The sequence below is a fragment of the Pogona vitticeps genome, chromosome 3, assembly GCF_051106095.1.
Source record: "Pogona vitticeps strain Pit_001003342236 chromosome 3, PviZW2.1, whole genome shotgun sequence".
Classification (NCBI taxonomy): domain Eukaryota; kingdom Metazoa; phylum Chordata; class Lepidosauria; order Squamata; family Agamidae; genus Pogona; species Pogona vitticeps.
The window spans coordinates 189,371,496-189,515,674 of NC_135785.1; the positions used below are offsets into that span (position 1 = coordinate 189,371,496).

The 144,179-nt window shown below is 40.9% G+C and overlaps 1 protein-coding gene across 5 annotated transcripts; it reads right to left on the reverse strand.

Moving 5' to 3' along the window:
* Positions 1-45,329: 45,329 nt before the first annotated feature.
* On the reverse strand, positions 45,330-100,672 carry LOC140705709 (uncharacterized). 5 transcript variants are annotated; one of them, XM_078390457.1, is made up of 5 exons: positions 93,373-100,672; positions 71,770-72,010; positions 69,699-69,866; positions 65,451-69,158; positions 45,330-59,218 (listed from the first exon to the last, which is right to left on the reverse strand). In XM_078390457.1, the coding sequence occupies exons 2-4, from the start codon at positions 71,774-71,776 to the stop codon at positions 68,230-68,232; spliced, it is 1,104 nt and encodes a 367-aa protein (XP_078246583.1). In that variant the 5' UTR covers positions 71,777-72,010; positions 93,373-100,672; the 3' UTR covers positions 45,330-59,218; positions 65,451-68,229. The 5 variants fall into 5 exon arrangements, 4 of the variants coding, with proteins under 4 accessions (XP_078246583.1, XP_078246584.1, XP_078246582.1 ...); XM_078390458.1 differs by lacking the exon at positions 71,770-72,010; XR_013543566.1 differs by lacking the exons at positions 65,451-69,158; positions 93,373-100,672 and having other exon boundaries at positions 71,770-93,362.
* Positions 100,673-144,179: the final 43,507 nt, after the last annotated feature.

The following is a 144,179-nucleotide window of genomic DNA, read 5'->3' on the forward strand; positions in this document are numbered from 1 at the left end:
AGAAAACTATTATGGGTTTTTATTCAACTAATTACTATTACTATATAAGGAATGCTCTTGAGCCATGATCTTTTTTGTGCCTGTTTGCTTTCATCTTCTCTCTGATCCCTTTCATTCTTTAGCCCTCATTTCTTGATATGCCACTTTTCATTCCATAGGGATCCAAGGTGGTTCACAATCAATTAAAACATCTCACAATGCAGCAAAACAACATAGTGACACAATTAAAAACACAGTAAGGGATGTTAAAAACAATGAAACAAACAACAATATTAAAACATACTATTTAAAAATGGTTTGAAACATACCCAATGCAATCCATTTAGGCAGCATCCCATGCTCCCTACTTGTACAAGTCAATAAACGACACCTAAAAAAGAAGGTCTTTGCCTGCTGGTGAAGGGACAAGAGAAATGGAGCCAGTTCGTGTTCCCATGAGAGTGTGTTTCAAAGTATACTCTGAATTTAAAATCTTGGAGGAAACCAGCATAAGTTGGGATGATCCGCCTCAGCTCTAAACGGTCTTGCAAATGCTTGTTGTTGCTTAGTCTTTAAGTTGTGTCTGACTCTCCGTGACCCCATGGACCAGAGCACACCAGGACCTCCTGTCTTCCACTGTCTCCCGGAGTTTGGTCAAATTCATGTTGGTAGCTTCGGTGACACTGTCCAACCATCTCGTCCTCTGTCGTCCGCTTCTCCTCTTGCCTTCACACTTTCCCAACACCAGGGCCTTTTCCAGGGAGATTTCTCTTCTCATGAGATGCCAAAGTACTGGAGCCTCAGCTTCAGGATCTGTCCTTCCAGTGTTGATTTCCTCCAGAATGGATAGGTTTGATCTCCCTGCAGTCCAGGGGACTCTCAAGAGCCTCCTCCAGCACCACAATTCAAAAGCATCAATTATTTGACACTCAGTCTTCTTTATGGTCCAGCTCTCTTCCATACAACTGTACTGGAAAAACCATAGCTTTGACTATCCGGACCTTTGTCGGCCAGGTAATGTCTCTGCTTTTAAAGATGTCTAGGTTTGTTATCGCTTTCCTCCCAAGACGCAGGCTGCTGTCCCCATATGCAGTGATCATGCCCAAGAAAGTAAAATCTGTCACTGCCTCCATATCTTCCCCTTCTTTTTGCCAGGAGGTGATGGGACCAGTGGCCATGATCTTAGGTTTTTTTTATGTTGAGCTTCAGATCATTTTTTGCGCTCTCCTCTTTCACCCTCATTAAGAGGTTCTTTCAGTCTTCCTCACTTCCTGCCATCAGAGTGGGTGAATGCTTAGCTTACTTCAAAAAATAATAAGGAGCAGAGATATTTGAATGCCATCTGGTATCTTTATTTTGTTCACCTTTTGCTTTGAAAGTTACACCTTGTGCAAAGATGTCTTGCCTAGTGCACATAATAGCTCACAGAGTCCCAGAATGGACCAGATTTTTCTGTGTCTTCCCAAGATCTTTTAATGGAATGCTGTGAATGAAACTCAGAATTTCATGCACACAAAGAATGCTATTGTTTAGCTATGTCCTGTGACACCATGGCATCTCAGAAAGCATGCCACATTCCCAAATGTTTCTTCTCTGGTATAGGGCAGTAAAGGTCTAAAGCTCTTGAAGGGCAAATTAAAGCTAATGTTACTGGCCATTATTCTTCCTGTCTTGCGTTGATTTGCATAATCACTTAAGGATTTGTTCGAAGCACTGAGCGTTTGGTGAATAACTAGTGACAGTCTATCACAATATTAATGAGAAGTGGTGAGTAATCATAGTTTGATAGAAACCCCGAGATATTTATTTTTTATCATTAACATGAAACCCTGCTAAGGTTGAAATATCTCATTAAAATGGTTGGCATGTTGTCTTTGATGGAAATTATTGTTCAGTTGAAATGAATGACAGTGCCTAAGTGTTTTCCGTCAGATCTTGATAGTTAATTAAATTGATTTTATTGAAACAGTCAACCATACAAAATGCAAACCATTAAGGACTTTATTTGACAAGAAAATAAATCAATCACGTGAATCCTAATGCTGATTCAGTACTTACATTATCCGAATTACTTTTTAAAACACACTAGCAATGGGTGTGTTCAATAAACATATGTGGCTACTCAGAGTTTGTTACACTTTGAAACATGAGGTGAGGGGGAGAGGAAACAGTAAAAGAAGGTTAATTTCTTTGCACAGAAAGCCAAATGAAGATGGATGGTTACAAAGAGGAGTAGGAATAGGATCTTGACTAAGGACACATGAAGCATCCATTGCTTTTCAAAGTGGGAGCAACCAGAGAATCACAATTTCTCAGCAGCTGAACTGCAAGGTCAACATCCTGTCCGGGAGGTAAATTCTTGCCTGCATTAAACTTCCATGCAAACAGTATGCATTAAGAGACCACAGTTTAGTTGAGACACCAATAAAACTATACAAAGCTATAGAGACTGAATTAGACATGGGGACGAATAAAAAAATGGATTGCGATATTAGTCAGAAATCACTGATTCATTAAATATTTGTCCCTTCATATTTGTGGGTTCCAGAGACCCCAACGAATATGAAGGAACAAATTTTGCCCTATTTTTATTCGTTCTCCCATAGGAAGAGAGGGAAGGCTAGCCTTCCCACGGCTTTCCCATTTATGCATATCAGCCTGCCGATCAGCTGATCAGAAGGCTGATAGGCTACCACCCCCTTCGTTTCCCTGCCTTAGCTGCCCCCCTTCGTGCCACCCCCGCCATTCCCCCCCACAATCCCCATAATTGCCCTGCTGCCATCTCCAGCAGGCCTCTACAGCCATGGCCTATAAAAAGGGACACTGGCTGCTATTTGCAAAGATGGCGGCTGCGGCTTCATTTAGGGTAGGGAAGCTGCAGCTGCTATCTTTGGAAAGGGGAGCCTGCCTAAAAGTGTGTGTGTGTGTGTGGGAGGGTGTCAGGGTTTTTTTCTCCCCCCCCCCCAGGAATTGATGAATAAATTTGTGCTTCATCAGTTTATGGGGGCAGCTTCGTGCTTTGTGAGTCATCAACTTTTGACGACTCATGAAGCAGGACAACTTGCCAAAATGGTGAGTCGTCCTCATCTCTAGACTGAATCTATCAAATTGCCAAGAATTATGTAAAAGAAAGCAATGGCCCACAGATAGGAAACATTCAATATACATTCCAGTCCCTAAGAAAGGAGACACCAAGGAGTGCAATAACTATTAAACTGTTGGATTAATTTACATGCACGTGAAGTGTTACTCAAGGTTTTGCAAGAGAAGACTTTTACCTGTATGATGCGAGAAATGCCTGATTTTCAGCCTGGATTCCAAAAAGGAAGAGGCACTAGAGATCATGTTGCAAATATACTTTGGCTATTGGAGCATACCAAAGAATTTCAGAACAAAATCATTTTCTGTCTTATAGAACACAGAAAAGCCTTTGACTATGTTGATCATCAGAAGCTATGGCTTGTTCTAAAAAAAATGGGTGTGCTTCATTGTTCTGATTTACAACGTATATGATGAACAAGAAGCTGTTGTTCAGATAGAACATGGAGAAACAAAACAATTTCTTATAGGCAAAGATGTTATAGAGTAAGGTTTTTTTCTCCTCATGTGTTCACTCTAAATGCAGAACAAATCATATGGAAACATGAATTAGATTCAGATGAAGGAAGAGTCAAAATTGGTGGGGCATCATATTAGTGGCAAAAAGCAGCAGTGACTTGCAATGTCTCCTGATAAAGCTGATAGAAGAAATTGCAAAAGCAGAACTGCAGATGAATGCTAAGAAGGTGAAAACCATATCTACATGATAATTGAATGACATTAATATTGACAATTAAGAAGTTGAAAGTGTTGAAGTTTTTATATACTGTGGTCCACCTATCAATCCAACTGGATGGAGTCTGTAGCAAAAAAAGCAGAAAGCTGAAAGTTGAAAGGGCATCCATGAAGAAACTGAAAATATCTTCGACTGTAAGGATGTGCTGTCAAGGTTTGAAACCTTGTGTGATTAAGAGAGTTAGAATGTTTATGGAGGGTACATGAAATTTGCCCTAAAGTGAAAGCATTTTTGAAACTTGTGGCTTCAAGAAATCATTTACATAAGTATAGAAAAACAGTTAGTCATCTCCAGCAGAGTAAGGTCAATGGATTATAAATGATCTAGGCAACTGAATGAATGTTTCAAAACTTAGAGATAAGATGGTTTTGAAATAACAGTTATGAATGAATGTTTTTATTGTGATTTGTAAACTTAGAGCTGACATATGCATGCCTGGTAGTTGGCACACTTAGTAGGTAAAATGCCTTGTGTTAAAAGAATTAATATGTTGAAGAAGTTAAAAGAGAAAGGAAAAAAGTATCATTTTAAAATGCAGCTTGGACCAGCTGTTTGTTGGACAACATATGAACAAGGCATTTCCTTATAGTAAATAACACAGTTGTGAAAGAAAACATTTAACAGATGAATGAATGAAAGATGGTATAACCTTATAATCTTTTGGAAAATGTAAACATTCATGAAATGTAGGAGCAGTATACCGCATTATTACTTACCTAGGTAGAAATAAGGTAGAAATTTCCTAAGTTAACAAGAACAGTGAAAACAGAAGCTGGCCAAAACTAACAGTTTTCTACTATTGAAAAACCTGAGTAAACAGATAAAATGTTTATAGAAGTTGAAACAATTGTTAAGAGCTATAAATATGTAGAGATAGGACACACATGTTTAACAGGGCATCACATCATCACAACTCCAGGCTGCTTTTGGCATCAGACATCAAAGAACAACAAGCAACATGGATTTTCCTCTGTAAACTTTATTGGTATGGCTGGGTAAGCAATTTAGAAAATTTATTATTTTTCTGTATGTGTTCCTAACATGCTTAGAGGCTAAAATAATTATTTTCTTTAATATAGTCTTACTTTTAACATCTTTTGTATTTTAATATGCTTTTAAAGTATTGCTAAAGAGCACTAAAACTTACAATGCTTTTACTTGTCAGTGATGTGTTTTAGATATGTATCCTCTGCCATATTAGGTTATAAGCTCTTGCATTTTTAAAATGCAACTTGAAACATTCTTTTTGATAGTTTCTTTTACATTTTCATTTTTTCCTGTATTTTATATTTAAATATGACTTAAGTTCTGCCTACAAATTAAATTTTAATACTTCAATTCTTTTACAAGTTGCAAGGAGGGATTTTAAAGTATTGGTACCTACAGGTTTCTGTACAACTGTAAGAGTTTTGTATTTTAAGTGTATCAAACATACGTAGAAGCAATGTAGATAAATGAGACTAGCTGAAGTTTCTGAAATTATTGCAACAATGAAAAGACTTATAATTCTCAGATGAATATTCATTTGATTGCTTGTGATTGTTTGGTTTCATTCTGGAATTAACCCTTTACTGGAAAAATGCAAGCTGTGACAACACAGGCTTTTGTTTTTGAAATTTTGTAGGGGTTCTTGGGTGGGGGGATGGTCCAGGTGTTACCTGAGCTAAGATGGCAGTGTCACTAGAGACCAAAGCCAAGGTCATTTACCATTATGACATTCCCCATTCCTATGTACAGACATGAAAGTTGGACAGTGAAGAAGGCTGACAGGGAAAAAATATTCATTTAATGTATGGTGTTGGAGGATAGCTTTATAAATACCATGGACCACCGAAAGGGCATGTGAGTGGGTTTCTTTAATATAGTTTTCCTTTTAACATCTTTTGTATTCTAATATGCTTTTAAAGTATTGCTAAAGAGTGCTATACCTACCCAGAAGCAAAAATGATCAAATTGAGGCTATTGTACTTTGGGCATATCATGAGGAGACCTGCTTAATGCTAGGAAAAGCTAAAGGCAGCATGAAAAGAGGAAAAACAAATACAGTGGTGCCTCGTACAACAAGTGCCCCGTTTAACGATGAATTTGCATAGCGATGGCATTTTTGCCATCGCTTTTGCGATCGTATAACGATGTTGCCTATGGGGAAAAATCGCTTTGCGATGTTTTCCCCATAGGCACCATTTTCCCCCAGCTGAGCGGCGGGAGCCTCCGAAGGAGTGCTCCCGCAGCTCAGCTGGGGGAAAATGCCTGCGGTGGCCTCGGAAGGACCCTTCCGAAGGGTCCTTCCGAGGCCACCGCTGGGATTCCCCTTCCCCGCAGCCGGCTTCCCCGGCCATGGTCGGACTCTCAGGAGTCCGACCATGCATGGGGTAGCCTGCCGCGGGTTGGATCCAAGCCGCAGGGAGAGGGTGGGGGGATCCGGATGGATCCCCCCACCCTCCCCCCGCGGCCTGAGGAGGGTGGGAGCCATGGCCGGACCCCCGCGGCCTGAGGAGGGTGGGAGGCATGGCCGGACTCTTTGGCAGCCACCGCGGCTCGGATCCGATCCGAGCCGCGGTGCCTGCCAAGGAGTCCGGCCATGCCTCCCACCCCCCCACCTCCTGCGGCTTGAGAAGGGTGGGAGGCATGGCCGGACTCCTCGCCAGGCACCGCGGCTCCGATCCGATCTGAGCCGCGGTGCCTGCCAAGGAGTCCGGCCATGCCTCCCACCCACCCCACCTCCTGCGGCTTGAGAAGGGTGGGAGGCATGGCCGACTGTGCTTGCAGCAGCGGAAGAGGTGCCCGGGGGAGGAGAAGGCAGGAGCTGATCTGTCATTTCTCCTCCACCGGGCACCTCTTCCGCTGCTGCAAGCAACTTCGGGGCAGTCCTTTGGGGGAAGCCGGGCTGTGGAGAAGAAAGGCAGAAGCCCATCTGATCTCCCCCCCCTCCACACCGGGCAGCTTCTCCTGCTGCTCCCGATGGTTGGGAGGGGAGATCGGATGGGCTTCTCCCTTTCTTCTCCACAGCCCGGCTCCTCCCAAAGGGCTGCCCCGAAGTTGCTTGCAGCAGCGGAGGAGGTGCCCGGTGGAGGAGAAATGACAGATCGGCTCCTGCCTTCTCCTCCACCGGGCACCTCTTCCGCTGCTGCAAGCACAGTCGGGGCAGCCCTTTGGGAGGAGCCGGGCTGCTCCGAAGAAAGGCAGAAGCCCATCCGATCTCCCCTCCCAGCCATCGGGAGCAGCGGGAGAAGCTGCCCGGTGTGGAGGGGGGGGAGATCGGATGGGCTTCTGCCTTTCTTCTCCACAGCCCGGCTTCTCCCAAAGGACTGCCCCGACTGTGCTTGCAGCAGCAGAAGAGGTGCCCGGTGGAGGAGAAATGACAGATCGGCTCCTGCCTTCTCCTCCACCGGGCACCTCTTCCGCTGCTGCAAGCACAGTCGGGGCAGTCTTTTGGGAGAAGCCGGGCTGTGGAGAAGAAAGGCAGAAGCCCATCCGATCTCCCCCCCTCCACACCGGGCAGCTTCTCCCGCTGCTCCCGATGGTTGGGAGGGGAGATCAGATCGGCTTCTGCCTTTCTTCGGAGCAGCCCGGCTCCTCCCAAAGGGCTGCCCCGAAGTTGCTTGCAGCAGCGGAAGAGGTGCCCGGTGGAGGAGAAGGCAGGAGCCGATCTGTCATTTCTCCTCTACCGGGCACCTCTTCTGCTGCTGCAAGCACAGTCGGGGCAGTCCTTTGGGAGAAGCCGGGCTGTGGAGAAGAAAGGCAGAAGCCCATCCGATCTCCCCCCTCTCCACACCGGCCAGCTTCTCTCGCTGCTCCCGATGGTTGGGAGGGGAGATCGGATGGGCTTCTCCCTTTCTTCTCCACAGCCCGGCTCCTCCCAAAGGGCTGCCCCGAAGTTGCTTGCAGCAGCGGAGGAGGTGCCCGGTGGAGGAGAAATGACAGATCGGCTCCTGCCTTCTCCTCCACCGGGCACCTCTTCCGCTGCTGCAAGCACAGTCGGGGCAGCCCTTTGGGAGAAGCCAGGTGGTGGGGGAGAAGGCAGGAGCCGATGCCGTCTTCCCCCCCTCCCCCGAGGCTTCTCCCAAAGGGCTGCGCCCGATAGTGGGGGAGAAAACCGGATAATCCGTTCCTATTGGAACGGATTATCCGGTTTTCAATGCATCTCTATGGGAAAACACGTTTCACTTAACGATGTTTTCCCATAGCGATGTTTTTTTTGGAACCAATTAACCTCGCTATGCGAGGCACCACTGTATGAAATGATTTTACTCACTGTAAGAAGTCTTGAGTTTGCAGAAGCTGAGCAGGGCTGTAATGACAGGACATTCTGAAAGTTAGTCATTCATAAGGTCACCATAAAGTCAGCCAATAACAACAACAATGCTCTCCTTGCTACATCTGTATGTTATTTTTTGTTTGAATGTCAAACAACAAAAACAGTTTGAATGTTAGGAGTCAAACAAATAGGAAATCTGAAATCAGAACTGGGCAATGGCCTTCCAAAGGTTTTGCTATGGGATTTCCAAACTCCTGTTCAACAAATTTAATTGCATATTTAGCTTTTCCCACCTGATTATTCATCCTTTGCTGAACATAGGCTAAGAGGGATGTCCACTGTCTTGGGACAAATGTGCTAAAACAGACTGAATCAGAGTATTTGTGCAGTTACAAAGTAACTACCGGACACGGGAAGGAGCTGGACTTTACCCCCAAGGTCCAGCAATACGATAGTGGATCTTTCATATCATATTGAGCATTTTTAAGGTTGAAAAAGGTGGTCAATGGCTTGAACTAGAGAAAGGAGAAATGGAAAAAAACCACAAGTAGACTGACCTGCTAGTGCAGAAGGAGAGTGCAGGTGACAGCTAGAACACCAGTAAAATTCAGGATCTCCAGTGGACATGGCAACCATTGACATCTGAGTGAAGACTTAGACTGAGGCCACTGCTTGGTATACACTGCTAGCCACTCTGCCACACATTTCTGGAGCTATTCTTTTTTGTTGTTCTTTATTTCAGCTTTGATTACTAAACTTTACTGAAATAGTATTAAACTGTTAAGATTATGTGTGATTGTGGTGGGATCGCACGTTCCAAGGGTTTTTAGTGGATAGATCACAAAATTACAGTGCTGCATATCTCTCCCAAGTCCTATTTGTGTATGTTCCTGTTTTTTTCTTCTTTTAAAAACAGATATCCTGAAGTATACATATAACGAAAGGACCTGAGGATGCAGTGGGCTGGAATGTCTTCTAAAGAGTGTAGGGTTGGTTGACCCCCAACTTGTATGCTCTTTATCAGGTACAGAGTGGATCGGAGGACTTCTGCACACTAGTTCTTATGCTAAAACCACATGAAATTTTTAATTTAGATTTTTAATTGAAATAATATCAACAGTAGGTCCTGATGGCAATTTTTAGAGTACTGTATTTTTAATTGCATTTCAATTGTTTTATCTTTTTAACTTTTTATTGCATTTAAATTGTTCTAAGCCTCCCAGAGAGCTTTGGGTAGTGTGGGTGGCATATAAGATGAATGAATGAATGAATGAATGAATGAATGAATGAATGAATGAATGAATGAATGAATGAATGAATGAACTGAGCTTCTCAGGTCTCTCAGGGACAAAATAGAACAGTCTTTCCTCATATATCTTTTCTAGCTAAAAGTCTAGAATCATATTAGTACATGGATACTATTCAGGTAGTAGAAAGTATGCTGAATATCCATGCATAGAGGAGAGTGCTATGTCCACATTATTTTCCATCCCTGCTTTCATTACTATTCTATATTAGCGGTAGAATGGCAAGAAGGAGCCCTTTTTTATATGTAAGAACTTTTGACACATGTCAGAACCATTGTTTTCCAGAGTTCTTGTTCATAAGAACTTCCCCCATGGATACAAGAACTTGTCCTTCCTGAGACATAACAGCCTCCACACCTTTGACAGTAATAGAAATGTCATGAAGGAGGTGGGGCTAAAGTGCTCTGCTCTATGGGTGAATACCTTCTACACTTTCTAACATCTGAACAGGACTTAAAAATCATTGTTCTATCATTAGAGACCTCTGCAAGTATCACAGCTTAAACCAAAGCTTGTAAAAGTTGTAGTTTTGGACTTAAGCTCCCAGAATTCCTTAGCCATAATGGCTTATAGCCATGCTTCTTAGAGGGGTCTGGGAGTTATAGTCCAAAAAAAGCAACTTTTCCAAGCGGTGACATTAACAGAAGAAGGAGGGCATTATAATTGCTCCCCCTTGCCATAGCTTTTGTCATTGCCTCTCCTTACTTGGAGGGCATGTTTCTGAAGAGGACCCTGAGAAACAGCAGGGCTGGAAACTTCATCTAAAGCTGCCAAGATATTTTTAAAGTTATTTTTAACCTTTTCCCCATGCCTAAGCTTTAAAAGTTCCCAGCAAAGTAACTGCTGCACATAATTGACAGCAATTTAACAGATGCCACTCACTTGGAAGGGGTGTTTGTATCTATATTCCAGCAGTCATATCAAAAAAACAACAGTTTTCAGAAGTAGCTTTGTTAATCTCTTTCTGAAAAACCCCCACCAATATCTGAGAGTTTTGCATCACTCTAAAGATTAAATATTTTATTTGGCATATGTTTTTGTGTCCTGCAACCCAATTCATCAGATACAAAGAATGTTGCCTTAGCTGACACATTGCAGAGATAAGTGGATTGTGATCACTGTGGAGAGAAGATATTGGAATGCAAATTAATTACCACAAACAGTAATAATTGACAAACAGCAGTTGGGTGGTAATGGAGACACTGTTCCATAGATCAGATAATTAACATATATGGGCCAAAATCTAGTTGGTGTAATTTTATAGCACACAACGAGGGCAATGTTATCAACCTGCAATGGAAAATTTTAATTTAATTTAATTTAAAACTTCCTATCCCTCTTTTTGGCTTCTGAGACTTCTTGGGGGACCTTTTTTGCTCTGAGATGTCTTTGGGAGCTTCCAGATCATGGTAGTGGGGACATTCATGTTTAAAAAGCACTGCCAGCTTGCTAGTGGTGGCCCTAATCTAATGGTAGGACTAGTGATAGCAATTTTGTGAAAGGGTGCTCTCCCCTGCCCAACCTAGGGCTCCCAAAGGCTTCCCCAGGGCAAAAAAAAAAAAGATTCCTATGGAGCCTCAGAACCTGATAGGAAGCTTTACATTACATTAAAACCAGTTAATGATGCCATCCTTATTGTAGGGTGTAAAGCTGTGGACCAAGATTTCAGCCATGGTGTGCTAAAAAGTCTTGACTCTCTTTAAGCAACTGAAGGTAAGATTAGAACTTCCTGATGAATACTTGTTTAACAGTTTCTCATTGGAACCTATCTTTCGGGTTTTCTTGACACCACAGAGAAAGTGTCCTGGAAAACCGAAGTGCCCTTTGCCAGTATTTTCTGGATAGTGCTCCCTTTTGGATGACAGATTTAGTCAATTTGTATCTTGCTTGGAGACTAATCTGGTTATCCCATATGGAATGTAGTAAGATATTAGTGATAACTGATAGCATAACACATCAGGCTGGAGAGAAGCAGTTTGTTGATCCACCAGCTTTGAAGAGTGTAGTCAGAAGACAGAAGTGGAACTGAAATGTCAGTCTGGAAAAGAAGCAGCACAAAATCAGTCGCTTAAATCCCATCGACTTGAGCTGAGTTTAACTGTATCTAATCCTCTCTGGCTTCAGCCATTTTTTAAAAGACTTGTAATCAGCACATAACTATGCTTAAGATCAAGATGTAGTGAAAAGGAAAATTACAGATAAGTTTTATTTTTTTAAATGTTAAATGATTGGAGATAATAGAATGTATAATTTTTCTAAAATCATGTTTCACTTAATAAGTAAAATACTGTCATTTGTCAAGAATTTTAATTATTGTTTAGTCCTGAACTGAAAGCTTCAAGTGCATAGGGAACTCAGGCCCCAGTTGGCTGTGGAATAGTAACTGGGGTCAATATTATGCTGCATTGGTAACTTTCTGAGTATGGAAGAAAGGTGATGGTCCAGGAAGCAGTGTATGTGACAGTGCAATGCTCTATGTGTTTGCTCAAAGTAAATCCAGAGAAGTAAACATGGGATTACAGCCATGCTATCTTAATCTCTCTTGTACATTTCCTCCCTGTTGTTTCACAATAAATGTCCCCGTTAATATTTTTCCTTGAGATCCAACATTGTAGTATTATTATTAAACTTTTGAAAGGCAGAAAAGAGAAGCAGGAAAAGAACCATTCATTATAGAACTTTTAAAATTAGGTCCTCAAACAGCCCATACACAAGGGAAACATGTCCCCTCTCTCATTCAGGAGAATGTGTTCAATTAAAGGTAAAACCTTTGAGTGCCTTACTCATTGGGATCGATGTGGCAACAATTTACAAAGGCAATCGTTCTGAATGTAGTCTTCTAAATATTAATCTTTCCTTTGTTAGAAGAAACTGCCAAAGTTCCTTCACTGTGGTGATTTGTTTGTATCTACAAACTGGGTTACAAGATGAATTCTTCTCTCACGTCCATATAAAACAACGTTTGTTTCCTATATCCGACTTTTCAAACCAACAGATGCACTGGTGATCATCTCTTGCAAACCAAGCTGCAGCTAAGCCTGAAGTGCTGCCCTCAGAATATTTATCCAGCAAAGTCTAAAAGAAATGTACCAATAATAATTTCATTCATAGACTACTCAGAGTTGGTGTTGTACATACGTGTTTTTTAAACTGGGACCTGCCTGCAAGCTTGCTGTCTAAAGAAAGGGAAAAATTATTCAGATGGAACTATAAGTGTTAGGAACTATTTTTAATAGGTAAATGGTACAACTGACTTCCTTCTTAATTGTAATACTTTCAGCTGCAGGTCACAGAGCCAAATCATAGGTAAGTGAGAGTAGAAGCAGACATTACAAATAGCTAGTATTTAGAGGAGGGAATATCTCAACTGCTTCAAGCATCTGAGTGCACAGCAGGAACTTTCTTCACCTCTTTCATTTTTTCTTGGTTTTTTTAAAGGAGAGTTTGCACTGAAACAAATAGCACTGCCTCCTCTCCTGTGTGGGGGATTTTGGGTTTTTTAAACCGGAAGTTTGGAAGCAGAAATTTTATACCGCAGTATGTGGTATAAAATTGGTGTTTCCAGATTTCCAGTTTAAAAAATATCCCCCACACAGGCCAAATTGGAGGGGTCACTGCTGGGGCCCCTGGTGATGGGCCGTTGGCCTTCACCTCAGGCACCGAAGCAGAATGCTCGTACCCAGCTACTGCTGGACCTGAGACAGGTGTGGGATAGGAATGATTGGTCTGGGAGGGGGAGAAGACCACCTAAGGAACAGGTCATTTAGGGAAAGATGAAGGGGGAGGAATTGCCTTGCAGCTTGGGGCTATAAAGGATGCCTTGGAGTGAGAACGAGGCAGACCTGCATCTGGCAGAGGAGACTTCAGACCTGGAGGAGGAAATTGATTGGGGTGATGCCTGGGAGGAGATGGAGGAGGCCCTGAGCACCGAGATGGTTTAGGAGGCAAAAGGAGACTAAGACTATGTATGAATTATTATTGGTTTGAATTGATTTATTTATTTAATGTTATTTGATTGGTTGATTGGCTTAATTGAATTAATTACTTTTAAAGATAACAAATAATAAATTTGATATTTTGATTCCAGAGCTATTAAGTTATTATTAGTTATTAATTGCATGTGCTTTTACATGGGCTAGTATCCTCTGTTACCAGAGAATGGTATATTGGTTCATGTGATGGTTCATTAAAAAATCTGGTTCATATAATACCTGATTCTGAAGAAGTACTGTATTCTAATTTTTATCATATTTAAGATATTGTCTAAAATTTAGTTACAATTTGTTAAGAAAGGAGTTTTAGTGGATAGAGAAGGCTAACAAGGAATCATAGACAGTTTAGACAAGGAGAAACTTCATGAAACTACTGTCATAAAGGGATAGGATAGTGTTTTGTAAGGAAGTTGCTTTTTGAAGGATCTATGCATACTATGTTAAAAGAAGGTTCATGCTGTATATGTCGAAAAAAAGATATGGGTATCTTGAAATGGAGTTTGAGGAGGTCATAATATTAAAGTAATTGGTTATTTCTTATTCTATTTTTCAGAAAATTTAGCTAAATTCCAACATGGAGTTTCATGTTGGAGAGGAGAGGAAAATGTTTTAGTTAACACATTATTTAGGCATCCATTCCAATTAAAGTGTTTTTCTACAATTGATATAATTTTAAATTGTGTTTTAAACAGATAAGTTATAGTTACCTTGTTATAATTACTGCTATATTTACAGTTACAGTTATTTTGCCACTTAGATTTATTAGCTACTTATGTTTATGCTTGCATTTTAATTCAGTATAATTGAGAGGCAGCTGCTGTGACAGTAACTCACAATGATTTTACTAGCATATAAGAAGAAGGATGAAATTGGGTTTAAATTGACCTAAAGTAAAATGAACTATGTCCCAGGACTGGACTATTTCTATATGAAATTATTGTAAGAAGACCTATGTGAACTCTTGATTTCAGAAGTGGATTTGATTATTTAAGTTTTTTATTATTAGGCATCCTTCAGTCTCGAAACACTATGGTAATGTGCTCTGTATGTAGGACTTGGAACAGCATCTAGTGTGGCTGAGGAGGCCAATTCGAGAGTGACAATCTCTTCCACACTGAAGAAGAATCCAATCTGTCCCCTGTCCAGCTTCCTGATTTTGCTGCTTTTGTGACTTCCTCTTTGCCTTGGCCTGCTGGACATGGGTCTCTTCGAATTGGGAGAGGCCGTGATGTACTGCCTGCCTCCAGGCTGAATGCTCAGATGTCAGGGTTTCCCATCTGTTGAGGTCGATTCCTAAGGCCTTCAGATCCCGCTTGCAGATGTCCTTGTATCACAGCTGTGGTCTCCCTCTGGGGTGATTCTCCATACAGGAGATCCTTTGGAATCCGACCATCAGCCATTCTCACGACGTGCCCAACCCAACATAGACATCACTGTTTCAGTAATGTATATATGCTAAAAATTCCAGGACTACTCTATTTGGAATTTTGTCCTGCCAGGTGATACCAAAAATCCATCGGAGGCAACTCATATGGAAGGTGTTCAGCTTCCTCTCCTGCTGTGCACAAAGGGTCCAGGATTCACTGCAGTACAGGAGTGTGCTCAGGACACAGGCTCTATAGACCTGGAAATTGGTACATGCTGTCAGCTTCTTATTGAGCCATACTCTCTTTGTGAGTCTAGAGAACATGGTAGCTGCTTTGCCAATGTGTTTATTCATCTTGACATCTAGGGAGAGAGTGCCAGAGATCGTTGAGCCAAGGTACACAAAGTCATGAACAACTTCCAATTCTTGTGTGGAGATGGTAATAGAGGGAGGTGAGTCCACACCCTGGCCCATGACTTGTGTTTTCTTCAGGCTGATTGTTAGTCCAAAGTCTTGGCAGGCCTTGCTAAAATGATTCATGATTTGTTGGAGGTCTTCAGCAGAGTGGGCAACAATGGCTGCATCATCTGCAAAGAGGAAGTCCCGTATGCATTTCAGTTGTACTTTGGTCCTTGCTCTCAATCTAGAGAGATTAAAGAGCTTTCCGTCTGATCTAGTCCGGAGATAGACACCTTTTGTTGCAGTTCCAAAGGCGTGCTTCAGCATGATAGCAAAAAAGATCCCAAGAAGGGTTGGTGCGATGACACAGCCCTGTTTCACACCACTTCGGATGTCAAAGGGATCTGATGTTGAGCCATCAAAAACTTTCATTCCCTCATGAAAGGCCCTGATGATGTTAAGGAGTCAAGGTGGACATCCAATCTTGGGAAGTATTTTAAAAAGGCCATCCTTGCTAACCAAATCAAAGGCCTTTGTAAGATCTATGAAGGCCACAAAGAGTGGCCGTTGTTGTTCCCTGCATTTCTCCTGCAGCTGTCGGAGGGAGAATACCATGTCAGTGGTGGATCTGTTAGCTCGAAATCTACACTGTGATTCTGGATAGACTCTGTCTGCAAGCACCTGGAGCCTCTTCAGCACAAGACGCGCAAGCAGCTTCCCTACAACGCTAAGAAGAGAGATGCCTTGGTAGTTATTGCAGTCATCCCTGTCTCCTTTGCTCTTGTACAATGTGACAATGTTTGCATCCTTCCTGTCCTGTGATATTCCACCTTCCCTCCAGCAGAGACAAAAGACTTCATACAGTTCGGTGATGATAATATCTTTACAGCATTTCAGCACTTCAACAGGGATGTTATCCTTGCCAGAGGTGAGGGAATCCAAGGCCGCTTTTATTTCTGCTAAGCTTGGTTCGCTGTCCAACTCTTCCAAGACAGGCAGACGCTCAATGTTATTTAATGCTTCTTTGGTTACTACATTCTCTCTGGAATGTAGCTCAGAGTAGTGTTGCACCCAGCGTTCCATCTGCTGTGCTTGGTCCTGGATGATCACACCTGTAGCAGACTTCAAGGGAGCAGATTTCTTCTGTATTGGACCTAAAGCCTGCTTGATACCGTCATACATTCCTTTGATGTTACCTATGTCTGCTGCTATCTGTATCTGAGAGCAGAGCTGAAGCCAATAATCATTGGAGCATCTCTTGACAGCCTGTTGGACTTGGCTATGAGCAGCTCGAAGAGCTTGCAAGTTGTACTCGCTAGGACAGGCTTTGTATGCTGCTAGAGCTCTCCTTTTATCCTCGATGGCTGGCATCAACTCCTCCGAATGGGCAATAAAATTTCTGACCTTCATGTAAGCTTGCAACTTTTCTATATTAAAAGATATATGAAACGTAGCTCATTGCTGAAAATATTATTTGGTAGCTTTTATGTCGGCCACAGTTTTTAAAAACAGTCAGATGGAGATATTGGCCAGAATCCTATTGGTGTTTATATAAGATTTCTCTATCTTGTTGTGGCTAATTGAAAGTAATTGATGAGATGCTAGACGATGTCTAGCAGTGAGTGCCAGGTCAAATGAGATGCATCTTGGAACTTTGTCAATTACCTCTGGCAGGTTATGCAAACTTTATGTGCACACTTCAAGTATTTTGATCAATGAATCCTGCAATGGACATTTGGAATAGTTCTTTGAAGTTTGTCATCAGCTTGACTGTGATGCTGGATTAGGTATTTTAGTTTTAGGTTCCATTTAAAAACACACTTGTCTATGCTATATGCTTAGAAAGATAACACAGAGAAAATAAATACCTCAAGGTTCTTTTCTTATGGACAATCAGGGAGAACATTTTAATCAGTTGCTATACAGTACAAAGGACTAGTTGAGTGAAAGGAAAATAACTGTGAAAAGCAATTGAATTTTAAAAAAACTCATTGGCAACTTCTTCCAAAAAACCCTGCAAAGACTTCATGGTGAACTGCACACAATGAGAAAATCAGAAATTCAGTCTGAGTTACAGCCTCGGTGGCCAGCTAATTAATTAAATGTAATGTGCAGAACACTGCTTTTATTTCTTTGGGGACTGTTTTCCCTCATTGCCACCAAGTACTCAACAACAAGAAAACATCTGTTATGATTGTATGAAGGATCACTTTAAAGGATAAATTACATCTGATTTCCCCCCATAACATTTAAAGTAATCCCTTTTTATCACTGTCTGGCTATAAGCAATCAGTCCTGGTCCACTAATCATAATAACTACAGAATAAACGAACAATGATTTTTAAATACAGGCAAACAAGTATGCATCTTTATTGCTTGCCTGTTAGAGAATGAAACCGAAACTGAAACTGAAGAACAGGGTAGAGGAAAGGTAAATGGATCAAGTTTTACTCAAGCAAAGTTCTACAATTTAATTCTTCAAAATACATGTTCGTCTATTATCTGGGTTTTTTAAAAAAAGTAATTAAGGTAATTATGATAATACAAAATCCATCTTTGGTCAGAGAAAGTCTACAGTAAGCAGACCTTTGGTGGGGGTCTTACCTGTGAAGTTTTGTTGTTCACTTGTCCTGCCTTATTCCCTTCACTGTTCAGTGGGTCCTATTTGCAAAATGCTCTTGTTCTTAAAACAAGCTGTCACTCTTTAAATGGATGCTGTCAGTGTCTACCAAGTCCAGATTAGAAAGACAATGCAGTAAAAATGCCCCAGGGAGATGCATCCACTTGCATTTGCAAGGCTGAAGCTTCCCACTTGCCATGCTGATGGGGCTGCTGTTGCTCAAGACTCACCGAAACTGACAGGTCCCAACAGAACTATTAGTTTTTTTTTAATTGAATGCAATCTTCCATTTTATAATTGCTACTTACAAATATTTTAAGAGGAACGTATCACATCGGCAACAGATGTACAGGACTTCAGGCATAAGAATGTTATTGTAGCTTGAGACCTAGATCTAGAGTGAGCAGTTCAGAGTATGTTTCTTCTTTCACTTAATATAGTCCTAAATGTTGGATTTATTCAGTTTAGAACTGTGTCTAATCATGCTGGCCACGTGACCACGGAAACTGCCTATGGACAAATGCTGGCTCTATGGCTTAGAAATGGGGATGAGCAGCATCCCCTAGAGTCAGAAATGACTGGACATTTGTCAGGGGGAACCTTTACCTTTACCTTGTCATTGTTGTACAAGTGAAGGGAGAAGCTTTGGCCAGCTGGTGAAACTGATTTGAACCTATTGCCTATCCACTTTAAAGAGCTTTTCTTCCTTTCTAATATCCTGACCTAAAAGGTATGTTTTGGTGTACATATCATAGAATCATAGAAAAGTGAAGTTGGAAGGGGCCTTCAAGACCATCAAGTCCAACCCCCTGCTCAATGCAGGAATACAATCAAAGTATATCTGACAGGTGATTATGTAAGTTTTCCTTGAATGCCTCCAGTGTTGGAGCACTCACCAACTTCCGAAGTAACTGGTTCCACTGTTGTTCTGCTCTAACAGTTAGGAGTTTTTTTCTGATATTCAACCGAAATCTGGCTTCCTTTAACTTGAGCCCATTGTTGCATGTCCTGAACTCTGGGATGATCGAGAACAGATCTTGCCCTTCCTCTGTATATAACGGCCTTTCAAGTATTTCAAAAGTGCTATCATATCATCCCTTGGTCTTATTTTCTCACGGCTAAACATGCCCAATTCTTTCAACCTTTCCTCATAAGGCTTGATTTCCAGCCCCCTGATCATCCTTGTCACCCTCCTCTGAACTTGTTCCAATTTGTTAGCATTCTTCGTGAAGTGTGGTGTCACAAGGTGAGGCCTAACCAGTGCTGAATAGAGGGAAACCAGCACCTCACGGGATTTGGAAAGTAGGCTTCTATTAATGCAGCCTGAAATAGCATTTGCCTTTTTTGTAGCCACATTACACTGTTGGCTCATATTTAGCTGATGATCTACGACAATTCCAAGATGCTTCTCACTTGTAATTTTGCTGAGCCACATATCCCTCATTTTGTAACTGTGCAATTGGTTTCTTTTTCCAAGGTGCAGTACTTTGCACTTATCCCTGTTGAATTTCATTCTATTGCTTTTGGCCCACTGCTCCATCCTATCAAGGTCATTTTGAATTTTGTTTCTGTCTTCTAGGGTATTAGCTATTCCACCCAATTTCATATAATCTGCAAATTTGACAAGCATTCCCTGCACAGCCCCATTTAAGTCATTAATAAAAATATTGAAGAGCACTGGGCTCAGGGCTGAGCCCCACTAGTTACCTCTTCTCAGTTAGAAAAGGTCTCATTAATCATCACTTCTGAGTACGATTCTGTGGCTAATTGTGTATCTACCTGACACTTGATCTATCCAGCCCATACCTAGTTATGGTTGTTCTAGGGTTTTCAAGCTCCTGATGTTTCGCCAGTCTCTGTGGCCGGCATCTTCAAAGGACAGCAACCTGTGCTGTCCTCTGAAGATGCCGGCCACAGAGACTGGCGAAACGTCAGGAAGAACAACCTTCAGAACACAGACAAAGAGCCTGAGAAACCCAGAACAACCATTAGATCCCGGCTGTGAAAGCCCTCATGAATACATACCTAGTTAGCTTGCTAATCAGGATATCATGGGACACTTTGTCAAAAGCTTTGCTGAAGTCAAGATATACTACGTCTAAAGCATTCCCTCTGTCTGTCAGGGAGGTTACCTGATCAAAAAATGAGATCAAATTAGTTTGGCAGGATTTGTTCTTGACAAATCCATGTTGGCCTCTAGTTTTTACTGCATTGTTTTCTAGGTGCTCGCACAATGATTGCTTTACAATCTCTTCCAGAATTTTGCCTGGGATTGATGTCAGGCTGACTGGCCTGTAGTTCCCAGGTTCCTCTTTTTTGCCCTTTTTGAAGATAGGGACAACATTGGCCCTCCTCCAGTCCTCTGGTACCTCACCCGTTTCCTATGATTTCAAGAAAATAATGGATAGAAGTTCTGAGAGTTCTTCAGCCAGTTCCTTCAGTACTCTTGGATGCAGTTAATCTGGCCCTGGAGATTTGAACTTGTTCAAGGTGTTGAGGTATTCCTTTACTATTTGTTTATCTATTTCCAGGTGTAATCCTGTCCCCCCGACTTATACTTCCAATTTGTTTGGAAAAATAAAAATAAAAAAGAGAGAAGGGGGGGGGAAGATTACAGATGATCATTGTTACTTTTTAGACTCTATGACTACCAGAATACTTCAGCAGTGGGGCAGAGGTCATGATAAGTGGAATATTCTGAGAGTTATAGTTCCAGAAAGTTACTTTCCCATCTCTGAAACATATATGTCAAGTTTATTTAAGACTCACTTACCTGACTATTAATTTCTGAGGCACTCAAAATATAATTAGGATTCCACATACAGAACTGGAACAACAGAAACTCCCAGGGGTATCTAGTTGTTCCTAAAATGAAGCGGTGTAGTGGATAGAGTGCCAGATCAGGACTCAGGGAGAGCTGTGCTTGAATCTTTGTTTGGCTGTGGAAGCTCAGGGTATATGTGAAACTGGTAAAATCATTCCTCAAATATCTTGTTTACTTTGAAAGCGTTGCGGTAAGTCAGTTCTGATTCTGATGGCACATGCCATATACAAAGCTAGCCACATGGGTTTTCCAAATATTCAACTCTAAACTGCTTGGGAATATAGTGCCAGTGCGGATTCTTCCCAGGACATGCTGTTTTCACTATTATATGTGTGATGGACCTTGCTGCTTCTATGTCTGTTTTATGCCATATACAGGCAGCTGCTGTGGCAGGTGCTGGAAAAACCACCATATGCTCTTTGAACACCCAGGATGGGGCAGCTTTATTGAGGTTTACAGACTGGCAAGCACATCAGCATACTTTTCATGTGCATCTGCTAGGTGCAAAGAACTGCCTGTTTCCCCACCCCAGAAAGAAGCATAGGCAACTAATTAAAGATGTTTAAAATTTATCTTCATTTTTACCAAGCACTGTATACATTAGTTGTATACATGAAGGCATGAGATATTTTTTATCATACTTAATCAGAATCTTTCCATTCCATCTTTAAGCAGAGTCACAAATATCGTTCTGTTTGAGAATAGAGTTCTGTGCATGATCATAAATGTTCCTCAAGACTGCTAAATAGATAGGACATTCATATAGGAAACAATATGTTGTCAACATGAAAATCATCAAGTGTGTCAGATTCATGTGTACATAATACTGAATCAGTGGAACAAATGTGAATAAGTGCACTCCCCAATCATTATGGTTCAAAAATGTGGGGTGCATTGGCTTTGTTTTAATATCTACTTTAAACCTCTGCCATAAAGACATTTTTGGGAAGGCAGTGTATCTGAACATAACACACACACACACCCGATGTGTATTACTAACATATCTTTTAGAGATATTTACATGATTCATACCTCACCTTACTCCCCAAACTGGGACTCGGTGAGGCTCACAACAGTACAGCAAGCAATAAAAAAATTATAAAATTCAATTAACTGCAACAATGACTCTCCAGGTAGGCTTGCATTTCATCCTGGATGGAATTTTACTGCCTCAGAAGGATCAAATAACAAGTCTGGATTTCCCCCCTTTGTAATGCACATTGGAAAGCTCAGGTAGTGGTGACCAGGAGTGCATTCTACACCAATTTAGGTTGCTTCACAGCAGCAAACCTTTCTGCTGGGATCTAGCTTCATCCATACTTTAATGACATCCAAACTGGATTATTGCACTGTGCTCTAAAAGGATGGCAGATAAAAGCAGGCTAGATATTTAAGCTAGTGCAAAATACAGTTACCGGAGTACTTATAGGTGCTAGGCAGTTAAGTAATATAACATCTTTGTTATACAACTGCACTGATTGTTGGTATTTTTCTAGGCAATGTAAAGTGATTAATGATTTCTGTCTAGATTAGGCTGGTCCTGTGTCCTCTTTTACATAGGACAGTCATTTTTGAAGGTGTCCTCTATTTGAAGGTTTGTAAAGTCAAATTCTGATGTAAAGACATGGAAATACACAATGGTTTCCTGCAGGCAAAAAAAAACAGACAAGGGTGCATTTTACCTCCTTATCTGTTCAATCTGTATGCAGAACACATCTGATGAAGTTGCTGCCAAGCTGGGGCTTCTAACCATTGTCTTCTTTTTCTGGCACTGCGAGGGAAAGAGGACTCCACTTGGTCGTTAACTTTGCTGCGTCAAGAAGCGTAGCATCAGCTCCCTCCCACGGTTGTGCTTTCATTCCTTTTATTTACTTTTGGATGGTTCTCTCTTTTCTTGTATTTAATTAAAATTGATATAGGGCTTTATGGGCAAGCAGGCGGCAGCGGCAGCATGGTCGTGCCAATGCGCTTAGGCGTGAACAGTTTAACTTTTGTTTGTTAAATATTAATAAACGAGTACTTGAACAATTATAAAAGCTTTAGGAAGGGTAATCGAAAGACTGATCAGCTTTGATGTAGTATCCCTGTTCACTAAGGTGCTGATAAAGGACACCCTGACACTCATCCAGCAGATCTTTCCAGAAGACATCAAGGCCCTCTTCCAACACTGCCTAACGATCAGCTGTTTCCAGCGGGATAATGAATTCTATGAACAGACAGATGGAGTGGCCATGGGGAGCCCCCTCAGCCCGATTATAGCAAACTTCTACATGGAGCATTTCGAAAAAACTTGCCTTGGCTTTGGCACCCCTAGTACCCAACAGTCTGGTTCCGATATGTGGATGACACGTTTGTTTGTGTTTATAATAAAAAAGGGAAAAAAGAATTTTGCATGTAGAGTTGTGGCTCCAGGGAATCCATTCCTCAGATGATTGTGTACTGCTATGCAGGTTCTTCATCGACCATGGCATAGGACTAGGGTCACCCAAGGAATGAGGGAAGATTTATTAGTATGGAGTCAGTTTTTGGCAAAATTTAATGGTATCTCCTTCCGGATAGGGGAGATCGGGCTAAAAGCTGATTTCCAAGTACATTCAGATGCAGCAGAATGCTTGGGATTCGTGATTTACTTCAGAGCAGGGGTCAGGGAACTTATTTATCTTTTACCCCCCACCCCCTAAAAAATTTCTATATGCCAACGTTACCCACTTGATTTGAAAGGAAGGAAATCATACACGCAGCTGCGTCTGTTGCTGTTTGCAAGCCCACCATGGGAGGGGGAGTGTCTGTGAGAGGCCACGACTTCTTAATAGAGCCAGTTTGTTTCCACTTTTGACCTTACATAATCATTCTGGCCCCTTTCTTTCCTCTACATCCCTTAATTTTTGTATAGTCACAAGAAATGACTAGCCCACTCTCCTGTACAGGTTGTATCATAAAACATAGAGAACTTAGGCAAAGGATCATCATTATCTTAGATTCTAATTTACATTTATATGTTCTTGTGTGTGTCTGTTTACAATTTTCAGATCTCATTTTCATTTTAGGTTTTTTAAAAAAAACATTTTTGAAATAAGGTGATATTTACAATGAGAGCTTGTTTTGCCTAGTCTACAGCAATATTTCAGGAGAAAAGTATTCATTTCCAAGCTATTGCCACTGGAGGTCACTCTTACTATGTGTAAGGCTTGCTTTTCCTTCAGAAGCTACTTTGCGGTAGCTTATCAGGCAAAATTTAAAAGGGCGGAGGAGGGGAAAGGAGAAAGGATTAATGTATTTCCAACAACTTCTTCCTTTTAGCGTCATGGAGATGTGGTGTAGGCACAAGATAAATATTTGAATGTTTGTGTAAGCATCACTTGCGGTGAATAAGGTGGCTCAATAAATCGTGCTTTCTCTTTGGTAACGAAAACAACGTTTCATGCTCTTATGATGTTACAAATATTTGCTGAGCCCACAGAGAGGTCATCAGTATGCAATTGTGCCCTTCAGCGTTTTCAAAAGCACCCTCTGACTCTGTGTGTGGACTCCTTAATCTTTCCCTCCACACGGATCCTTATCCCCATTCTTAGATAGGACAAATATTTGCTAACAATTAAAATGCTTACCCTAATGAAATCCCTGCTGCTAACCATTCTCCTATAATATTCCAACTGTAGTGTTACAGAAGGTAAACAACTTATAATTTACAATAGATCTGACAATAAACAGATATTTGGAAATATGGGGGGGGGGGAGTTTCCTCTGGCATACATAGACCTGCAGTGTTGATAACTTGTACAATAACTGTGCTTTTGTGTTAAAATAATAACACTCAGCATTCAGCAACACATTTGAGTGGTCAAAGAAGAAAATTATTTGTTAACCCATCCAGAAGCAGAGTGGAACCTCCAGTCTGTAGATTTGTCAAAGCCCTAAGGTGCCCAGAATCTGCCCTGCAGTGGGCTGGGTGGATATTCCTCCCTCTTCCTAAGCCCTGCCCTCTTCCAGCTCCTCTCCCATATACACTTAGACCACTGGTTCTTAACCTTGGGTTACTCAGGAGTTTTGGACTGCAACTCCTAGAAGCCTTCACCACCAGCTCTCCTGACTGGGGTTTCTGGGAGTTGCAGTTGAAAAGCATCCGAGTAACAAAGGTTAAGAACCACTGATTTAGACTACTAACATCTGCCAACAGGAGGCTCATCCGGTCCTATCCCTCCAAACCGAAAACTATAAAGTGAAATATGATGGGCTTCCCTCTCCTTAGAGGTCTGGCTGCTGCCAATATGGGCATTATTTCAGTGCTAAGTTAATTTGGGCATTTGCCTAAGGTAAGGGGTTTGGTTAGTGTAGCTTTCTTTTGGTTTACTGGACTATATATTTTTTATTTATATGCATGTAAGTCTGTGAGTTTCAGATACTATGCAAGATAGATTTTTTTTTTAAAAAAAAATAGTATAAACAATTGTCCAAAAAGGTCATGTTTTTCTCTTTTGCGGTTGAGATCTTAGTGTCCGGTCTTATGTGTTTATTGGGGGTCAGCTTTCTCTAACATCACTCTGCCAGAAAACAACCCTTTTGTGTATTGGACCCGTGGGGGTTCGTGGCTCTAGTTTTGTGAGAAGAGTGAATCCACTACCATTTTAGTTTGAATGCCAACTATCCAAAGTGCTAAACCTATTTTGAGGATAGGATTCAACGTTTTGGATAGATCCTATGAAGTCCAGAGGAAGACCCAGATTAGATTCAAAACAGAGTCACTTGTGTCAATTAGCTTGAATACCAAATAATGATGTCAAATAGTTAGACATTAAATGTGCTTGTGTTTTGGATAGGCTGCCTGTGACACGCCTCTCATGTGTCCCCAGGTTGTTTTACTAGCCTGAGGCCCACAACACGTTCTCTCCTTTATGCTGCCACCCATTGACCTCTGTCAACACCCTTTAATTAGAAAGATGGAGGTCCAAGCTGAGTATAAAGTTGAACAACAAGTTTATTGATTACAGTTCGCTTAAACAGGCTCTTCACAGACTTTAATGTATTCAGTAGATTAGTAATAACTTGTTTCACTCTTAACTCTTTTAGTTCTACACTCTTAACAACCCAATTCTGCCACACTCTCTAACTACCACAGACTAGCTTCTACTTCAGACTCTCATCTCTGACTCTAACTGACTGAACTCTTCTCTGACTCACCCCTCCCTTCTGGTTTCTCTGGGTCTGCCTCCCAACAGCTCTCATTGGTGTATGCAAACAACATCCTACATGAGCCAAAGCACGGTAATTGCCACACTGCCCCATAAGAGGGATGTAAATATCAAGTCTTTGTGTAGTGTATTCCACACAGTGTGATCTAGTCCACTGGTTCTTAACCTTGGGTTACTCAGGAATTTTGGACTGCAACTCCCAGAAGCCTTCACCACCAGCTGTCCTGACTGGGGTTTCTGGGAGTTGCAGTTCAAAAGCATCCAAGTAACAAAGGTTAAGAACTACTGACTAGTCAACTACTGCTGTGTTTTTAGGATAGCAAACAAAGAATATCATCCATCAAGCTCTGCACATTATCAATCAGAAGCAGTGCAGTTTGACTTTATACTGGCTAAAATCATGTTGCTTAACATACTAAACAGCACTAGAGCAGGCCCACTGAATCAGTGGGGATTTGGTGATTCAACTACTCCGTATGTTCCACTGATTCAAATGGACCTACTTTAGTTGCAGCTCATTCCATTATGCAACAAGATTTAAATCAATGATTGTAGTAGCTTCAGGGATTACTTTTAAACCCTGAAATTTAATATGCAAAATAAATATGCAATAATATGAAAATAAATGTGCAAAGATAACTATGCAAAACAATACTTAGACAAATGTTTGAAGGAATCTAATAAGGCCTTTTAATATGAAAAACAACAGTCTATTTGTCAGGCTTTGCCATTTCTCTCTTTTTTAAAAAAAATAGTATAGTATTAAATATGATGTGCCTTTTCTCTGCCATCTGGTTGGCTTGTTAGTGGCTGCTTGGTTCAATTACGGATTGGCAGCTTGGCTTTACCTGATGCATTTGGTAGGACAGTTGCTTTAATCAAAAGCTATTCAATGAAATGCAGGCTTAGAAGGAATGGCCTCTGTTGTTGATGTATATACCTTCCTCCTGAATTAAACTGACATGATTGATGAACCAGTAAGTGCCACACTTTCCTTACATACCATTTGACTGCATGTCTCTCTCTCTCTCTCTCTCTCTCTCTCTCTCTGTGTGTGTGTGTGTGCTTAGATATTAGGCAAGATACTAGCCAAGGCAAAATGTGCAGTTGGGGAAAACGTATGCAGTTGCAAATTGCTGGATAAGCCTCAGTGCTTCACTGTTAGAGCCATCCTGTTTCTTCAGAGTTGATCTCTACTGTATACATTTCCTACTGTATACATTTCCTACTGTATACATTTCCCTCAACTACAAATTTTGTGTTCAATTACACCCTAAAAATAAACCTACAAATATTTAATTGTGCAATGCTGCTGTTTCGGCTTTGCAGACTTCCAGTGTAGAAATCAAGTTCTGGGAAAGTTTGTGCTTAGCAATAAAACTATGAGGGAGGGAAAAAAACTTCATGTAAAGTGACCCTTAGAGGCCAAGAAGCAAAGAATGAAAAAGAATAGGAAAGAGGTAGAACTGCATGCACCTAGAAAAGTTTTGGACTTCTGCAGTGTATATCCTATAAGTTACAATTCTGGCTCAGAAGCAACGCTGAAACTTGCAATGTGTGCAAAAGATTCTGGGCTGAATTCAGTTGTGAATCTGGCCTAGAGTGGACCTAGTGGGTCAAACAGGCCTTACATAAAGATTCAGTTAACTAGATCCATTCCTTCATCTACTTCAGTTTTGGCTAACAATTAGATTCAATGAGATGTCTTTTATTCTGAGTATTTTCAGCTTCAATAATAATAAAATCTGTGTTCCTTTTCTGACCTCATTCATCGCTTGGTGTTGCCAGCCAGCAATGATCAAGGAAAGAAGGTATCCCAGCTGGCAGAATTTCCCTGTCAAGTTAGGGCTCTACATGGACCACATTGATCTCGTGTTTTTCTAGCTTCTGACTGCCCATGCTGCTGCCCCCCCCTGCATTTGATACTCTGTTGTCAGCAACCCTTGATTTTGCTTTGAAACAACCACCAGTCTCCTACTGAGATTTTACTAAGCAGAATATCCTTTCAGTGTACTACCATGACATTTTGTTACTTGTGCAAATATTGCCATTGTGCAAGGGGCGACTTCCATGTCGACTTCCTACCTCTTCTTCTGCCATCACACCATTGCCCCCCCCCAGTCCCAGAATAAAGATGCGAGACAGTGATATGGATTAAATACGGGCCACACTTTATTAAATCAACATCAAATTGTGATCGCAAAGATTGGCAAAAGAGGGGCCTGTTGTAGTGCAGAACAGGTGAAAGGTAGGGGTATCCAAATACCCCCTGATCCGCCATTGGGCGAGTCCCCGGCCCCAGGTTCCAGCAGTCTACCAGACAGCAGGAACCCGGCAAGCCGCTAATTAAACACCCCCAGACCTCAAGACATCTTTAATTGATGACTGTTGGTCCGGAAGTGGCCCAGCGCATCTTCCCCACACCGACCCTGTAATCGCACGATCCGCAGAGCCGGGAGGTCGGATGCGCTGTTGGCTTACCTGAATTGCAAACGGGACACATCGAGGCTACCTGTTTTTCCGCACTACCCGCCAGTGTGACCAAATCAACCCCCCAAATGCCAACAACCCTTCTCCAGTGTGGGATAGGCGAAAAATCCCCACATCCAAAAGCCAATCAGGATGAAGGTCAAAAATTCCTATCCGGCCCCTAAAAGGCGACCATAAATATCACACTAGAAATAGGGATGGCGGGTGGGTGCCCGAACAGGCAAGAGGGTGATCGAGTGGGAGTGCTTGCTTAAATAACCTCACTCGCTCACCCAAACTAGTCACGTGACCCAGGACAGTCTCGCGCCATCCAGGACGGTGGGGCAAACACCAGTTATGCTGTTCCAGGGTGGCAAACCGTCTGTCCAGCAGCTGAGACCTTTGTGCAAGTGCCAACAACCCAGCATCACTCTGATGATGAGATTTTCCACTTAATAGAAGCTGGACAGGATACTGGCTAGTGGTTTCAAGGAACTTCGTAATAGTGAAATTTAGCTTTAAGATAATGGATGTGCTCTGTATTTTAATATGAATGTGTTTGTTTGTTTGCATATTTCTATACCACTTACAACACTACTTTAAGTGGTTTACACAATAAAAGCAATAACTCAAAACATCACCAAACACAAATACACTAACTAAATAAACCCCAAGTGATGACAGACTATGGGAACACCTGTAAAAATAACTTACGGGAGGATGCCCTCAAGAGCTTCCTGAAACAGTAGTCATAAGCATCCACTTAAAGCAGGGGTCTCCAAATTTTCAGTACATTTTGAGGGCCACATAATAGATTTTACACATTTTTGAGGGCTGCAAGAGGGAAGGGGGACCCAAGTGATCCCCCATCCATGCTGTCTTTGCAAAGATAGTGGGGTGGGGGATTGCTTGGGTCCCCCTACCCTCCTCTTCCTATGCCTGGGCGGAGATAGGAAGAGGAGTGAAGCCTGACAGAAGCAACCCCCCACTCACTCTGTCTTCGCAAAGACAGTGGGGACGGGGGATCACTTAGATCAGGCTTCGCTCCTCTTCCTATACTCGCTTGGGCGCCCCTTCCCTCCTCTTCCTATGCTTGAGTGGAGATAGGAAGAGGAGCAAAGCCTGACTGAAGAGATCTCTCACCCCCTCTGTCTTTGCAAAGACAGTGGAGATGGGGGATCGCTTGGGTCTCCCTTCTCTCCTCTTCCTATGCCCAAGCTAGATAAAAAGGCAAGGAGGGCTGGATGTGGGGCGCGGGCTGTAGTTTTGAGACCCCTGGCTCAAAGGATGAGCGGGTGGAGTCCTGCCAAAATTCCACCGGAAACCCATTCCATAAGGTAGGACCCATGATTGAGATATTGTGGTTTCATCAATTCTGAGAAAGAGGTTGCTCCTCCTATACTTCGAATCTCTGGATGTTGTCTGGACTGACAGTTCTAGCCCCCTAGGGTGCATGCTCCAACTCTCCACCATCCCTTACCTGCTCCATTTATGTCTAAAAGTGCTCTGCCCAGCCTGTTTTTACTAGATGTGTTTTCTCTCTCCCCCCCCCCCCAATCCACATTCATTGGTTTTTCAGGTTTCTTTCTATTTTATTCATGCAATGGCCTACTTCCCCCTATGTTTAAATTGCATTACCAGTCTTGGCCGCACTCCTTTGTCCCATTTTTCAAACAGTCAAGTCCTATCTGATCTTAAGTTCTTAAAGGACACAACCTCCCCTAATGATTAGCTTCTTCTTGATGCAGTTCCCTGTATCTCTTGCTGTGGCAACATCATGAAAAAAGAGTGAGTGGTGCCCCACATCTTAGCTATATGGAATTTTTTTTAAATGACATATTTCACATTAATACAACTTTCAAATTTTCTCTGAAGCAAGTTGTATTGATTTCTATTGTATTTAATCTTCAAAGAAGTATTCCTGGGATTATAACTTTATATATGTGTATATATTTTGCTCCGGGAAAAGATTTCTTTTCTATTGGCTGTTTTCTAGCATCTTCCATCATAATCTGTTCTGTCAGTGGCTGAAGTATGTGGGAAAGTACTCCTAATACAAGAGATCATAGTGATCCAGTAATGGAAAATAGGTGGGGAAAGCAATTTGTCTGGGCACATGCTTGCTCCTTTGTCTTGAAGTATTTCTAAGAGACAGTTGCTAAATTAAGTTCCTTATGTTCCACCATCCATCTCTCCTTTCTTTGCATTCTTCTTTCTACCTCCCCCTTTCCTGCTTTGTACCTATGCTTTAAATTGACTTCCTGTCTCTCAGCAGCCCTAATTCTGGGAACATCTATCCAGTTCTTAGTCTGCTATCACGAAGCTTTCCTTACTGGATTCTGCCATATAGGTTGATGATAAGGTAGATGCTCTCTCAGATATTTTCAGTGATTTATATCAAAAAACAAGGTTAAAAATAAGGAAGTATATATAATATAGAGAAAAATACCTTAGTCATGACTGTCCTCATATAAGTCCAGAGTATAAAATCATATGATTTTAAAGAAAAGTTATCTTTGGAATGTACTCTTAAATGTGGATTATGACATCTGATATCACTGAACTAGGATAATGCTTCTGTCTGTATGTACTTTCATAAAAGATTGGTCTCACACCATGGACAAATATAGATCCCAATTTCAGACAAACTACTATGAGACTCCATCCTTCTGGAAAGTTGTAGAACTGAACTGTGAGCTGCAGCAATTTATCTGTCTTGTTTTCATGCTCTCTTGGCCCTTCCTAACACCATCACTAACAGCTGTTTGGTCCAAAGAAGTAAGTGTAAAATGAGTGAAAGTAGTTGGAGAGCCCTCCTGAATAGAGACTGCATGGCTCGTTTTATACCAAAGTTATATCACTTATTAAATTTCGAGTAGATCACAAAGGGCATATTATTTTCCTCACTGTAACTTTTCAAGGTCTTTTAAAACCAGAAACAATGGTCATAGTCTGAGAAACAAATGTAAAATCCATAGAAGAATAGCAATAAAAATGACCAAAGTACATGGTATTACTTCAATACAAGGTCCTTGTTATTGAAAACCTCAGCTGAAGGTGATTCTGGATGGATGGCTCCTAGTGCTCCCAATTACAAGACATTGTATAGCTATTTTATCTTTCCCTTCATAATAGACTTAAAGAAGACCATTTTAAAGTCAGAAGAAGCCACGGTAAAACTTGAGAGAAATGAAGGACATTGTCATTAAACTAGTGTGAACCTAGCTGGCTATTTTCTGAGGCTGGCTTAGAAGTCTGTCTTCCCACTTTCACAACCCAGTGAAGTGTCTATGCTGACCACTCACTTTTCAATAGAAGTATGTCCCTTCTGTAAATAGTATGCCACACCAGTTTCACCAGTAAAAAGACATACAGTCAACCCTCGACTTACGAACGTCCCTACATACGAACTTTTTGATTTATGAATGGCTCCGTTCACAAAAAAATGGCATTGACTTGCGAACAGAGCCTCGACTTACGAATGAGGTCGAGGCTCCGTTTGCAAGTCAATGCCATTTTTTGCAAACAGAGCGGCACCTTTGGAAGTCTCTAAGGGCTTTCCCCGCAACATTGGAGGAAGCCCTCTGAGACCTCCGAAAGCAAAACAGCAGGGAGAAAGAAAATTTGAATTTCCTGACATTTCTCCCTGCCTTTTTGCCTATAGAGGTCTCAAAAGGCTTCCTCTGATGTCAGGGGGAAAGCCCTTTGAGACCTCCAAAAGTAATTTTTTGAAATGCTGGAATGGATTAATTCTGTTCCCATGCATTTCAATGGAAAATGGTACTTCGACTTACGACCTTTTCAAGGTATGAATGCCGTTCCAAAACGGATTAAGTCGAGGTACCACTTCTTAAGTCGAGGTACTACTGTACAAATAAAAAAAGATGCTTGAGCACTCTGAGGGCTCTTACAAGAATGACGGATGGATTTCTTCAGACCTGCCTCTCAAGGCTGTTTGGCTCATGAATAGCAGGGACAGGAAACCCTCAATGCCTGATAGAAGTGTCACCAAAAGCTTGTAGATGTGAGTTGTGGTGATGGTAATAAGATGGTTGCCTAAACTGCTGCATAGCTCCAGGTCAACACTGGGTATAAAGGCAGAGATAATTGCAAGGCCTGGGGCACTAGAGGAGAACTATCTGATAGGAAGGAAAGAAAACATCACTACTTTCATTATCTGAAGTGTATGACACCCTCAGAGGAAAGGTCTCTGTACATAATGCTACACAAAAAGCAGAAAGGAACCATAGAAGTAGTACATGAGTGGGCTAGAGGCAAAAAAATTGCAAACTATTCATTTTCTGATAAGGAATAAAGGGTAGTTGGTTTTCAAAGAAGAAGGTGCAGGAATGCATTCTCTTTGGAGGATGCTGGAATTATTCCACACCCTCTTGTGTAGAAAGCAGAGGAAGACTGAATAAAAGTTGTAGTTGGTGGTGTAGTTGTCGATGGTGTTTGGGGCGAGGGAGCAGCCATATTAGTCAGTTAGAAAAAAACAACAAAGGGTATTTTGGTATCTTAAAAGCTAACAAAGATCTTTGGCATAAATTTTCATGCAACAGCATCTGATGAAATGGGCTGCAGTCCATGAATGCAAAGATCCAATAGGACTTATTAGTACTACAGATGCCATAGCAATCTTAGCAGGGACGTGGTGGCGCTGTGGGCTAAACCGCAGAAGCCTGTGCTGCAGGGTCAGAAGACCAAGCAGTTGTAAGATCGAATCCACGTGACAGAGTGAGCTCCCGTCGCTTGTCCCAGCTCCCGCCAACCTAGCGGTTTGAAAGCATGCAAACGCAAGTAGATAAATAGGGACCACCTCGGTGGGAAGGTAACAGCGTTCCGTGTCTAAGTCGCACTGGCCATGTGACCACGGAAGATTGTCTTCAGACAAAATGCTGGCTCTATGGCTTGGAAACGGGGATGAGCACCGCCCCCTAGAGTCGAACACGACTGGACAAAAATTGTCAAGGGGAACCTTTACCTTTACCTTTACCATAGCAATCTTGGTTGATAAAGGAAAGAAGGAATCTGCCTGTTTGTGAGAGAAACCGAAGCACTAACAACTGCAGATTCATTATAAGGCTTGAGATTCTCCTAGTATTCATAATTTTATCCTGTAGTCTGGTCAGAGAATATGCCTGGTTAGTTCCACACTTAGTTTGTGACAGAGTGCCTTCCTTTTACTTGCTTTTTTGCTGGATCAGCTTTCTTTGTATCAGTGGCCTAGATAACCAGATCATTACACAGATGTTTTACCTCCAAACAGAATGGTATTTGAATGGTGTCACCCCTGACAACTTTATTTGGAAGAATCAAATCATTCTCACTGATGGCTGGCGGGTGCAACAGGAGACCCTAAGTAATGAGGCAGTAGGGGATGCCCCTGCCTGGTGGGACCCCTGCATGGGCTTTATGTGAGCCAAGCTGGTGTCCCTGGAGACGGCAGAACAAGTGCTGGACACGCACAGAAATTAGCATGCGTGACAGTGACAGATGCAGTTATTGACAACTCTGGCAAAATGAAGTCCTTGAGACACAATTATGAGAGAGAATAAGAGAGAATAGGAGACAGGGGGTGGGAGAGAAAACAAATGATTCATTTGGTCTCAGAGAATGGAAGAAGTAGGAAAGTGCATTGCATCTACATGTAAGGAAGGTCACAAATTATAAGGTACAATATCCTTCCTTTTGCTAGAAAAGTGCCTTTTAAGCTCTGCTTATTTGCAGAATAATAACAGGTTTAAAAAGAAAGAAGAGATGACATTGACACTGTTCCAGATGCTGCTGAAGTTAAAAATGTGAAGTGGAAGCACTGATTTTGTATTCAAGCAGAAGTGATGGTATACAGAGAATACAGAAGTAGCATGTATGTGTGTGTGTGTGTGTGTGCGCATGCGCACACACACACACACACACACACACACACACACACACACACACACACACACACACACACACACACACACACACACACACACACACACACACACACACAAGTTCTCATCTTATGCTCTATTCATGGGCAATATCATTTTCCTTAAAGCCCCACTGAAAATCCAGTCTGTGGCCTCTCCATATATTAAAAGCATTTATTTATTTATTTATTTATTTATTTATTTATTTATTTATTTATTTATTTATTTATTTATTTATTTATTTATTTATTTATTTATTTATTTATCTATTTATTTATTTATTTATTTATTTATTTATTTATTTATTTATTTATTTATTTATTTATACATACATACATACATACATACATACATACCCCGCCTATCTAGGCATTTCGACCATTCTAGGCAGCTTACAACATAAGGATAACAGGTTCTTTAAAAATTTATAACAATTAATTAATTAAATGATTCTATAAGATGGGAAAAATAAAAATAAATCAAATAAAGAGAAAAAAATGGAAAGAGGACAGGAATTAACTGGAAGGGAAGGCCTGCCTATACATCCGTTTTTAGTTGGTTCTTAAAAATACCCTTAATGTTAGCATTATCCTAACACACGTGTGTGTGTGTGTGTGTGTGTGTGTGTGTGTGTGTGTGTGTGTGTGTGTGTGTGTATGTGTGTGTGTGTGTGTGTTTGCCTGCCTGCCTGCCTGCCTGCCAGCCTGCCTGCCTGCCTGCCTGCAAAAAATAAAAAATAAAAAAAAAATAAAAAAGAGAACATGGGACATTAAAATATTGGGATTGCTTTCATGCCAAAGGTGGAGAAAACTTGGTAAGTGTTACTTCAAAGGGCATGACTAGAGCCAGCAAGTAGAAATACCACAAAATATTTCAATTTACTGTAAGCATAAAGAAGGTGGTGAGCTTTCCTTCCTTGGGGGATGGAAGATCAACTGGCAGGGACAATATACTACATCCTACTTTGTAGATCAACGGATTGGATTAGATAAACTTTAAGGTACCTCCCAGTTCTAAAATTCTATGATTTTATAACCCTGTTCAGATGTTATGCCTGAAAAAAAGTAAAAAGCTGTAATTATGATGGCAACATGGGCACCCATATAAGCTCCATCAATAAGCGGTTGCTCTTGATGTCCCCTCCCAATGAAGAACTCAGCTCACCATGTGTTTAAGACAAAAATCTGCAGAGGAGCATTTAAGCCTGCATACAGGCTCCCATGAAGACCTTTGTGCTAAACATACGAAGATATGAGTGACTCACAAATGGAGTAGGGGCATGATATGGGAGAGAAGACTTTATCAGATTGATAAGGCAGATTGATAAAGCATTGATATGCTTTATTAGCAGAGGCACTGTACCACTCTGAACACACAGAATCTTATCTGATTTTGGAAGCTAAGCATGATCAGGCCTGGTTTGTATTTGGAGGGGAGGTGAGTAGTAACCTTGCTTATTAATGATGATCAGTTGGTCAAACATATTACTGGGAAACACTAAAAGTCACATATACAGGATAACAACAAACTATTAACTGAATCTACAAATGTGTTACAAAAGTTTAATGTTACTACCCTGTTTCCCCAAAAATAAGCCCTAGTATGATTTTTTTCAGGATGCTCATAATATAAAACCTACTCCAAGAATAAACCCTAGTTAAGTGAAACCACACCCTCCATCATTGTGCAGCAACCAGAAGAAGACGACAGGACTGTATTTGAATAAATGTAGATCATTGCACATGAAAAAATTAAAACAAACCCTGAAAATAAGCCCTAATGCATTTTTGGAGCAAAAATTAATATGACCCTGTCTTATTTTAGGGGAAACACGGTAATGTGTTACAAAGGTCTGAAAAATTGCACAAAATGACCTCACCTCAAAAGCAGTAGGTTAAGGATAACACTGATGCCATCTTAACATGTTAAATGTAAAAATGCTCTGTTACAGAGGGTTTCTGTATGTTGATGTATTCATATATGAGGAACACATATTCAACATATACATTGATATATTCATTTCTCTTAAACATAACTACTCAATCTCTGGAGCAAAGTCCTCCAATCCACACTTTGGGTTGAAAGTCTCTAGAAATTTATGATTTAGAAATAAATTAATTTCAGAAATTATTGGAATAATTCATTATCATTTCCGCCTACTTGTGCTTTTCTTGCATACCTACAGGTAGGGGTACATTTTCTGTAATAAAATTATAATATGGTTCAGTTCACACCAGTATGGTATCCCTAATTCCAGCCTGCCTAATAATAATAATAATAATGATAATGATAATGATAATGATAATGATAATGATAATGATAATGATAATGATAATAATAATAATAATAATAATAATAATAATAATAATAATAATAATAATAATAATAATAATAATAATAATAATAATAATAATAATAATAATAATAATAATAATAATAATAATAATAATAAAAGTGCCATCAAGTCAATTCTGATTTATGGTGACCTGATAGTTGTCTAGGTAGGCAGTAATCAGGTTTATCATTCCTTTCTTCTGGGGGTGCCCTGGAATTGTGCAGATTGAACAAGACCACAGTGGCTGGCTGTACTCCTGGGAGGAACAGTGAGGAATTGAACACTCAACCTCTGACTCCGCAGCCAGATATCCAGCTCACTGAGCTATTCAGCCTGCTACCATAATTTCCTAGTGGCTGACAAAGTCAAATCAGAGCAAAGCCACTGAAATCAATTCAAATTTACCACAGCTTCTAAGACCTAGAGTGTACGTTAGAGTTGTCACAGCTGAAAATGGCCTCTCCAGTGGTGTCTTCGCTATGAATAGATGGCCTTTTTAGCCTGTATGGCCACAGGAGTCTTGATGGGATGGCAGCCTCCTGTGCTCCAAACTATTCTCAGTATTAGTGCATAGGGAACCCAGAAGAAAATGGAAATATCTTTTTATAAATCATTGAGATAAGCAGCATAACATAAATCAATAGTGCTTTCTCACATGTGTGAAATTAGTGGAAAGAACATAACACAGAAGGGGGTATAAGAGTACTCTATTATCCTATCGTTCTGATTGCATCCAATCCTTCATGTTGTTTGAACTGTCATTATACTTGAAACCTGCAGTGTCAATTCACAGAGACTTTAGCACACTTCATACTCATTGCAAAAAACCAAATATATAAGCATATAATAAATAACAATGCTATGTTTTACTACTTGTTTTCTGCCACCTGAGTCTATTTGTTAGTATTATCAAGTGACTGTCAGAATTTCAGCTCCTTGAAAGTAATGGGATTAGACTGTCAGCTAGAAGCAGAAATGGGTCAAGTCTGCACTCTTTGTGAGATGCTCTGTTTGGGAAATTCATCTTTCTGAAACTCACCAGAATTTTATGCTTAGGAGCAGCAGCAGGTTGTAGCAATGGATATTGGCAGAAAGTAAAATGTTTGGCATCCCAGCATGTTTTGTGACACAAATCATTTGGCATACCGAAGCAACGTAACACTGGCTGTGGACATTTGCCAACAAATACATTGATTTGGGTCTTGCTCTGACATGTACAAGTAGTACATCTGTGTTTCAGCTCGACAATTTCAGATTGCAGGGTGGAATACTTCTTCATAATCACCCAACCATCTAACAACTAAATCATGGCACTTAGAAAAGTAGTATGCCGGAAAGAAGACTAGGATAGAATCTTTCTCTCTGACCTTGAGTATTCTAAATGGTTTCATTTTTAATAGGGAGAAATAATCTATAATATGGATGCCTGTTTGCAGTCTGAAGTGATCCCACCCATCTCCATTTAGCTATCCCATCAAGATGTAACTTTTCCCTGCTGAAAATATCTCAAGATTTCTGGGAAAGCATGACCCAGGTTTATTGAGCATGTTGACACATCTCAAACTGGAGTTAACTTCCCACAATCCCATGGATACATGGAGAATAATCTAATTAACAACAAAATGCCCCACTTCCTTTGGTGAGCTTCCAAAATACATCTCTATTGCTGGTAAGTCAAATCAACTCAGAAGTGACCTGGCTTATTTCTATCCCTGTGAAATATGAGTCATCAAACATACTAAAAAAACTGAGGGAAGTTTGTTAGTGTCCGTATTGTTTCTTTTAATTGTTATGTTTGTCTCTTACCTCTTTGTCTTATATGTGATATTTTTAAAGAGAGGTTAACAATAATGTAATATTTGTTTAATTCTTTAAAAAAATATTTTTATACTTACTGGCTAGTGCTGATTGATTGAAGTCACAGTCCAGCAATGTGAGACAGAGGGCGAGAGGGATACCCCACTTACTGGAGAGCCATCCCTCCTCAACAGCAAAGGTAAGGAATTGGACTCCAAACCCGTACCACAGCCTGCAGAGAAATTGCAGCAGGAGACAGAGATAGGGGAAATGATGGAAGACATGCAGAAAGTGATGATGGGGGAGATTCAGGAAGAAAAGGTGGGAAGAGAGAGAAAAAAAGAGGGTGGAGTTTGAAGCAGGAATGGGGTAGATAGAGAGGAAAGATGGGACAGTTGCCACCTGGTTGGGAATGGGTTGAGGATGCAGGATCTCTGGACTGGATTGTGGGAAAGATTAAGAGTTCCCTAGCAGGGTCACCCAAGGCAGAATGTTCACAGCGGAGGCACTAGACTAAGATGCATCCATTTTCATAAGGAATAATGGCCACATGAGCAGAAGAGAACTGATAGTTCCAACAGTGATGGGGGTAGAGAAACGTCTGGAAGGCAGCTGCTGGCAGCAGTGGTAGCTGAAGGTAATGCTGGCAAAGGATCTTTAACAGACAATGGCAGGCACACACAAGCTAATTTTTATTAGTACTGCAAAGAAGAAGGCAATGGTAAACCACTCAATCTTTCTTAACTTGAAAACCCTGGGAGGAGACAATCCAAAATAAAACAAGGAATAATGCTAGAAAATTAGACCCCCAGATCAGAAAGTACTCAATCACATACTGGGGAACAGCAAAGTGCAAGTATGAATAGCAGTGTTGCTAATGACAAAACTAGATAAGAACCAAAAGGATGTCTAGGGTTTGATGTGCACAGAAGTGAAATGAAAGTCTGATGCTGAACAACACATATAAATGGAACACGGAATGTGAGAAGTATGACTCATGCTAAACTGGAAACTATAAAGCAAGAAATCAAATTTTTAAATATTGCAGCATGCGATGTCAGTGAACTAAAGTGGATTGGAATGGGATATTTTCAGTCAGACAACTACTAAGTGTTTTATGATGGAAATGACAAACGTAGAAGAAATGGAGTAGCTCTAATAGTGAGGCAAGATATTGCACAGGCAATAATATCCATTGGATTCATGGGAAAACCTAGCAACATAACCATCATTCAAGTCTATGCTCCAGCTACCAATACTGAAGATGATAGTGCTGGAAGATGAAGGTTTTTATGCAAGCACCCAGAAGGAAGTTGATTACATGCCCAAAGAAGTAATCATAGGAAACTGGAATGCAAAAGTAGGAAATAAAGTAGAACCAAATGTCACTGGGTCAGAAACTAAGCAGAAAAACAACTTATAGAATTCTATGAAGCTAACAATTTGTTTATCTAAAATATAAGCATCCAAACAGATGACTGTACATGTGGACATCACCATATCTCCAATGCAGAAAACAAATAGACTGTGTAATTGGAAGCAGGAGATGGAGAAGCTGTATTCTCTTTTCCAAAACAAAACCAGGAAGAGATTGTGGTACTGATTATGATTAGAGATGGGCATGAATTAAAAATCAAATTGCAAAAACCATCAACAATCACTAATTAGTCAATTTGTATTCATCTGAACCAATGCCCCCCTGAGGAATATGAATCAATGAATTTTTAGTGTATTTTGATTTGTAGATGGATTGGGCTATAAAATGCCCCCATGGCACCAAGAAATACCAACATTGCAGAGAATGCTAATACTTTTGCAATATAGAGTGATTTCTAATGAAACTTAAAAATCCTTACTGAGGACTGGTCTCTTGAACAGCAGGGTCTAGCTAATTCAAGTAGTGAAAAGGGCCACAGATTTGCTATCATTTAAGAGTCCTACCTAACTGAGCTGTTGTGAATTCTAAGGAATCACAATGCCCCCATGGCATTGTGCCTGTACTTGCACAGTACTGAGTAAGTGCAAAGTGTTCTTTTTAGGTCAGACTTGTTCAAAGGGTTTATGTTACGCACTGCTGAGGTCTAAGGACACGATCCAGTGCAAAAGTGGTAGATAAGTGCTGTTCGAACTCTCTGGCCAAATGCCCAATGACCTTTTAGGAGGCTGTGAGCATCACATATAACATGTATTGTTATAACTACATATAGCATGTATTGTGGACAAAAAGCTCTTGTTAGGACAACATATGGTGAGACAGAATGGTTTCCTAAGCGAAGGTGTCAGATAGGGGTGCATTTCATCCTCTTGTCTGTTCAATCTGATTTCTATATTATATAGAAAACAGAATTAAGTTCATATGAAAAATGAGTTAACATTGATAGGAGAAACATCAGTAATTTAAGATATGCAGAAGATACCACCTTACTGGCAGAGAACAACAATGACCTGAAACGACTTGTGGTAAAAGTGAAAGAAGAAAGTGCAAATGTAGGACTGCAGCTGGACATTAAGAAGACAAATATCAGGACTACAGAAGAACTACACAACTTTAACACTGACAATGAAGTAACTGAAACAGAGATTTTGCATTGGTTCAGTCATGAATCATAGCCAAGAAATTCGAAGACTGAAACTAAGAGGGAAAACAATAAAGGGACTAGAAAAGATGATCAAGTGCAATGATGTACAATTGCAGACAAAGATAATCCAAAAACTTGTATTACTGATCACTCTGTATGAGTGTGAAAGCTAGACAGTGAAGAAGGCTGAACGTTTTTTTAAAAAAATCATTTGAAATATGGTGTTGATGGACACATTTGCAGTTACACTGGACTGCCAGAAATACAAACAAGTGGATCCTGGGTCACATCAAGCCTGGACTATCTCTGGAGGCATGAATGACAAAAATGAAGTTATCATACTTTGGGCATATTATGAGGAGGCATGATTCTCTGGAAAAGTTGAGAACAGCTGTAGGTGATCACGGAACAAAGAAAGGGTAATGATGTGGGTGATCACAGAACAATAGGAAGGCAATTGCAAAGAAGTCGACAAGCAGATGTCTGATCCAGCAGAGCCATTAGGCAACGCCTTGAGAACCTTTTTTATTAATACAGCAAGAGTTACATCGTATGTTGTGAGAATTCAGATAGGATACTAGTTACCTAATCACCATGTGGATTGGCTGGAGAAAGTCTTTGATCTTATGATCTAACTCTAAGGGAAAAGGCAGAATGAGAGGTCACCCTGCCTGCTGGGAGCTGCTGCTTCTCTGCCAGGAGTTTTTGCACTCACTGAAACAGATAACAGCTAACAGCCTTGGGCAGAAACTTCCCACAAACAGCAGGAAAAGAGGAAGACCAGATGGATTTGCTCCCTAAAGGAAGCCACATGCCCAATTGTTCAAGAGTAGACCAGGGCTATTGGAGACAGGGCATTTTGAAGATCACTTATTCATAGGGATGGCATAAGTCAGAGGTGACTTGATGACACGTAACAACAACATATGTCTTAAAATGATAATAGCAAACACTTTGGAGTATATCACTTGAGTTTCTTTTCCAAGTTTTAATCTGAGTTGTGCTTTAGTCATTTTTCCAGCTAAACCTTAGATGCTTATATGGCATAAACAATATCCCTTAAAGCATGCTTGGTAAGTAACTAACTCTCTCTTAAATTTTCTGCTCAACAGCTCCCATGCATTAATGTGATTGAGAATTGACTTCACTACCTATGTACTGCTATCTGTCTTTGAAAAGGTGTTGACAACATTCATTCTGAGCTATTTCATATCAATTTCGTGAAAGCTATTTCCTCGGTGCAGCAAAACTTACAGGGTTTTTTTCATCTTTACTGTTCATGTTAGCATTAAATTCGAAGGCTTGCAGATTCAACTTTCCCAAATGCCTTTACTGTCCTCTTTACCTTTTCCTTCAGAGTTGTTAAAAGTCATTCAAGGGTGAATTATAGCCAAGCTGTTATGGAATAACAGTGCATATAATCTTTAATCAGGTCTGCTTTCCTTCTGATGAACTGTCTGGGTGTTAAGAGATGAATGGACTTTAATAGAAGTTAAGGAGGAGGGCTGAAGAGAGATTCTAGGAGAGAAGAGGTATTTAGCTTTACTAACTTAGATATATCTACAGATTTATCATTGATGACCACAGTTTCATTGCATAAATTACATGTGTGGGAAGGTGATACCCTCCCCTGGTAGGGGAGATTTTCATTAATTAAGTACTTCATCCTTCTTTCACATGGCTTGTCTGACTCATGAGTAATCCATTTTGTTGTATGGAACCATGGGATGGAAGAAGAAGAAGAATATTACTGCTGGGTGACATTACAATCAGGGAGAGATCTCCCCTTTCTGTCCTGTGGCTCCCATGCAACCAATGGTTTACTCAAGAGTCAGAACAGCTACAGGAAAGAAAGAGGAAGTCTTTAATTTCCAAAAATCTTTTCCTGTCAATAACATCTTTGCTTTTCTGCAGGTATGACTTATGCAACACCATTTTGGCCTATAAAGTTCTTTTCCTTGGCTCCCGCTTATTTGGTATGTTCTCAAGTAGTCAATCAGAAATTCCAGCTTCCATTTGTGGCATTTCCAGAAGGTAGATTTGGGAAAGATATCTGTCAAAAAGTCTGGAGAGCTATTGTCAAGCAGTGGGGCTAATGTAGCATTGTAGCTAGTGGTAAGAAATGTTTGCAGCTGGAGTCCACCAACATCTGAAAGGCTGCACCTTCCTTACATCTAGTGTTGTTCATAGAAATTGAAATTACAGTGGGGTCTCTACTTAAGAACTTAATCCGTATTGGAAGGTGGTTCTCAAGTTGAAAAGTTCTTATGTTGAATCTGCATTTCCCATAGGAATGCATTGAAAACCATTTAATCCATATCTGCTCTTTTCCATCCATAGAAACTACAGTGGAACCTCTACTTAAGAACTTAATCCGTTTTGGAATGGTGTTCTTAAATTGAAACATTCTTAAGTTGAAGCAAAATTTCCCATAGGAATGGACTGAAAACCAATTAATCCGTTCTGGCTGTTTTTTTTTTTTTTTTTTTGTTATGTAGAGGTGCGTTCGTACATTGAAGCTGGTTAATACGTACTCTACCACTAGGGGAGAATTTTTTTTAACCTAAGATGACCTAAGGTTAAAAAAAGAGCAGGAAAGTTTTTTTTTTCCTGTTCTTATCTTGGATTTCTGTTCTCAAGTAGAAGCAAAATTTAGCAAATGGAGCTGTTCTTAAGTTGGATTGTTCTTAAGTAGGGACGTTCTTAAGTAGAGACCCCACTGTATAAAAGGCTATAAAGCAGCTTCCTCTGATCTGAACAACAGCAAGAATGAAGGTCAGGGGAGTGGGCATGTTCTATCCTGGTTTCCCGGAGCCTTTCACATCTGACACCACAGCTCCTGGAACCCGCCTTGGGACAACAACTCCTGCTCCCATATGTTCTGGGCGTTGTTGTTGTTTAGTCATTTAGTCATGTCCGACTCTTCGTGACCCCATGGACAAGAGCAAGTCAGGCCCTCCGGTCTTCCACTGCCTCCTGGAGTTGTGTCAAATTCATGTTGGTTGCATCAATGACACTGTCCAACCATCTCATCCTCTGACGTCCCCTTCTCATCTTGCCTTCACACTTTCCCAACACCAGGGTCTTTTCCAGGGAGTCTTCTCTTCTCGTGAGATGGCCAAAGTATTGGAGCCTCAGCTTCAGGATCTGTCCTTCCAGTGAGCACTCAGGGTTGATTTCCTTCAAAATTGATAGGTTTGTTCTCCTTGCAGTCCAGGAAACTCTCAAGAGCCTCCTCCAGCACCACAGTTCTAAAGCATCAATTCTTCAGCAGTCAGCCTTCTTTTTGGTCCAGCTCTCACTTTCACACAGTGCTACTGGAAAAACCATAGCTTAGACTATGCAGACTTTTGTCGGCAAGCTGATGTCTCTGCTTTTTAAGATGCTGTCTAGGTTTATCATTACTTTCCTCCCAAGAAGCAGGCATCTTTTAGGTTTGTGGCTGCTGTCACCATCTGCAGTGATCATGGAGCCCAAGAAGGTAAAATCTGTCACTGCCTCCATGTCTTCCCCTTCTTTTTGCCAGGAGGTGATGGGACCAGTGGGCATGATCTTAGGTTTTTTTTTTTATGTTTAGCTTCAGACCATTTCTGAGCTCTCCTCTTTCACCCTCATTACGAGGTTCTTTAATTCCTCCTCACTTTCTGCCATCAGAGTGGTATCATCTGCATATCTGAGGTTGTTGATATTTCTTCTGGCAATCTTAATTCCATCTTGGAATTCCTCCAGTCCAGCCTTTCGCATGATGCATTCTGCATATAAGTTAAATAAGCAGGGAAACAATATACAGCCTTGTTGTACTCCTTTCCCCATTTTGAACCAATCAGTTTTTCCATATTCAGTTCTAATTGTTGCTTCCTGTCCCGCATATAGATTTTTCAGGAGACAGATAAGGTGGTCAGGCATTTCTTGCCATAGTTTGCTGTGGTCCACACAGTCAAAGGCTTTTGCCTAGTCAAGCACATGTTAGCAATTTGGTCTCTAGTTCCTCTGCCCCTTCAAAATCCAGCTTGTACTTCTGGGAGTTTTTGGTCCACATACTGCTGAAGCCTGCCTTGGAGGATTTTGAGCATAACCCTTGCATGTGAAATGAATGCAATCGTACAGTACTTGGAGCATCCTTTGGCACTGCACTCCTTTGGGATTGGGATGTAGACTGATCTTTTCCAATCCTCTGGCCACTGCTGAGTTTTCCAAACTTGCTGTCATATTGAGTGTAGCACCTTAACAACATCATCTTTTAAGATTTTAAATAGTTCAACTGGAATGCCATCACCTCCACTGGCCTTGTTGTTAGCCATGCTTCCTATGGCCCACTTGATTTTGCTGTCCAGGATGTCTGGAAAGGTCAGCAACCACACTATCTGGGTTAGCCAGGACATCCAGATCTTTCTGGTATAATTCCTCTGCGTATTCTTGCCACCTCTTCTTGATGTCTTCTACTTCTGTAAGGTCTCTACCATTTTTGTCCTTTATCATGTCCATCTTTGCACAAAATGTTCCTTTAATATCTCCAATTTTCTTGAACAGATCTCTGGTTTTCCCTTTCTATTATTTTCCTCTATATCTTTGCACTGTTCATTTAATAAGGCCCTCTTGTCTCTCCTTGCTATTCTTTGAAAGTTAGCATTCAGTTTTCTGTAACTTTCCCTATCTCCCTTGCATTTTGTTTCCCTTCTCTTCTCTGCTATTGGTAAGGCCTCATTGGACAGCCACTTTGCTTTCTTGCATTTCCTTTTCTTTGAGATTGTTTTTGTTGCTGCCTAATATACACTGTTATGAACCTCCATCCATAGTTCTTCAGGCATTCACCAAATCTAGTTCCTTAAATCTGTTATTCACTTCCACTGTGTATTCAGAAGGGATCTGGTTTATATTATACCTGAGTAGCCCCGTGGTTTTTCTTACTTTCTTCAGTTTACGCATGAATTTTGCTATAAGAAGCTGATGATCAGAGCCACAATCAGCTCCAGGTCTTGTTTTTGCTGACTGTATAGAACTTCTCAATCTTTGGCTGTAGAGAATATAATCAATCTGATTTTGGTATTGCCCATCTGGTGATTTCCATGTGTAGAGTTGCCTCTTGTGTTGCTGGAAAAGAGTGTTTGTGATGACCAGCTTGTTTTCTTGACAAAACTTTATTAGCCTTTTGAACTCCAAGGCCAAACTTGCCTGTTTTTCCTTTTATCTCTTGACTCCCTACTTTAGCATTCCAGTCCCCTATAATGACAAGAACATCTATCTTTGGTTTCAGTTCTAAAAGGTCTTGTAAATCTTCATAGAATTGGTCAATTTCAGTCTCTTCAGCATCGGTGGTTGGTACATAAACCTGGATTACAATTATGTTCAAAGGTTTGCCTTGGATTCAAACTGAAATCATTCTATCATTTTTGAGATTTTATCCCCACAGATTTTCCCACTCTTTTGTTGACTATGAGGGCTACTCCGTTTCTTCTATGGGATTCTTGCCCACAATAGTAGATATGGTAATCGTCTGAATTTAATTTTCCCATTCCCATCCATTTTGGTTCACTGATGCCCAGGATGTCAAAGTTTATTCTTGCCATCTCCTGTTTGACCACATCTAGCTTTCCAAGGTTCATAGATCTTACATTCCAGATTCCTATGCAATATTTTTCTTTGCAGTATCGGACTTTCCTTTTGCTTCCAGGCACGTCCACACTCAGCGTCCTTTTGGCTTTGGCCCAACCACTTCATTAGCTCTGGAGCTACTTGTACTTGTCCTCTGCTCTTCCTCAGTAGCATGTTGGACACCTTTCGACCTGAGGGCTTCATCTTCCAGTGTCATATATTTTAGCCTTTTGTTTCTGTCCATGGAATTTTCTTGGCAAAGATACTGGAGTGGCTTGCCAATTCATACTCCAGGTGGATGAGTTTAGTCGGAACTCTCCACTATGACCTGTCCGTCTTGGGTGTCCCTGCATGGCATAGCCCATAGCTTCTCTGAATTACTCAAGCCCTTTCGCAACGACAAGGCAGCAATCCATGAAGGGGATGTTCTGGGCCTAGGGTGAGAAAGACTGCGTAAGTATCTCCCTGTATGAGTAAACATCACACCTTATTCAGAATTAGGTGAGCAGGTATGTTCATCAAGTTTCCTGAAGATATGCTTTTTGTTTGTACATATATATGCTGCTTTTTCCCCCAAAAGGGGACCCAGGTGGCTCACTATATTATTTTTCAAGTGTTAAAAGACATTAATTCCTCATATACGATGGGATTCCTCTCAACGGTGTATCTTGCATTTAGCATTCTTCATTTTGTGATTGGTAGCGGGACTGTAAACAGCTCAACCTACAAATTTGATTGCCAAAGCACATTATCGCTGAGGAAGTACAGTTGCAAAAGGACACTTTCCCAGTAATATCTAGTTTGACTGAGTTTCCAGCCTCTCCAGGATGAACTGGGAGGTCGAAAAGCATAAAATGCCAGAAATCAGAACATATGTCAGTTTTGCTTTCTTCTGCATTTGCTTCTTTGTCTCAAGTTCTCTCTATCTCAGTGTGAAGACATCTTTGAATTTGAATAAATGTTCTGGAAACAAATTGAAATGAATGCTCCAACCTCACACTGTCGTGGCCAAATTTGGTCAGGCTGGTCTGGGTATAGAATGGAGCATGCAGTACAAGCCTGCCACGTATATGTTAAAATTGAAGAGCATCTCAGAAAAAAAAAGAGAGGTTTATCATCAATTCTGATTCAGTAAGAATTCAGCAGTGAGGAATAAAAATTCAGACTCAGAATTGAGCACTTAAAACCTTGGGCCTGAATGGACAACCATGACAGTGTGATACATCCCATATTTGATTTGTTTAAATCTTGGGGGGGGGGGGGAGGTCTTTCCATTTTGTATAGGAAGACACTGGGAATTCTGATAAATTCTTATTTATCAAAAATGAAATTTCACCCATCTTTTGTTTTTACCTAGATATGATTTATCAGGGTTCCTGCATTGGTGGGAATGTGAGCAAATGCCCATTTCTGACTTTTCTCACTGAAAAAGATCCTTGAAGGGTGGTATATATGTGTGGGCCCTCATTATCATCCTTCAGTCTTCATGTGAACATGCTGAGTATCTTCACAGAGCTAATGGAACTTCAAATTCTTATACTGGCTGAAATCCAATAATAAGTCACAACTAGAGTAGACCCACTGAATCAGTGGGGATCTAGTGAGTCAACTCCTCTGCCAGGTACATTGATTCAATGGGCCTACTCTAGTTGCAACTTACTACTAGATTTCAGCTGGTGTGTAGCTTAGCCTTTAGGAATAGAGAGAAGTGATGAAGGAATAAGCCTGCAAACTTATCCACCCTGATTTGTGAGTTGGCTCCAGAGAACAAAGTGAAATATCTTTATGAGTAAAACATGCACTTTTGCCTGACTGTAATACAAGTGGAGAGGCAATGCCATTGATTTTTTTTTCAGCTGCACGTCTTGAACCACCCATTTGTGATTCAGGAAGGGAAGTCTGCAAAGAAACTGGGAGCCATTTGAGAAGAACAGTGTGGGAAATGGATGTTCATCTGGAGAAAGGAAGCAAAGGTTATATGAAAATAGCAATCTTGTGCTTCTGTATTTTCTAAAATAAGTTTGATTCCAGGTTGGCTGTGGCTCGCAATTGTGTATAATCAAGATGGCCCTGACTATTGCCTTAGTTTGGGAGCAAGGGAGGCATTGAAAGAAGGTCTCTAACGAATGATTTCCTTCCTTTTGGGGTCAGATCAACCCTTGTTTTAAAATTTGTATTGAAGTTTACTGATTCCAGCAGTGTGAAAGAGCAACTGGGGGTTATTGAAAAGTGGCAGGTTCTGCAGTGCTCTTTGGTTTTCTGAAAACAGCCATTGTTTCACTACCTTTATCTAAGTTTAGGAGAGAGAAAATAATCATCTTAGTCAGAAAACCTTCTTCAGAACAGTACCATGTGTGTCCTAAGGGATCACCTGAACAGAGTTGAGAACAGCAGAAGGAGGCCATGTCAAAGTCAGAGCAGAGCAATGTACAGTAGGCACTTTGATTAAAACTTCCCTTTGCCTTCCAGCTCAGACAGCTGCTAAAAAGATCAGACTGCTAGGTGGGAGATATATATATATATTTCAAACCATTGCAACTTTTGCTTTAGTTTCAAAAAAAGAAGCTTTTATTTGAGGCTGTGGGAGAAGGAGTGATGTTACTGAAGTTGATGGGCAAAGGCCGGAGCTGGCAAGAAAGATTTGAGACCCTACCCAACAATACAGTATCTGGGTTACATATAGAAACTGTTAATCTGCTGGCGGTGTTGGCAGAGCTACATTTTGTACTTAAATGCTTGAGTACTTGCTTTAAATCTCAGAGATTCCCCGGGTAGTTTCAGCGGCAATATCTATAATTAATTGCATGTGTAATGAAGTCCATTTGGGAGGCCTGTGATGACTTGCCTCTCTGTTACCCGAAGACATTACAATATCAATAGCACCGGTAATTTTAATTAAAAAAACTCTGAAATGTCAGCCTGTTGAAATATTCATTATTGCACTTGATTAGGGTTGTTTTGTAATCTTCTGCACTTTCTTTCATTACACATTACCGTGACTTTGCAAAAGGAGGCCACTCGTGGCAAAGTGTGTACAAACTTGTTTCGGGGTAAATGGCTTTGGATCCCCACCACCAACTATAGATTCTTACATTAAACATATGGTAACAGTTACAGGAGCATGTAAGTCAAAACAAGTCTAATCATAATCCTGGTTAATGAGACTGGAAATTCTTGTTCAGCTAAAATGGTGAAGAGTGTGATACAATGAACATTTGAGTAGCTGTTGTGGAAGGTTTAGGGACCCAGCAGTCAGGAAGCTGGAGCACTAGAATCTGGGGAGAAAATTATTCTTTTTGGGCAAATGCGGGTTATGTCAGGAATTCCCGGGGATTCTATCAGTTGTTATCCACAAAGCATTTTTTTCAAGCTCTAGGAACAATTGTACTGTATTACATCTGTTAAAGAACCAAGAGTAGTAGTATGATAATGCCGGTTCTGTCCTGACACATGATGAAGTTCATTGCTTCTTAGTGGCTATTTTGTCTAATGACCTTATTGACACATTGGGCACCACATACTTGTATTTCTATATCTTTACCTATATATTATGTATCTACATATCTATTTATATATATGGTGATAAATTACAACAATGTGTTATTTAAAGCATAAACGCCTGCAAACCCATTGTGTTTCTAGTCATGAAACCAGTTGCATAACCAGTCTCACAAGGGGAGTCTGATGGAGCAGCAGAATGTTTGTGCAGCTACTCTTCCATGATTTCGTAGTGCAACTGCATATTGATTTTAAAAATTATCAGTAATAGTCTTTAAAAGTAGGGAAACTCTCAGCTTTATCTTCAGAAAAGTACACCCTTAAAGTAGTGAGATGGAATGTTTTAAAGTAAACTTTAATCTGCATGCATAGATATAGAAAAATAAGATTTCTTGCTCAAAGTTGGCTAAAATTTGGAAGAAATTTCTTGGAAGAAATTTTTTTAAGATCAGTGGTAAGGCTTACAGCCCACAGAACCTTATGTTTCTCCCCATTTTTTTAATTTCTAATTATTAAAAGGAGAATCGTGCCTCTAGGAGCTATAAAATCTGCATTAAAACAAGGGTGCACTCTTGTTTTATAGCAAAAATAATCTCTCCCTCCACTCCTAATGTCATTTTTTAAAAGCTCAATGTGATTTTCTGGTCATTTCCATCTTGGCCTGGAAGTGCTGTCTTGATTCTCAGAGGATTCTGGGTAAGAAATATGGCCATCGGATTCCAGAACTTATCCATTTGCATTCTTGAGGAATCTGAAGTAGGACTGACTATTATGATACCTGTTTTTAGAAACTTCTTGCTTATAGTAGCTTCTGCTTGTGTACCATCTAAAGAAACTAAATTCTGTAGTGCTGTTGTTGGGCTTCAGGGAAGATGGCATATTTAAGTGTTTCACATTAAATACCAAAAGTTACTGGCATATTTTGACCATGTATTTAGTACTATTTGTATCTCATTTGCAGGACCATATCAGATGAATGAGTATTCTTTTTAGGCAGGGTTTTCATCCAGTGAAGGGAACGATCTAGAACATATTTTATTTATTACTTCAATTATGTATCTACTTCATTAAAATATGTGGGCCATCAGGTTAGAACCAACTTACAGCAATCCTAATAGAGCTTTCAAGATAAGTGAGATATTTAAGAAGTGGTTTTACCAGCTTCACTTCCCCAGTGGGTTTCCATGGCCAAGTGGGGATTCAAACCCTTTTCTCCAGAGTCCTAATGTGTTGTTCTATCTATTACACCGCACTGGGATGTCTACCACAGAAAAAACACTTCTTTAAGAGCTGTGTAAAGATTTGGTAGCTGTGGAATGTTATTGTTCTAGGCCACTCCTCACTGTATTTCAAAGAGGGGTAAAAGTAGGGTCTCTTGAGGAGTTCCTAATGAACAGATAGGTTCAGGGGGTCCTTCAGACAGTGTGGACCCAAGGCACTGAAAGCTTTAAAGGTAATAACCAACAATTTGAATGGTGCAGAATAAAAGAGGAGAGAACCAGTGCAATTGTTTACAAATTGCCATCCCATGTTCCTGATAACTCATTCCAGGCAAAATCCTGGCAACTCTCTTTTGTATCAACATAAGTTTATGTGGACTGCAAGGAGAACAAACCTATCCATTCTGAAGGAAATCAACCCTGAGTGCTCACTGGAAAGGACAGATCCTGAAGCTAAGGCTCCAATACTTTGGCCATCTCATGAGAAGAAAAGACTTCCTGGAAAATACCTTGATGTTGGAAAAGTGTGAAGGCAAGAGGAAAAGGGGACAACAGAGGACGAGATGGTTGCACAGTGTCATTGAAGTGACCAACATGAATTTGACCCAACTCTGGGAGGCAATGGAAAACAGGAGGGCCTGCCGTGCTCTGGTCAATGGAGTCATGAAGAGTCAGACATGACTTAATGACTAAACAACAAAAAATATGAATTTAACTTTATCAAAGTTATGGTTTTTCCAGTAGCGATATATGGAAGTGAGAGCTGGACCATAAAGAAGGCTGACTGCTGAAGAATTGATGCTTTAGAACTGTGGTGCTGGAGGAGGTTCTTGAGAGTTTCCTGGGCTGCAAGGAGAACAAACCTATCAATTTTGAAGGAAATCAACCCCGAGCGCTCACTGGATGGACAGATCCTGAAGCTGAGGCTCCAATACTTTGGCCATCTCACGAGAAGAGAAGACTCCTTGGAAAAGCCCCTGATATTAGGAAAGTGTGAAGGCAAGAGGAGAAGGGGACGTCAGAGGATGAGATGGTTGGACAGTGTCATTGATGCAACCAACATGAATTTGACACAACTCCGGGAGGCAGTGGAAGACCGGAGGGCCTGACGTGCTCTGGTCCATGGGGTCACGAAAAGTTGGACAGGACTAAATGACTAAACAACAACAACAAGTTTATGTGACCTTTTGTAAAGGCATACAGCATATCATGTGAGGCATGAATACAGTAACTGGAACTTTTCTGAAATATTATTGCAAGCATTTTTGATCATGTGGCAATCACGTTCATTCCCCAACATCAGCTTCCATAGAAATGGAAGCTCTCTTCCATATGATGTTCCATCTATATTTGGTGCTGAGAAGAGAGGTTTCAAAAGATGTGAGCTTACACAACTTTTTAGATATTAAACAGTGTTTGTGGATATTCTTCCAGTTTCTATCATAAAACATTTATGATACAGCAAAAAAACATGGGCTATACTTTGAAAAACCTTGATACAGAGGACAAAAATAAATACAGTAGCTGAAAGAGTAAAGTGAATTTTGTATTATGTTTTCTTGATTCAATAATAATCAAATCCAATGTCCAGCTGAGTACTAAACACAAGTGAAGTTGTTAGGTAATAACCAGACAACTAAGATACAACTTAATTTATTAGTTCAGTAAATACTGCAATTGACCTAGGCTGATATGACAAAATAAAAGATACTTTCCATTCACTATTCTACAGTATGTTCTCCCCATCAGGATTTTCTAAGCTGGCACAGCACATAAGTAGCAGGCTTGTCACATTTGTCACTTACTTTTAAAAGGATTTTTATAATCCTGCCATGATGTCTCCTGCAAAGTATACTGATGCAATGTCGATGGGCACTAGTTTATATGATTTCACTAACCAGAAGATACTTCAGGTCTAATAAAAAGAAGGGGGGAACTAAAGTAGGATAATACCTTTATGAGGACCCAATGAAGTGTTTCAAAGTTGTGAGCAAAATTTTTCAGAACTTTGGGCTGAGGAAAGAGAAAATGTAGGTCATGGTATTATATCCCTTCTCTTTCTTTTGTTTCATTTAGCATCCAACTATTCTGGACATTTAATAAGCTACAGAAATCTATGCACATAGATCTCTATGGAATCTGGAACTCTTTGAGATCTGGGTTCTAAATCCTTTGGAAGTAGATGTATGCTCTCAGATCCCCCCCAAATTAAAATCCATGTCTCACTTATTGGACATCAGGGAGGTGGCCAAGACGTATGACATGATGTTGGAGGCATGGAGCTGCTGCTCCTTTCTCCATATGGATCCCCTTCATCTAAAGCCCACATGAAGGGGGCTCGGGTTGAGTTTGGACATACGTGGATTCATCATGGCTAGCTTAAGATGTTCTGCTACCTGAAGTGAAACAGCAAAAGCCACCCCAAATCCAAAACAAATACAGTGTTGCCTCGACTTGTGAATGCCCCTCCTTATGACCATTTCGAGTTATGACCAGCTCCAGTTGCAAAATTTTGCTTCTACTTGCGACCCGAGCTTCCACTTATGAACAGAAAAAGGCAGGGGAAAAAAGGCAGGAAATTCAAATTTCTAACTGTAGGTGGTGACGAGGCTGCTTCTTTCTAGCTCTTTTGCCCCAGCAGTTAGAGAGTGTGCATCGCCAACGGAGGCTTCGGACTGCCTCCTTCTGCTTCTGAGAGCATGGTGTTTTTTTTTTTTTTTTTTTTTTGTTTTGCAAGGAGGCTTTGGGCTGCCTTGTAAGGTAAGGTGCTGTTTTCTGCTTTTTAAAAACTGTTCTGGGTGGTTTTGCAGCGTGTTTTTGAGCTGGGGGTTTATGTTTTGGGGGGGGGGTTCCTTGCTTTTTGGATCCCCCCCCATTTCCAATGGGTCTTAGGGAATTTGTGTGCTTTTTAGTCCCCTCCCATTTCCAATCTTGCACGATCTGCTTGATTGCTTTTTGCAATCTCTTGTTTGCATTTGCAATGGGTCTTGCACAGTTGATTGCTTTTCTTTTTTCCCCTCCTTCAGCTGGAAAGGATTAATCGTGTTTCTGACCAGTCTTGCAGTGATTTTTTGTTATTTTTTTCTTTGGCAGGAATGGATTAATTGCATTTCGATACATTCCTATGGGAAATGGTGCTTTGCCTTATGACCATTTTGAGTTACAACCATCTTCTGGAATGGATTATGGTCGCAAGTCGAGGCACCACTGTAGAACTCAAAGCATGTCAAATTATTCTAACAAAGTGATGGAAAATTCTACAAGCCCCATCCTTTATCTTTGGCAGTAAAAATACAATAAGTAGTTTGATAACAAATTAAATATTTGCTGCCCCTTCACAATACCTAAAACCTCCCCCTTCTCCCTCTAGCTCTTTCATTGTGTCTATAGATAGAACTAGCACTGAGAATCATGCCACAACATTTGTGAGAAACAGAGATGTGGAAGAAGAATTTGCAGTAACCTTTGATCTACTTTCTTTCCTTCTGAATTGCCTAAATGTATAATTTCTGAGTAACATTTTAACAGACTCTTCAACAGCGGCGATCATTCAGCCCATAAATGATGTAAGATATACCACTTACAGGTACTTCTTAAGTGGATCTTTCAAACAGCCTATACTGATTATTAAATTCGGGTGGCTAGTGCTTTAAGTGTCTGACCTATTTTCCACTTCTGATAAGCTGTTCTCCAGCATATCATTTAAAAAGAGATTTTTTTATCCTTGAAAGGACAGAACAAGTGGCCTTTTATTTTGCTCAGTACTTTAATAATACCAGGTTGTCAGGTAGGATGTTATCCATGTGTAAACCAAATAGATGAGCAAAAGCAGAGTAACTGTTCTTCCTATACTAATATCAAGAGAGGTATATTCATCTTCTGCAATTTTTTTATTGATTTATTCAGAACATGAACAGTGGATTTTCTTCCTTATAACATCTTAAAAGGATTGTTCAGTAAGCAGGTATCTTATTATTTGCAATCAGAAAATATAAAACATCCTTTCAGGTATGCAACCTGTGGTGTATGAATTGACAGGTGTTATTGTGTTCTGTTGAGTTGCCTCCAAGTACTAATGATCCTATGAATGAATAACCTCCAAAATGTCCTATCAAACTCAAGGCTGAGCCTTCTTTTATGGAGTCAAACCATCTCATATTAGGTCTTCCTCTTTTTCTGCAGCCTTCAACTTTTCCTGGCATTATTGTTTTTTCTAATCAGTCTTGTCTTCTCATAATGTGCTCAAAGTTCAAGTTTATCATTTTTGCTTCTGGAGAGAGTTCAGACTTGATTGTATTTTCTTCTTTCACTGTCACCAGAAGTCATTTCAGGTCATTGCTGCTTTCTGCCAGTAACGTGGTGTCATCTCCATATCTCAAATTACTGATTCTTCTTGTATCAATTTTAACTCCTTTTTCATATGAACCTAATTCAGATGTCTATATGATATGGTCTACATTCAGATTAAACAAGGAAGGAGGTGAAATAGATTCTTGATACCTTTGCTTATAGCAAAGCGAAAGCGTGCTGCTTCTATACCGCCCTATAGTGGTTTACAAGATAATTATGCAGGCTACATATTCCCCCCCCAGCAAGCTGGGTACTCATGTTACCAACCTCGGAAGGATAGAAGGCTGAGTCAACCTTGAGCCAGCTACCTGGGATTGAACCCCAGGTCATGAGCACAGTTTTGGCTGCAGTATAGCAGTTTAACCACTGCGCCACGAGGCTCTTTAGGAAGCAATTCTTTTTCTTAAATTTCTGTCCTAACAGTAACTTCTTGATTACAATATAGGTTAACTATCTGGACAATCAGGTGTTGAGGCACTCTCATTTCTTTTAGAAAATCCACAGTGTGTGTCATGATTCACACAGCCAAAGCCTTTGCTGTAATCTGATTCTTTTAGTGTTCTTTTTCAGCTTTAAGTTTTGATATTTTCAGTTAATGGTCAGTACCACAACCTGCTCCTCATCATGTTTTAGCAGAGAGAATACAGCTACTCCATCTACTACTTTTAATAATTTATTTTATTTGATTCCTACAGTGCTCATCTGGGGATGAGCTATTTATTCAGTTGGTTGTTCTGGGTTTTTCGGGCTCTTTGACCGTGTTCTGAAGGTTGTTCTTCCTAACGTTTTGCCAGTCTCTGTGGCCGGCATCTTCAGAGGACAGCAACCTGTGCTCATATACCACCCTATAGTGCTTTATTCAGTTGTTTGAAGCAATGTATTTACAGTAAGGAGGTTGTTGGCTTCACACAATTTTATGAGTCATTCTCCTGCTTCATTTCTGACTTCTAGGCCAAATATTCCAACAATATTGGTTCTTCTTTGTTTCTTATTTTTTCATTCCTGCCACTACTTGTGCATCTTATTTTGATGTGTGATCAATTTCTTCTTGGATGCTTGTGTAAAAGCTTTCAGTCTCTTCTTCAGCACCTGTAGTTCGAGCATAGACTTGAATGATAGTTCTGTTGACAGGCTTTTGAAGAATTTTGATTGATATTATTCAGTCAGTTTTTAAACTGTAGCCCTTAACTGTCTGTGCCACAACTTGTCTACTGGAGCCACTCCAAGTCTTGGGAGTTTGTCATTTCCAGAATAGAACACTTTGTTGGTATCTGGCTGAAAATATGCCATTCTACTCCACTGACACCAACCAGTGAAAGATTTAAACATTCTGCCATATTTGTATTACTGACTCTCCTAGGAGTCCTATAAGATTTACAGACCTCCCAGGTAAAGAGAACAGATTCTATGATTTATCATAGCTAACATCCCAGTAAAGGGTTAATACCAGAACAAAACGAAATAATCAGTAACAGCTGTTTGTAAATTCTTCTTGGGAATCTCATTATATCATCTCCCCCCCATATAATTTGCCCCCATGTATAAGACACCCCCTCCACTTTTCTAACCCCAAATCAATACATCTTAACTTAGGTTTGAGTATTGAGCCTCTGGATTCAGAATGCTCAGACATTACGAGTCCCTGTTGAATTTGAGCACTGCCTACAGGCTCCACCTGAAACAAGGTGCGTTCCAGTTGGTTTGTACAGCATCAGCTGACATTAGTTACATAGAAGAAGCTAAGTCTCCCGACTACAGGAAACTAAGCCTTGTGATTGAAAGAAGCTTGTTTGCAGAGGCATGGGCCATTTTATTCTCTCCTCAGCTTATTTCTGTGTATAAGATGACCCTCCATTTTTAATCTAAAGATTTTAGACAAAAGTATCATCTTATACATGGAAAAATATGGAAAGTGTCTTAATTGTTGTAATAATTCAAGGCCATTCTAGAACTTGTTACTTCTCTGCAAGTTCTATTTATTCACATCACTTCTATGCATCCTTTTATGCTTAAAAGTAGCAGATCCAAAAATTCTTAAAGAAAGTCTTGCAGTTATGAAGAAAACTGTAGGCACATATGCTTAATTCCAAAAGTCATATAGACACGCAAAAATCATAGGCTTAAAATACTTAAAAATCCATAAAAACTAAACTTAAGCTAAAGTCAGAAAATACATCTCAGTTGTAAGCTTATAGCTATGCAAAATCCAGACAAGAAGTTATGTTTTAATCAAAAAAATAGAAACACATGTAAATATAGAGTTTTATAGCCTATAATGGCAGATAATACATCTCTATAATATTTCATTTAAAAGTAAAAAGCAATATAACTTTAAAAGCTTCCAGAGCTTCCTTAAAATTACATTGAAGAGCATCAGAGTTCTTATAATAAGAAAACACAAAATGAAAAGCATTATTTAGCTCTAAGCATATAGCTGACGCACAGAAAAACATTTTCTCTAAAAGAGAAAAGCTCACCAGTCTTCCCAGCCTTTATTTAAGTTATTCCCATAATTATCTCCTGGCTGCTCTCAGTCCATGTGCATCTTCTCACTTGTTTGCAAAAAGCAGGGGGCTGTGATTCTTGGGATATGTTTTTCATGAGATGATATTTGGGATATGTCCTCACTCCTTTTGAAATGTTCCATAAACATAGTAGAGAATTCTATTTAAATACTTTTGATGTTTTGAGTTAAGTCAAAATATTGTGACACACAATTTTAGCTCTCTTGTGAGGAAGCAATGTCAGCTTGTCCAATCAGTTGTGTGCTGACTCAGCTGGGATATGAGTCAGCAAGTAGCTGAGGTAGCTCCTAGATGGGAAAATGCCCCCACTTGGAGTAATTTCCTTAATACCATATCTGGGCAGTACATCTTGAATTACATGCTTTTACATTTAAAAGTATTCATACACAAATACTAAAAAACATTTCATGAGTTCATACTCCTCATTGTTATGACACTCAGTTAAGGAATTATTAATTATTTGTTATGAGCATTATAAAATGAACAGCATTTTTGATTTTCTTTTCCACTTGCTTATCAAGAAGCAAACTACTTAAAATAACATTCATCTTTTTCTCCCTTTACACTGTTTTATAAAAGCTTCTATTTTACAATATGTAGTCATTCTCATTGGTTTAACACAGTTTCCACATCTATTTCTTTTTAATTTACATTTTATAGGCAAAAGTAACTTAAGCGGCAAAGTAAACCGCACTCCATTTTTTCTTTGTTATTGTCCACATAACATAATTGTTTACTCTTTCATCATGAAAACTGGCACAAAATTCAATGAATGAACTACTGCTATCTTACCTTATTTGTCCTCTGTGTCCTGAAAGCAAACTGGCCATGTTTTGGTTTTATAATAAAAACTTATATCTACAGCTGTAGTTTTTCAATAATACTTTCACTATGTAGGCGCATTGCCCACCCAATCCCGGAATAAAGATGCGAGACATTGATATGGATTAAATATGGGCCACAGTTTATTAGGTCAACATCAAATTGTATATCACAAATATTGGCAAAGGAAGGGGCCTGCTGTAGTGGAGAAACAGGTAAAAGGTAGGGGTATCCAAATACCCCTTGATCAATAAATGGGCGAGTCCCTGGCCCCAGGTTCCAGCGGTCTTAAAGCTTTACTGTTGTCATCTTCTGTGTCATCTTCACAACATTAAGGTGTGCACCTAAGAGATGAAGAACAAATGGTTAATGTGAATGGCTAATGGCAATCCTATACAGGTCTGCTTACGAGAAAGTCCCCTTGACTACTTCCAAATGAGAGAACTGGAGAGGTGATTTTGTGGGTATGCCAAGATGATTGACATTGACTTAGATTGGCCCTCCTACACATGTGCATTGCTCAGTTCACACACACACACACACACACACACACACACACACACACACACACACACACACACACACACACAGCAGCATATAACAGGACAATGGAAAAACCACTCTTATGCTGCTCAAAATGTATTTAAAGGTACACAGTGTAAAATAAATTGTAAATTGTTTCTGTATTCTAGACACCATTGCCTACAGCAGTAGTCTGTACACATACCAGTCTGTACACAAGTCTTTCCTGATCAGCTAGGGCTATTCCTATAATTAATGGAAGTGAGACAACTGCTTTAAAGTGCAAGGCACTAGGGAAGAGCAAGAACAGATACCTCAAAATTCATCTTTGGGAAGACTGAACTGTGTACCACTGGAAAACCTGAAAATGTTACTTTTGGACTCCAACTTCCCCAATCTTTTTATTTTATTTTTAAAATTTTATTTATATCCTGCCTATCTAGTTGATTAAGACCACTCTAGGCAGCTTACAACAAAAATACAACAATGTGATTAAAAACAATTTTATATAAGGGGAAAAACTTTCGACAAGATGGGACAGACACTAGGAAGAGGAAAGAGAGGGGAAATCAGGAATTGGCTGAGGGGAAGGCCTGCCGAAACATCAGTGTTTTTAGTTGATTTTTAAAAATACCCAGCGAGGGAGCCGCGCGAATATCAGGGGGTAGGTTATTCCAGAGGCGAGGAGCCACCACTGAGAAGGCCCGATTTCTTGTCTTTTCTTTCTGGGCCTCCCTCGGCGTTAAGCTCCTCAGCCTCACCTCCTGGCTCATGCAAGTGACACGGGTAGATCTTGGTGGAAGTAGGCATTCCACCAAGTATTGAGGCCCTAAGACATTTAGGGCTTTATACGTAAGCATCAACACTTTAAAGTCGATGCGGAATTGGATGGGCAGCCAATGCAATGCGGCCAGAGTGGGTGAAATGTGTTGGTATTTTTTCACACCACTGAGAAGTCTGGCCGCGGCATTCTGCACCACCTGAAGTTTCCGCAGCAGCCTCAAAGGCAGCCCAAAATGCTGGGGCCCTCACTACCTTGGTGCATGCACTCGTAATCTCAAGATTAGACCACTGTAATGCGCTCTACAGTGGTCTAATCTTGAGATTACGAGTGCATGCACCAAGGTAGTGAGGGCCCCAACATTGAGATAGGGCCGCAGCTGGGCTATCTGCCTAAGGTGGTAGAAGGCGGTTCAGACCACCGACGCCACCTGGGATTCCATAGTGAGCGCCGGGTCCAGATGGATCCCCAAGCTGCGGACCCCATCCTTGGCAGGGAGGGTCACCCCCCCGAAGGAGAGGGAGTTTCCCAAACCCCCCACTGTGGGGACACCCACCCTTAGTACCTCCGTCTTGTCCGGGTTCAGCCTCAGCCCGTTCTCCTGCATCCATTGCAGTACGGTCCCCAGGCAGCACTGAAGGGACAGAACGGCATCTTCTGCGGTAGGTGGAAAGGCGATGTAGAGCCGAGTATCAACAGCGTACTGATGACACCAGGCTCCACACCCCAGGATGACCCCTCCCAGCGGCCTCATATAGTTGTTGAACAGCATTGGGGAGATAATCGACCCCTGTGGAACCCTACAATTGAGACTCCACGGGGCCGAGACGCTCTCCCCAAGCTGTACTCTCTGGGGGCGGTCCTCCAAGAAGGAACAGAGCCAGGCCAGTGCAAGGTCCCCGATTCCCAACTCAGAGAGCCTCCCCAGTAGGATACCGTGGTCAATGGTATCAAAGGCCGCTGAGATGTCGAGGAGGACCAGCAGGGACACTTTTCCCCTGTCGGCCTCCCTCAGTAGGTCATCGTACAGGGCGACCAATGCCGTTTCTGTACTATGGCGTGGCCTGAAGCCCGACTGAAATGGATCCAGGGCATCTGGTTCATCCAGGTGCGCCTGAAGCTGGTCGGCCACCACCCTCTCAACCACCTTGCTTAGGAAAGCAACATTGGCGACGGGCTTATAGTTGCCCATTTCGTCTGCCGCCAAGCTAGGTTTCTTCCTAATGGGCCTAATGACTGTCTCCTTGAGGGCAGATGGGAATCTGCCCTCAAGGAAAGACCTATTAATTATTACAGTGGCCCATTCCATTGTTGTAGGCCTGGCTGCTTTAATTAGCCAGGCCGGGCAAGGGTCAAGGGAGGAGGTGGTGGCACGACAGTGATCAAGCGCCCTGGACACAGTGTCAGGCGTGACAGGCTGAAAGGAATCAAAAATTACTGGGCAAGATGGAGCACTGGACATCTCAGCTCGACTCACTGTGTTCAAAAAAGGAGACAGGTCCCGGTGGATGGCCTCCACTTCAGAGTTAATCCCTGACGTAACAGACTCAAGAGTTTTCAAGTCAAGAAAAGTGACTTTTTCAGGCTTTGGGCACATTACCTGTCTACTCCCTAAATTATCCTAACAGAAGACACATCCCCAGCACAAGGTACTTTTTGCAGCCTCTAGACCAGCCATTCTCAACAGAGGCAATATGCCCCCCTGGGGAGTTCTGACACATTTGAAGGGGGCCACAGACTGGGGAAAAACATTTGCACACAACCTTATAAGGTTCATTATACAACTTATACCTGTTTAATCCCAATTTGGCCTATGCCCCCCCCCAAAAAAAGGTTGACAATGGCTGCTCTAGACTTTCTCAGGACTTCCCAACTTTCTGGTCTATCACCACAGGAAAAGGTGGTGGTAAATAGGACCTCTGTGAGATATCTGGAAAGGTATAGCAAGCCCTGCTGAGGCAGTATACAACAAGTGTACACAGGCCTGTTGCCTGAAGAAGTGGTATCCAGATATTGGACTGGTATATTTGGATCATGTGCAAGTCTCTGTGCCCACTGAAGCTACCCACTCCTGGAATATAGTTTGCTTCTGTAGTAGAATTAGGAGAGGGGGAGTAATCTTGTCCTTTGTCTTAGGCAATAAAATGTTATAGACTTGCCATGCAACGGTCCTAATATCTTGTTAGTTTGCAGATCTCAACTCCACTGTGTCCAAGCTGAAAATGTTGACAACCTGTTTGGCGATATGCATAGGAAGAAGGGGAAAGAAGCAGGCATTTTAGATTCTAGACATGATTTTACAAAATACATGATTTCACAAAATATATAATGTATGCTAGGGATTTGCATTGTGTTGGACAAAAAATGGGAGTAAAGAAGCAAACAATTGGAGTGTTGCTTGCACACTGAGAAGTTGAGCACTAGTTCATGGCACTGAGTTTCATCTCCATCATCCCAGACCAGAGCCTTTTATTTTCCCCATTTTCATGTTTTCCCTCCAACATTCAGACCCCTATAAATATATACAAATCCTTTTGAGTATCTGTAGACAAATTGGCTCAAAGCGAACTTATTGCTATTCACAAAACAAATAATTCAGATTGAATTGAAGTGGATAATATTTACACAATCCTAGTAAGTATTGCAGAGTTTTGAATTTCGGCTAAATTCCTCTAGTTGAGCAGTAGAAGTACAGGAACCGACAGAGCCAAATTTGCTTGAAGTCTCTCCAGTTATTGTCTCACCAACTAACATTTATAGTCCTAAAAACTGATTCTGAGACATTAATAAGAGGAAGAATAAAAAGTTTCATTTATGCATGGTCGAATAGATCAAAACAGAATGCTGAACAAAAGTGACTGCTTATAGGAAAAGGCGTCAACAGCCTAATTCCAGCAGACTTCTGCAGACTACTTTCAGATTGCACTAACTGCTGACTGCATAACAGTTGACTAAAAAAGGAAGCAAAGATACTCAAACAGAGAGATGTGGCTCTCTTCAAAATCAGAGGAAAGGAAGGAGCAATTGGTTACTGCTGGATTGATTGACAATCACTCCAGCCCAAAAATGGCCCCTCCCAGCCAAACCTCTTAAAGCAGAGGTCAGGGAACTTTTTTACCTTTTACCCCCCAAAAAATTTATATATGCCGACATTACCCCCTTGATTCAAAAGGAAGGAAATCATACATTATTTGAATTAAAAATATTATTAAATCTACACAGGCTGTGTACTGAACTAGCAGGATGCACCAACTTTGATAAAGATGTGCACTATTTTTGCTGGAACACATTGCACTCCAGCCATGGTGTGGTATAGGTAGTAGTAAGGTGTCCAATGTGCCTAGCAAGTTGCATTAAATTTTTGCTAGCTCACAGAGGATTTAATCATTATCAGTGGCTACCAGAGTGGTGCTGGGAATGACATGCTTGCTAGAGACAGCCAACGCAGAATTGGGGAGGGGGTTTCCCTACCACTTTAATCATTCTATGTGTGGTGTGCAAAAAGGAACAAACCAAGCTAAAGGCCATGTCACCCATCCTGGTGCCACAGCCCAATATCAAAGGACCAGTGTGCTTTATTTATCATCATCAATGGAAAACTCAGCAGTGGCCAGAGGACTCGAAAAGATCAGTCTACATCCCAATCCCAAAGAAGGGCAATGCCAAAAAATGCTCCAACTACCGAACAATTGCACTCATTTCACATGCTAGCAAGGTTATGCTCAAAATCCTCCAAGGTAGGCTTCAGCAGTATGTGGACCGAGAACTCCCAGAAGTACAAGCTGGATTTCAAAGGGGCAGAGGAACTAGAGACCAAATTGCTAACATGCGCTGGATTAAGGAAAACGCCAGAGAGTTCCAGAAAAACACCTACTTCTGCTTCATTGACTACACAAAAGCATGGCAGAAAGTGAGGACGACTTAAAGAACCTCTTGGAAGGAAAGCAATGATAAACCTAGACAGCACCTTAAAAAGCCACCCTCCCCCCCGCTCGCCTTAATTCAAGGTTTCTCTTTCTCACCTGTTCTTTTTAATAGTTTTGAGTCAGTCAGTCTCTCTCTCTCTCTCTCTCTCTCTCTCTCTCTCACACACACACACACACACACACACACACACACACACACACACACACACACACACATCTATCCATCCACCCTCCCTCCCTCCATTTCCTCCCTCCATTTTGTACATTTAAATAAGCTTGATGAAGTCCTCGGTCTCTCGCACCTTTCTTCCCTCCTTCCCTTGCTTGCTCCTTGATCCTTTCCCTCCTGCTGCTTCTTTGCAGTCATTTCCGGAGAAAGCATTCAGAAACATCACTTGAAGCTGCTGAGAGGTTCCCTGAGGAATGAATACTGCAGCACAAGGGGCAGCTTCCTCTCTCCTAAATGTTAAGAAACACTGCCACCTACTAGTGACTGAAGATGGTATTGCAGTCTATTGGCAGATCTTAAATTAATACATCTAGGTTTCCAAAACCAAATTAAGACTGAGTGGCAAGCTCCAAAGTATTCTTACTCCTCCTCCACTCTTCAGGTGAGCAGGTTTCCCAGTTTTGGTGATATGGTAGAGATAGACATAAACATTTGTACGGTTATAGCTAGCTCACTATAGAGAGACTCCTCGCACCAGTTTCTGAATGTTTGTCCTCCTCACCTCTGCCAGGCACAGAAAAAATTAACAGACCTGGTAATGTATATGTTATCAGTGTTCTATGGAACCATATATATATGAAATAAAGGTTACTTGCCTTTGCAAACTTTGAATCTAAATTTAGAAAGGATGGAGACAGTGAAAGAGACAACTCAGAAGAATAGGATGGGAAGAGTCCAGAATAAAAACACTGAATGTGGACAAAAAATCATCAAATTTATTTCAACTTGGAATTGAGACTAAAACCTTAAACTTGTATATGGATAGAAGAGGTTGCCATTGAAAATTAAAACCTATGACTGATGGAGGTCCATGTGATCAGAGACATAAAGACCTTGATGCAAGCAGCCAAGAGTAAAAGAAGTCTTCAGAACAATGGATTCAATGGTCCAGTTTGATCTTTATGAATGTGAAATTAGACCTTTCAAAGGAGCATCTGGAGTTTGCAGCGATTGTTTTTTAAATACTGGAAGCAGGTTTTTGTATTATTCTAGATGGTTTTTCAGATTTAGCTTATTTCATGAACCATCACAGTTCCAGGAGAGTCAGGCTGATGGTTGCCTAGCTACAGGGGTTTATTGCCCCATTGGCACAGGGACGGTTTAGGGTAAATACAAACCTATTGTGATGTCACAGATGTTGCCACAAGGATAATCTTCTTGTCTTGAATGACATCACTGGGAATAACCTCATTGTGCTGAGACAAGCAGTCAGTCAGACCAAGGCGTCACCTGGTCCAGGTGAGTCTCCCTGAGAGGCCACAAGAAGAGGTCTACAAAGCACAGCCAGCCCTACCATCAAGCCGAGTGAGGACGCTGCCTCTGGTAACAGGGACCAGGTTCATGAAAGGGCAGCATAATGTTAGTTATTCAATTGGTTGTTGGGAGGAGGGGCCTGTGGGACTTTCTGTTTCGCCTAGCAAAGTGACTGCGAGCAGAGCAGGCAGTGCCAGGCAGCACCTAAGATAACTTGCGAAATGGTGCTTCCTGTCAGTGTACTCCAAACAGGCATCCACTCTTCCTTCTCTTTGTGAGAGTCCAAGGCATTCCTGATAGTCTTCAAGCACCTTAATAGTTTGTTTCATTTTTGCCTGAATCTTCTAGTAATCTGCCTTCTGATAGATACATATTGTGCCCATGGGGAATGGAATGCTACTGTTTTTTACTTTCCCTTTGTTCAGCAGGTAGCTTCTTCTCCACAGTTTAACATGAATTCCACTTGCCTTTATTGGTGTTGCTCCTCAGTCAGCTTCTGAAGAGCCTAGAAGACTAGGGCCGTCGGTTGCTGACAATTTGAGTGTGGAATGTGCTGTGTGCCCTTTCAGGTACCTTGCTCTGCTTCAGGCTGCTTCCTCATTTCCCTTTGTTGGTGAAGTCATCTTTCTGCAGAAGTATCCAATGCTCACTGCCATGTCTGGCCTTGGAAGAGTGCTTAAGTCTGGAAGCTTTCATATTTCTTTGCTACATTTTCTGTTGTCTGGCCATGACCGATTGTGGAGATCCGCTTTAAGGGATCCTATTTCCATTGTTGGAGTTGCCTCTGTTAGGCTAGGCTTTCAGGGAGCTCTTCAATGTTTTGCTTCTGCTTTCATGACAACGATTCATCATTCTTCCCATTCATTCTGAATGCCAAGGCAAAAAGTGACACTTCACAGGCACTTGATTTCTCCTGCTCCCTTCGGGCGGTTTCCCAGTTCTTTGCAGTCCAATGCATTTTTAAAATTAAGTCATATAGTATTGGACTTAGAATGCAGGTCTACCTGTTGTTCCTGAGCCTGCTGTAGAGGCACGTCTTTGCTTTGCCTTGTTCAAAGCTTTTTCTTCAAAACATCTGGTTCAGCTTTTTCTTCACGGTGGTTGCAGTTGCTTTTAATCCATGGCTTGGCGTTTTTTCTTCTTCCACATTTTGCCTCTTAGCTTCTTCTTTTCAGGTCCCATATTTTAAATCCAGGTAGTTGCTGCCTCCTCCTATCTTCTTGTATCTCACTATGCAGAAACCTATTTCCAAGGGCTGTACCTGCTTTTGGTAAGGGGAAAACATTTTGGGACGATACATGGAAAACTCTACGCGGTCCCAGTCAATTGATCCTAAAAAGAGGGGAAGGGGAGAAACAAACCTCAAAAGGGCTTTCAGAAGGGTGGTGTATCCGGTTTCTTTAAAAAGAGCAGGAACAAAGCGTGCCTGCCCTCCATTGTCTTTCTGAAGTGGAGAAAGTTTGGGCCCACTGGAAATGACATTTGTATATGATCTCTTTGTTCCAAAATTGAAAATAGTATCTGGGCTTCGAAGGCTTGAATCTATGACTACAGAATGAGACCTAAGAATTTTAGACACCGCTAGATGACCCAAAGAGAGGGTGGCCAGCCCAGTGTCTTAAGGCACAAACCATTTATGGCAAGATCAATTAAAAATCTAATTGATCAACTCGCGGACACACCCTAAGGTCATATCGCTGCCTGCCAGTTAGAATTCCTGTGTTTCTTGGGAGAGCAGGCCAGCCCATCAGCAACAACGGACCATGGTTTGGATGGTCAGTCCTGGCCTACGGCCAGACAAAGTGTATTTCAGCAATTGCTTTCCAGGCTCCTGAACTTGATCTGCTTCTTATGAATGCCATGGGTACCCGTAGGCGATAGAGAGGTCCATTTCCTTTTCCTGCTCCACAAAGTACTTCGACCGCCCCACTGCGGTCCAGTTGGCGGCCTACTCCCTCTCCCGCTGTGCCCGATGTTTCATCATTTCCCAAATGGGTCATTGCTTTTTTGTGATAGGCTTTGAGACTTCCAGGTCAGGAGGGGGTGTTCTCCACAGGATGAAAGTGTCCCCTTTGAATATGGAAGAAGCAGGGGGCTCCGTGGGACGCCGCACAACGACCAAGGGTGTCTGGGTGTTGGTGGCCACCCTCTAGTGACTTTGCCAAAACATGGGGGGATGAGGAAGGGGAGTGCTGGTCTTCATGGAGGTGCTGGCCACCCGTCTCCACCCAGGTGCCTCGTATAGCTGGGATGGGGAGGCCTTCGGTTTGCAGGGGTGGGATAAGATTGCAGGCTCTGTAGGCTACAACTGGAATGGAGGATGCCAAAGATTTTGATGGTGGCTGTGAGGGTGGCTGAGGGCCTCACTGGGATGCTGAAATTTTGGGGATCCTTGGCAGGGAAGGCAGGGGTCTTGCCCATGTTTTTGGCAGTGGGAATGGGTATTCTGGAGTGGAGGGAGCCAGAGGGAGCTGTTTCTTCACTGACGCCAGCTGGAGTTTGCCCTTCCTCAGTGGTTAGAAGACGTTCAGGGACTCAGTCATCTGGATGGCCAGATGGCTCCAGGAAGTGGCTTAGGGGGCTCCTGAGTGGCCACTTGCTTAGGTCCCACCCCTGCTGTCACTGAGGTTGTCGTCTCCTTTTTCATGGCTTTCGATGCCTTGTTTGGGGCAAGATCTTTTCCAGACCCAGCACTCTGCATCGTGAGACAGACCTCTCAGTTTGCAGGGCTCTTTGCTGCCTTTTTTGCACCTCTGCCTCCATTTTTGCCACTGGCGAAGGAACTGCAAGGCTTCTTATGTGCCCCCAAAGCCGTTCCCTCCCCAGAAGTGGTGGGATCTGAGCTTTTCTTTGTCTTCCTCGCCTTCCTGCTTGGGTCCTCTTCACTTGCTGGGTTTTCCCCCCTCTTTGCCTTGTTATTGAGTTTAGGCTCGTCAGGTGCCTCAGATGGTTTCCCTTGAGAGGGTCTTGAGACGGGCACGTCTGTCTTGGCTTGGGGCTCCTGAGATGGGTCTCTGATGTCGCCAAAAGAGGTGGCACCTCCTCCACCTTTTTTGCCACTGACAAGAGAACTGCAAGACTTCTTATGTGTCCCCAAAGGCATTCCTTCCCCAGAAGCATTTGGAGATTTGGGGGGATCGGAGCTTTTCTTTGTTTTCCTCCCTTTCTTGCTTGGTTTCCCTTCACTTGCTGGGCTTTTCCCCCTCTTTGCCTTGGTATTGAGTTTAGGCTCGTCAGGTGCCTCAGATGGTTTCCCTTGAGAGGGTCTTGGGATGGGCACGTCTGTCTTGGCTTGGGGCTCCTGAGACTGGCCTCGACACAGGGCCGAGAAGGGGTTGCCAATAGTTCCTGGGCCTGCCCAGAGTCCCTGGGCTCTGTTGGATCCAGAGAGGGAATGATGCTGTCCGGAAGGAGGGGCTCCATGGAAGAGACAAGGTCCTCACAATCTGGGGACTCAGTGAGGAGATTCTCCAGCAGCTGGATATCATCTCTTGACTTCATAAGGAGACTTCTCTCTTGGGCAGGAGGCAGCAGCTGAGACTCCAACATTGGGTTTATTTGACCATCCCCTCCTGGAAGAGAGGGAACAAAACCAGGACCCTCAATCAGAAGGCACCGACTCTTCCCTTGATTGCCAGGACAAAGCCTGAGCAGCTGTCTGGTTCCATCCCTGAGGGTGGAGCTCCTTCACCCCCCCCCACCGATACAGTGGAGCTGCCTCCCCCCACCCACTTAACAGAAAGAGAAAAGCAGGAGTCTCCCTTTCGAACCACTTCCTTGTGTTTCTCCAGAGAAACCCTGGTACACCACCTGCCCTCTGCTGCAACCTGGGATTAGCCAGGTCTGAGGTTTGCCAGGAACATCTGCTTGCCGGCCTTGGTGGCACTTGGGAAATGCTAGTCCTTCATGTTTCCAGGGAAGGATGTGGGATGTGCTGTATGTAAGTGACTGGCTCTCTCCTTTTTGGGCTGAACGGGCAAAGCGAGAAAGTGAAGGTGGATTGGCCCACGTCTGATAAAGACTTTACAGCTCCCGGAACCCCTTGGGAAGACAGAACAAAACCAATTCACCTCTACGGGTTCCGTGTGCACTTGTTTCCCTTCTGCACACACCATGGGATCCTTCATGGAGTGTCTTGTTATTCTCCGCAGATGCTGTGGCAGAGGAAACGGAGGGGCAGGCAGAAGAGGATTGGGAGCAGATGCTGCTCCGGCTGTTGGTCTCCGCAGGCTCTCCCGGAAGGTTGGTGAGTCCTTTGGCAAGAGAGGAGGCGATTGCTCCTGAAAGAGAGAAAAGAGGATGCCTAAGCCTCTGTTCTAAGCTCGCCTGGTCCTGCCCTCTGGTAGAAGGAGGTCCCTGGGCCAATGTTGGGGGGCCTTCTCCACTGGAAGTCCCATGAAGAAGTCTGGAAGCTGGATGAGGAGCAGGCATAGCCTCCAGAAACAGTCTGCGAGAGACGCCCAGAACAGACGCCTGTGGATCTCAGCATGCATTTCTGAGTTTTGCCTGCACCCCCAATGTATGTAAGCCAGGGCCCTTGTGCAGGTCAGCCACCCAGTGCTGATCTTACCTAATGGTATTACCCAATGGTATTATAAAAGGTACAGTTTTACTCAATTTCAGAAGCAGGAAGCCTGGCTATGGTCTTTTGTTTCTCTCTTGCAGCCTCTTTGCATTCCTGCTGCTGCCTTTTTATTACCTCTTATTCTGCAACCTCTCTCAAAAAAAAACAACAACAACAACCAATGGAGAACTCTTCCCTTTCTCCAACTCAACCTGTAGCAGCACCTACATTTTGGGAGGTTTTTTAATTTTTTTTAATTTTTAAACTTTCCATTACTATATTCTCTGTGGGACCTGATTATCTGAGGTTTAATAATCTTCTGTCCCATCCCCTTTAATAAAAGAAAAAAAAAAAGGTCCCCCAGGGCATCCGTCTTGTGTGTAATTTTGAAGCTGCCTCTCCTGGGGCTGAAGCCTCCCTCCTTTATGTCCAAAGCCACCGTTGCTGGCTGTCAGTCGTTCCATCCGCTCCCCTGGCTCTTCTCCCTAGACTGATCTCCTTGTGCTCATGTGTCCCTTTAACAAGATGTGCCAGACTCTGGAGTCGGGACCTTCTTCCCACAGAGCTCTTCTGTTGAGCTCCAGCCCTCCAGGTGGGGGTGTGGGAGGGGTTTGCTTCTGAAAGCAAACACATGCCCTCAACAACTAACAGACCCGGCTAGCCCTCAATGGTGCTTGAAGCTGCCGAGTCCCGGATCAGCCTACAGAGTATTTGCACTGCCAAACCCAGCTTTTTGGGGCAACTGGTTCTGAGGGGTTGGCTTAAGTTAAGCTGCAGGGAATGGGGAACGTTTGGGACCAGGAGCGTAAGAGCAGGCTTGCTGCTGTTGCCTCGGGAACCCCGGAATTCTGAGAGTGTTTGGGTCCGAAAGGGATTCTAGAATGGAGGGCAGTTGGCTTGAGCTGGGAGGCTGAGTGTCTGTTCAGAGCCAACGCCTAAGTCCAACCGAAACAAGCAAACCAAAATAAGCCCTTGTCAATTGTCTGCCAGGTGAAGAGTCCTCCAAAGTCAAGATTATTCGGAAGGTTTGGTGCAGAGGCAAGCTCTGGCCTGACGGAGCCCCAAGCCATGGATCAGACCATTTAAAGGGGTCAGGACTCCCCTTAGTACCTTCAGAGTCCTCTTTGTCCCCTTTCCTCTCCCAGAACGAAGCTCAGGGACCTGCACAGAGCATGTAGACCTACCTGTAGGCAGCCTTGACAGGAAAGCGGTGCCTCTCCTTCCCCTCCCCCTTTTCAGAGGTGTTGCTTTCTTTCAGTCCCTTGCCCAGGGCCTTCTGGCTCAAACCCAAGTCCCATGGAGGGTCAGGTAACAGGCCTTAGGCTTGGCCCACCTAAACCCCATTAGCATGACTGGGAAGTCCCCATGTAACTGAAGTGGCTGGCTTGTGCCTTGTGCCTGTGCAGCTGTAAAGTCCTTTCCCTTCCTACCAATTCATTCCCCTGTGTTTCCATCTCCACTTTCATGTGTTCTACCTAGTCTAATCTAATCTAAGGCCCTTTGCTTTTTCCAGCTAAGCATCCATAGCTTCATGGTTGGCTCTTCTGGGAGCGTCTTGGGAAAACCAAGAAAAGAAAAGAAAAGGTCAATTTGAACCTTGAAATGACATCATGACCTACCTGCCATGGTGAAGAAGTTGATTGGGGAAGTGTATTTTCCTAATCACAGGAGACGACTTCCAACACTCCTAACCGATGAAGCGTCCGGTACGGAGTAGGCAGTGGAATGGTGATGATGCAGAATTGTTTATGGTTGTTCCTATGGTAACCTGGGGGCAGGGGCAGGGAGCATAACCACCATAGAATATGATGATGTCAGATGATGTCATTACCCACGATCAGCCAGGGCAACCAGGAAGAGCTAAGGCAGGAAGGGAAGACATGGACCCATTCATGTTTCTGATGGACAAGCCATCTTCACAAGTTCCTTATCCCTGTTAGTCTATTTCTCCATCCATCTATCCATCCATTCCCCATCATCTTTGCCTTGACTTTGCAAGGGAGACTTAGCATTAGATGGCCACCTTCATCAAACATAGGTGATCATGATAAATTCTTTTGATGGGAGACCAACACAGCATGCTTTCTACTTTCCTAAAAGCCATGTATGTGAATGACAGCTACAGGCTACTGCACGACCAAGTCTTCTTGCTGATACTCTTTCTGTCTTTTGGTTCATGAAGTTACAGCCACTTGATGGAGCCATTGGCGTGACAGTGTGCAGGCAAGGAAGTACCTTAAACTTGAATGTTCCAGTGTCCCAGGTGGAAGCCATTTGTTCCAGTTGAGCACGCTTTCCAAAACATCATGGAGGTGAAATTGAAGAAGAGGTAGGAGGCCTGGCAAGGTCAAGGAGCCTGCAGTCCCTTCCATCTTTCGATTTCTGCCATGCCTGAACTTGGATGGTACCCTCTGGAGAACTGGTATGCTGTCACGGAGGTGCCATGAATTGGAAACCTGCATGTTGAAAGGTCCCAATTTCGCCACAGGTTCATTCCCATCCCCGTCCATACCATGGGTTTTCTGACCTCCCAAAGTAGATCTAACTGCATAGAATAATGGCCTATGTCTGGTTTCAATAGTCTTCTCCTCCCAGAAACAAATGGTGGAGGATTTAGCCCTCTGCCCCTCCCACCAGTACTTGTGGATGGTACAACTCTGTCTCTTTGTCCTTCACCTTCTAAAAGCAGATGGTCTCTAATTGCATCTTTTATCTGAATTGAGAATTCTCAGTAGAAAATCTGGGATGGAACTGTGGTTTTCTAACTTCCTCCCTTACGTAGGACAAGTTTGGTGGTACACATCTAGTCCTGGGGGGTGTTTCACAAGGAAAAATGTGGGGAAATGGGCATAGGGGCTTCTTCTGTGTTTAGTTTAACTCTAGCTCAATACACATCAGGCTCTAATACAAACACTGGGACCCTCACCTGTTTACAGCACAGCATGGACGAAGCATGGTTGCTTCTTTGCCTATCTGGGTTGCTCTCACATCTGATCCTCTAGCGAATATTTTGAGAGAAGATCCATACTTACAATGTGATGTAATAAAAGGACAGAATTGTATGTTGAACTTCTACGCCATCGGCTGTGATGTTGTACAGTAACTGCTTCTAACCCTACATCGTTCATAGCTTTGAGCTGTTGACTGTATGCCATCCATGAATTGGCAAAACAAGACAAATACAAGAGCAGGCAATGCCTTTATTTTAAAAAAATTAATCAAACAGGAGGTGAGGAGGGCAGGTGGGTGCCCTGTGCAGTTCCTCGCCAGGGCGCACTCTCCCTGCGGCGGAACACCCACCTACACACAGCATCGTCGGAAATAAAATGCCTGGGGGTAAAATGACTGTCGCGACTGTCCTCATTACCCCCAGGATTTTCATTTTTAACCCATTTGGGGTAATTTACCCCTGTTCCCTGACCACTGTCTTAAAGGCAGCACATGAGGTTGAAATTACTCCAACAGTATGCACTATATAGCTGGCAGAACAACTCAGTAGTTTAAGTATCTGGTTGTGGAGCCGGAGGTTTGGAGTTTGATTCCTCATAGTGCCACATTGGAGAACAGCCAGCCTGTTTAGCTATGGGCAAGCTACACAGCCCCAGGGCACCCGCAGAAGAAGGAAATGGTAAACTACTTCTGAGTATTCTCTACCCGGAAAACCCTGGAAAGGATCACCATAAGTCCGAATCAACTTGAGAGTACACAATGTGCCGTAGAAAGAGAGTGGTAATTGCTTTGTGGTACATGCTTTGTATACAGAAGGTGCCACGTTCAGTCTTTGGCATCTCCAGGCAGAGTTAGGAAAGAATCCCACTTGAAAGCCAGGAATGCTGCTGTTAGTTAGTGTTGACAATAGGCCACTAGTTTGACTTAATATTAAGGTAGCTGCCCATGATCTTCTGATTGTGGACCAAGGAAAGATAACTTTGGACGCCTTCCCACCCCCAGAATAAGACATATGCATTATTGACCTCCAATGTTTTATTTGGAAAAATAATTTGTTAAGGATATCAAAAGGCCACTGCTTGGATTGGCTGAAGCAGAATAGTATTGATGCAACATAAGGAACAGATCCTTGCCTCGGATGACCTATTTGTCATCTGATATCTCCTATCCTAACGCATTGCTTGGTAATCACAGGAATTGGTAACCAAAGTAGATGTGAATCCACTAGGGTGGGAAGAGACCTTTGGCTGCAACTGTGTGGAACTATGGCAGCTCTCTTGAGCTGGCCATGCCCATATCAGTTCCCCACCCCTGGATTCACTCATGGAGGTGATCCCTTACCTGGGGTAGGGCCAACTGCCCATCTCCCTCACCAAATATCTGCTCCTATTCATCAAATGCCCCTTCCTGTTGCTGCCAACAGAACAATGACACATTCACAATTGCCCTTCTCAAATTACAAACCAAATTATGAACACAGAGTGGGTGGGTGGTGGAAGTTTCCTTGAAGACTGCTAGAGGAATCCAGAGCTGCCCTTATATCTCAGCCAGGTGGAATTTCCATTAGTCAAGTCTGCTAGGCTTGGAACTCCCATTTCAAATACTGCTGCCTGGTCTTGACTGGCCAGCAGTGTGTGCTCTACAAACCTGTCCTCAATTTCAGAAGTGACCTGGAAGAGGACTCCAAATAGCAGGCAGCTCCTTCTCAGCATCCCGGACTTGTCAAGCCACAAACCAGGCCCGGTTAGTTCTTTTACTGGATGACCTTGGCTTGCAGTATGATCCTTGCATTGTTCTTGTTCACAAAGCCCTTGTGAAAAATATTATTCATACTGTTATTTTCTACATAGAGACTGAGAAACTGTGGCATATCCAAGGCCAAAGAACAAGTCTTTCTTTTAAACTAAGCCTGGATTTCAGTTAAACTTCCCAAGAATAAAGATCCATCTTGCAAGTATCTCGTCACCTTAGTGGGAAAGAGACTTGGAGGAAATCCAAAAGAACTGATGAATGTGTGAATGCATGTGGTGGGATCAAGGGGGGAAGCTAATGTTGAAAAACTCTCCAGGTACTGAGCAGAATGTCCTTGAAACTACAGCTGTGGGACTTGATAACCTTCAGGGATGGCTGGGTGCAGACATTGTTATATAAAGAGTTTTACATCTTTATTTAAGCTACATTATTAAAATGAATGTAAAATAAGCTACCATAATGCCATGTCCTTGCCTGTGCTGAATGCTCTTGACAAGAGAAAAAGGATGCACTTATTATCTGTCTGATGAATAAATGCAGAAGTATATCCTTGTTATGAAGCCTGCAAGTAGGAGACCATCCTAGATATTAAACCATTATATCTTTCTTTTAAACTAAATTAAATCCAAATATGTACTGAAAAATCTTATGAGGCATTTCTTATTACACATTTGAATTCATCTATAAAGAAAGCATGCAGTGTTTAATAGCAGAAGTCTGGATTATGTCTTTTGTAAGCAACAGAGGCATAGCAGCTATCCATTCTGACCAAGGTCAAATTCACTCACGGTTGTAATAATAATCATGTGCAGCCAGCTTTCAGGGTTTTCTAGGTAGAGCAGTGGTTCCCAACCTTGGGTCCCCAGGTGTAAACTCCTAGAAGCCACCACCACTAGCTGTGCTGGTCAAGATTTCTGGGTGTTATAGTCCAAGAACATCTGGGGACCCAAGGTTGGGAACCACTGAGGTAGAGAATACACCCCCTTCTTCTGGGGGTGACCTGGGACTGTCTAACTTGCCCAAAGCCACACAGACCGGCTCTGCTTGCAAGAAGCACAGTGGGAAATTGAACTCCCAACCTCTGGCTCCACAGCCAGATACCTAAACCACTGAACTATCCAGCCAACTCATTACTGTATCCAATAACATAAACTAAGGACAAATTATGATTAGGCATATCAAAATTGTTTTTGCTATATTTTCAAGCCAAAGTATCTCCACATTTTGAGATGTTCTATCAAATGTTCATTAACTGTCATGTTATATCTCCTGTCCAGATTTCTCTTGTCCAAAATGTTTCTGTGCAATTATTGTATTGTATTACCATTTATGCAGCAATGCCACACATACCAATCAAAGCTGATAGCCTGCATACCCTTAGCATGCCCTATATAAGGGGAAGGGTTGTAGTTCACTAGTAGCAGAATAATTGCTTTGCATGCAGAAAGTGCCAGGTTCAATCTCTGGCATCTCCAGGTATAGCTAGGAAACAATCTCATCTAAAAGCATGGAATGCTATTGCTAATCACTGTGGGCAATGAAGTCTGATTTAGTATAAACACACAGCAAGCACAGGGCTGGTTGATTGACCAAAGAGATCAGAGCAACCCATCTAATTTTTAAAAGTTCATGAAAAAAGGCAGCAGCTATGCTGTTTTGGTTTTGAATTATATACCTACCTGTTGTGCTAAAGCACACTCAAGGCAGTTCACAACATAATTATACAAATAAAACATTGCTGCCCAGCATGTTGGGCACTCATTTTACCAACCACAGAAGTATGGAAGGCTGAGCTAACCTTGAGCTGGCTATTTGAACCACAAGAATCATACAAACAAGGATATCATTCCCTGCTCGTGACTCTGCAGGTATTGTTGGGTTACAACTCCCACCATCCTTTACAGCTGATGAGACTTGCAGTTCACTAATATTTGGGGGGAGGGGCTAACATGCCCTAAACTATTCCCAAGAACTTGTCAATACAGCACAGCTAGTTAAGATGTTTTGCCTGGAGAGTGAAGTCAAGTGGGCCTTAGAAAGCCCTGCTAACAACAAGGCCAGTGGAGGTGATGGCATTCCAGTCGAACTATTTAAAATCTTAAAAGACGATGCTGTTAAGGTGCTACACTCAATATGCCAGCAAGTTTGGAAAACTCAGCAGTGGCCAGAGGATTGGAAAAGATCAGTCTACATTCCAATTCCAAAGAAGGGCAGTGCCAAAGAATGCTCCAACTACCGCACAATTGCACTCATTTCACATGCTAGCAAGGTTATGCTCAAAATCCTCCAAGGCAGGCTTGAGCAGTATGTGGACCGAAAACTCCAAGAAGTACAAGCTGGATTTTGAAGGGCCAGAGGAACTAGAGACTAAATTACTAACATGCGCTGGATTATGGAGAAAGCCAGAGAGTTCCAGAAAAACACCTAATTCCTCTTCATTGACTACGCAAAAGCCCTTGACAGTGTGAACCACAGCAAACAATGGCAAGTCCATAAGGAAATGGGAGTGCCTGACCACCTTATCTATCTCCTGAGCAACCTATACATGGGATAGGAAGCAACAGTTAGAACTGGATATGGAACAACTGATTGGTTCAAAATGGGGAAAGGAGTACGACAAGGCTGTATATTCTCTCCCTGCTTATTTAACTTATATGCAGAATACATCATGCGGAAGGCTGGACTGGAGGAATCCCAAGCCGGAATTGAGATTGCTGGAAGAAATATCAACAACCTCTGATATGCAGATGATACCACTCTGATGGCAGAAAGTGAGGAGGAATTAAAGACCCTCTTAATAAGGGTGAAAGAGGAGAGTGCAATAAATGGTCTGAAGTTCAACATCAAAAAAACTAAGATCATGGCCACTGGTCCCATCACCTCCTGGCAAATAAAAGGGGAAGATATGGAGGCAGTGACAGATTTTACTTTCTTGGGCTCCATGATCACAGCAAATGGTGACAGCAGCCACAAAATTAAAAGACGGCTGTTTCTTGGGAGGAAAGCAATGACAAACCTTGACAGCATCTTAAACAGCAGAGACATCACCTTGTCAACAAAAGTCCGCATAGTCAAAGCTATGGTTTTTCCTGTAGTGATGTACGGAAGCAAGAGCTGTACCATAAAGAAAGCTGACTGCCGAAGAATTGATGCTTTTGAATTGTGGTACTGGAGGAGGCTCTTAGTCCCCAGGACTGCAAGGAGAACAAACTTATCCATTCTAAAGGAAATCAAACCTGAGTGCTCATTGGAAGGACAGATCCTCAAGCTGAGGCTCCAATACTTTGGCCATCTCATGAGAAGAGAAGACTCCCTGGAAAAGACCCTGGTGTTGGGAAATTGTGAAGGCAAGAGGAGAAGGGGACGTCAGAGGATGAGATGGTTGGACAGTGTCATTGAAGCGACCAGCATGAATTTGACCCACTCTGGGAGGCAGTGGAAGACAGGAGGGCCTGTCGTGTTCTGGTCCATGGGGTCACGAAGAGTCGGACATGACTAAACGACTAAACAACAACAACAACCAATGTCTACTCTCTGGGAAGGACTGTGCCATAGCTTTTATCTGCTCTGTTCATCCGGGTGGCTGGGAGATGAAATTCTGGCTAAGCAGCAACTACTAAGAGGAAAAAAGAAGATTGTATTCACATGTTTTAAAGAATTTCTAGCAGTGATGGGTTGTCCTCCTGTTTCTTAACAGCTAGTCTTCTGTGCTCACTCTGTGTGTACTAACAGGATATAGATCTTTTTTGAGCACATTAGGGAGAGATTCAGCAAAACAGAAATGCTCCTTATCTGGCTCTCTGCTGCACTTGAGGAGCCTCTCACCTCTTTGAAATTCTTCACTTAGATGTTTCATGGAGTCAAAGTTGCCTAATTTGACCAGAGCAAGGAATTTATCAAGGATTCTTCACATCTCTGAAGTATGTAAATTGAACTTTCTTTGCCTCATCTGATCTTAAATCACCACTCCTTCCAGGAAGAATGAGTCATAAAGGCTGTTTCCATACAGATCTCTTAAAAATTATTTGTTAGGTGGAAATTTTCTTATTCTTAAATCTGAGTATGTATGCGATGGCCCTTATGCTTTATTAGGAGCACACCATGTGTCCCAGTTTAGGGAGATATATCTCTTATACCATACATTTTTAATAATATGCTAAAATAAAATGTCATCTTTGTAACAAAATAAGTCTTTTAAAAAGTTTGAAAGAACTGGAACTTTATTTCCTTTTGCTGACAGTGCGAGGTCACAGTGTCAAGAAGTAAAAGTTAAAGAACTTATATCTTGAGCCTACTTTGCAAGTTTAAGAGGTCTGTCTGGCCCAGGAATGGGAAAACAAGCACCAATTTTATTCTTTTAAGCCATTCACCCATATCCACTTAGGAATGTAAATGTTACTCTCAGTGGGCAGTGACTGGAATATGAAGCCTATCCAGTGAATCTCAGTATAGACCTTATGCACACATTTGAGATCTTCCACTGTCAGGGTAAGCTGTCTTCCAGAGTCACAGTCCTTAAAAAAACAATTGGATCATTGTGGGTTGATAATCTAAAGTGAGCCCTAGACTAATGTATGAGGAGATCCTCATCAATATCCTTAATTGAAACCCTCATTCTTAATTTACATTCATGCCATATCTATTTACCATCTGACTTTGACGAGAGATGAAATAATCAAGCATAAGTCTTATGTACTCAAAAAGAAATTAATCACAAACAGGCTTGGCAAAGCTGTGACTTTCCAGCCGTTATTTATTTATTTATTTATTTATTTATTTATTTATTTATTTATTTATTTATTTATTTATTTATTTATTTATTTATTTATTTGGCCATGCCCTTCTCCAAAAAAAAAAAAAGAATCCAAAGCAGATTACATAATTAAAAACAGGGAGACAGTCTGTGTTTGGGCTCAATTGCACGTGAGAAAAGAGCCCTAGGCATACCAATTCTTTCCATCCCCTTCTTGTACCGATAAAAAAAAATGTAGCGGTCATTTGATACATATATTGGCGTGAGTGTTTACATTGTTTTGAACTGCATCACTACATTTCTTTCTATTTGAACCATTATTGCAGGCTACACTGCTCTTTAATTTTGTATTGATTCATTTTCTCTGCTGTTTCTTGGTACAATCAAGCTCCCCCTTGACCTTTAAAAAATGGCAAAAATGGTATATAGATAAAAGCATTAGAAGCCTTCTCTCCTGCTCCCGTTTTCCCTTCCCTCCTTTACTCACCCGTCCCCCTTTTCTTGTTTTCCTGCATATTTCTCCCTCTCAGTTCTTGGCTTTTATTTTTCTTTTCTCTTTTGAACAGCGTCAAGAGTAGAAAGCAGTTTTAAAAATACTTGCAAAGTATTATGACGAGCTGGGTTAAAAGAGAGAGAGGAGATGTTAATGCAACACCCTTTTCTTTACAATCCAAAGCAAGGAATGTCCCTTTCTGTGCTCAAGCCCTCTTTCACCTGCAACGGAGGGGGATAAGGTTGTCTCCTTATGAGCAATGTATTCCTGTTGTTCTTGTGGTGGTGGCCGCTGCTACTAGCAATTTATCCATATCCCTTAAAATAATAATAATAAAAAATAGGGTATAAGTGCAGTGCCCTTGAAGTGGTCACAGTGCCCCCAAAAGCGATATGATTGCTACATTTTAAAAAACCCTCCCAACAAGGAGGAAATAAACCAACTGCCAGGGCAAAGGCATCTATGTCAGCTGTGTGTCATGTGAACGGAAAATTCTGAAATGATCCAAATAGTACAACTGGGATTCTTTTGGCAAGTGTGATTGAGCCCTTTTAAAAACAGATTTAAAAACAACAAAAATACAAACCATCCAGTTCTAAAAACTCTCTTAGAAAGACAGTCACTAAGGAAAAGCCTGTCTTAAGGGAAAGATCTTCTCTGCTTGCAGAAGGGTACCAAAGATGGGGCGGGCTGGCCTCCTGTGGGAGGGAGTTCCAGAGTCTGGGAGCAGTGACAGAGGGGGGGCTCTCTCCTGTGTCTCCTCCAAACGCACCTATGAGAGTGGTGGGATTAAGAGAAAGGCCTCCTCTTGTTGATGATCTTAAAGCCCGGGAAGGCTCATAGAAGGAGATGCGGTCTTTGATATAGCTTGGGCCCAAGCCATTTAGGGCTTTATATAGGTTAAAACCACCACTCTGAATTGTGCCTGGAATGAACCAGCAGCCAGTGGCGCTCTTGTCATAGGAGGTTATGTGATCTCTGTAACCAGCCCCAGTGAACACTGCAACCTTTTGGACCTTGCAACATTTTGGACCTGCTGAAGTTTCTGAACACTTTCCAAAGGCAGCCCCACATAGAGGGTGTTGCAGTAACACAACAGAATGTAATTAAGACATGTGTCACTGTGGCCAGATCAGACCTCTCCAGGAATGGGTGCAGTGGCAAACTAGTTCTAAATGTGCAAAGACACTCCTGGCTACTGCCGAAACCTGGGCACCCAGTTCTATAAGACTGATTCATTATGTTTGCACGAAGATTTTCCAGAGCATCCCTCGGCAGTGTTATTCTTAAATTACTATATAAAACTATATAAAAAATAAGCACCAGTTCTATCCTGTCTGGATGAAGTAACATTCCCCTGCTGGCTCTCTGCAATAAATACTGCTGCTATTGTTATTTGTTGTCAAGTCACTCCAAAAAGTCCTTCCATCGGCACCCCAGTTGAGCTCACAATAAATATAGCTCATGCCTAATGAATATCTTAATTTTGGAGTTTGTTTCTCTAACAAACATAATTTTAAAAATTTACCCAAACGTTGTGTGGAATTTGTTTAAACTGTTACTACATTGTTATGCTAATGTTGTTAGCATAACAACATTACACATTGTTATGTGTAATGGAATCATATTTGTGCTTGAAAACATTTGTGTCCGTTTTGGGAAACACAAATGGTATATTGCAGTCAAAGCTAGGCTTTGTATTTCATTTAAGGCATAGATCCACGTATTAGAATATTATTTGTTTCCCTTAAACTACTATCCTTTGGCATCAGAGCTAGCAATAAATACCAGCTCATATTCTGCCACTGTAATCTCAGTCTTTTTATACCTAGGATCTTTAAGCTAAATGTACAGCCTTTCTGTTTTCCTGCTGAGATACTGATAGCACAGAAACTGGATTAAATATATCTTCTTTTAGAGTATATTCACACTGAACTTAAACCAGCTTCAAACTATTTACAGTTTACGAATGCCTCGGTTAACGTAATTTTCAGTTTACAAATGAAAATGCATTGAAAATAATGCCTTGTTTTGTCAATTTTTTCTGCAATACGAAGCAACTTTGCATTGCGCCTGGAAGGTTTAAAGCGCCACTCCCATGCATGCATTCCTATGGGAAACCGTGTTTTGGTTTGCGAATTTTTCGCATTACAAAACGTTGTGGAGAAGGCATTGATTTTGTAAACTGAGGTGCTACTGTAATGCCCAAAATTTGCTGAATAAAGTACGCTGGCTTAATGGAGGTGACATCAACTGGCAGTAGAGTTTCTGGTAAGCAAATATTCTTGTTTCTATCCCAAAGCTTGCATGTTTTTATTATTTGTTGTCCAGTTCACGTCTGCCATCGCCAGCCAAACAAATGGAGGGGAATGATGAGAGTTGTAGCTCATCAACAAATAAGGCCTGGCTTTAATAGGCTGGTGCTCTTCCCAGTTTCACTGGTGCTGTGGCACAATGAAGAAATGTACTGAAAAATGAAACCCAGCAAGGGGTTCTCCCCTTGGCAATAATATTATAAATATTTATTCACTTGGCTGAGCTTTGTTATAGGGGTCTATTTGTTTTCCTTCAGACAGTTTCAAGTCATTTGCTGTCAAACATACCTGTGGTTCTGCTTGTAGTCTATGCCCAGGGACTCCAGGTGGTATGTTAGCTATGTAGAGTTGACTAGAACAAGACAATGTCTAAGAGAGATTCAGATATTATGCTAGTAGCAAGTGGGATATGTATGAACTTGCTTTTACTGAATGGAAAAGACTAATATTGTTGCTGAATTCTGTACTTCCTGTCTTGGAAATTCAAACCTTAGTTATTGACCATTTTCACCTCAAGTAGGAAATGAGTGGCACCTAGCCCAAGTGTTCTTTTCTTACATAGACTTTTAAATCCAAGTAATATGGTCTTACAACCCATCTTAAGATCAGTCCATAGAAAGGGACATTGGCACATCACTTATTGGCCAGACTACATTCCAGAATTTCCTTGATATCGCTTTGATGTGGCTACACTGAGGGTGCATCTAGAAGACCAAATTATCCTGCCCTGGCTTGGTCTGGATCAGGCTAAACAGGGTCTCTTTGAGAAGTGGTATGTCATTTGGGGCTTTCCTTGCATCCACATGCAAAGATCAACCACACCTCAAGCAACCCTGCTTAGTATAATCAAGCCTTCTTTCTGTTTATTTATTATTTATTTAAAACATTTTTATCCCACTTTTCTCCTTTAAAAGGACCAATTTCTCAAGATTGTTAAGTGGCTTAGGCAAAGCACCGAGGAAGAAACCACTTAACAACCTTGAGAAATGCTCATCTTTGGGGTGGAAAGGAGGGGAAGTTTTGCATTTCTTTTTCATTGTTGCACGCTGACTTGGCACATCAGCAAAATGATCATTTCTTGTTCCAATAGTTACACAGGGACATGCTTGATTGAGGGTGATAGGATGCATGTTGGGAGATGTCACATCCTATCTCCTGAAGAATGCTCACACGGGGGTGGGGGAGGGATGCCTCTTGTCCAAAACCTTTCTCCATTAAGTCAGGCAGTATAATTTGAAAGATTTTACATATTTCATGGTTTCTTTCTTTATTCATATCAGAGCATTGCACAATTAAAGATTATGGACATATATCAAATATAAGTAAAAATAAAAATAAAATTAAAATGTTAAAAATTATAGTCATTTGTAGTCCTAAAAAGACCTTTGGGTCAATTTGCTCATTAGAAATTTGAAGTGCAATTATTTTGGAAGTGAAGGATTGGTTGGTTGTATGCTGTTGCTCTTTAGTGTTCTCACAATGCTTTCCAGTCTTTGAGGAGTTTTTTCTATATTACAGTGGTGCCTCGACTTACAACCATAATCTGTTCAGGAAAATGGACATAACTTGAAATGGTTGTAAGTCGAAGCACTATTTTCCATAGGAATGCATTGGAACGTGATTAATCCATACTGGCCAATTTTTTTTAACAATAAAAACAACAACAAACAAAACAAAGAAAGAACCACACAGCAAGCCCCATTGGAAGGCGCTGGGGCTTAAAAAACCACCAAAAATAAACAACAGAGCAAGCCCCATCAGAAGGTGCTGGGGCTTTTAAAAAAAACAAAAATAAACAACAGAGCAAGCCCCAAAGGAAGGCACTGGGGCTTTTTAAAAAATAATTAACAACAGAGCAAGCCCAAAAGGAAGGTCCTGGGGCTTAAAAAACAAACACACCAAAACACAAAAAAACCACAGTATAGAAACATAACCCCCCCCAGCCCAAACCCACCCTGAAACCCCCTGTAAATGTACTTACTCAGAAGCAGAAAGCAGCACCAGGCAGTCCCAAACCTCTTCCAATGCACACTCTCTAACTGTTGAGGTGAAAGAACTACAAAGAAGCAGTCTCTTCACCACCAACGGTTAGCAATTTGAATTCCCCGCCTTTCCCCCCACCTTTTTTCCAGTCGTAACTCGAAGCTCCGGCCGCAAGTCGAAGCAAAATTTTGCAGCCAGAGCTGCTTGTAACTCGAAATGGTCATAAGTCGAGGCACTGCTGTATATGCATGATTAAGTGGCAGAGTGAGATACCACTGCTGATATAGAAGTCATACATGTGGGAAAATATTTATAGAAATGTCTGCTAAGGAAAACATACAGAAACAGAAGCAATATACAAATTTGTATCATTATATGCAATAATAAATCTATAACCTCCCCCATTACTTTGATTGCATCTGCGGGAGCTGCAGACATGGGTGAAAGAAGGCTAAGCAACATGAAGTTAAAAGCTGAGCAAGGGGATGAATGGCCTCTAGTGTTTGAATTCATACCCATTCTAATGTGGGTGAGGGAAAGGAGACAGGGGAGTACTTGGAATTTATTAAATGGCATCTGCTGTGCTTGGTCATCTCATGCACTGGTGTATCTCACAATGAATTAGTATGACATCAGGAGGGAAGTTATGCACTCTGAGGAAAAATGAAATCATTCAGAGGAAAATGAACGTTGGCCCAAAATAGATACACTGGGAAAGGAAGTCGTAGCTTTTCAATTTGAGGTTTTCTGCTTAGTCCATAAAACTGTCTGCTCTATTTGTAGAAATGCATACACATCCAAAAGAGCACGACACTGTCATATATTGCCCACAGCAAAAGAGAAATGATAGGATATACTTTAACAAAGATCTTGCAGTTTCTTGCGTCAAGGGACTCTCACAGAACTAAGACTTTGAAATCATTGTTTACAGGTGAAGAAGCTAAAGTAGTGCACCTATTCCCATTTGTTTGGAGACAAGCTTCGCTGAATGTGGCAGAACTTATGCTCTGAGTGAATATGCTTAGATTTGCACTATATATCTGTTGTGGAAATGAATTTGAAGTTCACTATATGTTAGAATTTAGAACTTTGTCTCTGCAGTTGCTTCCAAATTGCTTTGTTTGGACATAAAGGTTTAAGATGCTTCCAAGGCAGATTTTCATTGTCCTGTCACTCATGGCGATTTATGATTGGTGGGTCAAGATGTTGTCCATCTTTCCCCCTCTCTTCTATCACCTGTTTTTCTTACATCAAACAATGGTCAGGATCCTGCTGCATCAAATCACTTGACTGCGGCATGGGCAATTTTAGAGTTTCAGCCCTTGTGCATGGGGTCATGCAGGAGTTGATTGTGCAAGTATATTCTGGACATTTTTAAAAGCAGTGACTGCCTGGGTAATAGCAGTGGTTACATAAGTAGGGACATCCCACATTAATATGCCAGTGGAGTTTTATAATTCATATTCAGCAAGATGTTAAGGGGAGGAAGATGGAAAAGCTACTCAATACATTTCAATTGACAGTGTTAGAAGCCATCCATGTAGAAGCAATCCATGTGATAGCCATAGTCCCCAAAGTTTTCTTCTCCCAACCTCTGACAACCATATAAAATAACATAGAACAATAACATAAAACTAGTGACTCCACCCAGATGAAACTAAGTTCATTATCACTTGGTGACTAACTATCTAATGTGACTGTCAATACAAGAGGTATCCTAATAGTCCCCATATGATATGTCTGTTATTAGGAGTTTGGCTATTTTGATTACTTTGAACGACTATCTCCTCTGGCAAAAGCCTCTCTGATTTTAGGTAGCTTTATTGAAACATTTCCCTAATTCTGCACTGTAAGTTTCCCTTTATTATTACTTCTTCCATGCCTTCCTTGTGTGTGGTTCAGCATTTTGATGTCTTCAGAAAGAAGCGGATTTCACAAAATGTCAAGTACTATGTCTTATTTTTAAGCAAGTGAGGAAATCCTATCACATGGACCTAAGAAGTTGAGTCAAATCACCCGTCTTGAGTTAAATCATCAGCCTGTTCAATTTGGTACTACATATAGATTGGCAGTTGTTCTCCAGAGCTTCAAGCCGTGGTTTCTCCAGCTGTACTTGGAGCTGGCAGTGATTGAATTTGTGACCTTCTGCACTCAAATCTGAAAGAACTAATGATTTCCCCACAAGGATTTCATTCCAAACCAGAATATGCTCATTTTGCGCCTAGAAAGTGAGTTTCAGTGGTACCTCACTAGACAACCTTGCAAAATGACAAATCCGCATGACGATGAGGTTTTGAGATCGCTATAGCAATTTGCAAAACAGTGATTCCAATGGGTGATTTTCACTGGACAATGTTTGGATCCCTGCTTTGCAAACCGATTTTTGCAAGACAATGATTTTGTCACTGATTGGCACTTCGCAAAACGGGTGTTTTCGGGACCGATGCTTCGCAGGGCAGCCATTTTAACAGCTGATAGGCACTTCGCAAAATGGCTTCCCTATGGGCGATCTTCGCAAAACGACAACGATTTTTCCCCATTGGAATGTATTAAACGGGTTTCAATGCATTCCAATGGGGAAACGGTTTTCACAAGGCGATGTTTTAGTTAAACAGCGATTTCTATGGAACGGATTATTGTCGTCATGCGGGGCACCACTATATAGCTGTTTCAACCATGCCCATTCACTTATATTTAAAGAACCTCAGTCAGTATATGTGAGACACTATCCAAAAGGAATGGAACAACAATGTAATGGCTGAAGCCCTGGTGCTTAGCACAGTAAGTCATAACCAGAATAAGTCCATTGAATCAATGGAACTTACTGAGGAGCTAACTCACCAAATCCCCATTGCCTACTTTAGTTGTGTGACTTACTAAACTAAAAAACATGATGGTCTTATAGGCCTCTTCCAACTCAATTATTATGTGAAACAGGATCTCAGGTAGTGATATCCCATTTTGTTTATCTTTCTGCAGTTCTGTTTGCTAAGAAAACTTTATTGAAATTTTCGAGAAATAAATATCCCCTGTAACAATGTACAAAATGCTGAAATCCAGTAGCAAACTGCAACTATAACAGGTCCATAAAATCAAAGGACAAAACCCTTTTGGTGTAAAGGTAAAGGTTCCCCTTGACATTTAGTCCAGTCGTGTCCAACTCTAGGGTGCGGTGCTCATCCCCGTTTCCAAGCCATAGAGCCAGCATTTGTCTGAAGACAATATTTGATGGTCAAGAGCGACTAGACATGGAACGCTGTTACCTTCCACCGAGGTGGTACCTATTTATCTACTCGCATTTTTACATGCTTTCGAACTGCTAGGTTGGCAGGAGGTGGGACAAGTGATGGGAACTCACTCCATCATGTGGATTCGATCTTACGACTGCTGGTCTTCTAACTGTGCAGAACAGAGGCTTCTGTGGTTTAACCCGCAGTGTCACCACGTCCCCAATGGTGTAAAGTTACACCAACTTAAATTAGATCCAGCATTTAAAAAATTAATTGAAATTAGTTGAAAGCTGCTCATCCCCCTCTTTCAGACCCAATCCTGGTGGCATTTTTTGACTATTAAAAGTCTCCCTCAATCCAAGGTTCCAAAGGACTTGGACAAAAGCAGGTTCTAGGGAGCCTCAGAACCTGAAAGGGGGTGGGGGGGTATAAGAAACTTTCAGTTCATTTAAATTATATTTTTCAAGTGCCAGATCTGGTTTACACCAGTGTAGCTTTATGTAACAGGATCTTGCTCAATGGAACCTATAGGAGAGTTGACTCACCAAATCCCCACTGATTCAATGGGCATACTCTAATTTCAACTTATTACTGGATTTCAGCCTGCAAAAATGTACAAGGAATCAACTTAAAGGGAATATACAGCTGTAAAAAAGAGATATAAATTAAAAAGTCATAGTTGCAGGGTACTGTGTGAACTGTCATTGCTGTAAAAAGAAATACATTGATTATATAATGTAAATATAATTCAAAAGTCTTGAGGGTAGGGGAAGACCAAAACCCAACCATTCACTTTCTAGCTGTACAGTTATATTGTGTGCCAGGTACATAATGGTAGTACATAGCTTATTTCAAGGATCCTAAAGAATTTGGAAGTTAACAACTAAGGATTTAATCCTAAACACACGTATTAGTGAACCATTATAAAGTAGCTTAGCTACTTTTTAACAGAAATATAAATTTGTTCTGCAAATTATTACCATATTTTTCCATGTATAAGACACCCCGATGTATAAAATGCCCCCCACTTTTCTAACCCAAAATTAAGAAATCTAAGTGGGGTTTAGCAAGTGGAGGGGAAGGCAGGGATCAAAGCCCTGAAGGATCACTTTGATCCCTGCTTTCCCCTCCACTTGTTTTTGTTCTTTCCTCAGCTTACCTCTGTGTATAAGACGACCCTCAATTTTTAGTCTAAAGATTTTAGACAAGAGTATAGTCATATACACAGAAAAATATGATATTTTTGTACATATAATTTGACACAGACCACTGTATGATCACCCATTGTTTTGGGTTTAATTATTATGCAAGATTCATACACGTGTTCTGTTTATTGTTTGCCTTTTCTTTGAATGTGAATTCAATTATACTTCTGTTTAGAGTAATGTTGAAGCTAAAATCAACAGGTAAATATTTGTTTGAACTATAATTATGTTGTTCTCTAGCTTCCTGGAAATGATGTTATACAATTACTGTACAAGATTACTTGCATTCTATTGAATGTACCACTGGGGAGAAGGACTACAGAGACCAAAGAGATTTTAAAATGCTTCACTTTTAGTCAAGCATCTCCTTTCATCTTAAAACAGAGATAGAAACAGGGAACAGCTCCAGGAAACAACTGTGGCAGCTCCAGCCATACCAAAGAAAATGGTACAGCTTCCAATGCAGTGTGGATGAATCTGGTATCACCACCTTTGGGCATTTGCCCAATCCTACCTTAAAAGAACCTGACTTAATTTTAATTTTCATGAGAAAAGTCCATTGCCGTAGCATCATAGTGATCAACTCACATGGTTTAATTCGGATGCCCTGTTCATGAAACATAGATGTATGTAAAGGGAGTGGCACTGCTCACATGTAAATGGCATTCCATTACTTCTAGGTGTTCAAGAGGGTACTGGCAGTCTTTCTCACAGTTTATGGCTACCAAAAGGGAGACCATCACCCCTAGGTTTTCTTGCGATATTATTAACTGGAGACCTTTCAGTAAAATATAACCTAGGATTAGAAAGTCAGTGGTTTAGGTATCTGGCTGCGGATTCAGAGGTTGGGAGTTTGGTTCTCCACTGTGCTTCCTTAACAGAGGCTGGACTCAATGATCCACATGATCCTTTCCAGTTCAGCAGTTCTAAAATTCTTATTGCTGTTATTGTTGTTACTCATCACCATCCCTTCTCTCCCAGCTCTCCTTCACACTGGGAGATGTTACATCAATTAAATACACTTTGTCCCACCCTCATCACTGCATTCCAAAACCTGTACAAAGTTTCACCTGAAACCCAGCTTCAGGTGGACTTCAGACTCCATGCCAATCCAGCATACATCCCCAAAATGAACTTTCAGGTAGTTCAATCCAGAATAATCCAGAATTATGTCAGTGGAAGGGAGGCCCTGCTAAATGAGTCCTCCCTTTGGTTTCCTTATTGTGCATCAGCTGTGCTGCTTGGAGCATGAACAAGAATGCAGTATGGGACTTGTTAGCAGCAGTTAGCTGCTGTGAATGACACCATTTCCCTTCCCTTCTATAACCATGGAACAATATTTTGGTCTGTAAGAATAATGCATCGATGTTTTACTCTTTTCTACTGTTGGTCAAAATATACGTTTTTGCTCTTTCAAGTGAAAGATAATTGCAACAGGCATTAAAAGGACTCATCAGAATTGGGCTTTCCCTGATTTGCACAGTGCAAAGCATGAATTATATACTTGGAGATGTTCTGTGTTCATGAATTTACACTTGGTTCCAGTAGGTTTTTAAAAAAATCCATGTCAAAACAACCTCAATGTCAGTCATTTCTTTCTGTTCGAGAAGGTTGTTTCTGTGACTGACAGCTTACTGCTTCTCAGGCTTGAACCTGTAAAAGACTGATGCAGACACCCGAATGGCATTTAAAGCTGGCTGTGACAAGAAATACTTTGGAAGCTCCTTTGACAGTGTGAAAATATTAAACCCAAGAGAGGCTTGTGATTAAAAATGTGACAATAAATTCAAATTCAAAGCCATGCAAAATGCCCTGAAGAAGTCAGGAAAAACAGCTGCATTGACCCAATCTTCTCTCTTGTACTGGTTTTCCCAAAACTTAACATAAATCAGCACTATCTAATCTTGTAGGCTCTGTTAAATCTCAGACCAGCCTGTTCTTTCATACAGTTTCCACTGTTTCAGACTGCATGCTATATGGGATGTATTATTAACATGTCTTGTACTGGTGTAATTCAGCGGCAACTGATACATTGTGTTTCCACCATTATTTTGGTTCTCTTTTACTTGAGATTAGAGATGGGGAGGAATATAAAAATGGATCGCTTTTTCCGATGAATACAGCTGATTCAATAAATATTCGTCGATCTGTATTTGTGGGTTCCAGAGACCCCCACGAATACAAAGGGACAAACATTTACCTGTTTTTATTCATCCTTTGTATAAAAAAAGCACAAAAAACAAAACACCATTCTGCCTACCGGCCGCCATCAACTGGTCGGCAGTAGAAATGCAGCCATCATCCCACACAGTCACCCAATACCATAGCCTACTCCACCCCCATTACTCTTAGGACTCACCCCACCCCATTCCACCCCACCCTCACTGACACCCTCTTACCTTAATCGCTGCTGCCGAGGTCTTCTGATCTTGGAACCACTCATGTAAAAATGGAGATTGGCTGCCCTTTGAAAGATGGTGGCTGCAGCTTCGTTTAGGGTAGGGAAGCTGCAGCTGCCATCTTTGCAAAGGGCAGCCAGCCTCCCTTTTTACACCCCGTGGCTGCGAAGGCCTGATGGAGATGCCGGCAGCAGCTATTAAGGTAAGGGGGTATCAGTGGGAGTGGAGTGGGGGCTAAGGTAGGGAAAGGAAGGGGGTGTGGGGGTAGGCTGTTGGGGTGGCTGGCTGTGTGGGGTGGTGGCTGCCTATTGGCTTCTGATCAGCTGATCAGCGCCCGGTAGGCAGAATGGACTTCTGTGCTGTGTGGTACTCTCCTGGTGGGAACCAGTTTGTGGGTGAATAACTCAGATGTCTGATATCCAATCTTCACCAAAGTTGGCAGGTGTGTTGGGGAAAGCCATAGGAAGCTATGAGTTGATTCTGGAGTCTCTAAGTACCTGGAGGGAGCTCTCCTGGGGGACTCCTCTTTGTGACTACATAACTTGGGGGTCCATGAGCCAATGTTCAGCAACCTTTCAGGATTTGTACAAAAGCAGCTGAGGAAGCTTCCCTGCAACTTTGGTGTCTCTAGGTGGTTGGGGGCCAGTGTTATAGCCATTTAAAATGCAGATGAATCAACAGATAGATCTGTCAATTTGTCAAAGAATATTCGTGTATTCGTGTTCGTTGATCTGTTAACCTTGATGAATAACGGGTCAAAATGAAGTGCCATTTTTTAATTTGTCCCCATCTCTACTTGAGACATATCTGTATCATAAGATTTTTTTGTGTTTTACAATTGTAATTGTCATTGGGAAGTGTTTGTAGGAGGCCATGACTTCCTTCAGAAACCTTTCAGTTCTTTCATGTCATTATTACCTCTGCTCAACTACACATGACTTCAGGCATGCCATACTTCTTGGAAGAATCTTTTCAACTTCCTACCAACCTGTAGCCGTAGACCCATTGCCTCTATAGCAAGTTGCTGCATAAAGCCATAGTGATCAGTAGCCATAACAGACTTCTCTTCCAGGACTAATACCCTTTTCAATTCATATATGTTAGTGTCCCCTCTCACATCTTGTAGCAGTATCAGTCTTCAATTTGTAGTGTAGATGTGTCTCTACACTACTTACCAAGAAGCAGGGCTGCTACTAGGACTAGATAAGGACTAAGGGAAGGAGGTTATTCCACCAAGAACCAAGTAACAAAGAGTGCTGTTGCCATTTCTGCCTGGCTATATTGGAGGGCTTAATGCCAGTCCTTCCTCCGACTGGGACGGCCATAAATGGACACTCACTAACTCACTGGAAGTTTAAAAAAAGAATAATGGATTTTCCTCACTAAGGAGTGCAACAGGCCAAAGCCAATTTAATTTTAGCTTATAAACTAGCTGATGAAGTGGTCCACAAAAATATTCATTTAAATCCTGCTACCACTGGGGGGGAAAAACCTGCTGGTGCTGAAACCCTTTCTGAAATCACCCATGCTCCCTACTTCCTATTTCCCCCTAATAAGCAGAATGCTTAGGAAGCAGGGTTGCAACCTGAGTGGTTTTCAGAATGCAAAGTCAAGCTAGAATCTTCACACACACACACACACACACACACACACACACACACACACAGAGAGAGAGAGAGAGAGAGAGAGAGAGAGTCCTTTCTTCATTGAGGAGGCCTTAATCTCCTCTCCTTTTTTCGCAAATGCATATATCAGATAAATTAAAAGCCACAGATCTGCACTTCGCCTACGATACAAGTTCTTCACTTTGCCTAGGATACAAGAATTTCTTGCCTAGAAGCTTGAACAAGGATGCCACAAATATTTCTACAAAGCCTGGCCTGGGAATCCTCTTAATTTGGGCATAATTTTGCCCTCTTTTAAAGTGTATGTAATCTTGAGCCTCTGAAATCTGGCCATGATAGGAGACAAATAACAGTAACCATGAGAGCAATGTCCAGCCCTACATCAGTTCTGTCGCACAGCAGTTTATGAACGAGCAGCAAGAACACCTCCATAGAAAATGTCTAGTTTAACGAATGAAGCAAGTAAATCGTGCCAGTTGCATATAAAAAATGTAAATGGTCCACACTGTGAATCCTACCTTCATGTAATGCCAATTTCCTCTGGTGATTCTAAGCCGAGTCATTTATTTTGTGCCCACTTCAGGTCATTCATAAGGTGCGCCCACAATCTCTTTCCCTCCTGAAAGCCCATATTATGCAGTCTCGTTTCCTAAACTCGATCTATCTGTGTCAGAGGCACAGCAGTAAGTCTGCTTCTCTGTATGAGGGAAATTGTTTTCTACTAAGTGATGACCTCAGCTTAGCAGTTCCTTTTCCTGCACATCACAGCTCCCAGTCAGCCTTGCTGCAGCGAGTGCACTTTTGAGTGGCTTTATGACATATATAAGGCCCTCTTTGGCATTCATACTGTGCTTCTCTATTGTTTACAAGCTAGCAGTGAATTATTTATGGAAGTTGCAGGAGATACGACTCTCTTTTTTTAACCCAAAAGTTGCATTTTATCTTGTGGGAAGGTTTTATATGAAAGCTATTTTTTCAGGTTTATGTCCTTTTTGCATTTATTTGACGGATTTTATGGCACCAATCCCATGTTTCCATTTTTATTACTGTTAAAACCCATCTCTAAAAATTATTATTAACTGCAGCATAGCCTTAGTCCAACGGATGATATTTTTCTTACCCTTTTTGCTGCAGACTGACTTCAGACAGAATGACAAAATGACTATAAACAATCTCAGCCATTTTGTTCTCCTAAAATAAGACCAAAGGCCACACATTTTTTATGGCTTAATACAATTCATGGTGATACATAGCCATCTAAAGAATCATATGAACCATAAAACAATCAATTACAGTAACTACTAAATTGATATAATTCAGGGTCCAACTTAGATACTTTTGATCCTTGAGGGAAATTATGTTTTGCTCTGCCAGACTAGTGTTATTTCAATTAGTTTACATAATAAAGCTAATTAAGGATAGCCATACATCCTTCTTGAGTGTAGACAGCCCAATTCACTATTTATTTATTTTTTGCAAATTTATATTATCTTTCATCCTCCTTTTTGGAGTTCCATGTCCTCCTTTATGGTGGTATATAAGCAATCAGTCTAACCATATCTGATAAATTAGAGTTATGACTTACGCTTTCATGTATGCTCGAGTTCCATCTACAGTGTGATGCCTCATTCACACATCCAAGTTACCAGTTGATGCTGTAGTCATCAGGTTTAACATGCATGTATGAAAGGTACCTGAGACAGAGGATAAAGGAAGACGTTTTCCCTTGTTGGAAATTGCTGCAACATTCCTTGACATAGGTTCACCTGATTTGTGGGTGAGTGAACAATAAAACAAAAGATGCATGTTTGAGTGGGTAAAATTGCTAAGGATAGGGAGAAGAAGGCTTACTATGATGGTCTTAATTTGTGTATCTCATATAAAAAGTGATAGAACCCGTTGTGACAATGGGAGCAGACCCTTGTAATGTAGTTCAAACATCTGAGTCTAATTTTTATGCCATTATGGAAATTCATCTGAGATCTGTTCCGGCTTTTGATTTGAACTTTTAAAAAAGAAATGAAGTTACAGCTGTTGCCCTGGTAAGCATTCTTCCTCCTAAAACCTGTGTGTGTGTGTGTGTGTGTGTGTGTGTGTGTGTGTGTGTGTGTGTGTGTGTGTGTGTGTGTGTGTTTTGAACCAAAGCCTCTCCCTGTCTTAATAGAAATGGTAGCCTTGATTCACTAAGTGTGGAGGTTGCAGCAAAGCATGGTTGGAAGTATCACTTCTGGTCTAATTACTTCTAGGCACAATTTTAAAATCTCTCTCTCTCTCTGTATGTTTGTGTGTGTGAAATACTTCTAAAATACTCAGTGCTCCTTACCCACAATTGTTTTCTACTTTTATTTTAATGGAAAAGGAAGACTTATACTGAACAATCATTTAAGCGTCTGTCAGTCTGACTGCCTTCAGTTCTTGCTTTCTAGATCCTGAACAAATTGCCCATCTTGAGGAAATAACTCTGCAGTCTGAATGCTAGAAGTGCTATACATTGTGATATGACTGACAGCAATAGTGAAGCATTCTTACCATGACTTCTTCCCCCACTTCATAACAGACACAGCTAAGCATTTCACAAATACTAATCTTCTTGAGTGACATCCTAGTTTTTCTTCAGAAAAATTGTCTGTGTAAATGTGTCAGTCTTTCATAAGTGTAGAAACCACAGGTCAAATTCAGCCCACAGCTTCAGGGCACAGTGTTTTATCTTTATATTTATCCATTCAACTTCTATGCTGCCCGCACTCTGCAAGAGTCTCTGGGCAGCTTCCAACATCAATTAAAACAAATCAATTAAAACAAACAAACTAAAAAACAATACAGTTAAAACAAAAACAATCTACAAAAACAATCTAGATCCATGACTATCAATTAAAATTAAAATTAAAACCTTCATTTAAAACCTTCAATTAAAAAACTTCTGGAAGTCGGAAGTTTTGAAGTCAGAAAGCTACCAGACATTGGGGAAGAGATTCCCATGTTGTCGTAGTAATAGGCATCTTTCAGTTTTGAGAGACTATGGTAACATGCTCTGTATTGAGGACCTGGAACAGCGTCTAGTGTGGCTGAAAAGGCCAATTCGAGAGTGACAATCCCTTCCACGCTGAAGACAAATACAATCTGTCCCCTGTCCAGCTCCTTGATTTTGCTGGCTTTGTGACTGCCTCATTGCCTCGGCCTGCTGGACAAATGCCTCTTCAAAATGGGAGAGGCCATGCTGCACTGCCTGCCTCCAGGATGAACACTCAGATGTCAAGGTTTGCCATCTGTTGAGGTCCATTCCTAAGGCCTTCAGATCCTACTTCCAGATATTCTTGTTCACAGCTGTGGTTCCCCCTCTGGGGTGCTTTCCCTGCACTAATTCTCCATACAGGAGATCTTTTGGAATCTGACTGTCAGATATTCTCATGACATGCCTGAGCCAATGTAGATGTCACTGTTTCAATAATGTAGACATGTTAAAAATTCCAGCTTGTTCTAGGGCCACACTATTTGAAACTTGGTCCTGCCAAGTGATACCAAAAACGTGTCAGAGACAACACATATGGAATATATTCAACTTCCTCTCCTGGGGTCCAGGACTCACTGCAGTACAGGAGTGTACTCAGGACACAGGCTTTATAGACCTGTATCTTGGTATATGCTGTTAGCTTCTTGTTAAGCCCTACTCTCTTTGTGAGTCTAGAGACTTTGTGGTAGCTGCTTTGCCAATGTGTTTATCCAGCTCGACACTGGGAAAACTTTGTGAGGAAAAGCAAACGTTGGTGTGGCTCAGTAGCTACATAACTACAGTTAATTTTAAAAAGATATGATCAAGTAGGTATACAAATTGTACTGAGGAAGTTGTAATTTACTAATTCAATGATAAAAGAAACATAACCAACATTTAATTCAGTGAGATATTTATTACTAAAACACGCAGTTCAGCAAACCTTATTTTTATGTTATGAAGGACAAGACTGTGGGAAAATGTTTGACTAGTTCATCATTGTTGACTGCCAAAGACTCAAGGACCTGACAGTCACAAACAACAGACCAACAATTAATGTATTTGTCTAGATTGTAAGAATTACATTACATACTAAGGGCACTGTTTTTTCAACTTCACCCTCTCCCCGACATGCAGTTCTTTCAAAGCTTCAGGCCTGAACAATCAGCCTTGTAAATGAGCCTTGTGTTTACCCCCAGTGGCTAATCACAAAACAAAAGCAAGATAATTTGGAAAATGCAAAGTGATGCAAACATTTGCTTTTTAAGGACTTGCACTTTTAATAATGTGGAGACTGAATTATACACATAATTTGGGCCTGGATTGATACTTCCTTTGGGAAAAAAATCCTTGTCTTGTACGTACTGGAAGGCTGTACTGATGGAAAAGAAGATGCTTGAGGAATAATCCACATTTGCATTAATGTATTGGTTTTTGAAGACTAGACAGGAATTTACTGCCCCATCTTTTCCATGTTGAAAAGCTTTCTGAAGGGTCTGTCTTCTGAAATGCTGCAACTCCACCACTGCTATGATCATAGTTACTGTTGAAAGTGTTGACTTAAAGGATTTCAGAAATGTTCCATGGCAGATTAAGCTTCTTGGATTTTTGTTTTTTTTTTTTTAATGGAACTATATTTAATTATATTGTGTATCAGTACTGGTTGTCTTCCCCCCCACCCTTTCTGTTCCTGTTTTTTGTTCTTTAACCTTCTACTGGTGAAATGTATGGTGTTATGGGAACTCAATCTTTTATAGGTGCTCATGGGCACTATTCACACAGATGAGGCAAGGTTATATTGATGGAAGAGAAGATGCCTGGGAACAATCCAATAGCCCTCAACCAAATCAATGCATTTACTCGCAAAAGATTAAATACAAAACAACTATAAAATCTTTTCCAACTCTGAAAATTTTCTGAAGGGCCATTTTCCAAGCTTGCATATTCCCATTGTTTTCTTTTAGATATCATAATACTGTACTTATTTCATATTAATGCATGGCCCTTCCTAAGAATCCCCCTCTTGCATTGGAAGTTTATCATCTTGTATATCAAGATGAAGGGTCTTGTACACATGTTATATCTCATTCACAGAAGTCGAATATGTATACATTTGGTGCTGTGGTAAGGGTGTTTTTCTCCTTATCTGTTACTATCCACCATTCCAGTGAAACTCTGAGATGCTCTTTCTGTGCACTCAAGAGGTGTGTCCCAGTTCTTTTTTCAGAACCTCTGAAATATTTGCATGTCATATTGCTTTAGAGAAGAATCAGTATAATGACATGCTAAAGCTTTTCATAACTCAATAGTGGTAGAATTATGTCAAGGACCCATACCGCTATCCTACCACTTCTAAAATTAGGAATGAATTCAGCATGTCATTATAGTAATTCTTCTATGGAATAGCATTCCAATTTATGTCTCCCCAGGTTCTTAATTTTCTCTTCTCTCCCCAGTTAGTTGTGCCCCTCTCTCCACATGTTAGTAGCCTTCTCTTGTCCCTTTTATTTATTTATTTATTTAAAATAGTTATATGTCATCTTTCTCTGAAAGGATCCAAGGTGGCTTACAGTATAAAAAGAAATAAAGTTAAAAGCTAAATCATAAATTATTACAATATTTTAAAAGCATTAAACATGTATCATATTCAAAATCATAATAAAAGCAATATCCAAAATAAAAGTAAAACACAGAATAAAATGATCTCTTATTTAAAAAAGTTCCCTTGGTCTGCTTTTCTGGAAGGAGATCTCTTTCCCTTACATTTAGAGATGGCCATGAACTGGCATGTTTACTGGTTTATTTACTGTTCTGTGCTTCAGTGCCTCTCCTCTCTGGCAGGTGTCCATTCAGAGACAGCACCTGGAGGAGACGTGGCAGGGAAATTGGGATGCTGCCTCTGAGTCAGAGGGGCAGGGTGCCAAACCGGTGAACACTTCTTGTGGTGATAAGCAAACCAGGACGAACTGGTGGCTTGTGCCCATCTCTCCTTATATTATCTGGCGGTTTAGAGAAAGAGGAGCAGGGAAGGAGAGAATAGAGTGATCTGAAGGTCTGTCTAGCTTTACTGAGTTGTAATTTTTTTTAGTGTACTCAGGTCTTTCATACAGTATAATGGTTCCAAACTGTGGAATCATGTTTCCCTCTAAATCCTTTATTAAATAATCTCTCGCAATTATTAATAAAAATAACAACAAGAAAACAGCAGCAGCAGCGAAAAACAACAAAAGAGGATATTTATGTGTTTACAGGCATGCTGGTATTATAATGTATGATATGCTGCTGGGAAGAGGACCAGATTGGGAGAAACATGGAGTGACCCTAATTATTCCTGGGGTCTGAAAAGGTCACAAGTAGATAAACTGTGGCAGTTCAGTCAGTAGGAGATGGCACATCATATTTGCAGGAGGACATGGATGTTGAGGGATAGTAAATTCTTAGTGATTGCACCTGGTTCCAACATGTTCCATAGGTTCAGAACTACTTAGATATTGTATCAGGTAACAGTCACCTCTCCCTAAAGAGAGTATGAGGTTTGGACAGGGAGTCACTGTGGGAGCAAATCTACCACCTTTATCTCTGAAGTAGGTCCTTTAGGCCTCAGAAGTGCGTAGCATAAGCCCCATGGACAAGCCTGACCTTAAGAGAAAACATTTGCTTACTTCCAAAGCTATCAAGTGTTGACTTTGTGCTTCCTTAGACAACACAACAGGCCTGCAAAGTCGAACCTGTTATCAAATCACCACTGGATTTAGATGTAAGCCCTGCTGTTTCAGTCCTCAGTAAGGATTATATTTGTTTTTATTAAGAAAATAAAGTTTCATTAAGAATACAGTTGTTATGGAGAAGCAATTAACCATTATACATATCCAAAAGCCATAATGGTTAAATAAAGCTGCTATTTTTCATTTAAAATACAAAATAGTAGAAACTAAGGTAAGTAATCATCTTGGCTTCTAAGCTGGGCTATTCCCTCCTCCTCTTCCTGGTTTCAAAAAAAACAAACTGTTTTTCTTTGCTACATCCTGCAAAACATTCTTCAACATACACCAACCAGCAACAAAAAGAGAAGCTCTCACATATGCAAAACAATCATTTTTCTACATGTCTAAGACCTCCTTCTTTTTGACACTTAGCAGCTGTTATCCAATTAATTGCAAGAAAACAACACATCTCTCTACCCATATTTCTCATGAGTCTGCTGGTGTTTTTATCTTGTTTCCAATTAAAGTGGTGTTCTTGTTTGGTCTTCTTGGGCCTCTCTCTGTGGCCTTGCCCTTATCTTAGTAACAGGCTCATCTTGTACCAGGCAACTCTGTAAAAACAATCTCATATATTCCATTGCTTTTAACTCGTCTTAACAGAACTTGAAAGAGTCCATCTTCTTTTATGTGACTACAAGTCCCATCGTTTGTCAATATCATTACATATCATGTATCATCATTTCAGGGAATACAGGGATCTGGTATCAAAATGCCCAGAGAGTTACATTTGATGAAAGACATAGTACTAATATGTTGAATTGTGGCATTTCTGGGGAATAAATATAGATTTTAGAATGATAGAAAATATGTGCAAATGGAAGATGCAAACTACTGTAGTGTGTCTTATTCATTGTTTTTATTGACATGTTTGGCTATTTTCAACAATATTTTGGCTTCATAGCTTTTTTCTCTTTATTATAATTGTTAGTCTAGAATGTTGCCTTCTTATTTCATTGACTATAAAATAAACTGGCCCTCAGAAAGTATGGCTGATACCAAGTTTCAAAGCTTTTGAAACATGCATCATTATTCTGTGGCGTTTCATAGACTTTTAGCCCATTTTACTTGCCCTAACATGGCAGTTGTTTCTTGATAAACCAAGGCATTATTATTTGGGGGTATTCATCCTTTTTATTACAGCAAAGGTAATATCCCAAACAGGCTTTTCAGAATACAGTGACAGATTCATTAGGACTGAATTTACGAGTTCAGCATATCCTCAAAATAGGTTTGGCCCTGTTATATTTTCACAGCTGTCATTTTGCTGCTATAACATAACAGTGCAGAGAGAGAGAGAGAGAGAGAGAGAGAGAACACGATAAAAAGAATAATTCCTTTTTGTACATGTCAGCTATTTCTTCTTTGCTAAAAATAATATTTTCTTTTTTAAATAAGTAGTGATCAGGAATGGGTCATTTAAAAAGACCAACAACAGCAAGAGTCACAGTACTGAGATTATATATAAATTGCTGTTCTTTTTAATGTGAAAGAAAGGGAAAGATTAAATCTGTTTACAATTATTCCTTCATAATACAGAAAATAATATGGAAATGTCAAAATATCATTGAGTTAAATGTCTTTCCTCATTTTCTTTCAAATCAAAGAAAATATACTATAGATGTAGTATCTAATGTCCATGAGTTATGGCCAAGCCAAAAGTCTGATCAAACAAGGGATCTTAGACATAGAAAGGCTGCATGCTCTGAATAGAGTTACTATAGATGTTTTGGATTTGGTTGTCTCTTCTTGAATAGAAGGAATCACAGAAGTGAGGTGCTGCACTGTCAATAGTAGATGAGATGGGCAGGGACAATCTAAACAGTGTCAAGCTCTCAGAGATTGTCCTACCAGACAGTAATGTAAGCTAAATGAGGGACATCCAAAGCAAACACCCATATATAATCCAGAGCTTAACAAGTTTAATCGGAAACAGCAAAGAGGCAGGGAAATGAAGTCAAGGCAATCCAAGGTCACATACAGGAGATACCGGTAATCACAAAAAGAGTTTGGGTGCAAGCAGAATTTGTTGCTCAGGAGAAGCCTTTCATATATATATGAATGACAAGTGCATATACATATGACCTTTGACTATATAGAAATGTATGTCAGCATTCCCAACTGTTTTTTTGGAAATCAAAAATGTAAAACTTGGATTTTAAGATTACAAAATCTAAAAGCTCATTTTACTTACAGCCATTTCTGTGCATAATATAAAAGAATAGAACTGATGATTGAAATTTTATCGATACTCAGATGAGGTTTTGAATAATGCAGCTATTATGCCAATGAAACATTTATTTTTGACACTGGAGTTACATCTACTCATATTATGAACATAAACCCTCCAGGATAGATTTTATTTACATATAAACTATAACTGAAATAATTTGGTTGACACCAGAACTGTTTGATAATGAGAACTGTACAGTAATAAGAACTGTTTAGTCATAAATCAATATTAGTTTTCATAGCTGACTTGCCACACTTCTTCATCAATTATTCAGTGGAAATTCCAGACAATAAACCAATGAACCTTCACATACTGCAGCAGTAATGGAAACTGGCTGCTGCTTGTGAACAGATCAGAAATGATACACAAAAACATTTGATTCTTTCTAGTTGTAACCATAGCATAAGAAGTCCATAAGCACAGATACAGTTCCAGTTCTGGTACTCCTCCTAAACTTTTCTGCTCTGTTTCTTCTAAGAGCATCAAATTATGATGCCTGGTATATCTTGAAACAGTTATGAATGATGCTCTTATTAGTTGATATGCCATAGTTGCTACTGCTTTTTTCTGTTTCCAGTACCATGATCTAAATTGAGATAGTTCATATAAGTGTGTTTTCAATGGTCCATGGATCACCATGAAGCTATGGTGGTGTCTCGTTAGAGACTGTGAGTTGCAGTGGTACTGTAATTAGCACTGAGCTTTCCAGCATAAGTATATGGAATGTTCACTCGTGTATTGTTACCTTATATTTTTAAGTTCGAATCTCTGGCAAGGACAGACAGGCTAACACACAAGCCAGTTGAACAATCCAATTTTATTAAAGTACAAAAGTTCAGCTGGGCCTCCCATCTTAAATCAGAGGGAGACCCAGAACAAAGAGTGAGCCTATGTTTTATAATGGTTACAGACAAAGAGCCATAAAAGTACTACATTGCTATTGGTCATCTGTATCCCAACTTTTGGATCTCGGCAGTGATTGGACTTCAGGTGTTTCTGCAGTTGACCTATTGGTCATCTGTACCCCAACCTTGGATCTTGCACCTCATTGGATCTGAGATGCTAACTTAGCCAATCTATTGGTCAGAAGAAAATATCAATTTTATGCCTTGATGTTTCTTTGACCTGTGCCCAAGATGCTGCCTGAAAGTCTGGGAACAAGAGTATTCATTATTGCTGCCTTCCTCCCCTGACATTCCAATGCCACTTTGGACAGGATATAGAGGGCCCTTTTGTTATTCTAAGTGTAGCCATCTGGCCATACTTTACCACCACAATGTCAATTCCTGGTGTAGGATGGGGGTTTCTTTATTTATTTTGATAGCCCATGGATGGGTCATAAAGACTCCCATCAGGTATGGCTGGCTATTGGGGCTGGGGCCTGAATGGCCTCTGCTGTTCCCTAGTCTGAGGGGCAGGATCAGAATACCATTTGGAGAATGTATAAAATATATACAGCATTAAGGAAGTATAGGTTAGGCATCCTTCAGTCTCGAAAGACTATGGTAATGTGCTCTGTATGGAGGACTTGGAACAGCGTCTAGTGTGGCTGAGGAGGCCAATTCGAGAGTGACACTTCCACACCGAAAACAAATCCAATCTGTCCCCTGTCCAGCTCCCTGGTTTTGTTGCTTTTGTGACTTCCTCTTTGCCTCGGCCTGCTGGACAAAGTTCTCTTCAAATTGGGAGAGGCCATGATGCAATGCCTGCCTCCAGGCTGAATGCTCAGATGTCTGGGTTTCTCATCTGTTGAGGTCTATTCCTAAGGCCTTCGGATCCCGCTTGCAGATATCATTGTATCGCAGCTGTGGTCTAGATACAATACAAAATAAGATTCTAAAATACAATTGAGATAAATTGTATAAAACCATAACTGGTACTGTACACCCAGAGTGTTTGTGGTATAGATACAGTGGAGATACAATATTGTTACAACTACATTGTGAACAAGATGTTAGTACATAAGAGAGATTCTCAAGTTTATTGATACAGTTGATAGTAATAAGTCTGTTAAAATATAGTATCATTATCTTCCTCTGTCGCTACAGTTATGAATGATGCTCTTATTAGTTGATATGGCATAGTTGCTACTGCTTTTTTCTGTTTCCAGTACCATAATCTAAACTGAGATAGTTCATATAAGTATGTTTTCAATGGTCCATGGATCACCATGAAGCTATGGTGGTTTCTCATTAGAGACTGTGAGTTGCAGTGGTACTGTAATTAGCAGTGAGCTTTCCAGCATAAGTATATGGAAGGTTCACTGGTGTATCATGTTGTAAACCTAAAATGATGCATTGTCATACACTGAGCTACTGTACAACACAGAAATATCCACAGAAAATGTGATAAAATGAACAACTGGCATTATAGATAAGGATAAGCCCAAACACTACTATATTCTTAAGTAGACATGGGACATTTGTATTCGTATCCCTGGGGATACAAATACAAATATTGGCACCACAGGTGCCAGGAAAATTGTATTCTCTCCCCTGAACCAGCAGGTCCACTTATTGCTCACTGCACAGCTCATACAGCTAGTGTCGTTCTTGTTGTGTCAGTGCAGTAAGCAGCCCCGCCGGTGCTTTCCCACCTCTCTGCACAGCCATCTGCTGAACAGCTAAGTGGAGAGACTCATATCTTGCCTCCTTGTTGGAGTGGTTGACTGTGTGTGGGAGGCATGGAACTGCCAGTGAGGTTGCTTCCCAGACTGGTGTGATGAGAACACTGGTAGCACACACTGCACTGAATGGTAAATGGACCTGCTGGCTTGGGGGGGAAAGTCCAGTTTTCTTAGGCACCTGTGGTGCTGATATTCGTATTCATATCCCCAGGGAAACAAATACGAATTCTGCATTTCTGTTCTTAAGGCATTAGCCTGCATTTCTACCAAGTGCCCATTATATGTATGGTTGTCTTTTTCATAGCTTGCACAAGAGGGCATTCACTACCCTCTTGCACATGTAAAACTCCCATTGCTATAAATCAGTTTAATCTTTGGCTCACACAAGTGCAAGCTGGAGATCTTGTGGTGTGCCATAGTTGTGGGGCATTACACACACTGCATTTCTGAACATGATTCTGGCTTTATATTTCCAAACCAATACATTGTTTCTGTTGAAGGCAATAAGCATTAGTTAAAACAGCTAAGCTTAAATGGCTGGCCAAAATCTCCAAGTCAGAACTGGGGCTGATTTACATATGCTTTCACTCTATGTTCTTACTAGTGGATTGCAAACCTAATGATCAAAGAGCACTTTAGGTGTCATGCTAGTATTTGAAGACGTGAGTACCTTGTACATCCATTTTAAGGAAGCAGCTTTACATGTGAAGTAGAATTCATGGACTGATCCTCTGGGAAATTCCATGGTTCTACTCAGTAGAGATGTGCACACTTAAACTTTCAGATTTTATTAATGTCAGGTTAATTTCAGGGGGTGCCTCATTCATTTTTGGGTCTTTGGCTTACTAGCCCTTTTGTTAAACATAAATGGAAATGTCTCTTTGCGTTTCTTTCATTTTGTTTCCCCACATTTGGTCTCTCAGCCATGGAGAACCGAAATGGGGTATGCTACAAAAATGAAGGAGCAGGCAGGAAACAGAAAATCAATTCAAAAGTGCTGTGGAATCCCTAAAAACTACTTTAAAAGACATGGGACAAGGTGAGTAATTCACAGTAATCTAACCAAGTAACACAAAAATTCCCATTCAACAGGGAATCCAAAGTTTTCATGATCTTCTCTTTCATTAAAATGAAGCATTCAGATTTCGGAGGCTCTCTTTTGGAAATTACTGAAAGAATCCAGAAGTGAAAATAAAATAAAAACTTTAGATGTATAAATACTTGCCATAAGCTCCCATTCTTATGTCTAAGGAAGTGGACTTGTCCATGAAAACTCATATTAAAATATAGCAATTTGTCTTTAAGGTGCCACAATATTTTCATCTTCCTTATATTTTTTCCTTTTCTTTTCCTCTGATAAAACAAAGGCCTCTTTCATGTTTTCCCTCATTCATGTTAACCCCAAATTCTCATCCTTATTACCCAGTAGTCATTTTGAAACTCCAGATTGAATGAAGTGAGTCATTTCATTGCACAGATATGGGGCAAAACCCTGAGCTGCCATTTGAATGGGCGCTGACATTTTCACACACAGATTAAGCAAAATTTCTATGTATGGACAGTGTATTTGCGAAACTGAATGGCACCATGCATCATTGTATACATGCTGGACATGGATTGATAGTTTGGGCACAAGTGAGCCAATAATAGCTACTCCTTTACCACTTGGTTTTAATGAGAAAGGGTTCACCATATGCCTAATCACCTCCCTGAAATCAATAGCACCTGAAAATGTTTAACTAAAGCTGAATCATGTCCGGTTAAAAACACCACCAAGTTTAATTGCAATTATCAGAGGACTGTTTTTAAAGTAAGCTTTTTATTCAAAAGAATTGCCTACAAACCTCTCAAGAAACTACACTTTCAGTTGCTCCCTGAAATATTATTATATTCCATATTTGTCTGGTGTTGAATGTCATTTTGGGCACGTGATCTATTAGGTGAGAGGTGAAAAACCAAAGTTTAGTTCATTCACTAAGGAGACCCTATCCAAACATTACATTCCATTGCCATTTTGTTACTTCCAAAATGTATACTTTACGACTTCCTTTGAATATATATTGGGAACAATTTCACTAAAACAAGAATGCCTTGGGAATAAATCAGGCTGACTTAAAAACAAAGACACTGAAAACATGATTGAGAAATCTGTCACAAGAAGTCATTTTCTGAGCAGGGAGCGCCTGATTAAAGACAGACTAACCATTTTTTTTACCCCTCTCATAACAAATGATTGCACAAAGCTGGTTTTGTCCCTTCAGTTTTGTAAAGAATACATGTCTAAAATAATCCTCTGGAATCTTATGACCCTAGACCATAGCAGATAAAGCAATAACCTGTTGTCCAAACATGTGTGGTGTGTAGTGTCATGTAGTAGCAGGTAAGGGAGGTAGAGCAGGGATGCACTCATTGGACCTGACCCTTCTGTTTCATTCCCCCCCCGCCGCCTGATTCTATTAATGTCCCAAGTCCTATTTAGGTCTTGCCTTCACAGATAAACCTATGATGCTTTGAAGGAGTGCCTAAGCCATCCCCTTTCTGCTGTTTTTATTTTCTAAAGAGGAGATGTTTCTGCTCATATGTAGGCTCTAAGTATTAGGAAGAACTCCATTTTCAGAGTTATTGCTTACATGGAGCTTCCAGACAAGCAGGAACCCCACTTTTGCAGATGCCTCAGATTCCATACATAGAAATTGCTGAAAGGGGGGTGTCAAAAGCAGTCACACACTTAAAGACTAAACAAAAGGCTTCAGTGAATATGTTCCAATTGCAGCTGAACATATCTTCAGGTAGGATGTAACAGTGAATGATTATCATCAGCTCTGATTCCGTCACAATTAGTTGTCTTACAAATTGCACCTGACTGCTTTGAGATGATCTGTAGCTCATCCAGTTTTATATGTATCCAGATATTTCAGAGGATTTGTGCATATTTATATGGCTCTAAATAATGGGGGACAACATGAAAATGGGAAAATTAAAGGGCTCTGAAGTGGGATGCAATGGGTGAGACTCAGTGTCATCAGCTACTGTTCAAACTCCAAATGGGCAGGCAAAGCTCCCATCATGTTCTATCCTTTTTGCTTTCTTTCTTTTCTCCTATTCAGGTACAGTGGTGCCTCGCTTAACGAGCGCACCGTATAACGATTAAATCGCATAGCGATCCGTTTTTTCGGATCGCTAATGCGATTGCACAACGTTTTTCCCATAGGGAAAAATTCGCTTTGCGAAGACCGGTAAGCGTTTCGCTTACCGATCTTCGCAAAACGACCCCCGCCGATCAGCTGTTCGGCGGCCAAAATGGCCGCCGGAAGCCGGGAAATGGCCTAAAATGGCCGCGCGCAGTGTTTTCGCACCCTTGTTAAGCGAGGCGAGGGCGCGAAAATGGCTGCCGACCATGAAGAAGCTTCGCTGAACGGTGAGTATTTGCCCTATTTGGAACGCATTAAACGATGTTTAATGCGTTCCAATGGAAATCGCTGCCCCGTTCAGCGATGCTTCAGCATAGCGAAGGTTAATCCGGAACGGATTAACCTCGCTATGCGAGGCACCACTGTATTACAGTATCCAGTATCTTCAACATCTTAGAGAAAGTAAAACTGTTTATGCTGAGGGGTAGAGCCTATATGTGACAAAGAATCCTTTGTTTTTTCAGTCACAGTCATTCACATAAAGAAAGCAATGGGGGACAGAGTTAGCTGCTAAAGTAAGTAAGTAAGTAAGTAAGTAAGTAAGTAAGGAAGGAAGGAAGGAAGGAAGGAAGGATGGAAGGGAAGGAAGGAAGGAAGGAAGGAAGGAAGGAAGGAAGGAAGGAAGGAAGGATGGAAGGGAAGGAAGGAAGGAAGGAAGGAAGGAAGGAAGGAAGGAAGGAAGGAAGGAAGGAAGGATGGAAGGGAAGGAAGGAAGGAAGGAAAAGGAAGGAAGGAAGGATACACATACAAAAGAGCAACCAAAAAACAAAAACAAAAACTGGGGAGGTGATTTGTGCCTCTACCTGAAGAGCTATGGTTTGTAATATGACACAATGAATGTTCTCCTTGTGGTCTGCCATCTTGCCACATTTCATGGAGATGAGTTTCCTCTCATTAGAGCCTTTTGAGTATCCAGATTCCATTAAATGGGAATGGCTGAACAAACTCTTGGCGTCCATGGGCCATTTATGGGGATCTCTAAGATCTGCACCACCTCCCCTCTCAATATAAAACAACCACCTTAAAATGAAACTGGAAATGAGTAAAATTCTATTTCAACATATGGGGGGAAAAGCCATTTTAAACCTTTAAATATGTGCATGGAGGTGTTAGAAAGAGAACCACTGTTTCTACGACTTACAGGAGCAACAATTCTCATTTTTCTCCTTTTTTTCAGGATGAGCTATTTAAAACAGCCTATGATCTCATCCCTGATGTAAATGGGCAATACACTCTGCAACAGAAATTAAAACAAACAGTAGGAAGTAGACCACAGGCTGTACAATCAACATATACTTTTCCGTGACAACTCCTAAGGGTTGCATGCTAAGCATAGTGACAGCAGACATTTTAAAATAAGTGACACTTTGGCCACAGACAACCAAAACGTGTAGGTGGAGACATAGCTTACAGTTGGATCACAGCTCTCCTTTGCTCTCAGTAGCTTGTCCATGGTTGGTCAGAGATGTTCAGGAGCAATCTTACTCATAGGTCTGTGCTATTTAACAGTGCAGCCCAGTTTGGAACCTGGCCTGGCACATCTCTGATCAACTAGAATGAGGATGGAAGACTCTGGCAAAAAAGACTATGGAATGGGAAAAAAGAAAAAGAAAAATAGGGATGAACTGATGTTGGAGGCAGCCATGGACACTGGAAATCACATCTGTTATAACCATATTCATAGGCAAAAAAATTGCGTAGCACTGCATATGATTTTCAGGCAGATCCAATACCATGCATGTTCATTTGATAATATGATTCAACTAAATGTAAAGCTTTCTCACACTATTAAATAAGAAGCATTTATCTGCCATCTACACTGGAATATCCAGGCTTTAATACTGTTAATGAAATGCCAACACGGTGCTCAAGCACCACTGAATTCATCAAAATAGAGGGCATTGATTGTTGGCAGAATTTCTTAAAGGTAGCAATATACACTCTAATCCCTAGAAAGAACCACAATTAAAATGCTTGCGTATACAGAAATTGGGTGCCATAAATATATTGAATATGTCAACTAGAGTCATGTGGGTGAAATCAAGCCGTTTGCAGAGTGAAGTGAACCAGCATAGGAAATTATTTTGAAGGAGAGTAAATCATGGTGGAAAGTCTTTTTTTTCTACAGGGGTGGTTTCTTTTCCTCATCACCATATCATCTCTGACTTGTCTTAAAAGAGAACATTTTGATGGTAAAGAGATTGTTAATGAGTTATTACTAAATCTGAGGACAGATAAATGGAAAGAAACTTTACCTGTTTGAAACTCAGCATGTGTAAGATAAACCTACAGAGGAATATTATCAACCTTTGTTTTGATGTACAAATTCTCTATCTAAAAATGTTTCACTTAGAGTATTATAATAGGCAATGAAGTAACATTTATAGCCTTTATTAATGGTTAAAACCCTAAATATGTAAACATTTTCCCCCCTAAAGAAGAAGCTAGATCATATCCATATTCTGTTTTTCACTACTTCATTCTACTGGTTTATTTTTCTGTGCTTTTTCATTACAAAACCATGAATTATTGCAAGATGTGACAGTGTGGTGAATGTACATGAATTAGGTGTTTAATCACAAAATACGACTGAAAATATTGCCAGCAGTATTGCCTCCTGCGGTGATCACCTTGCTCTGGCTCATGTAAGAGATTATTTGCAAGTACCAGTTGGAGCTATTGGGAGGCAGAGCCAGAAAAACTAGAAGGGGGGTGGGTGAGTTCAGAGTCCAGGGAGTTAGTGAGTGTCAGAGAGGAGAGTCTGAAGTAAAAGTGTGTCTGTGGGAGTTAGGGAATGTGGCAGAGTTAGGAGTTAAGAGTGTGGAATTTATAGAGAGCTAGAGAGTTAAGAGTGAAACGAGTCATTACTAATCTAATGAATGCATTCAAGTCTGTGAAGAACCTGTTTAAGCGAACTGTAATCAATAAACCTGTGTTGTTCACCTTTATACTCAGCTTGGACTTCAATCTTTCTAATTAAAGGGTGTTGACAGAGGTCAACGGGTGGCAGCGTAAAGGAGAGAACGTGTTGTGGGCCTCACACTAGTGAAACAACCTGGGGACACATGAGGGGCGCGTCACACCTCCCACTGCCCTTAGGATCAATAGCCTCAAGCATTATAGATCGTTGTCCGTCTGTTATAATTCTTAATGGATACATAAAAGGAACATTAAGACGTGTAGTTCTTGGCAGCATAAATCTCTCAGTATTTTAAAATATAATTCTTAGTTAATCTGTCCAAATATATGCTCTCTGTTCCAAACGAGATCCTGGGCCGACACCTGATATTCGAAATGTTTGAGTTATTGCAACCTTACATGCTGTCTTCAGTAGGTCTGACTGGGAAGTACCTTTCTGGGCTGAAGTGACTGTCAGTCAGTCTATCTTTAACCAGTTGTTCCTTCCCTGCATCTGATTTTCAAAGAGAGCCTTGCCTCTCTGCTCTGTGTCCTTTCCCCTATCTTTTAGTCTGATGGCAGTTGCTGTAACCAGACCTTTTTTGTTCAGTATGCTGTTTGATCTGTTCAGCTGTGGCTAAATGAAACATTTTGTTCTTTCTCTTACTAATGTCTCAGAGTGAGTTACTGAGCTTGTTAATGCCAGTTATGAGAGGAAAAGGGTGGCCTGCTCTGGGAAGACTTGAAGCTATTCTGCTCTGTGAGTCCCTGTACTTCTGCACAGGCAGAGGAATTTTAACCAGAAAGTTCTACAACACACAACGCTGCAGCTCATGGCAGAGATTGGAAAAGTTACTTTTTGGTACTACACTTCCCAGAATCCTTCAACCAGCATGACCAATTATAGACCAAAATGTGATCTTGCATTCTAAGACAGGGACCAGTAGTCCAAAAATAAATAAATAAATAAAATAAATAAAATGTTCTCTGTGGTATTGAAGTGGCACTGCTGCCTAGCTTTTATCACTTTGTGTGGATTAAATGTACCAACATGTTGAAAAGCAGCACCTTAAAATGGTGTGACAACTGCTGTTCTTAATTGCTTTGGATTCTGCTGCAACTGAATCAGGGCAAACCAATAGATGTGCCATCTGCTGTTACACATGAGTCTGAAAGACAGAGAACAATCATCCAATAATAATTCATATCCAAGTCTATATTGACACCCCACATTTAGTTAAGGATAAATTATTGGCTTAATCATCTTCTAGGAATCAATGATGAGAAACAATCTACAACCCTGAACATATTCGTTATTCGATTATCCATGGTGTTGTCTGTTGTGTATGCTAACACTTGCGACAACACTGAAACAATCAATGGCAGTTCTTTGGTTCCTCTATCTGCTCCATGAGTGAAATTATTCTGTTGTGTGAGATGTCAGCATCTAAAACCTGGCTCCTCAATATGAGCACCTTAAACCTAGTCCCAGATAATGGAAAAAGAAATATAGCTACTGGAGCATGGCAGTATTTAAAAGCAAGCCTAAGAGCTTGCAGCTGGCAGAATCACCTTGTTGACTGTAAATTTCAATGTCAAAAGTGCTACTAGGAACTCCTGGCTCATATCAAAGAAGCTGCCATCTTTCCCAAAACCTCTTGCATTTGCTGAGCATTTATGGAGAATTACAAGCACACTGACTTGCTAATAATGTGCACACATGTGTTTTTTAGCCCCTTCTGCATCCTTCTGCAAGACATATCTTGTGCAGAATTGTAGATGCACCTTTCATCTCAAGAATCTGCATATCAGTGAAACCAAAGCACAATCACTAAGGGATTGTTTCAAAAAGTTTCTCCCCTTTCGAACACAGCAGCAAAATGCTTTTACAACTTTGTTTGGTATAAGTGTCATAATAATCCTTGACAAATAAATGTCATAACAATCCAGGAAGGAAGGAGGGACTGAAGGAAACATAATGATTCCTTCCCTGTGAATATGCATGTCATAAAATATTTTCATTATATAGCCATGATAGTCTAAGCCTAACAGAGATTAACTGAATCTTATAGTTAAGTCACTTGATAACCCACCTTTGTAAAAGTTCATATTTAGAACCACCATCTCTGAATGCAGTAGGAAACAACTGAAGGAAGAAAATAATGAAATTATTATAATAATCAGTAAAACAAGAAGCGTAGACTATTTAAATCTAGAAGAAATGTAGTCATATTTGAAAAGAAATGCTGATGGCAGCTACAGAATGTGCACCCAAATAATTTGTTGAGCAGAAATCTGCTGCATCAGCAGTGAGGTTGTTGCAGAAGCAAATTTGCCACTTAAAATATCATAAAACCATAATGTGAGGTTTTAAACATTCTGAATCTTCAAGGAAGGGATGGTGATTTTTGCTTTTGGTTTAGAAAAACAACTGAAGAGGAAAGGGGGTGCAATTCCATAAGGAACCAGAATTTAGACATTCGGCATGCTGATGTAGGTAATGGCCTTCAATTTATGCAGATAGGGAGGAATGGAAGGGCACATTCTTTGAAGTGCCATTATACATTATTTTTGCATTTCCCCCCAGCTTTCAAATCTTACCTGTTCCTTCCACTGAACTGCCTGAATATTGCTATTTACAGGACAACAGCCCCGATTCTGAACTTTGAGAATATGGAGACTCTGTGGGGCTCTTCTCCAATCACCTGCAATGATACTGTGCTGATATAAGAAATTTGAGAGACGTATAAATGTAATCATGTTAGTCTGTGCAGGCGCATCTGAAAAAACAAACAAACCAGAAAACAAAACAAGAGGCAAAAGTGCTGTGGCATCTTAAAGACTAACAGCTGTATTTTAATATGAGCTTTCCTGGATCTAGTCCATTTCTTCAGGCATAAGAGTTAGACTATCTGACTGTCATATTTCTGCATGGCCCCATGACCAGGTGGAGATCCAGATAATGAATAAACTGACAATGGTTGATTAGTACTGTAAAAGAACAGGCTGGCAGGCTGTGAATAATGCCTATTATCAGTCTACAAAGTAATAATGATATAGTTGACAAAAGTGGGAAACTGTGAATTAATGCAGCGTTTCACACTTGGCAATGGCTGAAGAGCCCTTGATTTATATTCAGTCCTTTTAAGTGAGTCTCCAGCATCTTACACCTTATTTCAGCTGTTTCTCTTTCACCCCTTATTTTCTAGTGGTTTTTCACTATCATTCAGAGTGTGTACAGGTAGATCAAAATGTCTTCTGAAGCATTATTGTGTGTTGCTGTTCCTGATGTCAGATTTATGGCCATTAATTCTTTTGCACAGAGATTGTCCTGTTTGCCCTATGCAGAGTACAGAGATGCACTTTTGACAAATGAAGGCATAGATCACATTAGCAGAGGAACAGTTAAATATGTACTCCAGTGTTGTGTGTTACATTATTGGGGCTTGTAATTGTGTTGCCAGAGTAGATGTGGGGACAAGTGCTGGCATCTGGGCTTGTAGCAGGGTTTGCATTTAGTGGGAGTTAATCCCTGCCTTTAGTCAGTCTGCTTCGACTTGCAGCTTCCTCGCACTCCTGCTAAAGGACTCTCAGACTTTGGAGCTAAAGAGGGATCAAGAGCTCCACTGGAGAGTGTCTGTGGCAGAGTAACCCAGCAAGTGCTGACTGAGAGTCCTGCTGTTAGACACAGCAATGGCTCAAGTTTACCTCTTCTTTTCAAAGCGAGGTGCAGCAAATTGCTTCTCCAAAGAAACAAGTGGCGCCTGAGAGAGCCTTACATTTAACAGCAGACAATCCCTCAGCTGGAATAGAAGGGTTATGAGGAAGGGTGTGATGCTGGAGGGCTGGAGCTTCATTTTGTCATGCAGATGCCTTATATAAACCTGGTTTGTTTTATTTTGCATGTATCCATTTGATCTCACAGCTGATCAGGGCTCAATACTCAGTGTGCTATAGTGGATAGTGATGAATTAGGATTCAGCAGACTTTGGTTTAGTTCTCTGTCAGGCCATGTAAACTCCCAGGGGAGTGGAACAGGGGTGGAACTAGTAAAACCGCTCCATAAATATTTCATTTACCTTGAAAGCCCTATTTGGGTTACTATAATTAATGGCATGTAATATAACACATGACAGAGCTCAATAGTTAGAGTTACTAAATAAACCTAAGCTGACTGGATAGTTCAGTGATGAGCTAGGTGTCTGGTTTTGGAGTCAGAGGTTGGGAGTTTGATTTCCCACTGTGTATCTCATAAGCACCAGTCTGTGTAGCCTGGGGCAAGCTGTACAATCGCAGGATGCTCCGAGAAGAAGGGAATGGTACAGTAAAACATTTCTGTGTACCCTTTGCTTAGAAAACTCTGAAGAGGGTCACCGTAAGTCAGAATTGACTCAATAGCATGCAGTTATTATTAAATAAATCTACTGAAGAGAGCTGATGTTCTGGTGGAAAAGGTGAAAAGAATGTTAATATTGCAGGAAAGAAAGAATCTAGTTAGTAGCTGCTAGTACAGAACTAAAAACCTATTGTCCTTCCAGATCTCAAATAGCCGTAAGTTCTCATTGACTCTACAGGGCCTTGTCAGTGATTAGAGACAATGGCAATAATCGTTCATCAACATCTCGAGCCAAAAAACTTTGCCATTACAGATCTATCAATAGAAGAGGATATTCTTTAACTGGAGAAGGCATACAATAGCTTGCAAATTGGGTTATTTCATTCTGTGATGATTCTTTGCAAGCTATGTGTTGCTTTGTTAGAACATCTGATTTCTCTGCAGGAAAGTCTAGACCACTAACAGGATTTCAAGTCAAATTACAGGTTGTCTATAATGTGTAGTTTCATCCCCAGTTCTATTTTTATCTTACTTTATTCTATGAGTATGCCAGTTGAAGGTTTTATTTATCAACATTTGTTTATCTGTGGTTGCGTTCCCATATCATTGTGCCAACGCAGTTTATAACACATCAAATGACAACAAGCACAGCAACTCAAAACTAATAGAAAGTGGTACAAATGCAGTTGTATCCATAGGTAAAAAAACACAATGAAATATAAAATTATGTAATATTGAATAAAATGTAAAAAAGCAACCCTTTAAACATTAGTTTAACTCTAAACATAGAGAAACATAGAAATAAGAATACAATGTAAATAAGGACAAATCTGAAGCTGTTGGAGACTCTCTCTTTAAGATAATCTACTTGGGTCACCTGTTCTCCCCAACCTTCGCTGTTGCAAGTGGCTACCTCAAGGGAGACCTGGAAAACAACCACCAGGAATTGGGTCTTTTTGGTGGCAGCTGCGATGCTTTGGAACACGTTGCCTGTGGATGTGCACCAGGCTCCCTCTCTCCTGACCTTCGGGAAGTGCTTTAAAGCTGAGCTTTTCAAGAAGGCCTTTAAGAACCTCCTCCTACTATGACAGATTTGCTGACCCATTACTGAATTTTAATGTTGTTCAGCTGTTGCCTTTGGAGGTTTTCTGTTAATTAATTGATTGATTGATTGATTGATTGATTGATTAATTGATTAATTAATTTATTAATTTATTAATTTATTAATTTATTAATTTATTTATTTATTGTCACAGTATGCTTGCTTTTGGGCATGGTGTGTGTTTTAATTTGCAATAAAAAGCCCAGAATCCCAGAGTAGTAGCTTGCCACTATATGGATGTTTTATAAATATAATTAATAAATAAAAATAAGTTATTAATCAGGGGTCAGGGAACTTTTTTACCTTTTACCCCCTAAAACATTTATATACGCCAACATTACCACCTTGATTTGAAAGGAAGGATCTCGATCACATGTGGCCAGTCGAGTGCCATCGCTGAAGCCTTGCCAACCACACCTAGGCCTCCTCTGCCTGACGGGGCTGTGCTCAGTCCTTGGCCCTGTGGGGCGACTTCCTTTCTCCGCCGGCGGGCGGTTCCTGGGTGGCCATCAAAGAGCAGCAGGTGACTTGCCCACTGGGGGCGCCCAACGCCACCTCCCACTCTGGCACCAGCTCCGGTGGCTGCTCACCAGGGTGGTTGCATCGGACCTCAGAGTCAGGGCTCCCGCAGGCCACACAGTCAAAGCGCCATGACAGCTGCTGTACGGAGGGTGAGAGGCTCCACCAGGCTTGGCCAGCCAGCGTGAAGGCGCCACCAAAGGAAGCCACATGGCTGGGTGAGCACTGCTGCCACCCGACGGGCTCGGATGGGGACAGGGCGTGGGGTGGCGTCCCGGCACTGGAAGACCCAGGCCACTGTCGTGTCCATGCCTGCCCCCCTCCACCATGATCCACCTCTCCAGGTACTGGAAGGAGATGCTGCACTATGGCTGGCCCGGCCACCTCCGCCGTGGCTGCTGTACCCTGTTGACCGGGGCCCATCACTGGCCGCCATCCGCCATGGCTTGGTTGCAGCCGGGCCGGAGAAGGGGGGCAGGAGGGGGGTGATCAGACAGCTGGGGACCCCCCTCTGGACAGAGGAGGAGGAGCGGGGGAAGGGGTTAGGGTCACGTCCTCATTACCCCCAGGATTTTCATTTTTATCCCATTTGGGGTAATTTACCCCTGTTCTCTGACCATTGTTATAAATAAATAGATCATGGTTCACAAAGGTGACATGGAGCTGTGCACAACTAACGTACAAATACTTACAATTTGATCACATCTCCAATATAGTTTGGAATGTTTAGTCTATATACAATATCATTTTAGGGTTAAATACCATCTCAAAATTATTTTATAATTATTTGCCTTTATTCTTATATTCTTGGTATCCTTTTTCCTGCTGGCAAAATGGGCACAATATTGTGTAGCAATATCGAGCAATTTCCTGATTTTTGAAACTGGGATTTAAATATACATACACTACACACAAATTCCAGCAGAAATTTCCCTACTATAGAATTACAATGGAGAAACATACACACACCTTTTAACCTCACAGGTAAACTAATGTGGTCATGCCCACTCCACAGAATACAGAATGGAAAGCTATGTTCCAATTTCCAAACCCTTTCTTTGAGTTAGGCAAGCTGAGGAAGAAAAGCCATATCAGACCAAATGCTCTATGGACATCTTGTGTGTATGTTTTCCAAAATATGTACTTTTGCCTTTTAAAATTAAAAGGAAGAGGTTGGAGTTAGCTTATTTGAGGTCTAGCTTCAACATTTGTTTGTGGCACCCCCAGTTTTTGAGTTTGCGTATGGAATGTTGAATTGGGTTGTTGTATAATATCTATTGCTGCATGCCTACATAGCGATAATTACCAAGTGTTTCTCTGCCACACATCTTTCTAGCTCTGTGTCCAAGCAGTAAGCTTCCTCAGGCTTCAAGAAATGGGATGGTTGGGCAATACCATGTGGAACTGCTCAGCCCCTATGCCAGTCTCTCTCTCTCTACCATGCAAATGAATCTTCAAAGAGAGATTCAAGCAGCTGATTTACTATTCATGAGGAAGTTCCATGTATGTCGTGTATACATATGAAATCTCACTTAACTCTTCAGGCATCTGAGGAGGTGGACTACAGTCCCTGAAGGGATGTGCCATAATAACATCAGTTAGTCCTTAAGATGCCTCTTTGCCTTGCTGTGATGGACTAACATGGCTGCCCCTTTGGACACTGCCTTTTTCCTGTACCTTTATTTTCTCTGGGCACTCTTTTGTAGGTCATAAGAGTGTAAACACATAACAGTGTGGGAGATCAGAGAGCTGTGGCTTTCCTTAGAGAAATTACACCGTTTAAAAAGACTTTTCTTTGACTGACAGAAATTCACCCATGTCAATCTTTAAAGAGGTAACAGCTTCACAAAAAAGCCATCACATTCCCACTAGTTTTCCAAGCAGCCTGTGCTCTATTATCAAAGTGGAATTCTAAACCCTGTAGTTGCTTTTGTCAGAGCTTCGGTATATGTTGTTGGTAAAAACAGCACTGCTTTAATCTGATAAATCTATACAAAGTCTCCTTTGCCCCAACACTGGCAGAAATATTTTTTTCATAAAAACATTAAAAAATTAAATAAATGCATGGAAAGTTATATGTGGGTATCTAATAAAATCACCATCAGTATGAGTAAAGGCTAGGGTAAACAACAGTGTAAGTCTTTCTAAATATACAATGACTTAATTTCCCTTTGCTGATGATTGAAGTGAGATCTTCATGTACAATTATCCATGACTGGAAACACCTCTATTTAATGCCCACGACTTTCTCTGTTTCATTTATATGCTTCAGCAACTTGATTGAATTGAATGTATATTGTCCCCAGAGAAAAATCTGCCTTTATTTTTTTCTGTCACACATTTATTACATTGCATCAAGTGGGTGAAAGTTTTCTACTGGGAACTTTGCAATTATGAGTTTGCTCTGCTTCAATTTAAAGAGATTAGCAAAGAGATGAGCAGCATCTCTTTAGTATAGAACACAATTGCCTCTTGGATGCCTAGTTGTGTCGACTGCTTGTGTGAGCCACTGCCTGCTCATTCACTCTAAGTTAATGGATGAAGTGAAAGTAGCTTGTGCTGGCTCAGCTTTGTGAAGCGTGAGTTTCCATGATGGTATGTTTGTAGTTTGGAGTCCATCAAAGCACCTACTTGTATTTGTGTACCTTGGCTCAACGATCTCTGACACTCTCTCCCTAGATGTCAAGCTGGATAAACGCATTGGCAAAGCAGCTACCATGTTCTCAAGACTCACAAAGAGAGTATGGCTCAATAAGAAGCTGACGGTATACACCAAGATCCAGGTCTGTGTCCTGAGCACACTCGTGTACTGCAGTGAGTTCTGGACCCTTCATGCATGGCAGGAGAGAAAGCTGAACACATTCCATATGCGTTGCCTCCGATGCATTTTTGGTATCACCTGGCAGGAGAAAGTACCAAATAGAGTAGACCTAGATCGAGCTGGAATTTTTAGCTTGCATACATTACTGAAACAGTGGCGTCTACGTTGGCTTGGGCATGTTGTAAGAATGGCTGATGGTTGGATTCCAAAGGATCTCCTGTATGGAGAATTAGTGCAGGGAAATTGCCCCAGAGGGAGACCACAGCTGCAATACAAGGACATCTGCAAGCAAGATCTGAAGGCCTTAGGAATAGACCTCAACAGATGGGAAACCTTGACATCTGAGCGTTTGCCTGGAGGCAGACGGTATATCACGGCCTCTCCCATTTTGAAGAGACACTTGTCCAGCAGGCCGAGGTAAAGAGGCATTCATGAAAGCAGTAAAATCAGGGAGCTAGACGGGGTACAGATTGTATTTGTCCTCAGTGTGGAAGGGATTGTCCCTCTCAAATTGGCCTTCTCAGCCACACTAGACGCTGTTCCAAGTCCTCCATGCAGAGCACGATACCATAGTCTCTCAAGACTGAAGGATGCCTATTCTATTCTAATTTGTAACCTCTTTCATTTGTTAACGGTTGAGCAATACAGTGGTGCCCCGCATAACGAGTGATTCATTTAACGACGAATCCTCATAGCAACATGTTTTTTGCGATCGCAAAAGTGATCGCATAACGATGTTTTAGATGGTAAAACATCGCTTTGCGATGATCGGTAAACGTTTCACTTACCGATTTTTGCATAGCAATGTTTTTTCTAACAGCTAATCGGCAGTTTCAAAATGGCCGCCGGGTAAAGAAAATGGCCGCCCGCAGTGTTTTTGCGCCCTTTCCTCGCTTACCGGGCAGCGAAAATGGTGGCCACATGGAGGATTTCCGGATAATGGTGAGTTTTCTGCCCATAGGAATGCATTAAATGTGTTTTAATGCGTTCCTATGGGCTTTTTTTGCACCGCATAGTGATGAATCCGGATAGCGATGTTTTTTTCAGAACGGATTATTGTCACTATGCGGGGCACTACTGTACTGGATTTCTGCATAAGAAGCAGGTGGGCATTTGCCATCATTTTTGGATTTTTCTAAACTTAGATTGCACTCCCTCCCCCCCCTCTGCATCCTCTTTTATATCTGCTTTCATTTGTCATGAGAATGCAACAGGTCATCTGATTAGGTGCCTACTTTTCTGAGCTGAGCAGAGATCCCTTTTTTCTTTTAAGGTTTTTAATATTTTGAAACTGCAGATACTAGTATTGTGGATATGGGGGTCCCACCATAGAGGCATTTTAAGGCTGTGGAAGTTGTTTATCAGACTGCCTTCCAGACAAAACAGAAATCTGTAAAAGGCAAAGAGGAAAAAATATGGATTTGTGATATTAATAAACTGTGATATTAATGATCCTTAAACACTCATGCTTGCACAGAGAGAATACATGTAGGATTGGGAAGGAAACGTTGTTATTTGAATATCTTTTCACTCCAAAAAAATATAATTATAATAAACCTGTGCAGATCTCTTGTTCAACTTTGTTGTCCTATACGCACTGTTCAAATGGTATGTTTTCTATTTGGTCTCTCTTTTTGAAAATAAAATATGAAAGTAGATTTCCCTTTCAGATTAAACCTTCATTTTTATGTTTCTAAGAATGTGTCCCCAGAATCCTTGGTCTAGTGCATTCCACATTTGCTGTGCATTTCATACACAATTTCACTAAGACACATTAACTGCATAGGATATGTGCTGAATCAGCACAGCTCAGTGATGTCTCTTCCGCCCTAGTTTTTTGTTCTATAGATCCATTCCAACATCCCTCCTGGTGAAGTTGCCTGCTTGCATAAATGAAGGACTGGCTATTATGCTGGGAGAAGTATATATATCCTTGGGCTAAATCTAAACCCATCAGTTTTCAAATATTTTCCATGCAAAATGTCACATTTCATTTTCATCTGTCTCTTCTGTAGGTCATACTACTAGTCCTCAGGGAAAAGGGCTGCTGTAGCTGTGAAAGTCCTTTTGCAGTTCGTACAGTTGGTATTTCCAGATCTGCTTCACAAGGAAACAGCCAATTAAATCTAGGAATGGATTAGAGTTATAAAAGATACACAGAGGAGGAAACATAAAGATATATGTCACCAATACAACACATATTTAGTTTTAAAATAAACTCTCTGAAATACTTTGCCTATCCTATTCTGATTGTCCACTGAAGCTTATGGGCAAATTAGAGAGCAGTGTCTATTTAAATAAGTCACAATTTTGTCTAGGTCTCAGTCTGCTTTGGAGAAGAGGTGGTAGTGGGGAGCCTCAAGGGGCAATACTGAACATTAGGGTCATTAGTGGGTTTATGGGAATCATGTGATTCTGGGACATAGGAAGGAGAAGATCTAGGAGGCCAACTCAGTTTATAACCAGCTTTAAATCTGGTGACAGGTTGGAAGCAGACCCAAGAAGGCCTCCCCCTGATTGGCGGGCTGGGCCAATGCTGAAGAGTCCAATAAAGGCATGGGCTGTGGGCTTACCCTGGCTGGGCAGGAGAGGAAATCTGGAGATGGTTGCTAGAATGTACTCTCCCTTTTTCCACAAAGAGATAAATCTGCAGTGGAGCAGACCCTTTAGCTTGCTTACCAGGGCTACCAAAAATGCTGTTCTTCCATAACAAAATCCCCTTTTCTCCTGGACTGTCCCTACATCATGCCCTCCATCATGTCAGTCAAGCCCTGGAACATAGGGATCCTCTAGCTGTCTCCCCACTAAGGACCTGCATCACATTATCAAAACTTCAGAGAACATAAATCATTTGACCCATGATGTCCCACTCTTCTCTGCCCAGAGGTGTTGCCACACCAATGGAAATCTCCAGTACCAAATCACTGAGTGCCGTCTGCTGCTCCAGTGATCATTCAAGTAGGGAGAATGTGGCATTCCACTGAGTTGCCACATCCTAGATTAGGCAGTGCACCCTTAGTGCCAGAGTGTCTTTAAGTTTCATTAACCCCTCCAGGATGCCTGGAAATTGCTTTCAGATTCATTTCCCCCCCTAAGAAGCAGAAACCTTTTGCTTTCTAAGGATGATTAGGGGACTGGAAAAACAGAAAGAATTGGGCATGTTTAGCCTTGAGAAAAGAAAACTGAGGGGAGATATGATAGCACTTTTCATATACTGTACTTAAAAGGCTGTCACACAAAGGAGGGGCAGAATCTGTTCTCAATCATCTCACAGTGCAGGACATGCAACAATGGGGTCAAGTTACAGGAAACCAGATTTCTGTTGAATGTCAGAAAAAAAAACTTCCTAACTGTTAGAGCAGTATGGCAATGGAACCAATTAACTTGGGAGTTGGTGAGTGTTCCAACACTGGAGGCATTCAAGAGAAAGTTAGACAACCACCTAGCAGATACCCTTTGATTTGTATTCCTGCATAGAGCAGGGGGTTGGACTTGATGGCCTTATAGCCCCCTTCCAACTTCACTATTCTATGATTCTATTATAATAATCTCTAGAAATAAATTGGACTCTGAATATTAAGAATTATTATTACAGATATTCTGAACTATCAAGTTTGGATTTGGATATATTTGGAACTATCCGAATATTCATTATTTGGTAAATTCTGAATATTTTTGAATCTGAATGCACATTCCTAAAACAAAAACAAAGAAGCACTTTGAACAAAAGAACAAATCTACCACTGAACTTACAGTATATGGACTGTATTGTTCCTTTCACTGAACTGCAGAGATAATATTACTGAATATTCCCACATTAACTTGCATACCCATAAAGGAAAATAACATTTGTTAATGTTATATTGAGGAATACATTTACATAATAACTTTTTTTATCCATTTATTTTAATCTGCATACAATACTATTAGCCTCTTGTAAAATACATTTTAAAAAATAATCTCACAATTATATGATTAATTAATTAAGTAAAACAGTGACAACAGGTAATGTTTCCATGAGATAATTAAATTGCTAATGCATAAAGTATGAAACACAGTCAGATACTTTCAGTCCCCCTCAAGGTATTATTATCTAATGATAAAGCACATTATCCTCATTACCTTCCTGATTAGTAATGTACGCATTATTTTATAATATCTGGATATTCGTATGTATTTATGTTAAAAGAAGTGGAGCCAGATTTTCATTATTATCAACTCTTTCGGGAAATTACCGTATATATACTAGTATTCAGGTAAAATTGTGAATCTAAGGTCCAGCACAGCCTACATAGCTGTGGCTGTTCAGATGCACTGGACATCGTCTTCCACCACGCTATACCATGCTGGTTTGGACTGATGGTCGCTGAAGTCTAAAACACAGAGAGGACCAAAAATATTCTACCTGGCAATATAATTGTCTTTTTTCTGTGCAGGCAGAGCTAAAAAAAGTTAGAGCTTCTCTCGGAACAGAGAAGTGGACCTCTCCCTCTCAAGTGTTCACTTGCTTCCTATTAGTAATGGGCGTTGTATTCCCCAGTTGACCAGATTTTAGATTTTCCATTCAGAGTGTAGTGTATCAGCTAGCCTGATTTTAAGTTTTCATTTAAACATAATAATAATGATGCCCTTTCTAGTGAATCTAGATATTCTTGTATTAAAAATTCCCAGAAGTCTTAACCACTAGCTGTGCTGGCCAGGATTTCTGGGAGTTGTAGTCCAAGAACATCTGGGGACGCAAGGTTGAGAACCATGGATCTAGATCTAGATCTAGAGGTAAATAGCAAAACATATATCCACTGTTTTGGATGATTCTTTTGTGAGAAACAAGCCATTTTGTGTGATTAACCAATGAGCGAAGCCGGTCAGAGGTCCACCGGCTTTCATAGAGGTTATGTAAACTAAAGACCCTTGATTAGGTACATAGTACTTTTTAAATTGCTTGGCAGGTGTGATTTTTCAAGTCTTGCCATGCTTAGACTCCTCACTGAGATGTTACCCATGTTACTAAGATTACCGGTCATCCCACAAAAAGGAGAGCTTGGTTTGATACTTTCCCTTTGTTTGTTTCATTTGTTTCTCATTTTGCACAGTAAACTTCCCAATTTTGTACAGCTTAATGCCCTTTCTAGTGAACCCTATACAGGAAAGATGCTGTTCTGTGCAGGAATGGTAACACCCCATAGAAAATACATATTTACAGTGGTGCCTCACACAACGATGTTAATTGGTTCCAAAAAAAACCCACCGTTCTGTGAAAACATCGTTCTGTGAAACACCATTTCCCATAGGAATGCATTGAAAACTGGTTAATCAATTCCAATTGGAACGGATTGCCGTCCTTAAGTGAAAATCGGCATAGGAAACATCATTGAGGGAAACGCGGTTCCCCAATTAAAATGCAATGAAGCCGACTCAATGCATTTGAATGGGTTTGCGAAGTCCCTTTTCGCTCCTGTAAAAGTGTCTTAAACTGTTTGAAACCTGTTTTAAATGCTTGCAATCGTTAGCCCACCTCCTGAAACCTATGCAAACTTAATTTGGTGTTGTTCTGAGTTTTCGTTAATTTTTGGCGAATTTTTTTATTCTCCATTGAAAGCCATTGAACGGTCCATCCAATGCTTCTCAATGAGAGAGAAAAAAATTCACCAAAAATTAACGACGCCTCAGAACAACACCAAATTAAGTCTGCTTATGTTTCACAAGCTGGACTATCGATGCCAAGCATTTAAAACAGGTTTCAAACAGTTTAAGGCACTTTTAAATGAGTGAAAAGAGACATTGTTGTGCGAAAATTCCCCATAGGAAACATTGTTGTGTGAGGCGGCAAATTTTTCAGAAAAAGCCATCGTTGTGTGAATTTATCATTGTGTGAGGCACTCGTTGTGCGAGGCACCACTGTATTTATTTTTCTTTCTTTTCTAGTTAATCCTGTGGAAGAAAGAAAAGCCATTTTGTGAGGAATAGCCATCATACATGGCTTCATGCAGGATATGCAGTTAATGTTGCAGAGTTTTGAGTTTCTGGTCAAATGACCTCTAGCTGCACAGCAGAAGTGCATGGACTGAGACAGCAGAATTAGCTTCAAGTTTCTGCAACATGTTGCAGAGTTTTGAATTTCTGATCAAATAACATCTAGCTGTGCAGCAGAAGTGCATGGATTTACAGAACAGAATTAGCTTCAACTCTCTGCAGAGTAGACCACTCCTTATTGCCTCATCAACTGGCACTTACAGTTTCAATAAGTTACTCTGAGAAACTGACAAAAATAAAATGTGCCACTTACTTATAGTTGAATAGATTAAAAAAAACAGCATGCTGTAAACAATTACTGCTTAGAATAACAGACCTCAACAGATTCATAGCAGACTTCTGCAGACTGCATTTTAACTGCACACTAACAGCACTAACTGCCAGCAGACTGAAAAGAAAGGGGAAAAGACTGTTAAGCTTTCTTCAAAATCAGAGACAGAGAAGAAACAATTAGTTGCTGCTGGATTGATTGACAGTTACTCCAGCTCAGAGAGGTCCCTCTTAGCCAAACATAATAAGACGGCCTACGGAGTTGAAAACAACTCCAACGGTTTACTGCATATTCTATTTGGACAGAGCTTTTGCTTGATGACCTTTGGGATCCCTTCCAGCTTTGCAGTTCTATGAGTTCTGTGATTCAGCGGCCTTTCAGAAACATCAAACTCCATTTTGTTTGCATAGGTTTTGGGGAATTTAGCTAAGTATTACCTTGAGTAAAAAAAAAAGGTCTGGCATAAACAAAAGAGGGGGTGATGAAAAATGAGAAGAAGAAGAAATGAGGATTCATAGAAGTTACTGCTTTTTTTTGTTTCTTAGCTTCCACCTATTTGGGGAAGGACAGCAAAGATGGTGCAGGTCTAATATCCTGTGGGAGGGAGTTCCAAAGTCCAGGAGCAGCAACAGAGTAAGGCCCTCTCCTGTGTCCCCATTAGATGTACCTGTGAAGGTGGTGGGACTGAGAGAAAGGCATCTTCTGATGATCTTAACAATCAGGGAGGCTCATAAAGGGAGAGACAGTCCTTGAGATAACTTGGACCCAAGCTATTTAGGACATTATAGGTTAGAAACAGGCCTTTGAATTGTGCCCAAAACTAACTGGCAGCCAATAGAGCTGCTGTAATGGTGTGTGTGTGTGCACATGTGTTATGTGATCCCTATGACCAGCCCCAGTTAGCCATCTCATTGCCCCATTTTGAATTGGCTGAAGTTTTGGAAGACTTTCCAGAGACAGCCCCACATAGAGTATATTGCAGTATTTTTGAAGGAAACAAGAGCCTGATTTTTCACTGGTTTCTGAAATTTGTACTCACTTTCCCCTGCATTTGTTATTGCACATTAGGTGATTGTCACCTGTGGGAATTCCTGTGGTATTCTCATGGATAGGCATGGACTTTTTGGGCATCAGTAAGAAATGATAGTAATAAACTACAGCCATCCCATGAATATTACCAGAAGCCCATATGTGTATAAGGTAAAGGTGAAGGTTCCCCTTGACATTTAATCCAGTCGTGTTCGACTCTAGGGTGTGGCCTCCATGCCACAGAGCCAGCATTTGTCCGAAGGTAATCTTCCGTGGTCACGTGGCCAGTGTGACTAGACACGGAATGCCACTACCCACCGTGGTGGTACCTAACTCACATTTACTTGCTTTCGAACTGCTAGGTTGGCGAGGAGCTGGGACAAAGCGACGGACGCTCTGTCACGTGGATTTGATCTTACGACTGCTGGTCTTCTGACCCTGCAGCAAACAGAGGCTTCTGCGGTTTAACCCACAGTGCCACCATGTCCCTTCATGTGTATAGCAAAATGTAATTATTTCTTTATTTATATGCACCAGGAATTAGCACAGCACAATGCGGTAAGGTAGCTTTGACTGAGAAATATTAACTAACCCAAGGAAAGTAAGTGAGCTTTGTGACTGAGCAGGGATTTGATACTGGGTTTTCCTTTTCCACATTCAGCACCATTACACTATACTAGCATTCTCAGAAGACAGGAGGGCCTGGCGTGCTCTGGTCCATGGGGTCACGAAGAGTCGGACATGACTAAACAACTAAACAACAACAAAGCATTCTCAGAATAGTCAAAAATGATACTAAGGCTGAAACATATGTGTAGAAAAATAGTTTTATTCGCATAAAATTAAAATGCCACATTAAGTTGCATAATGTACAACTTCACATCTTATGTAAATGAGATTTCCTAATTTGCACAATATACAATTCAGGGTACCCATATTTGGTGAACAAGAATATGGCAAGCCAACTTATCACTTACTAGGACTGTATATCATAGTATTCAGAAGAGTATGTGCATATATTAATACTAGATAGGTATGTTCTCATTAGGAAAGCTATTTTGGTCTGAATCAGGTGATACATTCTTGGACTGTTTTCCTACTTATGGTGGGGTGTGAGTACACCTTTAATCTGCAGCCACTTACTGAGTTTGCTTTACTTTTTATAACCCTGGGCAACATTTGAATGGAAGTGGTACACATACACGTACATGCACACACACACATACACACAGAGAGGGGGGACCCTATTTTGTGGGTCTGTGACAAGGTCTGTGAGTTGACATACTCAGACTGGATACACAGGCATATTGTTTGAACACTGCATAGCATCAGAGCCAGGACAATGGCCACAGGCAAAGGAATACTGGAATCACTGTGGAACAAAACAAAAGTTTCACCAGGCATAGTGTTTATGAAAAGCGATACCTGCTGACATTCCCTCTTCCATAGTATCATTACAGGTACAGGATTCCTGTCCTCCATTTCGAAGGACTGTCCGACAAGAGGCCTGTCAGGCATGTAGAAGATGTTTCCTTCCTTATTCCACATCATACAAGCAAGGATGAAAGGGAGAGAGTTGTAGGCTTTCCTTCAGTTTGAAGTTGTTCTGTATTGTATTTGGTGCCAAACTTGGTCTAAGCAGGTACCCTAATTGCAGCTACTTTGGAATAATTTAATGCTGTGAACATAACTACACATGGGACCAAAGAGAATTTTAAAAGAAATTAAGACGGAGGTTGGACATGAGTGTGCATAAATTGAATCCAATTTCTGAACATAAAATCAAGTATGAAGTACGGCTACAAGCTTGGTTGCAAAGTTCAACAATATTAGAGTAACAGTGTCTATTCACTTTCACTTGATACCTTACCAAATGAAGTTATAAAAATGCAAATTAGAGTTTAAGGAAGGATCGCAAAAGAAATGAAAACGGAACATGACTTAGAAATACAAACAAGAGCATTACAAGCTCCAAAGCTTTTCTAAATCCTTTGAAGAGCATTTTATGAGAGGTTTTTCCCCCACTCTCCCTTTTGCTATCTCTAATATATTGTGTCACTTTTCTGGGCTACACTGGCTGTTCAATTTTTATTAATCAAAAACTGAGTCATTTCTTGTTCTTCTTCCTCACAGACAGAGAAAAGAATTTAGAGCTGTAACAGGGAACAGCTGCAATAAGGCTAGTTCAGCTCCCACAGTGAAACCTGAGAGTTGAGGACAAGATAAGTGATGTAAGTAGCAACTAAATGTTCTACCTTTTTTTTTTTTTTTTAAGGCTAACATGCTGTGATACTAAGGGCTGTCTACGTTCACTCGAGTTCCAAAAAAGTCCGGAAACTTCAGGTCACTTCATTAACAGATGCATTAGGCAATATGAATATGGTATGGTACCCTACAATATGGTTAGTTCACAATATCTGTATGCTGTAATGATTTGGGCACCGGTCTTGCGAGATATAGCTTTTAATCTCTACTGAGCTGTGAAACTCACTGGATGATGTTACATTGCTCAGTCTCTCTCAACTTAACTCTTGAAATAAGGTGGAGAGGATGAACAGGGTGGAATGGAGGTGTGTATGAAGTGTAAATAATGAAGAAAACAACTAATTCATGACACAGGCGGGCCTAAGTTCTTACTTGTCTGTTAAGATAGACGCGCATAGTCTATGCAACTGAAGCATTCAACCTAAGTTACTGGCACCTTCCTGGGGAAAAAAATACCATCCTCGTAGAATGATGGACTTGGAAGTGATGTGCTAGCGCTCCTATTCAGTGTTCCTCAACTAGTGGAAATGATGTGGAGGAGAAAAGAGAGTGTTTGGGCTAATCTAAACCTTATCATACTGGAACATTTTATTACAAGTCATATTTGTGTGATTATGATGTTCTGGGTGACTAAAAGGCGGGACTGAGTTGTTGTTTTGTGCCGTCACGTCTCTTCCAAGTTATTGTGACCCTATGCATGAGCGATCTCCAAAATGTCCTGTACTCCACAGTCTTGCTCAACTCTTGTAAACTCAAGCCTGTGGATTTCTTTAGGGAGACAGTCCATCTCATATTTGGTCTTCCTCTTTTCCTGCTGCCTTCCACCTTTCCCAGCATCATTGGGAATCCAGAGAACCCTGTCTTCTCATGATGTGCCCAAAGTAGGACAGCCTCATTTTCAACTTTTTTTTGCCTCCGGAGATAATTCAGGCTTGGTTTGATCCAAGACCCATTTAGTAGTGCATACGATATAATAACTGTACCACCTTTTATGTATTATTTCCACCTGGATGCTCAGTAAATTCTGATTCTGCTCTTTTTTTCTTCTTTTAAATATTCAGAGAGAAAGAACACGGAAGAAAAGTAAGATGTTCTATACACTCCAGATATAGCAGTCCTTTGACTGCCGACTGACAGTTCCACATTTCACTTAGCCTCGTGTCTCTGAAATGGTTTCAGAATGTCTCTAGCCATTTAATGATGCAGCACCCTAAAATGGTTAGCCTTTGAAAAGTGGTGCTTTTTTAGACACGATAATGTTTTTCATTTTACTCATTACAAATGATACCTCCCCTCACACCCATACACTTATGGAATTGGCCTAGAGGTGACAAAGTGGCGAAGAGATGAAGTACTAACTCTGGTATGTTCTTTTCCAGGGACCTGCTGGAATGTGTGGAATGCTTGTTAAAGCTATGAGCTCATAGTCTTTTAGTCACCCTTCTCCCATTATGTTACAAGGATTTGCATCGATAAGCCACTGTGTTTTGGCCTCTTCACTCATGCAAGATAGCATTGTTATACAATATAATAATATTATACTGTATTATTAAAGCCAACTGAGCAGGTGAAATGGAGCGATGTATAATCTGGATTGGAAACATCCAGGAATCCAGTGACACCCTAAAAATTGGTGTTGCTGAAAAAGGCAGGAGGTAAAACGTTGTCCGTCTATGTGTGCTGCTGTTTGTAGGACCTCATCATTCTCTCTCCATATACCCCCTGCAAATGATTCTGCTTGTGTTCTTCTTTATACACCATCAACCTTTCAAGTATTTATTTATTTTCTCAGCAATTTTGATTCTGTTTTATACATCCTTTGTAGGTCTAAACTCCTTTCCCTCCAGTTTTCTATTTAGTCCTCATTTCATCTCAATATATTTTCATCATTCTCACACTTCTGACCTTTTCTGTCCTTTTTGTTTTAATATTCAGGTTTCTTTCATTTCTGTCCCATTTCTTTCCATCCAAACTCATGGTATTGAAAAGAAGGTCCTCAGACTTAATAAGCAACGGGCACATGTCATGCAATGGAAGAGGGAATCTCAAGCGGAAGGCATAGTTCTCAATATGGATGTACACCAGCTTCAGAGAAAAGTGTCCAAATGAGGCAGAGCAAAGATATATGTGTATTTCTTAATCAGCTGTGGGGTGGTTCAAGAAGTCCTTGGTTGTACTCAGGTAAGTTGTCATGCCTCTAAAAATCACAGAAGCTTGCTCTGTTATTTTGGGGGTAAAAAAAATATTGAAATTTGAATTAAAGGACTTGGTACTAGTAGCTGTAGCTAAGAAGGAACTGCCAGAGCAGAAGATGCTAGACATCTGAAGCCCCAGTGAAAACCAGAACCTGTCCTGGAAACTGCAAACACAGAACTCTGGAGAGGGCTCAGATTGTCCTCGCTGTGTTCTGTTGATTCCCTGACAACCTGAACAACAGCCATTTCATGTCCAGATACAGCAAAGGGAGGGTCGTATGTATTCACGAAGACTTTCACGGCTGGGATCTAATGGTTGTTGTGGGTGTTTCAGGCTCTTTGGCTGTGTTCTGAAGGTTGTTCTTCCTAACATTTTGCCAGTCTCTGTGGCCAGCATCTTCAGAGGACAGCACTCTGTGCTCTGGTGTAGATTGCTTGGGAGTGGAGTATTTATGGCTGTGAGATAGGCTTTTGTCCTATTCAGGAGATGGGTGATTAGTGTGTCTTGTTGTGGGTGTATTGTTGTGATAAGGAGGGTGGTATATCATTGACTAGCCTGGCTGAGTCCTCAAATTTCCTTGTTTTTTCTTTTAGACTCTACACTGAGTCTACATTATGCTTATGACTGAGTATGTATGAATTTGAGATGAATAAACGATTCTCTTGTGCAGGCTTTGATTGGGTAGACCATCTTTTCTTCCCCACTGCCTTTTTGTACTCAGTTTTATTTTATTTTTTTATTTTTTTAAATGCCAGCTGCTTGGTCTTATTTTCAGAACTATTTTTTTCCTTTGCTGTGAGTGGCCTGCAGAAATTCCCTATTTACCTCTCTATTGATATAAACATTTAGAATAGATTTTGTAATGTTACATAAACAACTCAAAGTATTTGCTAATCAATATTCATGCACATCACATAAATAATACAATTTAACTGTTTGGAGTCAAGGTAGGATGAACAATGATTTTAATAATGATTTTAATATAAGGGCAAAATCCCTTTGAATAACTTTGCAGTGTAACCCAGACCGTGTGCCAGAAATAATTAGTTTAAGCTTCTTACCACACCTTTCAGGTTACAAGATTTCCTAGGACTCCTTTTTGCCCTGGGGAAGTTTTTGGGAGCCTTGGAATATCAGGAGCTGGAAACCTTTAGGAGTAAAAAAGTCACCACTGGATCAGCACTATTAGTTCTGATCTCAGCAGTGGCAATCCAGGAACAATACTTCACTTAGAACCTGAAGGGGAGAAGAAAGGAATAGGAAACTTTCCATCAGTTTAAAATATGAAAATCTTTTCATAGTGCAGTCCTGACAAGTTTACTCAGAACTAATTTTGATTTAATTCAACGAGCAAACTCCAGAGTAAGGGAATCTGCAGGATTGGTATATGAGGTTTCACTTATTCATGGTCTAAAAATATTAAAAGAAAAAACTAGAAATGTGTATTTTGATGATGTATTTATCACATCAGGCCACTAGAGGGAGCCAGAGAACATGCTATATATTGTTGTTGAAGAACACATAGCGTGGTCTCTTGCTCCCTCTAGTGGCCAGTTCTGGTAATACATGGTGAAAATACTTTTTCCTGGATATTTTTCTTTTACTGTACTATGTATGGCATTCACTATTATCTGCAGTTTTCAGCATCCAGAGGGTGGTGGAGGGATCAATCTCTATGGGTATGGGGGTCATACGTTATATGCCAGCTTGATATCTGGCCTTTCTGTATCTTTCTTTTACTCTGACAGAAATAAACACATATACAAACAAACAATAAATAATCATGTGTTGACAAGCTCAATTCTGACTTATGGTGACCCGTTTCAGGGTTTATCAGCTAGAGAATACTCAGAAGTGGTTTTCTTCTTCTGCGTGTGCCCTGGAGCTAATGAGCATGTCCAAGGCCATACAGACTGGATCTACTAGCAGGAGGCACAGTGGGGAATCGAAGTCGCAGTCTCTGTAGCCAGATACCAAACTCACTGAGCTATCCAGCAAGCTACATACACAAACAAACACAAACTAACACAAAAACTGTAGCCCTATCTCCAATGCTAATTTATTTATTTGATAATAAAGTATCATCAGTCAATTATTATAGAACAAGTTAGGTTGAGGAGCTCACTCTCACTTTTTTTATAATTTAAGTTTCACATTAATACTGTATCTTGATTCCAGATCTCCATTTTCTATGGAAAACCTACAGGATATAATCATAGGCTTTAGAACAAGAACAATGCAGTTTGTACTTGCTGATTTCAATCAATAGTAATGGATCTCAGTCTGGTCTGGAAACATTATCTGACTGAATTCTTCTCCCCTTTCTGCCTTCTCCACATAGTTAAGGCAAACTGCACAGAGAAACTTGATCCCCGTCATAAGTCCCACCTCTTTTCTGAAAGGCTGAGGATTTGAGGAGGGAGGGCCAACCAGGGGACAAATTTAGGATGATGGCAGATGCTATTAGGTCCATGGGGCCAGGTTTCTTTTTCTCTTTCCCTATACTATTGTTAACATCAATCACAGTTGATCTGTGATTAAAGATCCCCCTGCCAGCCCTACATACTAAGACTCCCAAAGGCTTCCCCAGGGCAAAAAGAGAGAGAGAGAGAGATTTGAAAGCCTCTGTTTCTTCAGAGTAAAGTGAGTCCCAAGGCTCAAGAATGTAATAGCAAACTGTTAGTGTAGTATTATGAGGAAACAGCCATTGTTTAATAAATTAGTTGGTGGAAAACTGGTAGTTGCTCATGACTCTAATTTGAGCTCATGGTTGAGCATCACAAACTAGGTTTGATCCAGTCATGTGGTTCTGTAATTGACTCCCACATTGTAATGAAAGCAAAGCAAAACAAAATTCTATTGTAACCTTCAGATGTAGGTTCTACAAGAGGGAGGACAAGCTGATGATGACACCGAACCTTACTCTGGAAGCCAGGTGCTCATGTTGGTATTTCTAGAGTGAACGGATCAGCTGGCAGATGCTTGTCATTGTTCAGGGGATGCTTGAATGTATTCATATTCTTCCAGGAAGCTCCTTCCATGTTACCCCAATGTTTTTATTCATTGGATGAAAATTATCTGATATATTTATTAATAGTACTGTGGTACTTTAGTCACAAAGATACACCACAACATTCAGGACAGAAAAAGTTACTGAAATAATAGAAGTTTCTTCTTGCCCTGCAGTGGCCAAAATCCTGTCATGTGGTTATGTAAAAGGCATTGTCTGTTGCATCCCGAGTCACCCAACAGTATACTGTACAACCAGTAATGCCTACAGGGATTTCTTACATCAATTTACCACTTAAAGGTCATACCTTTTGCACAACCACGCAATAGGTTTTTGGTCAGTATATAGTTGGAGTAGTAAATGAAGTTAGGCATATTTCTCCAAAATACAAATCCAAGCCCTTTGTCACACGTCTGGGACTGCTAATTTAATACATACCCGCAATACATTCATAAGCGACAATTACAAGATAAAAAATGGATGCAAGTAATTGATTATACCATAATGACAAAAAAGTGGCTTTCTGTAAATTAAAAAAAAAAATCCAGCTGCAACCTTTTTTAAAACCTCATTTCCTTCTTGACATGATGCTGCTAACTGTTGAAGTATAATGAAAGTCAAAGCGTCCCTGCAGTGGATGATGGTAAAATGTGCAACTAATATTCAAGTTTTCAAAATGCAATGGTTTTCGCAGCATTTTCTTAAGTAGTAGCCTGCTTTTATTCAATTAAGAATAATTAATGTTCTGTTTTATATAGTAAAATGGGATTACTCGTTTATCTCTGCTGGAGAGCTTTCAGCAAAGGGTAATGTTACAATGGTAGGAAAAATGTAAGAAAATTACAGGCTTTATTCTGATCAAATTAAGAGAAAGTCTCATACATTTGATTTTATGAAATTTTGATCCAGGATTAGGTGAATACCTTTAATTAGAACGTAAAGAGGATGAAATAATGACTTCATAGCATTATAGAACTGTAGACTGGTACCTACAGTGGTGTCCTGGACAGACTGATGGACTAGGACGCAGCAAGTCTAGGTTTGATTCCCTGCTTGGCCATGGAAACTCACTGGGTGAGTAGAACTGGTAAAACCACTCCTTAAAAACATCACTTCCCTTGAAAGCCTTGATGGCACATAAAAACAACAGATCTGGAAAATGTGCCATGAGTTATCAAGGCCAATCCCCTAACTTAGCAGAAAATCTAGAGCTAAAGCATTTCTAAAAGACAGCCATCCAATCTTTGTTTTAAAAATACCAGTAAAGAAGAATCAACCACCTCCATGATAGTCCTTTGCTGAATCTATTGCTTTCTTTGGCTCCCTCTGGAGCCAAAGAAAACAAACTTCTTCTATCCCATATGTATCATTCTTTCAAATATGCATGGATGGCTATCGTATCACCTTCTCTTTTCTAGACGAAATATACCTTGTCTCTCTCAACTGTAAGGCTTAGCTTCCAGACCTTTTGCTATCTTTGTCACCTCCTTTAGGCCATGTTCCAGCTTAGGAGAAGGGTCATCTGAGGCCATTTAGCATGTGTGTAGCTAATGCGGTTAAGTTTCTTGCTACCTGTGTGAACTTGGGGACCTTCATGGTCCAAGAGTGCTACCAGAAGGAGGGACTGGTAAGCGACTTCTGAGTATTTTGCTTGTGGAAAACCTTGGGAGGATCAGTATAATTTGGAATCACTTGGCAACACATAATTAATTAATTATGGCTTTAGATAGTTCATTGAATTATTGTTGCAGTGGGGTAAAGGGCCTTTCATTGAATTTCTTGTTGACTAACAGACTCTAGAACCATGAGAGAAATGTATAGAATGAATAAGCCGCTGCAGCGCCAAGGCGTTTGCAGCTTGGATTACCTTTGCTAGCTTCCCAGGATGACGCGAGACCATGCTGCTGTCTCGCAAGAGCAGCTTTGGAAGAGGGGGGAATGACAGGCTATATAAGGGTCATTCCCTCCTCGTCGCTTCCTCTTTCTTGTTGGCCTCGTCACGAGGGGAGTTGGCTATTTGATCCACTACTGGCTCAGTAGTTAGTAGTATGTCTTGCAGGTGCCACGTTGGTAGCCAGGCAGAGACACATTGTGATGATGGTGGGCCAAAGTTATGTTTGTGGGGCAGCGAGATATGCCGCTGCATCCCCCTGGGGGAGAAAACTTGGCCTAGATGCACGGGCCCATACTGAATGTGGGATCAGCTCTGTCGTGCGGCTGTTTTTGGACAACGCCCGCCAGATGTGTTGGTGATACATCTGGGTGGCAACAATTTGGCACGGCACCCTGGGAAGGCCCTGATCATTGATGTGATCTGTGACCTCACTTGATTGAGGGTCACATATCCTGGCATGTGCATTGTTTGTTCGATGATCATCCCTCGGCTGTCTTGGGGGGATACAAGACATTTTTTACCTGTAAACACTCCCCAATGGAGTGTTAACAGGGAAGTCTGCAGAGCTGTTTGCAGAGGCCTAGAATCGGTGATTGGTCACCATAGGATCTGTAGGGATAGGCCAGAATCTTTCCAGTCAGATGGTGTACATCTTTCCAAATGAGGTTTGCATGTCTTCCTGGAAGACATCAAGGGGGGGGGCTGCTTTTGGAGCTGGATCAGTTCGATGGCGTGCATGGGACTTAGCATGGCTTGTCCCAATGCTGTGGGGGTTAGTGCAGATTAAACAGATATTTGAAGAGGGAAGTCAAATTGTAATAGCAGGTAATTATAGCTCATCTGAACTCCCAGCACTGCGGATCGTGCGATTACAGTGCTGGGGGGAAAGATGCGCTGGGAACACACCCAGACCAACAGTCAGAACAGACAGAGTGGCACGAGGTCCAGGGTGGTCAAATTTGGGCTGGCAGAGTTTCCCACTGTCATCAAGACTGGGAGAATTGAGGCCAGGGACTAGCACATTGGTTTGTTAGAAGGATCCTTTTGACCCAGGTTTGAAACCTGAATCAGCACTACGGCACGACCCCGCTTTGCCAAATGATTGGCAACAATGATTGCAATTTAATAAAGTGTGGCCCATATTTAACCCATGTCTCTGGTGTCGTGTATTTATTCCGGGGTAAGAGGGCAATGTCTGACTTACTCATCTGGCTTATTGCAGTTGCAAGCCAGTTATCATCTGTATATGAGACCTGTTCATAGCCCTGGATAAGGTGCCCTCTTGTCCTCACTTGGAGTGTGCATCCAGGAGCTTCGGCTCCTGTGGATTTTGCATTGTTCAAGAGCTTGTCATGTAACCAGCATATGATTTAAGGATTTATCATAAACAGATCCTTCAGTCATGATTTCGTGAGACAGAACTGAATCAGAAAGGCCATTCCAAGTACTCAAACAGATGGCACTTTGTTATGAATACAGTTTTCATTAGGAAACTCTATGGTTTCTGAATTACATATTCTGATGTGTTCTACTACTGAGCAAAATGTTCTTTCAAACTATTGGTGGGTTGTGGTATGTTTGTTGTCATAATTATACTAATTATTACTGTAAAAAGAGATGTAATATTAGAAGGTGAGGCATAGAATCTTGCAAACACCAATTAAGTGCACCAAGCTATAGCCACACAACTTACCTGTGCAATTTATATCTCACATAGTTTTAAAACTGTAGTAATTTGTCTTTGTGGAAGTCTTATAGCCTAATATGAGATCTGGAAGTCCAATGGCCTAGTACCTATTTAGTCATCCCTTCATTTGAGTGAATGAAAACAAAGTAACAGTGATATTTATTTATAAGCCTATCCACACCTTCCTTCCATTCTGAATAACTTCACTTAGGGTCAAAATAGAAGATATGCCTATCACAGCAACTTGGGTAATGCTATCAGATGAAAAAAATTCTCAGGTGATTTAGTATACAAAGGGCACTGAAAGGTTACACAAAAGGGGGGACACAAAACTTTCAGGTATGAAAGATAGCTTTGGGCCTCTTGTTTAAACTGGGTAGGAAGGTGGGTAGAACAGAGCAGGACTAAATAGCCCTGAAGAGAAATGGTTGCCAGGGAATCTATTCATAACCCCCCGTCCAAATTTTAATAAGTCTTGTTTTGTTTGAAATACTTTGTGTCACGTCTATGGATCTGTGAATGGAGGAGGGCCAGTGGGGCCAGAAAAGGCAAGGGAAATTTATTCCTAAAATAAAGCACATACTGTCTTTTCCCCTTGCCGCCAGCTCAGCATCTTCCTTAGCTTTCCCTCCCTTCCCTCTACTTCTAACTGTGATGCATAAATGCCAAATTTAACATGATGTGGATGTACTACTCTGCCCTATTAATACCTTCAGCTGTCTGGGCACCTCAGAAATGTACAAATACTCCTGATTTGGGTCATATGTACACATATATCTGAAGGCAATGCACAGTCCTAGTGTGAATTTTCATGGGATTTTATAGAGGACTTTTATGGGCCAAAGAAACAAACAAATGATCAAATAAACTATTTAAAGCCGTTAAGAACACCATGAAGGCTATATTTTTAAATTTAGTTACTAGATATAACTGGGAACAGTACACACACAAAAAAATGTAACCTGGGTTATGAATTAGCAAGAACACATTGCAGTGTCAGAGATTCACAGTGACAATGAGTAAACATACCATTTTTATTGGACTTGTAAATGGGTTTTTGGAACATATAATGGCAAGATTCCTGGAGACAGACACATCAGTCAAAATAAGCTGAAAGTCTTCACATATCTCAAACTTCCTTGGTGATGTAAGACTGGAAACTAAAAAGTCTGTGTGCCTTCCTGCTTAAATGTGAGGAGGAATGTGACATATAATTTTAGATGAAATAAATTGAGTATGGTATCAAAGGCACATTATAGAAAACATGCAGAAATGGAGTGGGGAGGAAACCAAATATATATATTTGTGATAGTTCATTTTTTATTTTTCCCCTCCTCTTTGCATCCAGAAGATGGTGCTGCTGGTTTTTTTATTTTTACACAGGGAAAAAAAATACTGCTCTGTAAAAATGCTCCGTGTTTTAAAGAAATGTCAACTCCAGTAATATTCCTACTTACACAAGAGTAATGTCTGACAGAAACAGCACAACTGCTAACAAAAGACTTGTTAACAGCATTATGGGAGACTAGAGTTCATCTGGAATTTACAGGCATTGCAGGCATTTTTTTTTCTTCCTTCTGTTTGATTATTTATTTGAAGACTGACCTCTTTCATGGATTTAGAGTATGTAGAAACAGTCTACAAAGAGAAGACACATTTAAAAAGACTCATAATCTAATATATAAACAAGGATGCAAGGAGACAAAGGGGAATGTATATCAGGGAAGACTGTGGGTAAATATAACAAATGGCAGTTCAGACATTCCTTTGCATTGTGTCTCCTTCCAAAATATCTATTTCTTCTCACCAGTCCCTGGCCATTCGTAAAACACAATACTAAAATATTTCAGGAACTTCCTTTTTTGAAGGTACATTCTCAAAACAACAGGGCTAATCCTGTTTTAGCAGGCAAGTAGACAATTTGGTGGCCAGTTCAGCAGGGCTGGCTCAATACAGTTTGCTGCTCAACATGAAAGATAAAATGTTTTCCCCATTTCATATGAATAGGATGATCAGGCTAATACTGCATTAAGAGTATGAATTTCAGGTCGGCAGCATTGCGTTTCCTGAAATTTTAGAACTAAACCTTTAGAACAGGAGCACTGTGAAGTGGAGAAACTATGGCGATACTGGTGATCTATACCCTTCTTAATTTGCTTTTAGGATGCATTTCTGGCCTGAGCTGGTCACCCTGATGGATGATCAGCAGATAATGGAATCTAATGGGTCTAGTGGGGTGTACGGCAGTGTCAGCTGAGGTGCAGCCACAGAGGTCCACAGCCAACTGCATTTGTGTTTTGCTGGGAGCAACTCATTCAGTAGCTGAAGCAAGGCTGTAGTGAAGGTTTCAGCTCATGCATCTTGTAAGCATGTGAAACCATAGAGCAGTGGTCCCCAACCTTGGGCCTCCAGATGTTCTTGGACTTCAACTCCCAGAAATCCTGGCCAGCAGAGGTGATGGTGAAGGCTTCTGGGAGTTGTAGTTCAATAACATCTGGAGGCCCAACATTGAGGACCACTGCCATAGAGGACCTCCACCAGGGAACCTTCCTTGACTGATGTACTGGGAAATCAGCACATTTTAGCAGTCAGCTGAAATATTTGTTGTATTGTCAACTTCAATGGCTGCAAGTGGAACTCTTTTCAACTCCTTCATTGTGTTAATCTTTGTCATCATCAATATGCTCTCTAGTACTTCACTTTGGATTGTCTTTGAGAGATCTGTGAGTCCCGTGACACTTTCAGGAAAAGTTCTATGGCCGAGTCAGTGGATGCCATACAATTCATCCTTTGTTTGAGAATATCTAGTACCTAAACTATAGCAGGAAGCAAACCATTGTGACAGCCAACACATTTCTCAAGAAAGGGCACAGCTATAATGTAAGATCTTCCCTGGAAAGAAAATTTGGATTATAAATCTGTGCCATATAAAAAGATTAGGTAACAAACCCTGTAAAGCCCACATTTTTCTGTGTCCTGTTCGATATTACTCAAGACGATAGTACAGAACCATCTGTTTCAGTTTCTCAGGATCACATTTAAAATACAATTCACAGCCTAAGAGCAACTGACTCCAATTCAAAATATTACTTCCACTATAGATTAAAGCATATGCGGCTTGCCCAATAAGAATCAGAGCTTGCAAGCAGATGAATCCAATTTAACATTTTAATTATTTTATTTATTTCCTAGACAGGTTCTCCACCTTTTCCTCAGTGAGCTCAAGGAAGCAGACAGGGTTCGTTTCTTTCTCACTTGGTGATCCTGAAAATCCTGTGAGCTTCTTAAGGCTGGGCAACTGTGATGGACCCAAGGTCACCCAGTTAGGTTGAAGCTTGTGTGAGAATATGATCCTAGCTGTCTCCAATCCTAATCCAATACTCTAATGAAGACTCTGCAGTGATCCCACCATATGTAATGCCTGTAGCCTGTTTCACTGAGATGGAGGGGAAAAGAATCCCTTTCAAAATATTTATTTATTCATTCATTCTATTTATACCCCGCCTATCTGGTCAATACGACCACCCTAGGCGGCTATTGTTCCTTTTTTGTTATCAAAGAATGTGTTGATTCTCCCAACAGGAACCAGAACTTTCCAGCAATTGTATATTCAAACCGATTTTTAAATTAAAGTTTTGCACCCTATCTCACAAAAATATGAAGTGGAAAGTCAATGGATGACATTAAAAACCTTATTTCTACCACAGATTACTTCCAACGAGGCTCAGAACATTCCAGCAGATTTGCCCCATTCAAAAAACATTTTTGTTAAGTACATGCCCTTTGTCTCTGCAGTACTGAATAACTGTTGAAAGCCACACATATGTTGGCAAAAACTTTTATGTGTTGTTTCACCCAATATCTCTTTTGTCTCTTCATCAGTAATTTTACTCTTAATCTGCTTGTCTCCTACAGGAATGTGCACAGAGAGGTGCAGATAAATTGAGGGTAAACCCCCAGACATCTTACCTTTGCACTATTTTCAATATTCACAGGGCATGTAAAAAAAGGCTAGTGGCCATTTGGGAGTATGACTGAAGCAACACTTGGTCAAAAAACACCCCAGAAAATATTGATGTCCAATCACTTGTTATATGTGCAAGACAGAGGTGCAGCAAAAAATTGCTATATTCAGAATAATTTTTCAAAGCTAATCTAGCTGGCACTAGGCATGAACTTTACTTTTTTTCAGCTGAGTGTGAACTTTACCAGTGCATCTCTCTCTCTCTCTCTCTCTCTCTCTTTCTTTTCGCACAATACAGGCATCACAGTGATCCTACACATCTGCACTTCTTCTTTGTATAGTAAACTAGAGGGAGATGGTAGCTCCTGAAAAATAATTGGTCTTCAGCTGCTGTCAACATGCTCTGTGTTGGACCTGGCTCTGATTTTGTAAACAATACAAAATTTTTAGTGCAGCTGAATCAGAACTCAGAACATTACCTGTTGATAGAAATTGCCTTCTTATAAGTACTATTTAGAGAACAAATAGAACTGTCATAACAAAACATATCCTTGTCTATGGGCAAAACTAAATCCTCCTGTGTGTACCACTCTATTTAAGGTCAAATATGTTGAGGTTTCTTGATAGACTCCATCATATCCTTTAGCGATTCACCATTCATATTAATGGAATTTTCATGGAGATCCTGAAATGTACAAATACTATGTCAGACCTGGACAAGAGTTGGGTCATATTATATCTAAGGGCGAAGGTTGGGTTAGGCACTTCATTTGGACACAGGCCGGACTCAGTGTGTGAGGACAGATTCTAAACATTTTTTTATCATACAAAGACAGATCATATATAGAGATGGGGGTATTTGTATAATATAATTCAGCCCTTAAAATGCAAAACAAATTAACAAACTACACTGGTTTATGAATGCAGAGTATTGCTTCTGCATTCATGATTCAGAAATCCAGGAAATACCCCACATTGCCCAGCACGGAAAATGATGTTAAACTTCACGTAGCAGAGGCCAGACTGAGTGTCAGTGACACCAATGTTGGCAGTCAAGATGATCTAAGGCTCCCCCCTTTTGCTCTCTACCATTCATAACAGACACAAAGCAAAGAAAAATCCAGGATATTTTAATATCCAAAAATTTGCAACCATCAAACTAACCTCATCTGGTATTCTGCACATTTCAGTTAGATTCAGAATAAACAAGGAACGCTGCATTAATAGAGGCCACTCCACTACTACCCTGTTTCCCCGAAAATAAGACCTAACCTGAAAATAAGCCCTACTATGAGTTTTCAGGATGCTCGTAATATAAACCCTACCCCAAAAATAAGCCCCAGTCAAGTGAAACCCTGCCCTCCACCATTGTGCAGTACTGTGCAGCAACCAGAAGAAGATGACAGGACTGTATTTGAATAAATGTAGATTATTGTACCTGAAAATAGAACAAAACATCCCCTGAAAATAAGCCCCAATGCATTTTTGGAGCAAAAATTAATATAAGACCCTGTCTTATTTTTGGGGAAACAGGGTATTTCTTCCCTACTTTTCTTCATCAGCACGCAGGATTGTGGCTCATGACACACTAAGCGGTGTGTCCTCCTTTTCTATACAAGAAGCCACTGTTGCATAGTAGATTTAAAAACTGGCTTTGCACAAGAGAGCAATCTGATCCTCCATAAAGCTAACTAAATGACTGGGGTCCAATTAGTCTTTCTTAACCTATGCTATGAAGGTCTGTGTGAGTTATATCCTCCACGCCATGTTGGCTGCCCTGAGTTCCTTTGTCATAGTGGCTGGATACATGTGTAATACACGGCAAACAGCTCGAAGCAACCCAGCATTAGATGACCTGTCTCTTGATTTTTTTTTTCCCAGCCAGTTGTTCGGTGCTTTCAAGTACATGATGCACTTAACTGAAAAACTTCAGTTCTTAAGGGCTTAGCAGTACTGTGAAGTTCCACTTTAATAGGTGCCTTAGCGTTGGCAAAATCCTGAATTAATATTGTTACATTCTGATGCTGCTTACCAAAAGCCCCAGGATTCTACAAGTTTTTATTCATTCCTTGCAATTTAAATGTGAGCCAATGTTTTGCTTTTAAAATAAAGAGGGGGGCTTTAAAGCAACTTTTGTGACAGGGAAGTTTGAATCTGTATTGCTCGGATTAAGATAAAAACACTAAATGAATGGTTTGCAAGCCATAGTCTTTGTACGACTGGTGGGATGCAGAAGCAAGCAATCTAGGTGAGGTACAGGTCTGTCATAGCATAGAATTGTGGATTTATTATTATTTTTAAATTTACTTTATTGACTTTGTGTTTTCTGGTTATTATAGTAATGAAATGTATTGTTCTTATGTGCCTTCAAATCAGAACTGACTTATAGTGCCTCTAGTAAAGGTTTCAAAGTAAGTGAGGTATTTAATTAGTGATTTCACTAGTTCCACCCCACAGCACAGTAAGTTTCTGTGGCAGAGCTGGGGAACAGAACCCAGGT

Coding starts and splice junctions, on each gene's coding strand:
- LOC140705709 (XM_078390456.1), bottom strand. CDS start 70,017: ATGCCTGCTCCTCATCCAGCTTCCAGACTTCTTCATGGGACTTCCAGT. Junction 69,159..69,698: donor ACTCCATGAAGGATCCCATG/GTGTGTGCAGAA, acceptor CCTCTCTTCCAG/GAGGGGATGGTCAAATAAAC.